The sequence below is a fragment of the Columba livia genome, chromosome 2 (assembly GCF_036013475.1).
Source record: "Columba livia isolate bColLiv1 breed racing homer chromosome 2, bColLiv1.pat.W.v2, whole genome shotgun sequence".
Lineage (NCBI taxonomy): Eukaryota > Metazoa > Chordata > Aves > Columbiformes > Columbidae > Columba > Columba livia.
The window spans coordinates 120,239,875-120,361,770 of record NC_088603.1 but is presented as its reverse complement, the minus strand read 5'-3'; the positions used below and the strand labels follow the sequence as shown (position 1 = coordinate 120,361,770).

Below are 121,896 nucleotides of genomic sequence, written 5' to 3'. Positions count from 1 at the left end.
AGACAAACTTCACACTGCTCATATTCCTTAAAATTTCCCCAAATCTTATAATAATGAGCCTTTAAAAAAAAAAAAAAAAGGAAAAAAAAGACAGGCATCTGAGATGGCAAAAGTTTAATGTAGCTGAGCAAATATGCCATTACACACTGGTACATCTAAGAGTTTCTTTCTCAGCTGGAGCATAGAACAAGTGGAGTGAATAGCACTGTAAGGCACACAGTAAAAGCAAGAGAGAACTCCTTCCCAAGCATCGTGACCCTCCTCCTTTTTCCCCATACTACTAACGCAGTGTTTCTTGGGTTGTGTTTGTGTCAGGCCATGCAAGTCTTTAAGCTCACATGTTTCTGGGTCCCAGAAGGCCCTAAGCAAGACACCAAGTCCCTGGTGCAGAGAGCATTGAGATATGTGCTACATTCAGCATCTCAGTGGTGCCTGCTCAGCATTTTTGTATATCAGTACCCATCTGAGTGCTGTTCATGCAGTCTGTGAGCAAGTTCTGGGTCATACCACTGGGGCAAGTCACCTACACTGAGTGCTACAGCTCTGAGCCTCATCCCAAGGCAAACATGCAAATAAAACTTTCAGATCTATTGGAAACCAGATCAGCTTTCCCAGGTACAAGGACTTGGTCTGTCCTAAGAGCTAACAACAATTTTCCATGAACAGAAGAGAGCTTATCTGTTTAACAGCTATGTTTGGGAAAAATTCCTTAGTAAACTGCTGGATTGGAGAACATGTCTGAGAAGAGATTGAGGTCCTGCTTCAGCTTCACACATCCAGGTACATTTTCTCCACCTGTATTATGAGCAAAGCAAAGCTGTCCAGGACCTGAATGGACCTGGGCTGATCCTTGCTGGTATAAGCTGGCCTTGAGGGACAGGACAAAATAGCACAAGCACAGCACTGAGCAGGTATCCACACACATATCCTTGCCTGGCTTTGGGTCCAGGTCTGCTGTGGGTTCAGCTGGCCCCTGGCACCAACCAAGTACAGACACCATCGTCTGCTCTCTACCAGTCACACCCAAAGAGAATGTGGCTTGTTTAATCTAGAAAAACAAAGGCCAAGAGAACATTTGTCTTCTAAATATATCAACTATGTAAACACTGGGGACAAACATCTGTTTTAGTTTAAAATTAACTTTTGATCGGAGACAGGCATAGACTGGGTTCAAATAAACTTGGGTATGGACATGTGAACTGTGACGGTCTGAACCAGCCTTTCAGTGGGAATTGCAGGCAGCTGTGGAGGGGAAGGCAGAAGAGGGCAAGAGGAGGGCAAAGCTGTATTAAAGTTGTTTATTCATGGACGTAGTTAGGGGTGAATCAAGAGCTGTAAAGAAAAAAACAAACCAACCAACCAATCAAAGAAAAGCAGAAAGCAAAAAGATGGTAATGGTTAAGGCAACAGAATACTAACCTATAAACTATTTACAGTCTGTCTGCCATAACTGATGTTTTGCTGGGATTGGAAGGCTAAAGTCAGAGATACACAAAACCAGTGAATGTATAAACAACAGTGCTGGAGAGTGTGAAGTACCAACGGCAGTTCAGGGAAGAAATTAATCAGATGCTGTTGCCACTCAGAAAAAAATAAAGCTTATTTGGCTAAGAGGTGAAGGTGGTGTTTTCTTTGTATGCATGCTGGTACCAACTATTTCACTAAAGTCCTGGTTTCCTTAAGGTATTCAGAATTTCATTGCCTTGAAAAGTTTCAGTGGTTAGTTTGTAAATACCTGATCCATGTGTGGGGTTTTGTTTTCTTCGGGATTTTTTTTGAGGTGAAAGTTTAAGTTTCATTGTGAAAAGGAAATAAATCAGAGCCAGAGCAGAAGTGCAGCTACCTTGTTAGCTCTGACAACCTGTTTCTCCTGTGCAGTTCTGTGGAGCACTTAGGAAAATTACACGACATTCACAGGGAAAGAAATTCAGTGGGAACAGAAGTGGGAAAGGGTTTGCTCTTGCTGTTGCATTATGGTTTTACTAGTTTTGGAGTTGGAGTTTTTGACAGTGGTGATGAGTTCTGGGGTTTATTGCTTGGGATTTTCTTCTTTTGATTGGCTTCCCAATGTAGCTCCAGCTAGGGAGCAGCATCCTTCCCCATTGCTCACTGGCAGCCAGCTGCTCCTTCCAGTGGTGTGTCTGGAAGTGAAATCAAAAGTCCAGGTTGAGAATAACTGACTGACACTGCAGTTTATCATTGTGTAGCTGATTTTCAGAGGAAATACTCTCTCAAGTGATGACTAGGCCAGCTGCATTGTTTTATGGAGCTTGTGGAAGTCTGGAAGTGGGTGAGGGCACTTGGTATGGGCGTATGGATCATTTTATGTCTGATATTGTACTTTTTGATGTAGCCTTAAGATGATTATCGACATCAGTGGATCAGCACAGCTACAAACCTGTCAAGAATTCGGGAGAAGTATGGGAGATGCTTTGCACTTCAGACTGAGAAAAGTGGCCTGTGAGAGTGCAGGTGAAAAGGAAGAGCTGGAAAGATGGTGTAAATATGCCAACAAACTTGAAGACTTTGTTTTTTTTAGGCCAGATGGTTTGACAGTCTGTAGTATGTCTGTGAATGATGAAGTGCTTGGCAAGGTGTTGCTGACCTCTTACTAATCCCTTCCCAAAGGAACAAGAGACTTATCTTTATAGGTGCTAAAGGTCTCCAGTGCATCCCAATAATCCACCTTCAGCAAGGATTCCTCAGTGAAATAAGCTGTATGTGTCCTTTCTGCACTGGGAGAGGAACAATCTGTCAGTCCTGCTGACTTCTGCAGTTAACCCAGTGCTTACTAGATGATAGTGGGGTTTTGCATGAAATATATTGCCATTATGTATCTATGTGATAAGAAATATTACTGTTGAGCAGTTAAGTACTCCTCTCTGATTCTCTATATAGATAGATATATCCCGACATTGCACCGCCAGGTACTGAAGTTGTGGCGCTTAGATATTACAGTGATAGGGAACTTAAATATCTAGAAAGATCCCTGATAAACGATATGCTCTGCCTATAAACCTCTGCCAAATTCTATTCAAATGGCGAAGAGATAATGTGAATATGACTCTAATGAAGGAAGGCTAGAGTTGCCATAATGCATGCAGGTGCAATTGCTCCAAATCTCTCTTAAAATCCATTTTCCTGCCAGTGCTCATTCTTCCTTTAAACAGAAGTTAATACTCTGCTGACATTACTGAACTCCATCATGCTCATTATCTCAGGCTAGCATTTAGATCAGGTTTTTGGAGGTGAAAGACCAATTCATTAACTCTATTGTGTCACTCAATGACTTCCTGTGGAGAGATCGTAAGTCAGATGGTGGGTGTCACTGCTGGAAGACAAAAGACAGCTATAAAGTAGAAAGACAACTGGTATAATTCACAAAAACGAGAAAAAAATACACTATAGACTTTAATTTCTATTCATAGTTCTGGTTTTAAGTATGTTATTTAGATAACAGTGCATTGGGGGGATTTTTTTTTTTATGAGTTTCAGATATGGAATGGAAGAGGTTATGGGTTGGTTATTTCTTTTTGACTTAAAGAGGAGAAATAATGTATGTAACAAATAATACAGCAATTCCTGTAAAAATGAATTAAAAATTGATATTTTAAAGCCAAATGTACTGTAATTCCAATATATACTAACTTGTCTTGCCTTAAAGGGAAAAAAAAAGAGTGTTTTGAAAATTATTACTTTGTCAAAATGATAATGTTATGAAACTGTTTGAATTTTTGTTAAAGGAAAAAACCAGCAGTCACGAATCAAAATCCAGTTATTTGATTAAAAAAAACACCAACACCACAATATCCCCACACTGTTTCCTCAGAGTAAAGACAATGTTTATTTTTAGAACACTCTCTGGGATGAAAGGGCTTTTTAAGACTTTTTTATGGAAAGTAGGTTCCTACTGCTACTGGTTATCAACTGAACATGAAGCTTCTCAGTTTGCACACAGGAAATAAACAAGGGAAAATACTTTTCATGCTTGTAATTGAGTTTTTCTAAGAACATTTTCAAATATGATCATTTTCACGTGTAATTAACAACCACTGAACATAAAGCAGTGTCAAATAAGGAAAGCCTTTGCCAGAGAGAAGCTTCACAGCTGCTGTTCGGCTTCCCTCTTGTTGCTCAGCAAAAACACAGGAGAGTGATTTTGGGACTCTTTCCCCTCTAAGCTGTAAGGAGCATCGCGGGTGGGGGAACTTTTAATAATACCAAATATTTGCAGGGGTGCTCTATGCTTCAAAGCACAAAGAGCGGAAGCCCATCGTTCTAAGAGAGGCCGGGCAGCAGCTTTGCGCGGGAGCCCTGAGAACCACCAGGGGGCGCGGACGCCCGCAGAGGCCTCCTCTGGCCAGCAGGGGGCGCGCTGCTCCAACTGGTTCTTGCTGGGTGGTGCTGGTTGAGCCGCATAGTCACCGAAGCATGCGAACCGAACCCTTGTAAAGCAATGACAACGTTAAAACATCTAAACATCATACGATATCCTTTAGTACCTTTCAGTACAGTCACTTCTGCAGCAGGTGGCGCTGGGATTTGCAGCGGGTAACGGTGTCTGAGAGCCGCGAGCAGAGCAGAGAACAGCAGCTCTTCATCAGTCACAGCATGAAAAGCAACCCCTCTTACTTTCAAGGTCTTGAGCCGTCAAAAAAAAACCCAAACAAAACAAAACAAAAAATACCATGACTTGGGAAGCTTGAGATCTTCTTCAGTTTCAGACCTATTCAAATCCTCTTGTCCCAATAAACCTGTTTTTTACTCTTGATTGCTTCATATTCATTAACAATACAAAGGTACAGATGGAAGAAGAACTAAGTTTTCCTTTCTCCTAGCTGTTTTGGAAAAAGCTGCCTTCCCTTCTTCACCCCACCTCCACATTAGCTCTCTTTAATGCAAAGCTATTCTTATCTTAAGGGAGAATCCCCTTCTCAGCTCCTTTAAAGATGAAGGGCACAACTGAAAGGGAACTCAGAAAAAAGAAATGCTAAGGCAGTATCAGTCTCTCTGTTATTCATACAGTTATTTATTGGCAAATTTGGTTCCTCTTACTGTGTCATCTGACAGCATCCTTTGCTCTATATTTCCTCTGGATTCAGGCACTCTTCACAAAACCTTTCCTTATTTTTAATCCATTTTATTTCTTCTGCCCTCCCGTCCCCCCCCACCACCGTACCCTGCACTTGTAGTCTGTGCTCACTAGCAATATTTTCTGCTGTTAACAGACTAGTTGACTTTTTTTGCATCAAGTAACAGCTCCGTAATTGGAGACCTAAGAGTCACTTAATATAAAGATCACTGAAGATCATAAACCATCTTCTTCTTGACCTTTTCTACCACAACATTAGCTTCTGAGTCAGCCTGCTTTGAAGCTACAGAAGCACTACATATTGTGTTGTTGATTTCTGACTTCAAGCAATTATTTTCTTCCATTTCCTCCTATTCTTAGCATCTGAAGGATGAAATTTTACAATATGCTATTGCTCTTGAATTTTTTTTTTACAGGAACAAATGTCAGCACATCAAAAGCTCACTGCTTCTAGTGTGAGTCACTTGAGATCACTGGGAAAAAATTACTTTTGTAAGTCTCCTTATTGAATCATAAACCATTGATGCTACTAAGAATACTTTTTGCAAAAGTTCTGGGATCTGTCATTTGAGCATCACTTCACTGATAAATAAAATGTATAAAAACCCTCAACAATAAAGAGACTTAAAATGAACAATATCCCAAACATGAAGGGGCATGCAATCAAAATATTGCTCTCTTATGTAGCTTTTTTAAGTGTTTTGTTTGATAGATTATGCTTTTTTTCCTATCAATTATACAGTATTTGTAATGAAAATAACTGTACACATTCACATTCACATATATTTGAGTTGCTCACCTCCTCTCTCTCTCTGTTTAGATGCCAGTCTTAAATCTTCCAGACCAGAAATGCTTTCTGCAGCAATCCAGCCCCCTCAGACAACCTTACAATAGCTGTTCATAAGGAAAATAGCTTTTAATTTCTAGGAAAATGCTTCATACTATCTTTCTGCTCTTTGGTTAGCAGGGAGAGGGGGAAGCGGAGTCTCCACAGACACATTTGGCAGATACAAAGGCCACAGCAGCTCCCCTGCTGCCTTTGGTGTGCTGCCACATAAAATCACTTTCAGTGTATGCAGATAGCTACCTCGCGGTTATATAGCTATGGCTGTGGATAGAGTCAGTCTCCTCATAGCATATACAGCTACAGCTATATAGCCTGCAACACCAAGTGTACATTCAACATTTAGGAGAACTCTTATTTTTCCATGATAATTAATAACTCCTTGTCCTGCTACCTGGCCAGAGGTGTTCACTGAGGTATTCAGAGGCACTCAATTTAATTAACATCTGGGAGGGGTCCAGTAAGCAGAAAGACTTCATTATATTTGGCAGAAACAGCCAGTGTAGATTTTCCTGAATTTCATTCACATTGCCATTCATCGTTTGTGTCTAATGCAAAAAATAAATTGCATATATTAAACATTTAGAATAGGACTGCTAAATTGCCACCTAGTGGTTATGTAACGAAATTAATGTCTCTGGCATGCTGATCTGGGTCAAAAATACCAGTGTGCTTTCTGTATTTTTGACAGGGCTTTGGCCCCTGGCCTGTAACGTGGTCAGAGTGGATGGGTAACAGAGGACAATTTCCAGTTGGGACTGCTGGGGTACCAGAAACAGCTTTTGCACAAGCCTTAGACACCAAAAGGGAATTTCTAGGCCAATCAGCCAGCCTGTGCACAGGGTGAAAAAGGTAAGAGTCTTAGTTTGTTATCTCTACCATCTATTTTTGCTTTTCAACAACAACAAAAAAAGGTAAATATTTTTATATAAAAGGAAATAAAAAGTCCTGTACCTGTTGGTAAATGAAAAAAAACTTAGGATTTTTGTCTTCCCAAGGCTCAGCCAGCTCCAGTGTAGGAAGCATTTTGCTCTGCTGGAGTATTCTCCCACCTTCTAGTCTCACCCACCTGAGCCATATATTCATCAGCATGTGCTGTTTGTTTACACAGAGACAAGCAGATGGGAAACAACAAAGGAGCACAAGTTGAACAATAAGTTTTGCAGTTCTGCTTTTGTGATTAGTCATGCAGGTCTGCCCAGAGGCTACTATGAGAGAATAAAAATAATTTTCAATATGATGAGCTGCATAAGCAAGGTCTTTAGGGATTAATTTATCCTCAGTCATCTCACCAATAATCAGCTTGGGATGCACTGGACTGCATGTTGACAAGGATGAGTGGGAAGTGCGGGCTACCTTTCTGCGATGATGCATCAGTTGTTTCGGAGGTAAGTGTCAGAGATAAGTCAGTCCATGGAGCAGAATCCAAATGATTCATCTTCCTCCTCCATCCTGCTACTTGCAGCAACCTAGTGCAGTTAGTGGCTGAAAAAGATATATCAGCCCTAGGAGACAGTCTAGGAACCCATATTGCACCTTCACTGAGGTCCTGCATAGTCTGAGGTGCCACACAAGTATGACACTGGTCTAAGTATGCTGCAGAACCTGAAAGTTTAACCCTGGTCGAAACATGTCCCCTTGCAGATCATTGGGTCCTTGCTTAATTTATTAGCACTTCTCATGTCTCTTATACTCTCATGATGAACTGAAAGTCCTGTAAAGGAGGGCCATCGCTTCCCACCGAACATGAAGTGAGACAGGTCAGAAAAAACAGCTGAGAAAGACAAAACAGGGCTGGGGCAAAGGATAGGACTGGGGAAGAATTAAAATATTAAACTGAGGACAGAAACGTATTCTTCCTACATTTCAGGTTTTGTAACTAAAGTACAACCCACTATATATAGTATAGAATATGGTTCTGTTTATTCGTGTCACTTTTGGATTGGTTGACCTTTACCTGTTTTAAGACAGAGTCTATTTTTTGTGAGGATGGTTTCCCCCTCTTTTTTTGGTTTTGTGTATCAACTATAATTCTCTTGTTTCACCTTGTACTTCGTTCTTGTTCAGGATTGATTCAGTTAAATTTGCACCTTGTTTTCTCTTTGTTTCACATACGTGATTTGCACATTTTTTTATTTTAAACAAATACTTATTGTTCCAATATTGTCTGACCTCACTCCATTTAATTTAATCACATTTTATTTCAATTACCTTCTCTGTAGAGTGAATTCTTATCTCTAAATGGAATTTTTCCCCCTATTTTTTTAGATATTATGGAAGTACAGTAACAGGGGAAGCTGTAAACACACTCTGCAAACTGCCATGCCACTACTCCAAAGTACCTAGCATAATAAAAAGGCATGCAATTGAAAGTCAGTTTATGCTTTAATGTACTCTGGGTGATTTGGTCTTTAAGGAGTATATAATAAAAGGTGAAAGGTAATCAATACAATACTGTCTGAGAAACTGCAGGTTTAACCACATACTTGTCAATAAAATTATCCAGGGACAGAATGCCCTATAAATGCAACTATTTTTTTAAAAAATAAATGGCCTGTTCCAAGGCCCAGAAGTCGGTAAGCCACAAATAGCATCTATATGGCAATCACTCATTTGAACCGTTGTGTGCAGCAGGAGTTTCCATTTCCCCCAACCTTTCCTGAGCTGGTCTCTTCAGGGTTTATTTGGACTGGATTTGACTAAGTGATTTACCATAGAGCAAATCTGTCAGTGTTCTGCCACCCCAGTAGCCTCCCAGTTTTTTGGATCCTGTTCCGATTGCTGTGACAAATGGCACCATGTAACACTGGAAGACATGCCTTCAATTTCCGGGTTCTCATGCTTGCAGCAGATGATACTGAATGCCTTCAAATACATCTCTTGACAACTGCTGCTATTTCCATTTAGGAAGTTCCATATCCTCCTGTCTCCGTCCCTCCAAACAGCCAGAACTAATGGCTTAAGAACATATCAGACAGATCAGTCATTACATTTTTTTACTTGATGTTGATACCTACATTTACAAAAACGCCAAATGCTTCCAGTAGGAAGAAAAGGATAGTCCAGTGTCACAGTGCTAGCCTCAAATATGAGAAATAACTATTCAATTGCCACATGTAGAGAACGTGGTAACTTGAGGGTGGTGAGAACTTACTCACATTGTCTCAGTCTTGTCTTCATCTTACATTGCTATGCAGTTTTTACTCAGTTGAGCGGTCAGAGTGAACTTGGGCCTCCCTCCCCACAGAAACAAACTGGTTGTCATACCTGAAGATGTGTTATGTGGGGCAAGTTATCTTCACTAACTCTTCTGGCCGAGAGCTGCATTAAGACTGAAATACAGTCAGACACTTAAAAATGGACTGTAGCTTTCTCGGCCAAATTAGCACATCCCAGGTTAACTGCCAAGACAGCTTTCACAGGAATTTCTTTGAGAAAACTTAAAGACACAAGCAGAGTACTCATCGTAACAGGACAGTCGTGACCTAAAATAAGATTGTTTTTTGAATGTATAGAATGGTTTTCAGTCAAAGGGATGCAAAACTTGAAGTAATTGGAATGTTGGTTGGTTTTTTTTTAATAATTTTCAATAAAACTTGTGTGTAGGTGAAACAAGTTTGACACTTTACAAGCAAGAGTTACTTTTATTAATTTTTTATTTTCACTTTGTGTGTGTGTGTGTCACCTCCAGAAATAAAAACAGCTGGGGATAAGGAAGTGAATTCCCTTCTGCTTTTGTTTATATGAAGCTGTTATTTATAATAAGCCGCCAGTCAGCTCTGTCATATTAAAATGAACTTTTGGAATTATTATTGTTCGCCTGCTTTCACAATCAGCCCTTTGCAACCAACAACACTGTCACTAACAATCTAACCAAAGGCAAAAATGTCTTTAATGTCTAGATCGGTTTATGTTGGATTATCTCAACACTTTTCAGCAACAGTAGCATTTAAATACAGCTGGAATGGAACAAAACAGAACGTCTGAAATTTCAAAAAGCCTCATCTATCCTCTCTTCTTCCTCTCCTGCTAGAACTCTGTAAGTTATGTTGTGGACTTTTTTCCTTTTCTTTCTGTGTCTTGCTAATGCTTTGTGTTTTGTCTTAGATGTAAAGGTTAGCAAGTTTTAAGACTGATGGTCTTTGACATAAGAAGGTGAGTTCTCTCTTACAAGCTAGTAGATTTATAAGGCTATATATAAATACTATGCTCTAAAACTTTGGTCAAGAAAAATTATCAGTTTATCCATCAGATATATCTCTGTTGTCCTTCTGAAAAACAATTGGCTTTTGGAATATCACAGGAGTAAGATGTCCAGAGACAGTACCTTTACTTGCACTTGAAGTCTGTTTCCAGTTACCACTTCATATACCTTTTTCTTTACTTTTCCATGACCACCTTTACTTACTATTTTTCAAAGAAAGACACCATCAGTTAGATGGGATTGGAGAGAGAGAGAAGTTGCCTATGCCCATTCTCCATTCATCTTTTCAATCATCTTTTCATCCTCCCTCCTACAAAAATTAAAACATACACAAAACACTAGCTAAGTAACTCTTCTTTCCATGTGCATATCTGTTGAGGTAAAATATTTCCACTGCCTGGTTCTGACAACTGTGCTAAAAGAACATGGCTATAGATTCACAGCTGTTCTTTTTAAGAAAATGTATTAGATATACAAAGCATGAATAAGGTTTAAAAAATAATAATTAAAAAATTCTTATGTCTGGCAGCAACAGGACAGTTCAGCTACCTGGGTCCAGGTTGAGCTAAGCTTTGAAAAAATACTAGAGATAGGCCACTAACGCGTATTACCAAGATAAATAATTCCTTTATTATTTAGTCTTTGGACAATAATGATATATGGCTCTAAACCCTGAATAAGACGTGATTTCTTTCTAGTCCTATGACAGTGTAATTCAGACTACAATCTGACTTTAACTCTGCTTCAGCCCTGGCAGGAGTTCTACCTGTTCCAAGGACAGCACAGCTCGCCCATGGCAGGGTTGCAAGAGCTCTGTATCTCTGTGAAGCAGCTCTGAACAAAACCTCACCACTAACCTCAACCACTTCCCCAGTTATCAAAACTGTACATCGTTAAAATAGCCCTGTCACTGATCTATTAATCAGAGAGGAAGAAAGGATGCATTCCCAGCTGTTAATTCCTAGTTTTTCCTGTACCTTAACTTGATATAAAACATGTGCACCAGCAGAGGGCATTCCATACTTCGATAAAATGCAGATTGATAAACAATTCAAAAGGGGAAATTCTTTTAGCTTTCTTAGGATATCGAACATTCTATATAAATAATAAAAAGCTTAGTACAAACTGAAATATCCCAGATATTTCTCAAGTGCTCATTCATTCTGGTAGCTCTTCTACTGGGAAAACAGTAAATTAATTAGCTCTCACTTGTAAACAAAGGGTAAAACTACACTATTTGAACTGTAAACATATCTTTCCTTCTAAAGAGATGAATCTTCGGAAAAACAAATAAGAGTATGTTTATTTTTAACCTATTAATTGCGTAGGATTTGTTTTCATTTCTCCTACTGCTTAGCTAACACACTGCAGCTTTTCCTCCTAGAGAGCCACATGTTTACATGGATTTTGCTTTACTTGCATCAAGTAATATTGAATTCCATCAGCTGAGAAGTCAGCCTTTTGGATATCATCAGTTAAAAAGATGGCAGACCTGGGAGTACATTTGTCATTTAAAAATGATATTAGAAAAATAAACCTTTCTTGCTTTTTACAGGTCTTCGATCTTGTATAAGGATACTTGTTTTTGTTGTTGTTGTTGTTGTTTTTTTTTTATCTGAAAGAGTTTAACATGTAGAAAGCCTCTAAATTTATATCTATAAATTATATTTTACTATAAATCAAGAAAAATTAATGCAGTCACTAGAACTGAAAGACAATGACTGGGGAAAACACAAAGCAGCTTTTCATTGCAATTAGCTTAATGTTTGAACTAATGTTTTACAAAGTCTGAGGGTTTCAGTAACGCTTCTAATGATCCCTGGATTTCATAAATGACAATAACTTTACCATGAAAACATATATAGTCCACCCTGAGATTCAAAAAGAAGTTATCTCACAAAACTTTTCATACCATGTAATATCTTGGTAGCTGGTAATTCTGTTGTATTTCTGCTCTTCAGATTGAAGCAGGGTCTTCAGGAAAAGTAATCAGCAGCAGAGTTCACATACTAATGCACTGATGCATAACTATGGGTAAACAAATAATATACGCTTCTTAACTGTAACATACTAGTAATTTTTCTAAAACGTTATGGAGTTTTTGTCTTTAAAAAAAAAAGTATATATCAGGATAAAGAACCTTTTTTAACTCAACCTAGCAGACATAATTTTGAAACATCTGTATTTCTGAAACACATTAAAAATAAAGCATAGAGAATAAACTATGTAAACTAATACATTTATTTCTAGGAAAAAAATACTAAATTATCATTGTAGTTGTTGATGAAACTTTGCCATTTAAGAAAAGAAAAACTTAAAATGAATGTAAGTCACCAAATAGTAAGAATAAATGCAATTTCTTCAGTAGAACATTTTTTTTACAAAAGGTTGTAAAGAGTATAGCAGCCAATTGTCTTTTTATCACACAAAGCATTCCAGCTCTCCCAGTTTGTAGATGAGTATGTAACTTTAGATCTTCAGACATAAGCATTATAATTACTTGTTTATTTACAAGACAGGGATATGCAGTGACTTAAATCTATTGCTTGGATATCACAAGTCCATTGGGTAATTTTCAAGGTGATTTACAGAACACCGTTACCGAGTAGGATGCACTCTCCTGTTCATCCAGTGTGGTTTTGCTTCCTTGCTGGAATACTGGCACAGCAAATTACTAGCTTATAATAATGTGTATATCAGAAATCTAATATTTGTAAGTACAGTGTTTGCATTTAAGCCCAGTCCTAAAAGTAAAATACTGTTCCCTTCTGCTTCAGTGGACCAGATGGAAAATGTCTCCAATAAAAGGATAAATGACCAGACACATTTATACAAATTATGCACTGAAACTTTGCGAATGTTCTCCTTCTGCTTGTTTTGGAACTCAACAAAACAGTTCGTTGGTCATAGATGGGAAAAGTCCTTGTCTAGCTAAGCCTGAAATGATCTTAACCTTCAGTATCATCTAGGCTGCTCTGCAAACAAAAAGGATTTTGCTGGGATGCAAATGCTAATTGGTCTTGAACAGAGCTCTCTTGACAAGTAGAAAATATATATTCATGAGAAACTATAGAGCAATATTAATTCAAACTCCAATGTTAATACTGACAGTATCTGAGACATAAAACTCTTTAACGCAAACAAAAAAGTGCTTTAAGCAGACTAATGTTTAGTAACTTCTATCAGCAAACTAGAACTTAACCCAAAGCCCGTTTCTGGATATGGGCCCTGCAGCCCCATGTTATGCTGCTGTAAAAGGTTACACAGGTGCTCTGAAATTTGAGCTATCAAAGTCAAGGAGAAAGTTCTCCGGGTTAAAAAAAAAAGAAATAGCTTATGCTTCATGTTGGAAGGAAGCCTTAAAAATGCCTTATATTTCCTACTGCTTTTTTTGACACTTTTTTAGAAGTCAACTGAATATCACAAACACTGTGTAACCCAGTTGGCATGCAGAAAGGTTTGCCTCAGGTCAGCCAAATTTTCTTAATTAAAAACTTCTCCAGAAACTATGAAGAAAGACTAAATATGTATGTGGTAAATTTTCATAAACTTATTGAGAAAAAAAAAAAAAGTTATACTCTCTAGGCAAAAGGTTGGCTTTCAACAAATGTTTTGAATAGTTATTGTTACCACATCATCTTCAGATCTATGATTTATGAATGTGTCGATTTATTTTTGTTTTTGTTTTGTTGAGTTTTTTTTCTTTTTACATTATTTTTTCTTTTTGACAGACAACAGACAGAAGGGAGCTGCTAAGAGTCATTCCAGATTATAGCAAAACCTGAAATAAAGAGAGGTTTAGCCTAACCCACATGGGGAAAAATATGCTGCCCCTATTACTGGTGCCAAGATGAGGAACTGCAGGTCAATGGCAGCAGCTGGAGGGAGTCTAAAAAAGAAGTGAGGGTAAGAGTCACTAGCATGATCAAGGGAGAGATGCCTCTGCATCAACCTGTAAACAAACACTTTAATCACGTCTGCTACTTTGTTAGCACTTGAACAATTTAGAATGAGATACAAAAGACGGTTTTAGCTACCTACTCTTTTATGCGGGTCCTGGATGACTTTAAGCAAAACACCTCTCATCTGAATAACAAGGATAACAACATTTCTCTGTCTCAAAGGGATGATTGAGATAATAAATTAGATGCTCAGATTTTACAGTAATGCATCCCAGTAAGTTAAAAAGAATTTTCAAAACAAAATAATCACATTGACATTATCTTTATACACCTACAATTCAAAAATCTATTTCAATCAATCATAAGCTGTTTGTATCTAAGCAAGGAATTTCTGGATGGTTAACCTGAGAAATGTGAAGAACACTTATCACGAAATACTTCAGCTAGTTGACAGCGGAACAGACAAAGAGGAGACTATCAAATCATTAAATGACCTACACTACAGCTTCTGGTATGCAGTTTTGCAGCTGGAGAAGAAGCAACTGCTAGGATGCTTAGTTTGGTCTCTTCAAAATGTCTACAGTGAGGCCCTGGTTTGAAAAGTGATTATGTAAAAATAGCACTTCCTACTCAGCAGATCTGTTCTTGTGTGCGCTAGTAGGAAGAGGGAAAAAAAAAATCACTGCATGTCTTCACTGCTGAGCCACCTTATCTCTGGGAGAAGAAACTGCATTATACTCCAGTTTATGCAACTTCATCAAATCACCAATTTAAAGCTACAGTGTACCTGAGCAAAACCCATCGTTTCAAAACTGTGCCCTTTGAAATCAGACCTGCATAACCTCATTAACTTCAGCTGAATGGAAATAAATGAAACAAATCCTTCACACTGAAAAAGCCTAATTGGATATCCTCCAGTTTCCTATCATCATCCAGACTAATCAAGCTATTTCTCCCCCAGGAGGAAAATTAAAAGAGAGAGGTGGTGATGATTCTTGTTTTTTTTTTAAAGTATTTGGCAGGTAGTCTCAGAGCATGGAGCCCCCATGTAAGTTTCAAGAGATTACATGAGGACTACAGAAGGCTAATAGTATGATAACAGCTGCTAGCACAGGGATGTAAGCAATGTAAAAACCAGATTCATGCAGTTTGGCCAGCCTGTTGCCAGGGTTGTCAGACTCCTGAGTGATGGAGCAGACTTTGCCACCATCAGCTGCTTCCAAAAAAAATCAATATATCACAACAAATGTTTCTTTTTCAGCCTTTCAAAATAAGTGTTCTTTATCAGTGTGATGTTTTTCTCCAAGAAGAGATGAGGAGGCTCTGGAAAAAAAAAATTATGTATATATATACACATACACAATTCTGAACACTGGAAAATGCATACTTGGTATCTGTTTAGAGATTTGAAAGGATACTTTGATCATTCTTGCCAATTACATACTTGTTTGAAGCAAGTATATTTACATATTTAATATTCAGCCAATCTCCAAAAACTTCTTTGATCAAATACACATACCATTTATCCTCAAACACTGTGCCAAAATCTCATCTCTATATAGCCTAATGTGTGAAGTGACGAATTTGTTTTCAAGTCTTTTACAGAATGCCTTCCATTTTTCACTTCAGATTAAAACACCTACCCTTTTAACAAGTGTATTGCCTCTCCTGAACACTATCTTTAAAGACAAATCATACCAGAATAGTTCCCCTAGGGTTTTGCCTTTTGACATTTCTCTAGTTAAGAAACTCCTGAGAAGGAAAACTAATGGCATTATGCTTGCAGACACAATCCTTTTTAAATAAAGAGAAATGTCTACACATTTCTACTTCCTATCTGTGACACATTCTAGCATGTCATACAGACAGGGCTGCTGAATGACCTTCAATAACTCTCTGGAGCAGTGGACTTAGAAGCTTGAGTAGCCCTCGAACTGCAAGTTCTGTGTGATGGCTTCCATGATCATTCCAAATGAAAAGATTAATTCATAAGTTTGCAGGAAAAAACCACATGGGTTCTGACAGATGTCAGTCTAGCAACAGAGGTTTTGCAACAAAATCTGGACTCAGGTCTGTTACATTAGTTAAACATGAAAAATCCCAGTAGAAAAGTGTCGTATTTTTGTGATGAAATTGGGGTCTTACAAAATACATGCTTTCCAAGCAATGCCTAAGCTTGTAATTCTTTTCTTCTTCTGTACCAAGCTTTCACTTAACTCTCTTCAAAAAACATTCCCAAAACCTACCCAAGAGTGTTTTATTTAACAAAGAAAGAGATGCAAACACAGCATCCACAGCATCTAAATTCCTTTATTATTTGCTTTGAACCTCAGACTGGGGCCTTGGAGACCTTTCAGACACGGTCTACGTGTTTACTGAGAAAGCACTGTTGATCCTGGAATCACAGAATGTCCTGAGTTGGAAGGGACCCACAAGATCAAGTCCAACTTCTGTCCATGCATATGACAACCCCAAAGTTCACACCATGTGTCTGATGGCGTTCTCCACTCTCCTCTTGAACACTGTCAGGCTTGGAGCTGTGACTGCCTCCTTGGGGAGCCTGTTCCAGTGCTCTACCACCCTAATGTCCAACCTAAACCTCCCCTGGCACATCTTCCTGACATTCCCTTGAGTTCTGTCATTGGTCACCAAAAAGAAGAGATCAGCACCTGCCTTCCCCTTGTGAGGAAGCTGTACCTCCACCAGGCTGAAAAAAACAAGTGACTTTAGCTGCCCCTCATAAGGAAAAAGCACTCCTTGTTTACAGTCCTTTAAATTGAAGTACCAGGATAGATCCTGTCAGAGAAAAAAATTAACAAACAAAATAAACAAATGCCCAAATACTATCAGAGGTGCAGTAAGACTTTATTTTCATGTCTTACCAGAACTAATTTAGTATTTTTGTAGAATACTCATTACTGCTGCCACTTTGGGGAGCCAGCGTTTGAGGCTCCGTTCACAAGGAAGTTCAGGTCTATCACACCACAGGAGATGGGGTGCACCCATCAGCAGTACGTCCCTTCGGCAGCACTCCCAACTTGAAGAAATAACTGATTTTGTAAAATTGTTTTCACTGTGTGAGATACAACTGTACTGGCTTATTTAAGCATGGACTGCAGAAATCGCTAACCTATCAGATGTAAAATAGACAGTGAAAATATTAGAGAGAAACAACTATGTAAAAAAATGTTCTTTTGTAGAGTGTAACAATCTTTTCATCCTCACCTGTTAGAAAAAAATTTTAGAGGTTGTAAAGCATTTTTTAACCAATTATTCAAGCAGTAATCAGTAGAACTTACTACAAGGATACAAATAATATTATTAAAAAATGGAGAAAGATGAAATTAAATAGTCTTTAGTAATAAGGTTTTTTTAGGGTTTTCATTCTAAATAACTAGATTTCTCTCTCTCTTTTTTTTTCCCTTTAGTCAGAAGACTCATTTTCTTTGCAAAAATGTTTTTTCTACCTGGGACAAATTTGTAGAAACAGATTTACTGAGAAGAATTCTGACACTTTCCTGGCAACTGGCAGTGATGCCTGATGAAAGTAGCTAAATTTTGCTGTAGAAGATATTTGCAAAAAATCATGTAAACAGCTCTTGAACTCATAGAAATGTCATCCACCTAAAGACAAATCTAAATAGAAATGTCAGGATTGTAATTTTTTACTCACTTCAGGAAACCCATTTGGTATATTGCTTATACATTTTAATATTAAAGTATATTTTCTTTTTCCCACAGAAAAAATACTGAGTTTAAGTGTTGATTCTGATTTTTCTTTTAAAGCTTCCTTAAGTGGATATCTATCATATGATTTCCCCAGGACACTCTTTTGCTTCTAATGACTTCACCTTTAAGTCTCCAAAATCTGGTAAGATCTATTGAAGAATGAAAACAAAACAAAACAAAAGGTGGGTATCCATATCCATTTTGCTCAACTTCCCATAATCAGACACAAGCAAGATAAAGGGCCCAAATAAAAGCAAAGAGCTCTGTCCCTGCATGTCAGGAATTATAGATCACTCCCCTTTGCCTTGAAAAAAATATAAGGCTCGCAGTACAAAAGCTACCAGAGGACATCTCCAGTATTTTGGGGTCTTTACAGTAGCAGGAAACATGTTCTGCTCAGAGGAACCTCACAGTACCACAAGCTGGCCATATCTCCTATATAATCACATTTTCGGCTTTGTTTTGGTGAGTGCTCCAGTCATAAAAAGGAAGTCCACAGGCAATTTGCATACACCAAAGCAGCATGACAGGGACTTTAACTGTGTATACCTGGCAAAAATTCATCTTTAGTGCAATGCTTTTTATACTCCTGTCTTGATACTTCATTTCCTAAATGAACTTTAGAAGCCTCTCATTTAAATTCTCCATGGGTATATAACCTGTTAAAGGTGCTTCAGATGACAACTTAATAAAGGCTGATCTTGTGAAAACGGAACAGAACAAGATGTCAAGAAATTAGAGTACTATTCTTGGTTTTCCTTATTTTTCTTCTAATTCTGATAAATTTGTTTAACCTTGCTGTGCTTCATTGTACTCTCTATAAAATAAGGATAATGACGATACTTGCCTATTCTACAGAGATCTGGAAAGATAATTATCTTTACATTGAAAAGCTATGGGAACAAAAAGTATCATTACTTCAGTGTTATTTAATTGTATTAAAATTATCCTTCAACTTCCATTAAAGCCTTTGGTTTAAATATAAGAAGAGTGGGCAGAAGTAACGAATGCCCTAGTCCTTTATTTTCTCTATGAGTAAAAGTGTTTACTTATATGAATTGATTGGTAGATCCAAGTCCTTTTAGAGAAACAGAGCCAATCTTCTGTCTCACAGAGGAAGAAACCCCACCAAATTCATATCACCCATTTAGTTTAGGTTCTTTCCAGCCATTTTGTAGTGTTTCAGGCCTGGGAGCATTTGCATTTTGCTAGCATTACAATGCTGTTCCAGTAATTACACTATGAAGAAAAATAATCTAAAAATAAGCTAAAGAAGTCAATCTCTTTGGTGAAGATCAATGTCCCAGATGGAAGGAGAAACAACAGTAGAAAGCTGACTGAACATAAATCTCTCTGCAGCAATATAATAAACTTTCCTCAATACAGTGATTACATAATTAAGGTGCTCCAGAGATTTTTAAGACAAATCCAAGGTCTCATTGAAAATTAGTAAAATTAGGAGTAGTGTAACATATGTCCCTCCCTCCTCTGTGCTAACCAATGACTGTGTTTCTGAAAGCAACTCTTGCAAAATGAGAAAAGTTATCAGCAGAAGGATTACTACATCAATATCAGGTCAGAAGCTATTTGATCTATTAAAACGGAGCATTATGATAGCTGAGATGCAATAATAAAACAATATAATGACACTCCCTGTACCCAAAGAATTTACACTGTATCGTTAGGCAGAGGAAGTAACAAAGATTTTGGATGTTACTGACCTTTGCAACAACACCAACTTTGGACGTTACTGATCCCGTTGACCATTACCAAGAAAAAAAAAAAGAAAAAAGTACACAGGAATAACCCTAAGAATATTTAGAAGGCACTTAACCCATCATTGAAGAAGAATATTATTACCAGCATTATTTTTTAATATGTATATTTATATTTAATAAGATTTTATGGCTTCAGATAAAATATAGGTATTGCATAAGTTGGTTTGAGATTTTGGAAACTGGTTATAGCTGTTCAGATTTACACCCTAGCATGCTGGAAGGTTTACACTACATCTCACTAAAAAGGCAATTGGCATTATTATAATGCTGGGTCCTCACCTTTATGTGTTTCCATGTCCTGTCTTTTTTTGTGAAATGAAAAGTATATTTCATCCTCTAACTATGAACGTCTCCAGACATTACAGCTCTTTGTCACAAATCAAGTACTTATTACAGTCTGCACTCTCACTATCTGGCTGTGTTTTGATTCCCAAGTTCTGATTGCAATGAATGGAGTCGTTCTTCTGCAACAGCTAAATTAGTTTTAAAAAGCCACACAAACACTACAACCATATACTCCGTTTATTTCTGTTGCAGAAAACTGATTAGCCTGTGATAACATAAATTAATTCTAATGATTGAAGGGGGTTAGTAAATGAATTAAATGAAAGTTCTGTAGCACTTTTTTCACACTTAATTACCAGAATAAAGAAGAGCTACTGTTATCTTCTGGAATGATCCCTCCTTGCTGCAGGGTAGGAAATTAGAATAAATAAAGGTACTACATTGACTTTATTAATGTCAGTGATGGTAAAGATAGTACCAAATGAAAGGCCATGAAAAAAGCCTCAGGGTCACTTGGCTAGATGATATTTTAACAGCAGGCAGCACGCTCACATTACACATCAAAGTGAAGCTACCCTGACAGTCAGGGTCTAAAGGGTCCAAATGTTCTAAGCAAAAAAATGCAAAGAAATTTTTAAGGATCTGGGAAAAAGTTGGATTGAACAATGTCTAAAGCTGTTTGTGTGTCATAACAGAAAAAAACCTAAACTAGAATCCAAGAAAGTGTGCCATTTGTAAAATTATTCAGAACAGCTCTTAGATGCCTATGATGCATCTTTCATTGTATCTTTCTAAAATCTGTTTCTAGTGAATTATTCCAGAAAATAAGATGCTTCTACCCTCTTCTTGTTGGGAGTTGAGGTTCAGAAATTACTGCAGTTCCTTTTTCTTTTATATTCCTAAATAACATTCTGGAGATCCTGGCAACATTAAATATATGAAGAGCTATGCAGTAGCCTTCATACAGTTTTTTTTTAATGTTAAAAGATGCATACAAAGTTGAGTGTGATTAAATAGCCCTAGCTGTGTGGGCTTTTTGTTTGTTTGTTTGTTTTATATATTTACTTTTAATATATTTGTGTAATGTTACCCTTTAGACAGATGTGTATGAAGAAAACCCATGAATCCAGTTGTATATCAAATAATTTCACGTGTCATACATGTTTTAGCTACGTGCTAAAAGCATGTAAGTAACTTCCATGCTGGGTAGCTTGTGGTAGCTTCTACTGCACCAGAGACTTGAAACCCCTTGGATGCTGTTCTTTTCATAGGTATTAATCACTACCTTTGTCTTCATTATGGGTTCAAGTTTGCTATTTTATGCCAAAAATACAAGTGGCTTTATTCAGGTGAATTAAATTACACTGAGAAAAAGTATCAGTTACTTTCTTATAGAAAGGAAAGTTCTTGAGCTTCATCTCCCATTCTGCAGTACAAGCCTTCTTTCTAGAGAACAAATGTTAAATCAGCAGGGCACTGCAATTACTGACTACTTCAAAGCCAAAGTAAGATTTAAGCGCAAACCTTGTTCATTGATCTAAGTTGATGCTGGCACAATCTAAATACGCATGTTTACCTGCCACAGATAGATTTGTCTGTAATCTAGAGTATGCTTCGAGTTCTATCTTTTCAATAGGAAATGGTTATGTTAAGCACTGAAACACCTAAAAAATAGCTAGATACGGACTTCAAAAACAGGAAAGTAAACACAAATAATTAGTGGGCATTCTCTAATATTGTTGTCTACACATTGTAAAACATTTTCACGATTGCATCTTCTGACTGATCATATCCCAGAATATACAAAGAAAAAGCAGAGCAAGTCAATGAAACACAATTCATTTATCGGTGGAGGAAAAAGATGTTTGTATTGTCCTCGAATTTTTGCCTGCTTGAGTAGAGGGGTGGTAAGTCATACAGAGGCAAACTTAACATATAACCTAAATAATTGCATTATTCTTCTTTAATACAATGAGATTTTAATTGTTCCAGGATCAGACTCCCTCATTGCTGTAATGTATAGCATAATGCTGACAGAATACATTTATACTTTTCTATCTCAGAGTCTGATGACGACTGTCATGCTACTAAAAGGCTCAACATACAAGAAGAAATGGCACATAGACCTACCCTCACAGTTGCATGTAGTCCCATTGATTTCAGGCTATTATTTTACTTGAGATGTTGCAGACTTTAGCAGAGTAATTTTCACACTATATAAAAAACAATTAAATAAATCTGCCTCTCTCATACCTGAGTTTTCTTCAATGGATTTTTTTTTCCTTTCATGTAACTGCATGAAAAAATGGAAAGAAATTGAGTAAAACAGTTAAAGGCATTCAATCTCTATGAAAATACAGAGCTGTTTTGTTGCCAACTGTTTGATTATTTGTGTTTTTTTTATTTCTTTGGGTTAGTAGAAAATTGAGAACTACCAGGTATCAGGATGAAACAATCTTTCAGATTATTTAAAGGGTTGAGACTTAGGAACTTATTCATACCTTCTGGAGTATAAAATGCTCAGTCCTGTAGTTGCATGCAAGAACAAGTTGGCTTTAATAACATCTTCCACTATTACCAATATGTAGCAAGGGGAAAACATTGACCTTCGGCATTTACTCAAGACAACACAAGAACTGGTCTGCTTACTTGACCTAGTCTCGCACAGTAAGATACATGCATCAGGCCAAATAGAACAAATGAGAAATATCACACGCCTGTTTCTTATCACAACATTTAGCCATATAATTTCTACAAGAGACCTAATGCCTACCTAAGGTAATCTGAAAAAATCAGAAACTTTTTAACTTGATGTACTTTAAACATGACTAATCAGTATAATCTTAATCTGGATATTATACTCTGCACTCACGTATTTACTGCGAAGTTTGGCCTGCCAATTTATGTCATGAAAGAGCTCCATTTGGGCTTTATCAGTTGAAAAACTTCATGTCAGTACTGAGTGCTGTAATGGCCCTGATGAGCTCCCCACCTGAGACCTCCACTCACAACCCCTGCCTATGGCCCCAGAAGACCCATTTAGCCTCGGGTTGCTGTATGCTGTAGGTGTACCTCCCATTCTCATTCCTGCATTGTTTGGATTTCCTGGATTCAACTTAGATCTGGCTTGTTGCCTTGCTTTTGCCTTATGATCCCTGGACTGTTCATAGATTTGTTGCCACTCTGCTTTGTTTATCCAGCTCAGGTACTATTGGACTGTGCCCTGGCAATTAGGACACCGCTCATCCTGTGCTGTGGCTGCTCCCAGCTCCTGGTTTGCCTTTAACCTTAGAGTCCTGCTCTTGCTGCTCCCTGGTACTCTGCGGCCGCTATTCCTTTGAAAAGTTAATATCTCTTAGAAGTGAGGCACCTGAAAGCATTCAGTATATCACACAAATAGGTATGCATGGAGGAGCCCAAGTCTATCACTCTCAGTATTGGCATACTTCACTTACAAGATTTGTCTTTGCTATCTTTTTGCTTTCTTTTCCTTCTTTAGCCACTCCTGCTTTTCGGAACCTTTCCAAAATGGGCTAGTGACACTTCCTCCATGATGCAGATACTAGGGTCTAGCTGTGCTCCAATCTATATGGCTTTGTATGAGAACAGCTGAAGGCAGAAAGTATATTGCAGTTAGTAGTAGCAGAAACAGCTGCAGAAGAGGCCAGAGAGATTTGTGTAGTCAAAATGGAAAACAAACAAACAAACTTGAGCTTTGTTTTGCACTACTCTCATTAGCTATTTTCTGCAACTTTCTGTAACATCTCAGGCCCCAGTTTCTTGTCATACCGTTTTTTGTCTCTCTCATCCTTTGTTTCCTGCCTCTTCCTTGTACCCATCTTCTTTCATTCACTCTTCACTTAATCTCCTACCTACCTTTACATGCCATAAAATTGTGAAACTAACCCAATGCTTGCTACTTGCACATAGCTCACTAATATGCATATTGTTCCATTCAATTAACTGATTTCAGGTTATCTTACCTAGCTAAGGTCTCATAATTTTTTACTTTCTCACCACTGTTCCAAGAGATGGAGGAATAAAATGGAGGAGACTATTCAGGCCATTTAATTTCTTCTACTTTTTACCTAAAGATGTGATGTATAACCACAGATACAGGATTCTAGGAAAGCACTCTAACTAAATGGTTGACAACAGATCTGTTCCAGAGATCCTTTACATCTCACCTAACAATCCCATTTCATATAACTTACTAAATAATGCTCTCCTCAGACACAGTTATGAAGTTTCACTTTTACTGCCCCAGCCATCTGCACATACAGTAAAGCCTTAATAATAGTCAACTACATCATCCAAAAAGCAAAAAAACAAGAAAAAAAAAGTGTAAAACCTCTGCCAAATTAGGAGAAAAATATCAATTGTTTTTTTTTTTTTTGGAAAGCATCAAGAGTTTGGAGGAGGCTAAAAGAAAAGATTATGTTCTGTTAGAAGACCTTTAAAAAGTAATCTCATGCTCAATATAAATCTAAAATTTTTGGTAAGTTCTGTTGGACCTAATATATTCTTTCTCTGTTTCTCATAAAACTTACTTAAAATATATAATATTATATGTTATGAACTTTAAAAAATACTACATTAATTTTAGTGATCTCTATGCAAGAAATTATTGTTTCCTTGTGTTTTTTGGTACCCTGTTGGTAAAGGATGGATTTATACGCTGTAAAAGACAACTAAATTAATATCTATAACAACTCAATCCAACTGATTAAGAGATTTAAATTCTCATAAGAAAAAAAAAAATCACATAAAGTTAACCTTCTCACTTTTCCAAAACGTTATATGTGTTAGAAATGAAACTAGAGACATTTGGATTTTTGACATATTTACAAGATGCAGATAGCTTTCATCATCTTTCCTACTTAAAGATAGAAACAGCATGTAAGAAACAGATACCTAATAGATTATCACTCTAAGTAAATGGTTAGTCTTAAAAGCCTCTGAAATTATTGCACATAGTTCAGCTGACTATGAGTAAGAGGACCAATGTTAGTGTATTATTAGCCCATAAGCAGAAGAGACACTCTATAAGTTAAATGTCAATTCATATAAATTAAATTACATATTGTTCCATGTCTAATTAACAAAATCAGGCAAAATTGCAGGCAAATTGCCAACACATATTAATTTCAGAATTTTTTTTTCCTATTATTTAAGATTCAAAATACAGTAACTTCCTTTCAATATGACTCATTCAAGGGAAGCTCATAGACTGTTTGGCTTCAAACTATTACTCATGGTGGCATATAACTTTTCTCAGTTCGAAGCACTGTGTTGCTTCTAAAAAAAGGGCATTATAAATTTAGCAAAACACCCTATTGATTTAAGAAAAAGATGACATAAGAGTCTGTTGTTGACTCACTGTCAACTACAGCCAGAGACAAATCAACATATTTCCATGGAAAACATCTTATGCTTACATTTTACAATCAATGAGTAGGACAGAGGTGATAACATATGATACTTTCTGAGGGCACATTCATTTTGTATCCTAATGTACCTCAAAATACAAGTGGTTGAAACAAGAAACACTGAAGGAAGACATTTATTTTCCTGTCATGGAAAAAAGAAAGTTATGAAAGCAGGTATCCATAACCTTTTGAAAAAGAAGAATTGCTTAATATACCCTATTTTTCGTAAAATATCATTACAGATTAACAGGTTGTTTCTATACATGAAATCTAAAAGACACATACTTGTCTTGGTACCGAATTCTAAAATATTTTTTAACATTTGATTGCACAACTAGATTTAACAGTACATCAAACATTATCTAGATGTGATCAGTTTGCTACGTTTATGAAAAACATTTGGTTATACACTTATTAGTGACTACAGGCCACTGGAACCCTTCCATCGCTACTATCTCAGGCTTGTTCTTAAAAGAAGAAACAAGACATGAAGGCACAAGCACTAAATTGGAAAAGTAATCTGAAGAAGGCCAGAGAGCTCATCTTGAGACATATCCTTGAGGCTACAGATTCCATTTAATTTTTCATTTTATTTCAGTAATTTTCATCTTTAAGATAAAAATATATACATTATTTTTTTTTTTCTAGCATGTGCTTTCAATGTTTTAAAGTATGAACTGAGCATAGCTTATGTTCTGGCAGCTAAAAATCATACTTCTGTCTCTGTGCCATCCTTTGCCTGCAGCCAGGAGCATCCCCAACATGACTGCTCCAGGGAGCCTGAGAGTGCTAACACCACCCTAGCAGAGGAGTTCATGGCAAGGGAAAAAAGCCTCCTGCTCTCTCCTAACCAGACCTATGCAGCTATATCACTTTTGGTAATTATCACTGCTATTCCTGATTACTCAGGCCAACAAAAGAAGAACTTTCTGCTACTACTGTATCACATTTCCTCTGATAAAGCAGATAAGAGCTGCAATCACTTAAATAGGGCAAGAACAGTGGGATGCATGGACAGATTACAGCCATACCAAACAAATGTATGTGACTCAAACCCTAACACATTTTATGCGTGCTTCAGAGAAGCATGATCATGATCCACAGCATGTGTAGCGCTGTTCAATTGCTTAATGCAATTCATGTCTGAGAAGAGCGTATTTAAAAATCTACAGCAAAGAAAATCTCTATTTCTAAAAATTATAAATGTCTTAGCAAGGTTACAGTACCACTTGCCTCTCTGAAGGGGGTGGGAGAGGAACAGAGCGTGCAGTTCTAAAAGAAAATTAAAGTCTTAAAGACTAGTAGGAGTACTCTATGAAGTAACCTGACATATAGACACAGCCTGGAATAAATGATGATTTACTCCTTTTAAAGATGCCTTTTTTTTCAACTAGCTCTGAAGCTTTTGGGAAACATTATTCTGATCTAAAGCTTGATCAAAATACAATCACTTTTATTTATCACAGTTATGCTGGGTTTGTTTACCCAAATTGCCAAAAATGAAGAGATGCTAGAGCTTGCATATGTAGATCTTACCAGTCTCACAGGTGAAATCTTTCAAGTTTCACCTGTCAAAGAAACACTATACAAATGTGACTAAACTACTTCCAGAGCCAAGCCACACCTGAAAGTAAAGCAGCTGCATAGCTGGTTTCAGAGGTCCACATCAACAGCCTACAGAGCCAGCTTGTTGTTTTGCTGTTCATCAGAAGTGTGGGTTCTGATGTGATACCTGACTGTGTAGTCAGACTAGCCCACTACAGCTTAACTGTGAGTGGATTGATGCTGTCCGTGAACTAAACGGACTCAGCTTGGGTTTGGCACTCTGGAGGGTTGTGAATGCTACTTACTATAAATCTTTGGAAACGGCACGATGGCTGCTGGAGTACAGATGAGGGCCATACAAGGTACACTCCAATATCTGAGAGCAAAAAATGCAAAAATAAGGCATTTTAAAAGTATTATAGGCAGGCCAACATTAAGGGTAAAAGAAACTCTTTTCCAGCAGTTATTTCATTCCTTTTCCCTTTGTGCTACCTATAATTTTCTCAGTAGCACAGTATTTTTAGCTCTGAGACTAGATGCTAATGTGGGAAGACCAAGTCTGCAAGACAGGAGAAAGCCACTGCAGCACTTTTCCATTTTGAAGTTCTCTTCCTGATGCAGGCTATGCCTATGCTGACATATGATACAGTGTGAAGCAGGTGCTCACTGTATCCAGTTCCCTGAAGTGATATTTACAGGAGGGAGCAGAGGACACTATCTGAAAACTGTAACTGCTACTTATACAGCACCTACTTTTTGTGTTCTACACCTGTAAAACTGGCCTATCAAAGCTTGTCAAGAAAGAAAGACAACCAAAAATGAAGGAAAAGGAAGAAGGCAATGAAGGAAAAAAAAAAAAAGACAAAGAAAGAGCTCAATGTATATACTGTATGAAGGCAAGAATATCAGGTAGGCATCAATATAAAAAGGCATACAAAATACACACAGAATCATAGAATGTCCTCAGTTAGAAGGAACCCCCAGGGATCGTCGAGTCCAACTCCTGTTCCTGCATAGGACAACCCCACAGTTCACACCATGTGTTTGAGGGCATTGTCCAGTCTCTTCTTGAACACTGTCAGGCTTGAAGCCGTGACTGCCTCCCTGGGGAGCCTGTTCCAGTGCTCCACCACCCTCTGGGTGAAGAACCTTTTCCTTATGTCCAACTTGAACCTCCCCTGGCACATCTTCCTGCCATTCCCTCGGGTTCTGTCATTGGTCACTACAGAGAAGAGTTTAGTGCCTACTCTTCCTCCTCCCCTTGTGAGGAAGCTGTGCACCACAATGAGACCTCCTCCAGGCTGAACAAACCAAGTGACTTTATTCACTCCTCATACGGCTTCCTCTCCAAACCCTTCAGCAACTTTGTGGCCCTCTTCTGGACATTCTTCAGTAGCCTAGTATCTTTTTTATACTGTGGCACCCAGAACTGTACACGGTGCTCCAGGTGAGGCCTCACCAGTGCAGAGAAGAGTGCCTGGCTGGCAATGCTGTGTTTGATGCACCTCAGGACGCTGCTGGCTCATGTTCAACTTGCCATTGACCAGAACCCCCAGATCCCCCTCCGCAGAGCTGCTTTCCAGCATTTTGTCCCCCAGTCTGTATGTACAGCCAAGGTTGCCGTGGCCCAGGTGCAAAATCCGGCACTTGCTCTTGTTGAACTTCATGTGGTTGGTGATTGCCAAGTTTTCCAATTTGTCCAGATCCCTCTGCAGGGCCTCTCTGCCCTCAAGAGTGCCAACAGATCTTCCCAATCAGGTGTCATCAGCAAACTAACTAAGCAATCCCTCAAGTCCTGAGTCTAAGTCATTTATAAAGACACCGAAGAGTGCCAGCCCTAAGGTAGATCCCTGCAGAACCCCACTTGTCATCAGCCCGACATAACCCCATTTACTAGAACCCTAGTCATAGTAACCCTAGTCACAGAATCCTAGACACAGTAAATCAAATGTAATTTTAAAATGTTTGATAATTAAAGATGAAACAGAAGAGTAGAATGAGATTAGACTGGGGGAAAGAAGTCTAACAAATGTGGAAACTAGAAAAAAAAAATTGTTTCATGTAGAACAAATGAGAAACAGGTTGTTACACAAAGAATCACCAAAAGTTGTAACTTTTAAACATAAATTAAAAGTATATGAGCATTAAGTGCATTCTCAGTATGAAGACTTTTTTTTATTATTTTGTGGAATAGATGGAAAGTAGCAGCTTCTGTGATCCATATTAGTCTAATCCCTGGACTAAGAATAAGTTCAGAAAGCAAAGGTTTCTTCTCATCCAACTAATGGCTGCTCTTGGCTTAACTCTTTGTTTACTTCTTCAGCTGAAGGTCTTCAGCTCCAACACTTTTAGTTTCTAATGACTGTGCTACATTGTTCATGTATTATCCCTGTGATGAGAATAACAAAACAGAAACAGCATCTACCATTAACTCTGAAAACTCTGGTGCTACCATCTTTTTGAGGACAACTTTTTGTTCCTACGTCATTAGCATAAAAAAAGATGATGGAAATTTTCAATAAGGAAGAACATATGAAAAAGAAAACGTGCCCAAATTATGCACATCTCAAGTTTAAAATAATGTGACAACATCAAGACGCAGAAGTTACATACTGCAAGAGAAAATATGAACCTTACTTCTGGTTTGACAGTGGATAACAGGAGTTAGAGCAGATTTGGAGAATCATACATGCTTGAGTAGAATTTTCTGCTAGACTGGAATGCTGAAGTTTCTCTTCAGCTCTGAGAGAAGATGGCAGAATGACCTTCCTAATTGTATGTCCATGTCCACTGTAAATGGAAAAAAAAGGTATCAGTTCAAGCACATAACATGATAACTTACAAGGTAAAAAGCTATCTGAAAATTTGTCTTAAAAATAAATGAGCCAAATAGGGCCATAACTTCTGTCCGGGGTGAATACTGATTAAGTTCACCTTATCTGACAGGTAATGAGTATGTGTCAGTCATGCATGAGAAGATCTAGGACGTGATGGAAAGAGGGAATGAGAAACCTTCATACATCCAATAGGCAGGTAATTATAAACACTTATTATATCTATCTAAAAATTCTTAATAGAAAAAAAAATCAACACTCAAAGCCAGCAGAAATTATTTAAGTTTACTATCTGAGGGTAAGGCATATTTCAATGTAAAAATGGAATTTGTTTCTCCTACATTTCTCTCATGCAAAGGTGCACCATATACAGCAGTAACAGTATGGTAATTTGTAGGACTATTTGAATCCCTCAGTACTACTAACAAAAGACAAAATATTTCTTAGTGATAGCCTAGCAGAAACTCTCTCCCTTGTGTTGCCAATTATCTTCACCTCAGATGTTCCCACCTACGACCATTGCATGCTGCAGGTATTAACTAATTCTGGCCCCCAGAGAGTCATGCTCACTCCTGGCCTCTTACCAGCTACATTTTTGAGTACTCCATTTCTCAGGGTTTTAACTTAGAAATCCTGTTCCACCAGTACTCAAACTTTGGCTAAAGCTCAAAACTTTATGCCTCAGCTGCATTTCACAAAACTCTGAATGCTTAAAGTACTCCAGATTAAATTATCATTGTAAATATCACCAAGTTACCTAAATTGCTGATTTTATTGTAGCATCCGCTCTAGATCTTCAGGTTTTCACACCCAGTAGTGTGAAACCCATAAACACTATACTTTTTGCCTGATCATTTGGTGAATAAGAACTCACTGTTCCACAAGTGTGAATATCATTCATTCTCTGATACTGATCTCTGGTGTTTCTCATTCCTTTCCTTAATGGAAAACTGATGAGCCAAGCTGCTGCAAGTCCTGACACCTACGTACTTCTAATTCTTCAAAACACCGGCAACAGCCTGCTTTCCCCACTGGCTCCCTAGATCTCACACCGTTCCTCCAGCCCCCATTGACAAACCAAACCTGAGACAATGCCTTAGAAACCTCATTTAAGACCATGCCTCAGAATGACCCATGACTCTTGACCACCTCAGGCTTCACCAGCCTGCACCAAGGCCTCAGGCTGTCCCGACCTTCACATGCTCCTGCCTCTTCTCTTCCACAGTCGTTCTTCCTTTACCAAATTCCTCTCTGAGCCTTCCCCGGGATCTCTTCCTCCCTGTAGCTTTTCAAACTGTCTGATCACTCAGAGCATCAGCAACATCAAAGCCTGAAGTCTCTTCTCTCGCAGAGGGTGTTGCCACTTTCTGAGTCCCCGTGTGAGAGGCCCGACAGAAGCGGGATATGAGAAGATGTCGCCTCCCTCCCCACCTTGTCCCTGCTTGTCAGGGATGGGCGAACACACCATACGAGGCCTGGTGAAAGCAGCGTAATTACGGATGGGCGACGACCACCTTCCTGTAACTTTTAAAAAACTGGGCCTGAGAACTGCGTGACCCCCTTCGCCCTCCGGCGCTGCTGCTGCTCCTCCCCCCGCGGCCGGCCCCTACCCCCCTCCTGCAACTCGGGGGTTTGCTTCGCCCGCCCATTCCTCCAGGGCGAGAGCCTGGTCCTATTTTCTTTCCACAACATCACACGGGAGACGAGCAGCCACCTGCCACGGGCGGCCCGGGCCAGGCCCAGGACGGGGTGCGCAGCTTAGTGGGGGAGGGGGGAGCCTATGGCCGTGCGCCACCGCGAGGACAAGCAACCCCACGTCCCCAAGCGACTGGTGACGAGACCCGTAAATGCCGGCCTCCCATTGGCTCCTGTGCTGGCAAAGCGCTGCCAATCGCAGCACGGAACGGAGCAGCTCGCCTTTCCCCCCTCCCCCTTTCCAGCCGCCCCGTGGCGCGGAGGGGGTTCGGCCGCCTGCGGAGGCAGGGTCACGTGACCTTCTGTTTACATCCTCTCAGCTGTTGGGGCCCCTCCTCCCCTCGCCGTCTCTCACCAACACAAACGGCGGCGGCAGGGACCCGCCGACCCCTCAGACGTGTGGGCCCGGGGAGGACAGCTCAAGGGGTACGCCGGCCCTCTGCTTGCGCCGGTTGCCGCTCTCTCGGCGATCGCCCCGCTGCGCCTTGCGCGGGCGACCGGAGCGCTATCCCACCTGCCTTTTACCCCAGGCGGGTCTCACCACAGCCCCCCCGCGAAGGGTTCGGGGCCCGCTGCAGAACGGGTGAGTGTCCCGCCGGGTAGGGGGGTTGGGGGGAAGGGGGTTGGGAAGAAGGAGGCTGGGGGTGGGGTGAGCATAATTGCGCTCCTCGGGTGCGCCATGGAGCACGGAGGCTGCCGTTTGACAGCCGGGACCGTGAGTTGCGGCGGGAGTGAGAGGGAAACACGCTCCCCCTGCCCTGCTTTCCCCTCGCCCCTGCCGGGCGCTCCGGTTCCATTGTCCGTTGGCCCCGCGCGCAGGCGCGCGCCCTTTTGCGGTGGGGGGGGGGGAGGGGGGGGAGGGAAGGTTGTTTTCGCGCAGCTGGGACGGGGCTCGGTGCCGCTCGCGTCTGCGGGGTGGGGAGGGACGGGGAGAGTGTGTGTACGCCCTCGACAGCCCGATCCTCCCCCCTCCACCCCCCGCGTCTTTTCTCTGCCTGCGCAATAAATAATTTCTGGCCCAAAAAGAGGTGGAAGGAGTGGCTGATGTAGCTGGCGCTGGCCGGGGGCAGGTGTGAGGGGACGGGGATAGGAGAGAAGGTTCCAGCCCTGAGATCTGGGCGAGGGGAGTTAGAGGCAAGGTGAGGGCAGCACTCGTCCCCCGCAGCGCCCTGCCTCCTCCCCGTCACGGCTGGTGTTTTGCCTTTGAGGAAGAACTGCGAGGACGGGAGCTTAAGGTTGTGTTTGATTTTGTTTGACTGTTGTCCTTACAACCTCAGGTTCTTGTGCGGGCTGCGTCTTCCAGGGCGAGACGTTTTAGAGGAGGGAGTGTGAGGCAACGTTTTCTTTCAATATGTAACTATGAGCTAAGGAAGGGTATTTCTTCTGTCGGGAAAGTGGTTCAGCAGCAGCGAAGGGAAAATACTTTGTTTGCATAATTTAAGCTTGCAAAATGGTCGATAACTTTGCTTTCCGCTCCGTGAGCCCCGGCGGGCAAGCGGTGGCAGGAGAGAGTGAGCGTTACGGGCGGCAGCCGCTGCCCCCCGCCTCGCCATAAACGCACATTTTGTCTCTGTTTATGTTGTGGTGTCTGTTTTGGCTGGGAGCAGCGTAAGGGGAGGAGCAGGAACTCGCTCCGGGGCATCCACCTCCTCCCCGCTCTGTTTTCTTTGTTGTTATCTCTTCGGGGGAGGCGTCGTGGGGTCACGGCTGCCTGTAGCTGAGCTGCGGTCTGCTGTTAATGTGATTCCTCTTCGGCCCCAACCCTTCTGTGCATGGTTCAGATCTTGTCTTTCCTCCGTCGTCGCCCTCCCCCCCGCCGCCCTGCTTCGGCAGTTGTCAGCGACTCACAGTGAAGTTGGAGGAAGGGGAAGGGAGGGTAGAGGGGGAAGGAATCTTGGCATTTATTTGATACGCAGTCAGCAGCCTGGGCGTGCTTTGTACAGCTCTGTCATCTTTGACAGCAAAAGGGGAAAAAACCAAAACTCCTATGGTGGAAGGGGAGTGGGGGGATGTGTGTGTGTTCCAGTGGTGGAAGGGGGCTGTTTTTGTCGTGGAAAATGAAGGAAAACATCTTTAGGGTCTGCATGAGAGAAGACATATGGAAGTACTGAACTGCTGCAGTGTGTGAAGAATGCTCGTGTCCTTGCAGTATTTACCACTGCACATGTAGCTACTTTTCTCCTAGTGGGTGTTTTTTACTCTCATCAACTAAAAGTCAAGCACAGTCGAATTGCAGGCTTTTAGCAAGGAAGTAAGGTTACTTCTGATAATGAGCAGTAAACTTTGAGACGCACACAAAGACACAGGTAAGAGTAGTCAGCACTTCAGTGAATTAATGATGATACCCATCCTTCTTGCCCTCTGTATTACAGAGAATGCTTTTAAGGTGCAAGATGCAAGAAATCTGATGCTTGAAGTTAGTAAATTATGAGAATGTATAGTGAGAATGCCTTTGTAACCATCATTCATTATTTTTGCAAATGAATCATAATATGTGTGATACATTTTTTTTTCCCCTGCAGGACCCTTACCTTAGTCTGAGCACTGGGCTCCCCATCTCTGGAAGGAATCATCAGGCTTGGATAAATGGAGCTGTCTTCTGCAGAACTCCTGCCTGATTTGTTGGGAAAGTTTGAAAAATATTTTGGATGTGTAGGTGGACCAATGTGTGAAAGTTCTGTTGGTATTTCAACTGACTTTGTGTGAATAAATATAATGATAGGAATGTAAGGAGTATGTGAGGTCAGAGAGCCACAATGAGGGCTTTGGAGATGGACACGTAGCCAGATGTCCTTTACAACAGTCAGCGTCCCTCAGAAATGCAAGGAAAAACAATTGGATGTTGTTGGGAGGTCTGCAATGGGGAGAATATCATGAAATCACAGAAACAGACCAGACAGCCCTGGATGGCCAAATTTTATCACTGAGTCTGAGCAGGATTAGATTCCTTCCCTGCATAATCTCCCATATTCACTCCTGAATTCTTGGAAAAAACTTTTGCATTTCCTAATTGGCTTTTTCTCTGGGTTTTCTTCATCGAGTCTCAGACCTTGTGTTGTGACTTGCTTTAGATATGTGACCAGCCTGTTTCAATTTTGCAGTACTTTATTTATGAATTTATGAAGTCTTGCTGTTTTTATAGTCCTAATCTTGGCAGTTTGGTGATTTTTATTGCTCAGTTTTATGTTTGCATATCAGCAGCTACCCCAAGGTGCAGCAACTCCTTTTGAAGAGGCTTCTGCCTAATAGGAGACTAAGAGCGGAACCTGACTGATAGACATGTATTGTTGTTTTCTATGTCTGTGCTGGACCATACCAGTGCAGTCACTTGACTGTGTTTCAAAAAACTTGAAGTGCAGTTGCTTTGAGATGGTAAGCATGTATTCTGAAGCTGAAGGTAGGCTTAGGCATGATGGCAGTGCAGGTGGAAGTCCCTAAAGAGAATGTTGTCTGTGACAGTTTTCTAGGCAGAAGAAGAATCAGTAACATGAAGTTCAGATATGAAGTTCCTACCTCAAGACATGGTTAGTAATTTTTGTTTTTTGTTTTTTCTCAAAACTCAATATAGGCAAGATAGTCTTTCCATGCAGTGTTCCAGAAAGGTTTAAGCAGGGAGTTGTAAGAGTTCCCCAAAACAAAAGCAATTCTGAAATAGGCAGTGTGGGGATACTCATCCCAGTCTTCAGTGCATGATGAGAAACACCTGAGAATACAGTAATTGTTTCTGGATGAGAAGTGTCTTTACATGCACCTGTTCTTTTCATTTCTTGCTTTGTTCCCATTGTCAGCAGGAATGTCACAGAGATCTGCTATTTTACGCTGCTGAACTGAAAATGATTCTCTGTAGCTGATCATTAATAAGCTCTCTGTGTAAGAAAAGTGCCTTGAAGTCTGCAGCACTTGGCACTCTTGAATGCAAACATCATTGAATATTATCTCATTTATTTTACCTACTTGGAATGTAAATTCCTCAAAGTGAAAGTGTGAAGAATATATGCGCCGTCTTGTTTTGCAAATGAATTATCACGTATGCGACTGGCTTAAGGCACTCTAGGAATCTTCCCGTAGGGTCAGAAGCTGATTTGTATGCTTCATCTTCTCTAACAGACGAGTGTGAGTTTTTTGGATGGAGAATTCTTTTAATGTATCTGCTTCACAGAAGTGTGACCATGCTGTTCCACTTCTTTTATGGAGTTCTAGGGAGTAGTTTATATTAAATATTATGGATATAATTACATTAAAACATCAGGCAATAACTGCTGTGCTCCAGTTCCTTTGGGAACTATTTGTTTGCACTAGAGGAGAGCCCTTAGACCTGCTTAATGCAAGCTCTTAATGCAGTTGCTGTTGCTGTGTTAAGAAGGTTGGGCTGGACTTCTGGGCCTTGAAGAAAGGGTAGGTGTTGTAGCAGCTTAGGATGCTGAATGTAATTTTTTACAGGACTGAAAGATAAGGTGACTGCCATTCAGAATAGTAGTGTTAGTTCTCTGACCTTTTTGTCCTGATACATCATGCCAACTTCATGTTTCAGAGTTAGTGTTACTACTGCAAGGTTGGCAGGGATATTAACCCAAGGAGCTTGAAATCTTGGTGAATGTATGTATGTGGATTCTTGTTAAATGTATTCCTGATCAGAAGCTTATTAGAAACCTTGAAAGAAAGAAGTAAAATAAAAGTAAACTGGAAGTAAAGATGTCCTTGAAATATGGCAGCCCTAAGAAGCTTACTTCTGGAAGCAAAAAAAATTAGAAATTTTATATAGAGAGCAACTGCGGTGTCTGTCAGTTGTACTTTGTGTCTGCAGTTTGTATGTGGCTTGTTTCTCAACAAATTTTATCAGCCCTTTGAATTGAAACACGGAAATACAAATTGCCCTTCATAGTGTGGAAAAAACCCCACTGATTAAAAGTCATCATAGAGCAGTTTAAAAAATAAAACAAACAAACAAAAAAAACGACAACCAAAACCCCCTAAATACTACAGCCCTAAAATAGTTTGGAGGTGACATCAGGAGTCACCATGGTAACTCTCAGGCTACAGATTCTGGTGTGTTCTCATGTGGTAGAGTGAGGAGGTGACTGTGGAGGAGGAGTAAACTTCTTTTCTGGTTAGAAGGCTCTCTTGTGGCAGAAGACTCTGAGTCCATTGCTTAGAAGATGCATTTAATAAAGCTGATTTTGGAGTTCTGGCTTTGTCCTGTATAGTGCTTAGCAAAGAAAGGATGTAAGCATCTAGTTTGTTACGAGTATGGTACACTGAGTTCTGTGAGCTGCATTGAGTTGGAGATTTAAGACACTGTGTTATTGAGGTGACATAAAATATAGATTTATAATTTATTTTAAATATTGTATTTCACTCCAGATTTTCTCAAAGTAGTATTTGCTCACTCAGCATACAGTTGCAAAACAAATGCCGAATTTGGATTTGCAGTGTTTCTAGCATGCAAAAGAATACAAATGGAATTTGTTTTTAAAACTTATTTGAGGAAACAATCCAGAACGTGCCAATAAAACAGTAAAATTAGGTTTAAAAACTATTTAAAAAACGTAATAGGCTTAAAACAAGTGGTTTGGTAGTGACATGGGATGTCTGGAATCCTGTGTGAAGGACTCTTACGTGAAAGTGCTGTAGGGCATCTGAGTTGTCAGCATGGAGCTGTGAGATACGAGGTAGGGTTTACTGAAGGCCTAAATTTTCTGAAGTTTAAAAAAAAAAAAAAAAAGGCAAGCCAGATGGGATAAATCTTAGTAGAGGTGGCTGTGCATTACAGGAGGGACAGCCTTTGTCGTGGTTGCTAACACGCATGTTGTACTGGAGACTGTGTGTTTTTACACACACACACACAAGGAATACTTGAACAACTAACTGGTTGTGTGAGTATAGTGACTGTGAACAGGATCTCTGTCGTGAGAGCTTTTAGAACCTGGTGATGGTAGATTGCACGTTCAGTTCTGGTTACAAGTCAGAATTTCTCCAGCTTTGTTCTTCTGGTCTCATGAGTCTTTTGGCTGATGATGCCCTAACTTTTTATCTGGTTACTTTTCCAGTCCAAACTGGACACATTCATCAGCTTGATGTGGTTTGTATTCTGCCTGTGAGTCTTAAGTCACATAACAGCAACAGCTCTTCTCACTTGTGGGGAAGCAAGGACAGGATGTGGGCAGAAGAGTTTTCGATTGTGTTACTTAACACTAATTGTTGTCATATCGTAGGCCAAGTAGCTTATAGTTAGCACAAGCACCTAAAATAGCACTTGAGGTCTGTGTTTAAGCATGCGAGTCACATAGCAAGTCTCAAAACCTTGCTGTTATTAACACAAACTTTTATTTGCATGATTTCTAAGTAGGTAATGCTTATTAAAGCTGCCAATAATTACAATTATTTCTTCCCCTTTTTTTAAAAAAAAAAAAAAAAAACAACACTTGGCTTGTTAAAGTCTCAAATGATGGATGCATATTTCTAGTGGCAAATTAAGCAATCCTGAAAACTATTTTCATGATGAATAGCAACAACTTCGTGATACTGGATAGTGTTCTACCAGGAGGCATCTCTATGTCATTAGGAAGACTTCTTTTTTGCTAGCTGATGTGTAGAAATGTTTAGAGTCAAATCAGAGCTCTTATGCAATAGTAGTTTAAGGTGTAGTGAAAGGCAGTATGTGGTAATAAAGTAAACACAAAATACATGCACTGTTGAAAGTATAGGTACTGTCCTTGAAGCAAACCAAATAGCATTTGCTATCAGTTCCTGTTGTCTTCAGGAGTGAAAGGGAACTAAATTTCAAAGATAACAACTCAGAGATGACATGTATTACTTAATTCTTTGCGCCTTTTTTTTTTTTTTTTAATGACCAAAAAAGCTGCTGCTCCAAAACAATACCTGTATCAATGTATGGCTTCCATACATGATAAAGTCATTGGAATTGTTTATGGTACTAGTCAGGTAATAAATCACATCCAGCAATTGATAGGCCTATGGTGTCCCTGTCCCAAATGAAAAGCTTGATTCCTATAAATGGTTTATCGTTGAAAAAGGAATTAGAATCGTGTGGTTGGGAGAAGATGAGAATTGATTACTATTCTGAGAATTTGTGTTATTTCTGTAGTAAGTGTTTTCAGCAGATATTCAGGAATTATCATGTGGTTTTCTTAACAAATATTTGAAAGAAGATGCCAAGTCATACTCTTTGACCCAGTCAGGACCACTGTGCTGTATAATAACAGAAATAAGAAAGTTGAAGCCACAATCTGGCTAATGATAGTTTCAACAGAATTTTTCTGCTTCATAGATACAGCTAAAATGTATGCAAGCTGGCATTGCTGGATGAATGAAATCTGAAGTTCACTAAAGGCAATGCTTAATTTCAGCAAACAAAGCAAAGGTTAATATTCCTGCAGTACTAATAATTTCAAGTAATCAGAAATGCTGTGAGTATTTCTACTAGGACATCAGCTTGCCATTAAAGGGTTTGATATCCATCTGAAAATATTTGCCTGAGACCCTTAGAGATTTTGTTTACTCTCATTGTTTGTGTTGGATTCTGGCAGGTAGAGTTTTGCTGGCTCTTGTGCTGGGTTATGCAACCCTGGTGTTTATCTGCAAAATTCTCCCTTTTGATAAAGAGCTGTGGTTTTAGTTTCCATTCAGTGTAGTCACCTGCTGTCCAGCTTCTTAAGCTTTGCTGTGTTCTTCCTTCAAGAAATTACAAATTGGGCATTATTGCAGTCAGGAGGTCAGTGTGACTGAAAGGACACAGAAAAGTTGAGTTGCTGAGTTTATTTATAATGTCTGCTGAGCTGACAGTTACAACATTATAAATCCCATAGGCCTTAGTCTCTGCTTGTTTACTTCGGTTAATTGTGTTCATTACGACTAAGACTCATTACTGCCAAGTTTCCTGAGATTATGTGATGTTTTCTGGAGTAACTGCATTGTCAAAAAAAGTCAGTGCAGGATTTGGCTTCCTGGTTCTGGTATGCTCTGGATAAACTGGAGTTGTTCATGAAATAACTAAGGAAGGTTATGTGACTGTAGCAGCCTCTTGTGTTGTATCTGTAAACTACACTTCTTTCAGGTAAAAACCACGAGCTTTGTGTGACTGAAAAAAAACTGATGGGCTAAGATTATGATGATGAAGATACACTTCTGCTGTGCAAGTACACAGCTGCTACATCAAGCAAGGATAAATGGTTCTCAGCTTCCGTTACTTGGTGAAATATTTCTATGAATATCTTGAAATGAGGCTTTCCCAAACTCTACAGATCCCCTCTAGACCACATCTGCTGTTGCTTGTACTGTTAATAAATCCTTACTTTGGAGCCATATTTGTAATAGTACTTAATTCATACCTGGAGACAAAAACAATAGTGCAAAACCATTTTCAAGTTAAAAATGTGCTTACATATCTTTGTTTTGGCTTCTAAAGAATGCCTAAAAGGTGTTTTGTTAATGTATTTCTAGTTCTTAGTTCAGGCATACATAGCCCCAGGCCCAGTCAGTAGTGAGACTCAGCATGTGTTCCCAGTAGCACAGAAACACATGTGTTCAGCATGTACGTCTATGAATACATAATTGGCCACCACATCAGTGCAGAAAACACAGCAGTAGTGCAAACACAAACAGCGCCAGTGGCCTTATCCTGTTGCCTTGTCGGGGTGGTCATGCTGAATGTCTGCTAGTGGAAAAGATGTGCATGTGTGGATCCTTCCTGTGGGTTTAGAGGCCTATTCTACCCTGAAGCTGGCCCATAGGTCTGTTTATACCACACTGCCTCTTGCGCGCGCGCGCACACACTCTCAGCCTTCCCCAAACACCACAGGTTCTCCAGCAGCTCACTTTGGCCCCCTTTTCTCTTCCAGCAGCCAACTTGGAACCCACTTGTCCAGTGGCCTCACTTGGACAGTCTGCCCTGTCCCTGGTTCCCAGGCCACTCTGCCAGTTTGCTGGTTAGTCCAGTGGGGTTCTCCCTGTCATCACACCCTGACCTGCAAAAGCTCCTCACCCCTTCATTTTCTGGCACCACAGATCCACAGGCCCCTGTGGTCTGATTCCACTTGTCATGTAGATACACATGCACACTGAAGACAGCCCCAAGGAAAGTTACAAATGGAGATTAGTGTGTAAATGGAACAGGCAGTGATGATTTTGGGAAAGCAGCACAGCTGGATGTGCATACTCACCTGCAGCCTGTTAGCAGGTGACTGGTCCCTCTTGTCACCGTAGCCCTCAGCTTTCCCATGCTTATTTCTTGCCAAGCCACTTTGATTCTTCCCTCTCCCTTTTTACTGCACATCATGATATATCTGGTAGCCCTGTAAGCAGTCACACCTCTCTGTCTCAAAAGTGCTGTGGAGAGGCCTGGTGGTGGTGATGTGGGGAGAGCCAGTGGTTCTCCTGACTGCCCTGGGAGCAGCTGGGCCAGGGTATTTAGGTGGGTTCCCCTATCTGCAAGTGTGCCTCTGTGCTCCTCTGTGTGCATGACAGCTTTTTATTGTACAACCTAACAATGTTAACTTTGATATGTGCTAGCCCGTCTGTTTTATCATTTGTAAGCACAGTTGAAAATTCACTCTAGAAGTTACTGATTGGCCACAGAGATGTGAATTAAAATTGTTACAAAAGCAATACTTTGAAATGTTACCTCAAAGCATAGGGTATTTCAATAGCAACAGGAAGAGAGAGAATGCTAGGATGATTGCATGAAACTTTGTGGAACAGGCTTTGATAACAGACTTTGGTAACTACTAATGTTGTAATGTTTTAAATTGTAAAATATGGAGCTGTGTGCTGTTTGTGTGGTGGTTGTTTTGTTTTTCTGCTGGTCGTCTTGCATTTATGTAGAGACTTCTTTGGTAGATTTTAAAAATATATTTAGTTCATACTTGATCTGTGCATTTTGAAAGTTTTGATAAATCATTGCTTTCATAAGTACCATGAAGGGATAGTTAATCTCTGTTTTATATAAAGTAGGCATTACATATCTTAAGAAATAGGGATTTATGGACAAGGTCACATTTTAGACTATGTTGTTTATGGATTTATATTATCTCTGGAGAACGAGACACATTATGATATGACCCTTAAAGTGTGAGGCACGTGGAGATACGCAGGATTTGGGGATTAAAAAGAAGAAAGTGATATGCAAGAAGATATCCGTCACTTTGACAAAATAAATTAAAAGTAACTGTTTGTGTACATGTATTTTAGTAAGCAATTGGCATATGAAAAAATTGGTGAATAAAGTGTGATGCTTCTGAAAGATCGCATCAATGAAAGAATTTTGTATCATGATTGTGAGGAAGAGAAGCAGGAAACAGTAGGCTTTACTTATTCATCCTTGAAGATTACAGGCTGAAGAAATAAAGCAACTTCTCAAGACATACTGTTGTATTTGCACTGCACTATTTTAAGAATCTAGTTAAACAGGATCAGGACTTGTATTTTTTTGTTGTTGTTTAGCATCTCATAAGTAGAGGACATATAAAAAATGAGATTCTTAGGCTGTGAAAGTAAACAATTTGATCATACAGTATTAAAAGTTGTTTATGCTGTGATTATTGCATGTTATTTTTATGTGTCTACATATATTTCTAAAGATCAGAAAATCCAAAGGCTTTAGTGCACTTGGGTCTTGATAAAGCTGATTTATATTTTGGGGGTTTTTTTTGGGCCTGTTTTTTTTTTTTTTTTTTTCCTAGAGACTGCAGTAAATACATAGCTCTAACATGAGGTTTCAAGTGTCAGGAATGTAACCATCTTCTATTTTTACACTTGACCTCATTTCTATTTTCTTTTGCTAAAGGCAACAGGCATATGTTGTTCTGTTGCTGCTGGAAGTGAGTTATTTAAATAACTTAATGTTTATGTGTAATAAGCTTCTGAACTTTAGCAGTGGCTGAAATAGTGAATATTTTGTTATGGCCCACATTTAGCCTACTCAAAATTATATGAACTGTGACTTGGTCTGTTTAAGAGTATAGCTGCAGAAATTACGTTTGTAGCAAAGGGTTAGGAAAGTATGCTTCCATTCTTGTACTAAACCAGAGGATTCTTCCCCTCCCCCAATGGTTATTGGTTGCTTTCTGAATGTGATACTGAAAGTAAAGGAGCATCATATTTTACTGTGGTTTCTTACCTTCTGGTCATCACAGATAAATTAGTAAGCGTTCCTTTTCATTAAGAGAAACAGGTTTTATTTGAAAAATGTTGAGTATTTGGCCTGTCTTTTATGTCAAAATGTCTTAGTTGGTCTATAATCAGGATAATGTTAAATTTTGCAGAAATGTTTGTGTCACTTGTATGCCTTATGCCTTTCCAGATTGAAAAGGTTTAGATATTCCAGAAGTGTGGTGTGGGGGGTTTTTTTGTTGTTGTTTTGTTTTGTTTGTTTTACACATCTCCCTACAACTCTAATTCTTAACATTTAACTGTTATGGCTTACATAAACCTGTTTGAAATGGGTATTTTCTGTTAAATACCCTTGTACAAAGCTGTTTGTTGTGGCAATAATCTTTGTAGCCTGGTCACTCTGTAGCTCACAAATTCTTGTGAAGTATGTGCACAGACACCAGTTTCTTGAAAAATAGGTGCATGATAAAGAGTCACGAGGATTTCAGGTACCTGTATGTATTGAGCATCACTGATTCATATCTACCTTACGAAGTCCTGATATTTTTGTTTTGCCTGTGAGCAAGCCACTATTACCTGCTACCTCATGCTTTTGTGGGTCTGTTAGGCCCTCCAGAGAAGCTTCTTTCCCTTTTTTTCCCAGCCAGTCTGTGATGAAGCAGTACTCTGACTAGTTTGTACTGGACAGACTGAAAATAGTTGCAGTGGGGGAATGGGCAGAGCTGTAGGCATGCCTCTCAGGAGCTGAGACCTTTCAGATGAGTATGTTCTAAGGGCACTGTGGAGTTCTTTCATGGACACTGCTCTCAGAGGAAGGGTAGAGGATATTCTCTGTGTTGGACATTGGGTTAAGCTGGCATCCTTTGCTTATGAGATCTCTTAATGGAACTTTGACAGGTTGATGAGCCATCTTAGGCTTCTCAGAGATGAAAACATTTTATGAAAACAAGCACCACCGAACTTTTGACTGGTATGGGTAGAGAAGTAATTGGATGAAATCTGTAGTTGGTGGGACACTATACAGTACACAGAATCAGGGCAGAGCTGATGTTAATTCACTCATAAAAGTATGCAGATAACTTCTTGAGATGTAATTGCCAGTTTACATATAGCTGACCTCTAATGGTAAGCAACAGACAATTATTGTTTTATTGAAATCTTATCACTACATACTGTGAGAAGAGCATATTGTGGTGCTCTGATCAAGTCCTGTTACCAGGAACTGCCTAGCTGAATTATTGAAATAATATAGGTTTTGTTTTGGGGTTGGTTTTTGTTTGTTTTTGTTTTTTTAAGTCTTGTGGATAGTTTCACTGGACTGACACAATAACAGATTTTAGTTCTTTGTTTTTTCTGAGGATCGTAGCATCTTACTGCTTTGGAAAATTTTTTTTCAGAGCACTTAAGAGGCTATTTTGTTTTCAGCACTTCTGTTCATCTGTTTCAGAATAGGAGGAGCTGGTTCTGGGGACCAAGCAGCAACTCATTATTAATACTGTCCATCAGTAATGGGCAAACTCTTTATGCCTGACAAATTAGTGTCTTCCGCACAGGTAATAATGTCAGGTGCTTAAAATCTCGTGAGACTTTTTTTGCAAAGATGGGCCAGTCAGAAAATTCCAGAGCTGTGTATCATCTCATCAGCCTCTCATCTGTGGATGCTTTTTCATTTTACAAATCAGAGGATTTCCTAAGTAAAGTTTTCTGGCAGATACTGGCTAAATTAAAACTTCCTGTGAAATCAGATACTAGCAAATTATTTTAAGAGAAGGGAGTATTTCTGTGCTTGTTCTGAATTCAAAGCTTTTTGTACCATGAATGACTGGTTTCAAAATGGTTGTAGGTATGTAAATCCCAAAGATCCCAGGTATTTGAGGTGATAAGTGGGGGAAAAATAATTTTGTGCAAATGACCAACAGATAGTGACTCAATTGCTAGTAAAACCTAAATGAAGGCAGTGAGACAGCTTTCCTGTCTCTCAGAAGGGAGTTTTTGTAGGATGTAATTAAGAAAGGTAAGTTGGTGGCCTGAAGAGCATTCTAGGCCATGAACATTAAAGCTGAGTCTGTGGTGACCGTAGTGACAACTCTTGGAGTATCATAAGGTAGCCCTAAATAGATAGAGAATGCAGCTGAGGACTTGTTCTTTGAGGGTATGGAGCTGCTTTAGAAATTTCTGGGTATGAGCCTACACCTTTAAATTTCAGAAGCTCTCCTGTACTCTGGGTTTCACCCCAGTATGGCAGTTTGGACTATTAGTTATTTTGCTGGAAATGCTGAACTGTTTTTTTTTTTTTTTGTTTTGTTTTGTTTTTTGTTGTTGTTGTTTTGAAGTAGTTGTTCAGAACACATCTGTTGTGTCACAGATGGGACACTTTGTTTGAAGAAGAAACTGCTTCTAAAGCCTGGGAGGCTTAGCTTTGCCCAGATTTTATGCAGTAAGGAGAACTCAGTCAGGATGTGGCATGAAGGTATGCACTAAAAGTTCCAAAGTTCCATCCAGGAAATACACAGGATTCTTTGCTTTGTGGTAAAAGGTAATGAATTTTCAAGTCTTTATCGGCATACCTGAAAACAGATCTGGAATATAAAACTGGTATATAGAAAACGTTCCTTTCAGCATTCAATCTTTTCCATCATTTGAGGAGCGCAGATAGAATTTCAGATGGGAAAAGCAAATCTAGTGCAGAAGAAAACACAGACTGAAAGTCAAAAGGTTCAATAGGCAGCAAGGTTGGTCCAAAAAATATGCTCTTGTATAACTATCAAGGTTAAGGTAATTTGTTCATGGAATCTGGGCTGGTGCGCTTGTCACTGCTCATACATTTTTGGTGTGTCATAAGCTTCAGTGCATCTTCTGATGCTGTACCATGTGTGCTGTTCGGTGTGTTCAGGTGACTGGAGGTGGAGGAAGAGTGAGAGCAAGCGCATACCTGGAATCTTGCATAAACAGCTGTTGAAGACGTGAACAGGAGGATCAGGGCTTAAGTTTACATCAAACTTGGCAAAGATTTTTCTGCCCAAGTAGGTCAATGCAATTCAGGTTAAGTCAGTAGTTGTAGCTGTTTACATTCATTTGGCTTAACTTTAATGTTATGGTCTGTTCCTTGTTCCATTGCTATATTACAAAGAACCTTGAAGTATGCTTTGTGGTGTGCATTGCATTGCAGGGCTGACTGTACTTGTTTTTGTACTTGTTGCCATTTGACCTGAAAGGCTTCTTGGAAGGATCCACTGAACAGTAGGTTAGGAGTGAATGTTTATAAGTGAGATGAATCTAGACTTAAAAATGTGTAATGTTTCCAACAGAATTTTCCTTAGTGCACTAAGTAGTATGTTACTTTATTGTGAAAACAAGGGTTTTCCTTCTTTCTGAAGTATTTGGAGTGACAAAACAAATAGCTGTGAAGAGATGGCAGCTCAAGTAGCATCTGCTTTTCCAAAGCTTTTAGGCTTTTTGTTGCCCTTAGAAGTTTAGCACCAAAGCATATGTATAAAAGTTTAAAAAACGTTTGTAAAGATTTCATTCTGAAATAACCACTGTCCCACAGTTTGTTGTGAGTTTTGTAGTCACCTGCTACAATTACTTTTAGCACACAGTTCATGCATTGGTTTTCTCCAGCCTTTGTCTGGTGAAGCCGATGTTAGAATTTCTCTTTTCCTTTCAGATAGTAATCAGTCATTCTGTTTATTTAAAAGGTCTTAGACTGAGCTCTGCAGTTTGGAGTAGAATTCCCCCTTGTGCAACAACTGTTAAAATACTTAGGAGGAAGGGCAAAGCTAAACTACAAGTTGGAGTCCTTTTGTTGCAGGAGTTGTTGGAGGGGACGAGGACAGACAAAACATGATGTTAATTGTGGCTGCAGGAGTGGCACGAATTGAGACTGAACAGAAGTAGGTCTAAAGCTTGGTTGGTGGCCTGGGAAAGTTTGAAGCTCTGCTGATGAGAGTGGTATTGCTGGCTTATGTCATGAGAGAACTGAAACTGTTAAATGGACTGAAGTGTTTCAAACCCCTCTGTGCATTTGTGGCTAAATCTCTCCTGTCACCAGTCAGAGTATTCTTTTTTGGGGAAACTTAAGAGTTGACTGCTATGACTATATTAATGAGTATCTCGGTGGTTTGTTGTTGTCTCTTTCACCTCCTGCCCTCCTGTGGAAGGTTTGCCAAGCAATTTTGTATGCCATCTATGAGTTTAAAGTAATGTATCACAGTCTTGATTCAGTTTCTAGGGGTGTGCTCCAAGGTGATAGCCTAGTGAAAATAGTTCTGAGGAGGAGACTTGAAATATGGCTGATCCCATTTATTGTATTTTCTCATCTATTTTTTACCCTTTGAAACAACATGAGTCAACTTAGTAGGCTCAAATAACCTGTATTTTTAAGAAGTTATCTATGTAGAGTCAGGATGTGTCAGTATTACAAGATACTGAATTTGTAAGATATTTGGTATTGTATGGATTTAGCAAAGGCAAAGTTTTGTCTGTCAGATTAACTGGATACCTTGCTGGCATGGTATTTAATCCATATTTAAGAGAGTATGCAGTCCTTAGTGACCTAATTCCTTGGAGTGCAAATGTATTTGTTAAAATTTGAAATGTGCAAAGCTCTCCGTTTGAGAGCCGGCAAAAAAAACTTGGCAAACCTAACATGTGGTTACTAACTTCTCAGATAAGAGTTTTGCATAGCTTATAAAATGGTGAAGAATTAAAATGCACTCAAGTTGTCAGCACATTTTAGATTCACATAGCCAAAGAACACCTGTTCAACTAAGGTGACAATATTTAATTAAAAAAAGTCAAGCCCCTTGACCAAACAAACCTACAACAACAAAACCCCCAAAATTATTTGATAAGGAATTTCAGTAAAATTGGTTGCAAGTTAGAAACAGATCAGATGTGTTATGATACAGTTGTGTGGATTTTTTCAGAAGTTTGAAAGCGTGTTGACACTTTTTTCATATTCACAATAAAAATCAAGTGTACTAATTTGTAAAAATAAATTCATGAGTAGTGTGGAATGAGAAACAGGTTTTTCTAATTGTAATTGGTTTAAATCAGTGAATTAACTTTTTTTATTCAAGACTATATTGGAATTTTAACGTCTAAGCTACAATTTGTTGGCTTCTGTATTCCAAAGATGCCTAAGTCTAAAGACAATTGTTGCATTTTGTTAATATTATGTTATAATATTTTATATTTAATATTTTGTTAATGTATTCTTCTGAAATTTCTATACATCTTGGTGTAATAGGCATCAGAATGCTGTTTGTGGTCCTTGTGAACTGAGTGTGTTTCAGTTTAGGTATTGGTGAACTTCACAGGATGCTTTCTGCAAATATTGCAGCTATGTAGAAAGTTTTATCATAGTATGCTCTGCTGTCTTTATCTTGGTCCTGAGTCAGCTGTCACAAGGAAGCTTAGACTAACTTGCCTTTTTTTTTTTTTCTCCAGCTGTACTAAAATAGCTTGTGGGGTGGTTTGTTTTGCATGTTTAAAATAGCAGAAAATGTATCTGACTTCAAACATTTGTTGCCTCTGTTAGAAGCAAGTAATTTTACTTTCATATGGTAAAAGCTTACAAACAAAAGCACTGGAGGGAAGTAAAATATCACAGAATTTTTTCCTGTGGCATGAGAAGTCACTTTCTGTGAGAAGATCTTTTTCTTTAACTTCCTAGAACGTATTTTGTTTGTTTTTTAATATTTTCCACTTGAGTAGCATTTTTGCTTACCTATAGCTGTAGAGGCCAGAGTAGAGCAGCATAGTTGAGTGAAAGCAAACCAAAGGCAAGATACCTAAAAATCAAACAATATCAGTGTCAGCTTTTTCAGAATAAGATGCAACATTCAACCACACTTCCAACTAGTCACTTTTTTTCTCCTGTGTAAGCACCCATTTGTGAGATGCTCCCCGTGTTTTTTCTCCCTGCGTTCCATAATGTCACGCTACATACCAGGATTTTTCTGTTCTTGCCTTTGAGATTCTGTGTGATAACCATTAATGAAGTTGAAATGCTTGGTGGATGTAATCAGTAGAAAGTCTTGTGTTACTACAGTAACTTTTAGCTGTCACATCAAAGAATATAAAATTACAAAGTACCTGAAGAAATAAATTCTGGTTTATCATAGTGACTATATTCAAATTAGAAAATGTTATTTATGGGAAAGAGATGGTATGTGAAACTAGTGAAGACATTTTTTAATTAGAAACAATAAAGCTTTAGGTTGGAAGAAAAACCCTTTTCTATTGGAGCAGTTTGTATATTTGCCTGCTCACCAGTTGGGTGTAGATAGTTGGTGAAGTTCTCCACCTGCTGGTGCAAGCTGGTGAATGCACTCTGCAGGCTGGGATAGAAGTGGTGTTTCTGTTTTGTCAATGTGGCAGCTGCATTAGTCTTACAGGAACTGAGTTTTTACATTTCCTTCTTAGTTGGAATTATTTCCAAAAATTTCTCGAGACAGTAATGAACTTTTTAGGATGAAGGGATGACAAAAACTATTGTTTTAGTCACTGTAGATTATTTAGCTTGTTAACTATAATGTGATTCAGTAGTTCCTTGAACTTCTGGTGTGATGCAAGTGCAGAGAAATGAGCAGGACTGGAATATTTTCACAAATAGAAATGAGATTCCCTTTGTTGGAAGAATGTGATGGCCATCTAGACAGGGAAGGGATAAGAATTATGCAACTTTGGTGTTGGATGCTGTGCAAGCTTTTAAAGCAAGAAGAAAAGATCAAGCCAAAACAAAATGTCAAAAGTTTAATTGTAATTTTCCCTTATTTAGGACTGTGTTTCTTTATATAATATATGCCCTTTCTGTTCAGAACTGATCTTCAATAGTTTTAGTACTCTTCTTGATTCTGAGCTCAGTGTTCAGAAAAGTGAATTTACTCATTGGACTACTGTCCAGCACATGAGCACACTTTTTTGAATTTGCAAAGATGTTACAGTGCTCTGCTTCAGAATTATTCATTGTTTGCAGTTTAATCCTTCAGGAAGATGGTTCAACTGCCAGAAGCATTTGTTTATTGTTGCAGTGAGTGGGGAAAACCCCACCAGGATTTAAGTTGCTTGTAGCTTCTGGAAGTTTCCATTTAGTTTTATGGAAAGGTTTATTAGTGCTGTTTTGATAGACCTGTTAAACATATGGAAAAGGATTCATTAGTGCTTTAAGAAGGTTCATCATTTAAAGCATGTAACCATAAAAATTGTATTGTGGTGATCTCCACATTGTAAACTTAGGAACCAACTTCATCCTGGTGACTTAAATGACCTTGGGTGTCTGGATTGTGTTTTTGAGCTCATGACTCAAAAATTTGCACAAACAGGCATGTACAAAACAAGAAAATTGTTGAGTTGTATTGGAGTATTCTCAGATAAAGATTACTTTCATAATTCTAAAAATAATTATTGGTGCAACATGCTTGTTGGATGGGGCAGGTGGAATTTTTTAAAAGATAATACTTAGCAATGCAATTAAAGAGTCAGGAGTAAGTGTCCTTTTGTTTGTTTGTTTGTTTTTTCCCCTCAATTTGTTAACTAGGTTACCTGGAATGTGCACCAAGATTCATGATGGTAATTTTCTTCTTCTTTTGGCTATCTAAGCTGACTTTGTAATTAATGTTAATAATTAGCTCACTATGTGTACTCTATTCATCTAGAAGTTGTGGATTAAGCTTTTTTGCTTTCCTTTCTCCCAGTCTTCTGTTGCTATTTTACTCGTAATTCATGCAACATTAAAAATGTTGACATGGTTTTTATGAGTTTAGTTATTAATAATGTAATAACTGCAGATAAAATATGGATCTGAAGGAATTATTTTGAAGTTAACGTGCTGTGTTGAAGTTGCAAAACTTGCCAGTCACTTAAGAGCTGGCGAGCTGTTGAAAATGTCTATGTACTTAAGGAATTTGTACTCCTTTATTCAATATGACAAGCTTTGGAAGGAGCTCAGGTACTCAGAGGGATTTCCTGTGCTGAATCCTGAACAGAGCAATGTGTGGTAGTGTCTGCACTAACAAAATCATAGAATGGTTTGGGTTGGAAGGGACCTTGAACCGTCACCTAGGCCAGCCCCCCTGTAATGAGTACAGATGTTTTCAACTAGAGCAGGTTGCTCAGAGCCCCATGTTCTGCGTCAGCTCAAAAATGAACATCTGAGAAGCATCTCCTGGACATTACCACTCACCTGGCTTTGTGTCTCACTATGGGGTGATTTGAGAGCATGTAAACCTGGTTCCTTTGAGCAACTAAGTTGGTACATGGTCCAACTGCTGTTGGACATTTAGTTCTCAGAGTGGGTCTAGAGTGAGACCAAAGGCAGTTGTTATCCTGCCCCCAAATGTATATAAGATGGGTGATAGGTTTTAAGTTCTGTTTTTAGTGCCTGTGTGAACTCCTGCACTGCTTACTAATGTAGCCAGCCCATGTTGACATTTTAAAGCTAAACTGAAAAAACATTGGATTGAGTTAAAATCTGAAGGGCAGAGTTTAGCTGTCCTGACTCAATAGTTCTGGTTCGTCAAGTGACCCAACACTAACAATATTTCATCACTCTCTAATAGTTGTTGATTTGTTTATCTTTTGAAACTCAAGTTATGTAAACATGTTTATTTTCCAGGAGACCTTTGTGATGTACTTCTGAAAGAAGAACTGAGAATCCATTACATACTTACTTTGGGGAAAACTCTCCTCCTAATGTGCTTTGCAAACTAATTGAATTATCATAGAAATTCAGCATGGGAGGAGCTGTGAGTGCTGGAGAAGACAACGATGACTTAATTGATAACTTGAAAGAAGCTCAGTACATTCGCACTGAGAGTGTGGAGCAAGCCTTCAGAGCGATTGATCGTGGTGATTATTATCTGGAAGGATACAGGGACAATGCTTATAAAGACTTGGCCTGGAAGCATGGAAATATACACTTGTCAGCACCTTGCATTTATTCTGAAGTCATGGAAGCACTGAAGCTTCAGCCTGGATTATCTTTTCTAAATCTGGGTAGTGGAACCGGATACTTGAGTACAATGGTGGGATTAATATTAGGTAACTTGATTTTTTTTTTTTTTCTTTTTTAATATGGTGTTTCTGCGTATTTCCAGCAGGTTATACAAGCCCTGTAAAACTTCTGCTTCTTTAAAATGACAGCACTAAACTTAAGATAGGGTGTTTGAGATTTGTTAAAATATTGTTATTTTACAGGTTGTTCACTAACACTGCTGTTCCGTGGCAGGTCATGGAATGTTTTGGAAGAGAGGCAATTGTTCCTGCTTGCCTTTTAATAAGTTAAAATTCTTATTTGAAAGGAAACAGTCCTTGTATTGCTTAAAAAGAAAAGACATAGAGGGACAATTTTAGTCTATGTTTGCACTGTCTTTGTCCTTACTCTAGGTTACTGTTTTGATCTTCAGTTTATGGAAAGAAAAAGCTAAATTTTAGAAGCTAATAACTCTGAAAAATACTTAATTGAAATATAGTTTTCTATGAACACACAAACAATTATTTTACAATACATTTATTTAATCTCTTGAGTAGCGAGAAAGTTTGGGATGTAGACTGATAAGACTGTTTAAGGACTTATGGGTCTGTAGGTTTTAAAAACTATTCTAACAGATTAGCACTGGTTTTTGTTATGTTTTCAAGTACATTTCCTTTATGGGAAAAAAAAATGAAGTGAAATATAACTGTCTAAAAAAAAAAAAAACAAAAAAAAAAAACAAAAAAAAAAACCAAAAACAACAACAACAACGAACCAACAAAAACACAAACGTAAAGAGAAAAATGCTTTAATTCTGCCCCCTCCCCCCAATATTTAACATAGCATACATACCAACAAGTAATTAAAATTTTTCTTTTCTATTAAGTATCTTCCTATATTTTGGTATGTGGCTTTCATAGATGCAATTTTATCGACTGTTACATGGAGTTTTTGTATTTCCTTGGTTGCAGAAAACTTACTGACAGATAATACATAGATTTTTGCATATATTTATATACACAACTGAAGTGTAAAGTGTTTATGAATTTTCTGTTACTTTAGTTACTTTCTGTCAGTTTAGTTACTTTCTGTCATTCATTCTTATTTATTAAAGCGTAGAAATTATCCCTAATAGTACATAGCAAACTTCATTTGTTGGTATCTCAGCAATGTCTTTTGTTTCAATTAATACCAATAAACACAACAGATAGTATACTGTTCTTATGTGGAAACTGTAAGTATGTTCATTCACAGTCTAAAGAAATAATAATGTCTAATAGAGTGTTGCTTTGACATTTTCAGGTGTTTCTGTTTAAGAGACTAGATACTTCTAATGCGATGGTAATATTATAAGCTCAGAGTTCTATTTCAGCACTAATTACTAAATACTGCTGTATTTTTTTTTCCTCTAAAATGTGTATCCATGGTAGTGAGTAATTATATTCATTTATTTCTCCGCCCTGTGGAAAGGTTTGTTATTTCATTGTTCTTAACTATGACGGCTAAAAAAGAAATTGTGGCTTATGTATATTGCAGTTGTATCTGTGTATTTATCTAACCTATTCTGAGTGGCTCATTATGCTGGAAGAGGCCATTGACTTTGGAGGGTAGCACAGAATTTGGTTTCACATTTTTAGAATTGCTGACTCTTAGCTTAAATGTACAGCTGTGACTTTCCTGATGAAAGAAGAGAATATGTTTCTCGAATTTCTGTTCATATTATGAATACTATGATGTGTCATGATGTGGTGTTGTCTTGCATTTATAGGTTTAATTTCAAGCTGCTGGAGCAACTGACATTTACAGGTGTTTTTAATTATTTGTTTTTCAAAATTGAGTATTGATAGGAATGCTTAGTGAATTTTGGGATGGATGATAGTGATGCATTTTTAATTATAATTAGGAGGTTCAAGGAAGGGCAATTAACTTTTAATTAAAGAAAATGTACCTTGGATGCTGTTGCATGCTGTAGAACTGTAGCTAGACTAGGTAGAAACATTCTAGCCTATCGCTGCTAGAGGGAACATTTACTAATTAAACATCTATGCTAATGCTTATCTTGATGTGATAGGTAATAAACTAAATTTAGAGTAAGTATGAGTGTCAACAAGAGATACATGTTTTCCTAAGTTCTAAGAACATCCCTTGGATGATCTGCCTACGTCTTGCCTGCCATCAGAGGAAGTCTTACAAGCACTGCATATGGTAACCTATTTGATTTATTTCACCTAGTAGAAAATGCTCTAAATGATGCTAAGCATTGCAATTATTAATCATCTTAGTGACATAAACTGTTTTTCTTGCAGTAAAATGAAAACTTTTTCAGTAGCCCTAGGTCTGCTTTGTTAATTGATGTCCTAGAAAAGACAAATTGAATTCTGTTTCATTGTGGTAACATCTTTGAGCTAAATATTTAGGAAGGATTTAGAATGAGGTGTAAGTTTTGTCTTATTGGTGTTTACTTTCTTTTCTTCTCCTTCCCTCTCTCTTTTCCAATTCTGTACTCCAGTGACTAGTCTGTGGGCTATGACTACATGTTAAATATAGAATCCCCAAAGCAAATGTGAGTGTCTGCTTCAGCTTCCTTCCTCAAGTGGATAATCCTCATAATACTATCTCATTATTTCTTCTTGTTCCTGAAAAACAGCATCAACTTTTGGTACACAAATTGACCTGGAAATTCACTTGGATTTGATTGCAGGAGTGCAGTTTTGCAACTATGATGGGATTGTGATGAATGAACATGTGTTTAGTTTCAGTGTTCTAGATGGAAATCAATTATTATGTAAGTAGATCAGGAGCAGACTTCAGATTTTGGAACCTGCAAAATAGAAGATCAGGTGTGGCTAGGGGATATAATATCCGATCACTGAATTGTCAAAAGCTGAAAATTTTCCTGTAAGAAGACTTCAGAATTTAAATACCAACATGCCAACTAAGTTACAATTTGAAATTGTTGTAAAACTAAATACTGTGTTGAAAAAGATGTCACTCAGACTGATGTAAGTGTAGTCAGAATATTTTTTTTTTTGCATGCTTATGAAGAATATTCATTCTATAGAATATTTTTGCAACAGTTCTGTCCCTGTTCTTTCATCGATTCTTTGGCTTTTAGCTTTTAAGCACTGGTAATGCAGATACAAAAAGTAACTTTGTCTGGCAGTGTTGGGACACTTCTGTGTTTTGTGATGTTGCTGCTTTCACATATTAAAGGTATAATGCTGTTCCATGTAGTCGTGCTGTGCTTAAAGAAAAAAAGTTAAACACCCACAATACACTTTTGTTTTTATTTGCAGGACCTTTTGGGATAAACCATGGAATAGAGCTTCATTCAGATGTGGTAGAATATGCCAAGGAAAAATTGGAGTGCTTCATAAAATATAGTGATAGCTTTGATAAGTAAGTATCTGATTTGTCTAGCTCACTTTGCAGCAATGTTTTTGTTTTTAAACTGTGTCATTGCTTACGAGTTTAGGGAGGGGAGAAGAATGGCATCACAAAACCGAAACATGAAACTTCTAGTTTGTGACAATAGTTCGTAAGGTAAGTTAAGGCTTAAGAACGCACACCTTGGAAGCGTGGGAGTGTTCCTGTTGTGTATTACTTAACAAAATTGATTTCCTTGCATTTTGGTGGTGTGTTTACATACAGTTAGGATATGTGTGTATTTGCACATACATGCATATATACATACATACTTGAAGAGAATGATGTGATATGCAGGTGTCTTTGCATGTACAGAGCATTAAGTCAGTTTTCAATTGAATGTCATAATTTTGTACAGTATTACCTTTTTTTCTTATTTCCACTGTTGATCTAGACATGAGAAAATCTGATTGTCTTCATGTTTATTTCCTGAAGAGAGGGATTTAGAAGTGTGCATCTGTACTCACACACTACTCATTTTTACTGGTATACTGGGTTACAGGGCTTTGAAATTTACCTGTTCTGCCTGCTCAACAGTTGTATTATTATTATTATTATTATTATTATTATTATTATTATTAGGGTTATGTTTGTCCCTAAGAATCTTGGGCCTCTCTGCCTTTGTGGAAGGCAAAACAAGTTTCTAACTTAGGACTGTTTTCTCTAAAGACTTTTTTCCCTTACAGGCATTAAGTTCTCCAGCAGTGATTATAAGGTAGCTTCTGGAAATGCAGAAAAGCTTTTGAATTGCAGGAGCAGCCAAAGAATCGCACATCCTATGTCTTTTCTCTTCCCCAGGGGGCAGCAGAGAAAATGCTTTCTATCCCTTTACCTTTGTTGCAAAGTGCTTTATAAACTGCCGTGGTCTTTGTTTTGTTGTCTGGAGCTCAATCCACTTTTTTCCATACCCCAGGCTTTGGGAGCGCTCTTCTGACCACAAGCCTTCCTGCTCCCAAGTAGTGGAAGACTCTAAATTACAGTATAAAGCTTAAGGCATCATCTTAGTGTTACCTGTATCTGAATTCAATTCTGTACTTCTGATATTGGTTGGATGATTTTAGTAATGCATTTCTCCATTAGAATAAATACAATTATGTAAGAAGTAGTACATATGTTTCATTATTGCAGTCTTAATTCAGGAATTTATGGTAGCTGAGTTTAATACATACAGAATCCAGAACAAATAAAAATGGGTTCAGTCTAGAATTTGATGGTGCACCTTATATAATCTTTTTTGTAAAAAAAGTGTGTGAAATGTGGTCACTTGTGATCATTACTGATATTGCATTAGTGGCTCTATTAAGTTGGATGTACCTACCAGCTAATTCCTGCACATACCTGGATTCTTGCATTCCTGTAAGTGTGTGTACTCAAATGTACAAAAAGCTGGTTTTGATTGAAATGTTTTTCCAATATGGTGATAAGTTTATATGCAGAAATTCAAATAAATTGATTGAAGGGATAGCAAAGAAATATTATCGTTTAAATATAGTCTCATTAGGATGTTTATGTAAATGAATATTAGAACACTGGGGTTTATGCTTCAAAGCATACAAGAACTGGGAAAACTCAAAGTTGCTAAACTTGGCATAAGTTTGTCAGTGTTGTATGTATATTGTGTTTGAAGGAAATTAGTGATCATATAGAGTAAATTATTCCAATGAGGGGAAAAAATCAGCAGGTTGGTGAATGTGATTAAACTTTATCACTAATTTGTGTATTTTATCTTGGCATATGCTGTTTAACAATCCACCTTCTCCTCACAACAATAAAATGCTAAGCAATAGCTACAGAAACACCCTCCTCACCAGCATAACAAAATTATACTTCTCTGAAAGTGTTTTTTGATACAAATCTACTTGGTGATAGCTGCACTGCAGCTGACATGATACTGAGTGGCTGGTTGGATTTTGTGTTTTGTGGGGAATTTTTAACTTGTCTGCATAGCTGATTCTGGCTAACTGTTTTCTTTGTAAATACTCTGTATTTTAATGTAGTTAATGAAGATGGTATGTGGCGTTTTCTGTCATGGGGTCCTTCTGCATTACTTCTTTTTAATAGAAGCAAATTCATACAGCATGTCTTCAGTTTTAATCTGTATCTCAAAATAATGTGCTCTGGGTCAGTAAGTCTGGTTTTCATTCTTCTTTCAGTAACTTTTTCCTGCATCTTCATTTATAATTGAAAGATATTTATCCAAAATTGTGTGGACTGTGGCATTTGAACTTAACTGCTGGTCAGCTTAGTATTTGGATGAAAGACCACCCAAAAAAAAGGTGTGCGGTGTCTGTCTCCTGTTGAACACTGGTGTATACCTTGCAGGTGTCCTTACTGCTTGGGAATAGATTTTGTGTGTTAGACTGGTATGAATTTTAACTGTCTGAGTGGATGGGGAAAAATACCTTACTCTTGCCAGCAGCCTCTAGAGAGGCATGTGAGGGACAGAAAGAACACAGAGACCACAATCAGTTTTTTTTGCTGTAGCAGAGTAATACAGATGGGGAATTCTCTAAAGCTTTGCATTGCCACTTCTTGTGTTCTTTCTTTAGTATATAATGTTCTTTGGTCTGGTCTGAATAGTCTTTGAATATTTTAAGCAATCTCCTTTTGAAACAAAAAGCAGAGGTGTAGCCTTATGGGTAGGTACTTGGAGAGCTTCAACCTGGATCCTAAAGAAATGCTTTGTGGTGTTCCTTCTCTTGGAGCAATAAGTCATTGTCTTTGCAGCTGACTTTTGCATGGAGCTGGGTCATGATGATTTTGGTGGTTTTCTGCCTGATAAAGCAAGATGGAGTATTGCTTTGATGCCATTTTAATAGAGGAAAGATCCAGTGTTGTGTGGTAAAATGTTTTTTTTATTCTTGATAAGAATGTTGTTGAAATGTAATTAAAAACTTGCTTTTCTATGATTGGTGTAGGTGCTTGACCAGAGACTGGAGACAATGTAAAAATAGAACGTCCAGAAGGATTTGAGACACACTCTCTGCCTAAAGGGAGGGTTGTCAGTCTCTGGTAGCTTGGATTCTCTCAGTTTTGGCCTCTTGAACTGTTGAGTAGAGGAAAAGCTTTTCAGGTACCTGTTTAAGAAAGGCAAATAATTCCAGTAATTACTTGTATCTGTATCCATATCCCACCAATCTATAAAAAGTTTTCCTCTAAATGGACGTGGAATTTTTCATTCTGAGGGGTAATAAGTGCTGCTTTGATTTTACTTGACAACATATGTTCGGCAGTAGAAGCAAAGGAGAAGTGGCGTCTGAAAGTGTCATCATGTTTGAGGTACAAAACTTTTAGGTATAGACTAAAGGAAGTTCTTTGAGTCTGAAATATGTATAAGGCTCTCGCCATTCTTATCATCCTTAAAACCTTCAGGAAATGCATGCCAATTAAGGGGGAAAAAAAAATATTCCTTAAGAAGACTCTATCTGAAAGACATATGTGCAAGTGCCAGGCCCCGCTTCACCTGTTTATTGAAGGGGAATGTGTTGTCTTTTCTGCTCCCAGTCAACTTCTAGACCTAGAATATCCAGCTTGGAGAGAGAGCCACAGGGCAAGGCTAGGTTGCCCATCTTCTAGCACCCTATCAAAAACCAAACCTGGGTAAGCTGGTGAAGTCCCTGCTGTGAAGGAAAATCTCCCACCCTTCTCAGGATCAAAAGAAACCACTTCAATGGTAAGTCACAAGAACCCTAGTACTACTTCTGGGATAACTGTTATGAGTGAAACTTCTTCCTGAAGTCCTGTACTAGATTTTATTGGCATTGAAAAATAGTAAGCATAATCTTCCAACAGAATATTTTTGTCCTAATTGAAATTCAGGGTTCCTGCTAGGACTCTGCTTAACGACAGTGAGCCTTCAGATTTGAAATTTAAAGTTCCTTGTATGAATGCAAAGAAAAAAAGATCCTTCCTGCCTCTGTGCAGCTCATGGATTGCAGTGAAAATGTAAGCAGGGAAGGCAAACTGTCTCAAACTCACTGGTGGCTTTATCATTGTAAATCTTACTGATAACTTAGGCTTGGTTTCAAGCAGTGTAAATGATAGATAGTTTGTTTTTTTTTTTTTCGTGGTGAATTAATTCCTGTTGAGGTTTAGTCTAACCAGAACAACACAGGGACTACAAGATTTCCAGTGGGATTTCTGATTCCAGAAGTTATGTTAAAAAGGAAAGTAAAATAAGATTTTTGAATATCCCTTTTTCATTTAGAGATTAATAAAGAGAAGTACTATTTCTGATTCCGCACTTCGTAAACCAGAAGGCATCAGAAATGACAATTGAATCTACTCTTATCTAGGAAAAAATCTACAGGGTGTTTCAAATAGAAGGACCTAAAACGCCTTATGTTGTGATTCAAATGGGTTCTGTCTTTTTAAAACACCCTGTATAGACCTGCATTTTTGAAGTATTTGGTAGTAGCAGAAATAGATATTCTTGCCCTCTCAAAAACACACATGAAGTATCTTTCAGAAATATGTCTGTGGTAGACACCGCCTTCCTCTGGAAATCTCTCATTGCTACGTGTTCTGATGGTATTTAGAACATTTGTTAAATTAAAGCAAGTGATGACTTACTGCATAGTTCCTTTAAAATCTGTGCTTTGCTAAAACATGCAGTATAAAATATGATAATTTCAACCTATGAGAACATTCTTCTGCTTCTGTTTAAGAAGCAACAACAACAACAACAACAAACCCAAAAAACTACTTTTCTGTAAAGAGATGAGTTGTTTTCCAAGCTTCTGTCAATGAATGTTAGAGCCCTGACAGTAAACTTAAGTGACAGAAATGTTTTTTCACCTCGCTGTTCCTGTCCATCTACCTTAAAATTCACAGTGGAATCAATAAAACTTATTCCTTCGATATAATTCTTCACTTTACCACCAACGTTTAGGAGTAGGACACAAGTTTAAATTTTATAATCTAATATTAAAGGGAGAGTGAGGTTAGTCCTAAGTATTTTTAAGAGCCGGTGTTTGAATTTTTTCTTCAGAAATAAGTGTTTTATTCCACTTCAGTGAAACTAATGAAATAAATACCTGAAATTGTAAACAAGATAGTTGAGGACATATAATAGAAGAACCAAGACAATTTTATTCAAAAATGGAGATTACAGGTACAAATACAAGTGAAGTAGAAATGTGTTTCTCACTTGCTGTCCAACATAGTCTGGAAGCTGAAAAAAAAATGTTCAAGACAAAGTTACTGAATAGGAATTTTACCACCATTATTTTTGATTATTACTCTAATGCTGATTAAAATTACTTTTTTTTTTGTAATTGGATGCAAGGGGCTTTAAAAGTTGTCATTGGAGATTTTGCTGTCAAAGATGTAGAATTTGTTTCTGTTTATTCTAACATTTGTAGTGTACATGCAGAAGGTCTCACAAATAACAGCAGTACTAATATGTAAAATGTGTGTCATTTTTCAAGAACATGCTATAGCATGTGTGTAGATGTGTGTTCATACATGAACCAAATACTAGTTCAAAGAGCTTGGGGAAAAAAAAAAAAAACAAACAGTTAAATGAGATGGAATGAAAAATAGAGAAAAAAAAAAATACAAAAAAAGGTGTAAAAAACTTACCATCTTGCCTTGCTGTTGTCCTACTTGATAGAAAAAGAATTAACACTCTTTAAAATTGTTTCCTCATATTAACTGATACAGGTTTTAAGTTGTTTAGGTAGTGATTTAATCCTAAGTGGCCGTCACTGGCAGCATAAAACATGGGAAGTATTTATTGAGAAACGAATGGAAATACCTTTTCCTGCAAATATATAAGAAGTACCTTTAAATGAAGTACCTTTAAATGTGATTGACATTGGCTCTAAAGCACTTTTGCAAGTTGAGGAAGGCTAATAAGGTGTAGAAATCAAAAAGTATTTTATTATTCTGCTGCACACTTTTGTGATGTGTTAGATCACACAAAGCAATGTGAGTTTTCACCTTCATCTATGGTTTTCAAAAAAAATACAAGTTTTATGTCAGTTTAAAACATCAAAACTAAATGATCTGAAAGCTTCTTCAGGATTTCTTTCAGTGAATGTACTAGTGTTTAAACAGGTTCTAGAAGTACTTGAATGAAGATTTTCGATTTATGAAATTGTTATGTTTGACATAGGAGAAGCTCTGAGAATATTGTGTTTTTAATGCAAATGGTCAAAGGACCCAGAACTTCCTAGATATGGGGTTGTGGTTAATGAATAAAGGTGTAGGCAGAAGTGTACTGTGAGATGATATCTTGGTATGAACGTAGTAGTTGAGATGTGTAAAATGTACCTGGAGCAATGCTGGTTCTTAGAACTAATTAATTTTTCTTTTACCAAAAAAACAAGTGTAAGAAGTTTAAGTGGTTCCTCATTATTGCTTTTTTTAAAGCATCTTGTAAGATATTTTACTCTTTTCTTCAAACAGAAGGCTGTGGATGTTGAAAGTTGTTTTTCTTTCACATTACTTGATTTTTCTCCCCAGTTTCATTGAGCTTGTTCTATTTTTAAAGAATCGAGTATGTATATCACTTTGGGGGAAAAAAAAAAGACAATTCATGCCTATGTGCACTTAGTTATGTCTTCAAGAGACATCAGGATGACATCCCACTTTCAGGAATGTTGTATAGATAGAAGATCTTAGCCCAAGAAGCATCCTGAACATTCAGAGAGTTGGAAATAGTTAAAGAGTGGGTTCTGTGGGTGGATGTTATGGTACAACCAACTGATGGATCCTCTTGTATAAAAAAACCAACCAACCAACCAACCAACCAAACAAAAAAAACCCCTACCATTAGAGTAGGTCATTTTACTATGTTCTCTTTTTTATTAATATCTTGTTATCACACAAATACTAGATTGGTGGATATGGATACAAGAGCAACAAACTTTAATCTTAGTTCTTTACTATAAATATTTTTTTGAATGGATATTCATTTTATTACAACAGTAATACTTCATTGTGTTGATATTTCTGGGGAGTATTACTTAAAGGAACATGGGCACTAACAGTCAGTTTCTTGAGAATTTTTCTTAAGTTGATGCAGCAAAGACAGAAATGCGCTTTAAATTCTACAGAATTTTTTTTTAATATTTAGCTGGAAGAAAAGTCCTGTGGCTGTGAGGATGAACTTGAAATGCCTATCCTTAAGGGATAGATTACACAAATACAGAAGATGGAAGGGTGGAATTGAATCAACAGATGTTTTACATGCTTGAAACTGCTCGATTATCTTGGGCCATGCTTAAATGTGATCTGTGTGTGCTTAAGTTTATCCTATGACAAGTGCTTGTTTTCTGTTGCTACGTTATCTATAAGAGGAGGTCTTAATTCCTGTGTCGTTGGTGCTCTTGTAATCAAGATACCAGATTCAACTGAAGAACCTAATGTGATACGTATTTTTGATTCCTTGGATAGTTTGGTGTTCCTGCTTGTTTTGAGAGTGGGTGACAAGTGGTTTCATGAGGCTTAGGATGGTTTTGAGTAGAGGAAGCGGTTTAGGAGTGTCCTAAGAAGATCACAAGGAGCTGTGAAAGTTGCCAGGTTAGGCAGGCAGGCTGTTTTCATTTTTCTAAAGCTAACCAGGGACTATCAAGATTGCAAACTGCATTTTAGAAAAGTATCGTGTTGACTCCATGCTCCCACATCCCCTTCCTCTTGTACTTTCGAAGCCACCAAAAAGCTTTGCTCAAATTTCTGAATTAAATTGATGTGATGAGGCTTGACTTAAACTGTAGGCAGCCTAAATTAAAACTACAGCATTAACTGCCTGATTGACCTTCAGTCAATTTAGAAAAATAAATCATAGTCCAAGTGCTTATGAAATGAGATTGCTTCTTCAGCAAAGTGATCAGTGACTTGGGTTACATTTTCTTCCCAGCATTTAACCTTGCATAATATATTTCTGGATCTATTTGTGTTAATCTGAAATTATTTCAAGCGCGGTTCAGGCTGGGATAGCTGCCCAGTTGTGTGCAACAAGGTGGTTGTTCCCCACTCGGCCTCCCTCTCCCTTTTTGCTTTTTAATTTACCAGCTTTCAGTTTTTCATCCAGATTTGTGCAGGGAAGCAACACTATGGACTGTTTACCACAGGGGGTCTGGGGTCTGTCTGTGACTAGTCAAAGAAGGAAGATTACTTTCAAGATCAAGGATCCCATCTTTGGGGGAAAAAAACAAACAAATAAAAACACCCCACAACTAGAAGCAAACACTTCAGTTTGATGGAGTTCTGATTTGTTAATGGCAGTGCTGTAGATAGGAAGGTCAGCCAGGCCTTACAAGCAGCATCCCTAAGCAGTGAAAGCTGCCAAGCTTGGCTTAACCGAAGAAATACAGATTTGAATGATGTCAGGTGTTGTACTGGGATTTGCTACTGCTAGCCAAGTTAAAAAAAAAAAATAATAAAAAATTCTAATGATAGTCAGCTGTAAAGTTCATAATATGGTGTTGCAGTTTAACCCCAACTAGCAACAAAGAACCATGATAGCTGGTGCCTCACTGCTCCCCACCCCCTAAGCAGGAGAAGATTGAAAGGGAAGGGAGAAACTCATGGGTTGAGATAAGAACAGATTAATGACACAACAAAATAGTGCATTACTAGTAATAACAAAATAATAATGTATATAAAATAAGTGATAATCGGTACAATCCCTCATGAAACTCCAGTTGTGTTGAGCAGCCAGCCCCAGAGAGGAGAGCACCCCGGTCCAGAGCAGCCAGTCCCAGCAAGAGAACAGAAAGGCAAAAGGCAGAAAGGCACGAAAGCCAACTGCGAAACAGCAAAAGGCTGGACTAATGAAACTTTGGATCAGAACCGGACTGGAACAAGAACCAATGAGCTGGAAAAGCCAACTACAACTATATATGAAGCATGACAGTAATGGTAGGGTGTATTTTCATTTATCAACTTGGAAGTTGGTCGGGGTCTCTCCCATCTGTATCTGCTTCCCTAGCTGCCTCACACCTGCAGATAGAGCCCAGAAAGACCTTGGTCTCCCTGACAATGGATAAGATACCTGTAAGTTCTTACATTCTCTTCATACAACATACCAAACAGTAGAAAGTTACTGAGCGAAAATAAGTTAGCTCTTTTCAGGCAAAACATGGGAAACTTAGTGTATTATCACAGTATTCTCCTACTAGATCAAAACAAAAGACCATGATTGCTGTTTTAATAAGAGTTTCTAACTGCATGAAGAAAATGAACTGTCTCTCTGTCAGACCAACTCAAATGGCTATGTGTATTTGAAAAAGTTCTTAGGAAAATTCATTCTTTCTGGTTGAGTTTTAAGATGCATTAGATTTTAATACTGCCAGATGAACTTTATGAACTATTTCATACAACAACAACGTGTTGAGTTTTAGTTAATATTTTTTCAAAGAAAAACATAAATCCTTTCTGTGACCAACTGTGTAACCTCTCTTTAATTTTAAAGTGCTTGGAGAAAACAAAGTTATTTGCTGAAGGAATTTTTTTTACAAAAAGGCAAATTACATTTATTATGGTGTTAAGACCTGAACCAGTAGGGCGCTGCAAAGATTTGGAAACTGTCAGTAAATGTAAGTGAAGTAGAGAACATATCCAGCTTTGGCAATAAAGCTCTATCCTGTTCTTCTTCCCTTCAGTATTTTATGCAGTGACAAGGAGTACTTAACAGTCCTTGCAACTTTTATCTTAAATTTAAGTCCACTTAGAAGCAGTTGTATAACTTTCATTTGCTGATGAAAATTGGAACAAATGCTTCTGAGATAATTCCCCCCCCCCCCCTCCCCTTAGTGTGTGGTCAAAAAAATGGCAGACTTTTCCATTAAATTCCTATTTTGGTCAAAAGTGGGTTGGGTTCAAGGCGGAAAACTGGAGGCAGAGGAAAACAAATCTTTTAAAAGCCTAATTAAAAAAAAATGGAGGGGGCTATTAGGAAATTAACTGTTTCAGTATTTATTCAACAGCCTGGATATTGCCTATTGTTGATAAATGCACTATTTAAAAGGCACTTTTACTATATGGCTTATAAGTTTTCTGAGGACAAATCTATTTTCTTGCAGGTGATAGTTTGAGGGCTTTTCTGTTTTACGTAATATATAATTATCACTGCTTAAGAATTTTTCTTTGGTCCTTGATGTGGCAGGAAGAAAAAGATTATTTTCATATTATTGCCATAATACATGCCTTTAAAGTATGTATGCTAATCTTTTTTCATAAAGGAAGATCTGAAAAATACTTTTCTGTCTTTAACCAGATGATTTTTTTTCTTAAAAATCCTAATTTCAAATTTGTCCTTTTTTTTTTTTTTCCTCTCTTTCCCTTAGATTTGAATTCTGTGAACCTGCCTTTGTGGTTGGTAATTGTTTGGAAATAGCCTCAGACAGTCACCAATATGACCGGATTTACTGTGGAGCTGGAGTCCAGAAAGACCATGAAAACTACATGAAAATTTTACTGAAAGTTGGAGGCATTCTAGTAATGCCTATAGAAGATCAGGTGACTTAGTGACAATTTCCTCTTTTTATTTTTTTGTAAAACAAATATATAATTCAAGTAACGCATTTAAATGTATGTTTGACTAAGTTAATGTTCAACTAATGGTGTCTTGATTCAGTGTATTGCTGCAGTTAAGCAGATATTAGTCTTTTAAATGGAAGTCTTGACCTTTTTTCCCTTAAACTTGTAGGAAGGCATCAATATCCTGCTTCCAGTGAAGTCTGTGGCAAAACTGTGTCTTCAGTAAAACTAGAATTCCATTCAAAGTATTTTCAGTATATTATACAGTTGCAGAACTGCTTTGAAATCTCCCTGCCAGATGTTGTCAGTTGGTACTTCAAAACAAAGAAACCACTCTCTGAACCAGAAGAACTTATTTCAGAGAAATATGAAATAGTTGTGATTAGTGAGACATTGTACGGGAAGGAAAAAACTGACAGAAAAAATATAACTTATTTCCAGCTGTTTTTAGTGTTGCTTTTCCATGTTAAACATTTTTCAGACAGGTATATTATTTTAATAATACTTCGCACTTTTATCACTTTTCATCCTTAGATCTCAAAAGGCTTTACAAAGGTAAGTATTATTCTCCCTGTTTTATTAATAGGGAAACGGAGAAAGATAATGTAATTTAAGTTGATGACCTCCTAAATACAGATAATTACTAGAATGCTTATTCATAAACATGCTAGTTAATTTATCTTCCAAAAAGAATTACCATGTTATGTATCTGCTTTTTCAAAACACCGAAGTGATTTAAACACAGTCTGCATGATTCAGTTCTATGAATAGTTTTTCGGTGTTTATTGGACTAAGATACTGTCAGTTGAAATTGGTGGAAACAATCTTAAAAGTAGTTACGACTTGAAAGTAAAATTAAAACTCTGAGTGTCTTTACATTATATACAAATGTTTACGAGGCCAGACCATGTGAAGTATAAGGAGCAGCTGAAAGATCTGGGTTAATCTAGCCTGCAAAGAAACAGCTGAGGAAACATACAATTCTTGTCTTGGCATACTAAAGGGGTAGAGAATTTACCTAGTAGACAAGAGTCCAGTTCTCACAGGTGCCCAGCAAACTAAAGAATGTTACAAATGGCAGCAAGTGGGCATTCTGCTTGCATGTAGGGAAAACAGTTTTTTATAATAAGAGTGGTTGAACAGTACAGCAGGTTGCCTAGACAGCTGGGGGAATCTCAGTCCTAGGTGATCTTTTTAAACTTAATTGTAGAAGCCTGATTTAACTTTGAAGTTGGTCTTGTTCAAGCAGGATGCAGGACTCCAGAGGTTATTTTTAACCTAAAGTATTCTGTGATCTTTTGGAAAAAAAATGAGAAAAAGCAAAACTTACGTTGTGCCTTAATTTTCCGGTTGGGTCTTTTCCCGTTGCCAAAGAACCTTATTCAGTTCTCTAGTGACCCAGTAGTATTTAAAGGAAGGAGGAAGTTATTTCTGTTGATAAAAAAGCCTTTATAAATTGATTTTTTTGAAGCAAATCAAAGTAGCTATGTATTTGAACACCAATCTCAATTGTATTGAGCAGGACAAAACTGTAACCAGTGGTTTGTTTTCTTCTTATTTTTATGCAGTTAACACAAATCTTGAGAACGGGACAAAACACATGGGAAAGTAAAAATATTCTTGCTGTTTCGTTTGCTCCACTAGTGCAACCAAACAGAAATGACAATGGTAAACATGATACCGTGGGACTGCGTAAGTGTCATTTGTGCTCACTCCTTTTGTCTTGAAGGGTTGTTATAGTGCCTGCTGGTGGGGGTCTGAAAGCAGGGAGGGCACACTATATAGACATAATATGATAAAATGGGAACATACAGTTTAGCAAAGCGGTAGCTCACTGATACGTTGCTGCTGGCTCATGTTCTGTGTTGCTAAACAGTCAGTATCCTGAATTAAACTGACAGGGTGTTTCCGGCTTTTTTTTCCGCACTTTTCTTTTAGGTTCGACATCTCTTTCTAGCACGGTATAGATAAAATAGCAAGGTAATATTAGGTCAGTCAAGAGTGCTAACTTTCTGATGGACTCCCAGAGAAAAAGTTTTTTTCTTTTTCTGCAGCTGTGGCACTGTAGGATGTTAGTAGCGGAGTGTGTTTGTGTCTGTCTGCAACTGATACAGACATGCCTAGGTTTTTTTTGAAGTAGTTATTGGGGTTGACTTTCTAGCTTTGAGTTAGTTTATTAAGTGTATTTGGAAAGTCTCTGAAAGTGTATGTGTTGCCAAGATGATATAAAGGGAAAGAGAAAAATGTGGTAGAGAAAGGTATAGAGTTGAAATTTTCTGTCAGAGTAGTCAGGGCTAGGAGTAGAGTAATACACGGCTTTAGTAAGATGTGGTAACTTAAGTAAACACAGCAAAAAGCCTAGAAGAAAACAGCTTTTCTTTCTGTTTTTTGTTGTTTGTTTGTTTTCTTCTAACATAGCCAATAGGAACTAATCCCCCTGTGCTCTTCACATGTTTCTTGCCTCTATGGACATTTTTTAACTGTGAAACAAATATAAACCCTTCAGGATTCCAGAATGTCCTGTCAGGTTGCATTGCCTGTGACTACTGATCTGGTTATTCATTATGAGAGCGTGTATGAATTTGCCAAGGATAGTTCCTTATTACAGTTCCCTTTACTTTTTTTGTTCAAAATATAGATGATCCTTTCCTTTAGGTAATCAGTTCTTTGTAGAAATAAATAATTTTGATTGCTTTAACACTTGCTTTTTGAGACCTCAAAAGTTTCTTCCTGAAATTAACTTAAGAATCATGGGATAGTTTGGGTTGGAAGGGACCTTTAAAGGTCACATAGTCCAACTCCCCTGCAATGAGCAGGAACATCTCCAACTAGTTGAGGTTGCTCAGAGCCCCATCCAGCCTGACCTTGAATGTCTCCAGGGATGGGGCATCTAGTGTTTCACCACCCTCATTGTGAACAATTTCCTCCTTATATCTAGTCTGAATCTTCCCTCATTTAGTTTGAAACCATTACCTGTTGTCCGAACAGGCCCTGCTAAAAAGTCTGTCCCCATCTTTCTTATAAGCCTCCTTAAAGTACTGAAAGGCCACAGTAAGGTCTCCCTGGAGCCTTCTCTGGAATGAACAACCCCAACTCTGATCAGCCTTTTCTCATTGGAGAGGTGTTCCATCCATCTGATCATTTTTGTTGCCTTTCTCTAGACCCTTTCGAACAGGTTCATGTTTTTCATGTACTGAGGACTCCAGAGCTGGATGTAATACTCCAAGTGGGGCCTCACCAGTGTGGAGTAGAGGGGCAGAATCACGTTGCTTGACCTGCTGGTTCTGCTGCTTTTGATGCAGCCCTGAATACAGTTGGCTTTGTGGGCTGCAAGTGCACACTGTTGGCTCACATCCAGCTTTCCACCCACCAGTATCCTCAAGTCCTCCTCCACAGGATTGCTCACATCCCTTCATCCCCCAGCCTGTATTGATATTGGGGGTTGCCCTGGCCTAGGTGCAAGGTCTTGCACTTGGCTTTAGTGATGTTCACATGGACCCACTTCTAAAGCTTGTTCAGGTCTCTCTGGATGGCATCCAATCCCTCAGGTGTGTCAGCTGTACCACTCAGCTTGGTTTTATCTGCAGACTTGTTCAGGGTGCACTCAGTCCCACTGTCTGTGTCTTTGATGAAGATATTAAACAGTACTGATCCTGGTACGGACCCCTGAGGGACACAACCTGGCACCTATCTCCCATCTCGACATTGAGCCATTTCTTTGTCTTTAAACCTTATAGATGCTTTTGTCTTCACAGTCAACTAGCATATAATGAGTCATAACTAGCACTAAAAATAATATAATAAAATTTGAGGATAAGAAACCTGAGAACTTACGCTTTTATACCTTTTTCAGGAGATAGTGTTTCCAATTTTTTTTCATCCTCTTCTGAGGGAAATGATTTTTTTCTGCTGATTTTATGAAGTCTCTCTTACACAGTTCTACATACGGGATGAATGCTTGCTAGTCCATTCCCTCAACTTTATATACCTTGTGCTTGCATTTATTACTATTGCCATACAATCTGCAATCAAGGTTTATTTAGCTTGATCTGATAAATGTGTTTTGGATGGTTAGACAAGGTTTTGTTATTTAATTCTGAGTTGTTTTTATATTAAAAAAAGGGGGCTTAGATTGTGTGTGTATGGTTTAGTTTGTTCTTATTGTCATTAGCTGAAATCAGTATTGCCAGTCATAAACACCCTTTCTGTCTCAAATGACAGTAACTAGCATGCAGCTGAAGTCAGTATATGAAATATAGGTTTTATTTGAAATATATTGAGGTTTTTTTAAGCTGATGATGCAATATAAGAAGTATAATCATCAAAATTTTCTTCACTAACTTCTTCCTTGCTGTAGTCCCCATTAATTTTATGTTACTTCGTGTAGGTAGCAAGTTGAACGGGCTGCGGTTTTGGTTTGTGTGCTTTTTTTGGTTTTGTTTTCCGTGGAATTAGCCAGCTGTAGGTTACCTAGGGCAGACATCCACCAGCCCAGCAATACTTACTTATCACCTGCCTGTCATTGGAAAATATGCGACTTTTGGCTTTTTGTTACTTGCTTTTTTTTTTCTTCAGGACTTGAGTAATTTTGATTCCTTTTCTGCTGCAAAGTCACAGGTAACTTACGTGGGTTGGTCACCTGAGAAGTTGACATGGCCCTCTCTCATCAGTTGGATTCAGTAGGAAATAGAGAAAAATTCTATCTGCCCTTGTTTCATTTGCATATTGTGTTGTATAGTAAAATGTCAGTTGTTCTTGAGCATTAGTCTTAGCTGCCTTACAGCTGATTTTTTCTTTTTGCTAGAGAGGGAAATTTCACTTATCGTAACTTCCTTTTCTTTCATTTCAGCTCCATGTGCTGTTAGGAATCTCCAGGACCTAGCTCGAATATATATCAGACGCACCCTTAGAAACTTCATAAATGAGGAGATGAAAGCCAAGGGTATTGCTCAGAAGGCTCCTCCGAAACGAAAACGTAGGAGATGTCGTAGACGCAGGATTAACACCTATGTGTTTGTTGGTAATCAGCTCATTCCTCAGCCTCTAGATAGTGAAGAAGATGAAAGAATGGAAGACGATAACAAAGAGGAGGAGGATAAAGATCACAGTGAGACCTTGAAGCCAGAAGAGCCTCCTCGAAATTTATTGAGAGAAAAAATTATGAGTCTACCATTACCTGAATCTTTAAAAGCATACTTGACCTATTACAGAGAGAAATAACTTGTTTTAAGTAGAAATAATGCCTACTGATAGTTACTTTATTCTTGAATATGTAGCATTTATTAAGAAGTAGGTGGACAAATTATTGTTAGTCTTTCATCAAGACTGAAGTACAGCGATAAATCATAACTTGTCTCTATCTTTGCTACAAGGAAGACTTGCATTCAACAGTAGAATCCCTTTTTAAAAATCTATTTTTCTTTAACTTTTGAAAATGCTGTTTTAACTCTGATAGAAATATATATTCCATTATGCAGCACTAATCAGTATTTTGCATGGTAAGTCTTTTTTGATCCCTAACAGATTTTTATTGATAAAAGGATGAGTGAAATTTTATATATGCTAAATAATTGTTAAACATGTGCATCTGACTTGATGAGCAATTTGTCTGTATTTATTATTATTAGGGGAACATTTTAAACATGCAGACACTTATCCTCTAATGTCAGAATCAGACCCTATTAAAGTTTATTTTATTATGGCTTTGTTGCAATCATTATTCCTTATGTTGGTATAGATGTATTCCAACAACACAAGTGCAATAATTATATTCAGACACTGAATGCGCTGGCTTTAATGAAATAAGAAAATACAAGTTCCGAAATGTCAGATGACCCTGCTATTTCTGCATTTGTATCTTTTGCCAAAAGATCTTGAGAAAAGTAACAGCTTCTCTCAGAGCCTTAAAGAAACATCACATTGAATAAGAAGCAAAGCAATGCTTACTTCAGCTCTGCTTATATTTAACTCCATTCTACACTTTCAGTATTCCTAACTAGAGGCATGTCCTCATTTGTGGGAAGTTTGGGACAGGACATTTTGTTTATTTCTGCAGCTCACAACACTGAGTCAAAATGTTTGGTAACACAAAATTGTAATTTAGGTTGCAGTCATCTATATTTACTGCTTTTAAATAGAGATAGGATTTCAACAAAAGTTTAGTTTGTATTGCTTATTGGGATAGCTATAATAGTAGAAGCTAGAATTTGTTCAGCAAATGCACTTTAGTAAGTGAATTTTATACTTAACATGCATCTCCAAGAAGGTAGACTTGTGCTAGCCTATATTTTGTTTCTGAGCATGGCTCTTAGCACAAAAATATTTATAAAATCATATCCATCTTTTGGAAATCTAAGAGTAGCAGTGCAACTGTGGGGACCCACAATAGTGCTGATTTAAGACCTACTATTTTTCCTCCTCTAGTTGTGAAGTTACTGGCAGTACTCATTTTCAACTTTTTTTGCCTTTACCATCTTAATTTCTTCATTCAGTTATAACCATGAGGGAAAACACTGTTTGTTAAGAACTTGGCATGATGTTCATTAAAAGCCACAATCATTGGAAACATCTGCTTGTTGAACCCAGTGAAAAACATACCTCTTAAAATATCCTGCACGATACATTTTATAATACTAGTATTTTTTTGTGTAATAACAATAAAACAAAATAATCACATCTTTCTAAAACAGTAAATGTTCTTAGTCCAAGTATAACCAGCCAATATTCATGTGGTCCTAACAGTCCAATATTGACCTCAAAATATATAACTGTTTTTTGCATCTGAGAAGGAAGATAATGCGTAATCCCATGACACTGACTCTTTATGATGCATTTCATGCTGTAGTCCCTGTTTTTTAGGGTACATTGTAGTGGTGTGTAAGTGGAACTTCATGAAGGCCTGTTGTACCAGCATGTGGAGTTACTTTCCGCAATATATTTACAGTATAAGTAGACAAAACTATTTGAAATAAATATTCTGACTTTATTTTAAAAGCAGGAAAAACTAATAAGAAATAAGTTTCCAAAATAATGATACTAATAAAGCAATTGTGATGCTTCAGTTTTATGAATTGAACATAATCTTGTTTTAAATGAATTATTTTAGATGGAGTTTAAATAATCTGGAGTTTGAGATGGTTTTTGTCTCTCCTTTGCTTGAAATCTACATCCATAAGCTCAAGAGTATGAGATTATTAAATGTTACTTAAATACTTTAAGGACTTTATACAGGATGCTTTTGGAGAATAAATTTCTGTATTCTTTCACGCCTGTATACTTGGCAAAAATGGAAAGTGGATGACTTGTCATGATTTTTCAGTATGTAAGGGTTTTTTTGAGTTGCTGAAAGAGGATGTTTCTTCTGTGTTTTATATGTGGATTTATTTTACACTCTTGACTTTATATTTACATAAATAAAAAGGTAGAAATGCAAAATGAATGAAAACTTAATTTTTGCCATCTCAGTTATGATGGGGACATTGTTGCAATAAAATGGTTTTTTTGGTGGTTTCTGCTTGCTTGACTTTGTGTTTCTGTGCAAGTTTTTTCAGTTATTTGGAAATTCAAATACCAGTTTGTTCATAGTTAGGTCAGTAAATTCTTAATAAAAGCTATTATTGAATTTCAGAAATACAGTAATACACTTTTTTTCTAGAGGTGAATGATGTGATGTTATTCATAACACAGCGAAGGTATTTTGGGCCCCGCACAACATTTGAAGTACTCATGTGGAGAGTTAGTTTCTTCTGGAGAGCCCGGAACCTATCCTCAAGCTATATACTTAAGGAGAGCTTTGTCTTTGGTTTTTTGTTTTTTGTTTTGTTTTCTAAATACTGAGATTATTTTCACCCTTAACAGAATAAATATCTATGTCAAAATAAATAAGGAAAACTCTGAGGTAAGAAATACCAAGGATGCTGACTGACTAGTGACTCACACTCATATTGAAATTCCCTCTAGATTAAGCTGTATTTTGTTACCAATTAGAGCAAGAATTACCAGGTGGGTAGGCGAAGCTGACCAGTGCTACTCAAGTGTCATTGCTGTAAGGAAGTGTGGTGAATTGGAACTTTCAGGGGCTTTTATCATCTTTGGTCTGCAGGAAGACTCAAGACCGCTGCAGACTTTCAGAAGACATGGAGTTTTTAATCTCATGTTGCTTAGGATAACTTAACAGCTGCCCCCCAAAAACATGGGAAAGTGTTTTCTTTGAAGTGAACTTTAATAGCTTTTTTCAACTGGGTGGTATTTCTGGCTTGTTTAGGTGCTGGCAACTTATTCTGCCCTTTAAAAAAAAAAAAAAAAATCCTGGTCTGTGTGTCAGTGGGGGGGTTGTGGTGATTTGGTGTTTTTTTTCCTCTAAACTACTCCTTAAAATGTATCTTTACCTGTCAATTTGAAAACAAATAGGAAATTCAATAAAATGTGCTGGTTCTCATTAAATCTGTTCTAACTCATTAAGTATTAATCTGTATCTCCTCAAGAGTGTCTCCTTCTGTTGTTCATGTAATTGAGTAAAATTGAAAGCTTCTACCTTAGTGTAACTTACTAATCAATTACAAAGGGTAAAGGAATTGTGTGCTGTGTTCTTCTTAGAGGTGTGTTCAGAGCTTCACATTAATGAGCTGCTAAATATTTTGACAACACTTGAATCATGTATGAGGTTCTTTCCATAAACTTGTTTTGAGAAGGTCATTGGAGTGTAACTGGAACAGTAAAGTTTTGAAGTTGTGTGTTTTTTGATATGCCTTCAGTAGAATTAACCTAGTAAAATGTAAGTGGCTGGCTTGGTAAGTGCCTGCCTCTTTGGCTTCTTCAGCTTTACCGTATACACATCAGTCTCTTTTTCCCAAGTAACAAGCAATAGGATGAGAGGAAATGGTCTCAGCTTGCGCCAGGGGAGGTTTAGATTGGGTTTTTAGGAACAATTTCTACACTGAAATGGTTGTCAGACGTTGGGACAGGCTGCCCAGGGAAGTGGTTGAGTTCCCATCCCTCGAGGTATTCAAAAGTTGTGTAGATGTCGGACTTAGGAATGTGGTTTAGTGATGGACTTCACAGTGTTAGGTTAGTGGCTGGACTTGATCTTAAAGGTCTTTTCGAACCTAAACAATTGTATATTTCTGTGTCAACTTCATTAATTACTCTGCTCAAGTAAGCTGGCGTGTTTAGCAACAGGCTTGCGCTATGTTTATGGTCAGTATGGCACCAAGAGACTATTTATCAATGCTTTCTAACATTATAACATTTTCTTTGTAGTGTCTTCTGTCACGTGTTGTATTCTGTGATAATTTTCAGAGATCTGTGAGGGGAGCTGAGGGAACTTACACTTCTGTGTTAAAGCTCCATCTTCCCTTGCTGTGAACTAGAAATCTGATACCTAGCCAGGATGTTTTGCAAAATACTTCAGTGCTGGAGAGAAGCAAAAGCACTGAAGGAAGCACTAAATTGTTTTATCTCTGTCTTCCTTCATGCGTTTACAAGCAGCCATGATGACTGCAGACTGGAAGAAGAGGATAGGGGGTAGAAGTGCATCAATACATGCTAGATGCTTTTTAAAATTATTTTTTATGATAATTTTCTTCCCATTTTGCTAGCCTCTTCCTCCTGGCTGAAAGAGAAATTAGAGTTTTCTGGTTTAGGACAATACTGAACCATCCTACTGTTCTACTGTTTATGTGACTGACCTACTTCAAACATCTGTACTGCACGTGGATGATCTCTTCAAACCAAGAAATGTTCCTTGCGGGCAAACAGACCTATAGGTTTTTGCTGATACACCCTTCATCTGCTAGTTTTTTATCTTTGACCTGCTTTTGAATTTTGCACAAGCATATTCAGTTTGATGACATTTCTGTATACTGTGACTTTGAAGGCTAGTGGCTTCTATTCATGTCACGTTTTTGAGAATCAAACCATTTAAATAAGAAAACTAGCTAGTTCAGGAGCCTTACTTTAGACTCACTTTTGAAATTGTGTTGGTGAATTGCAGATCTTTATTACAAATCTGTATGACAACCTGTATGTCCCAGGTAGAGACTCTTTCCGTCTTCTGATAGAAACCATTGTGACTGAAGTGGTCATTTCTACTGAAGCTTTTACCTGGTTCCTGATGAAGATATGCAAGGTCACTAATCCTGCTTCCCAGAAAAGGGTAGGTAGTTTTTCTCTTTGGAAGATGTTACACTTGGAATCATTGTTACATACATACCCTCTGCTCCTCACCACAACTGAGGTAAAAAACATCACAATAATAAAAGCAAAACTGTAGCACATACACTTCGTTTTTATTCCTTCTCTTTGCAGTTATGCTCAACCTCCCTTGGCTTCCTGAGCGTTAAGTCCGGAGCCTGTGACTGCTGGAGCAGGTACCAGAGTACCACACCCCTGCAGTCCTCCATGGGAGGAATATTCTGTCGATGTTGCTGGTTCCCTCTTACTCTCCTGGGGTCAGCCTGGGAGTCTGTATGTTGGATAATGTGTTTTTGCAGCTACTTTATTCTGTAGCTCCAGCTTGTATCCAAGTTCACTATATAGAATACTCTCTATATGTTAGGTACTGTATTTTGTCACTGTTAACACCAGTCTTACTAAGCTTCGAGTCTGCAAGTTTTTTTAGCTGACTATTACAGAGAGCTGTGCACAGCTGTGGGATGTCCGTTACCAGGTGTGGGCCCCATTTCTTGCCATCCCATGCTAGTAGTCGCCTCTTCCTCCTCCTGCGTCCCCACTTTCCAGGGCTTCTGCTCTTGAGCCAGGGCCACATTTCTCTGCTCTACAGCATTGTGTGAGAATGATAAATATACTGTTCTGCCAACGATAACTGCCTGTTAGTGCTATCTGTGTAAAACTAGGGTTGTACCACACAGAGGTAAACAGCGGAACAGGTTACCTATGGACACTGGGTCAGCTAAAGAGCTTGCTGTCACAGCTAAACTGAGTAAAAGCTACAAGCAGGTGAAGGAAAGTTCAGATATAGAATCCAGAGGCCTTGCAAACTCCATACAAAGTATGTGGCATGTTACTGGCAATGTTGGTGCTGTACTACAGGGCTTCACAAGGGTGAAAACAAGCTCTTGATGAAGTCATCACAAAGCATTTGTTTAGTGCTGGGACAGGAGTAGGGATAAAGAAGGAGTGGGAGGTGGGAAATCTGTATAGGGGGAAGTATCTGGTAAATAGTAGCAACAGATCAGTTTATGTCACAGAAGATTTAGCAAGTAGTTTTGATTCCTGTTTCAAAATTGTTGATATCTCCTTGTTCCCAAGTCTGTCCAAACAATATTATTTGAATGTTAGATTGAAAGGAGATTTTTTTTCTTGCTTAAGTGGCTTAACCACTTTAAATACCTGTTTTTAATTTTTCTAACTTCAATTAGTTTTTGTCCTGGCCTGCAGTTTGCATATTTGTGCTGTAATTAGTAAAAGCAAACATAATGCACTATTTTTGTATTATTTGCTCCAAATTCTGTAATGTTGGCTTTCAACAGTAGTGACCTCTTTAGATCAACATCCTACAAAACAAAGTATGTTGTTTGTAGTACTTTGCTTGGTTTTGTTTGTTGTGCTTTTTCAAAACTCAATGGGTTAGTTTTCTACAAAAATAAAATACCCAGCATCCCTGAAAATGCTTTCTGACCTTGCTGAGGAGTTACATCAGAAGAATTGTGCATAATAAATGACACCAAAGGAGGGCAGTATTGCCTCACAGGAAACGTAAAGCTCTGCCAGCGGAGACGACTGGCAGAAAATACAATAATAAAATCATACCTGCATTGATGCTTTATAATGAAATTTTTCTTTGAGTAGCTTGCTTAGATGCATAACTGAAAAATGTAGAATCTTCCTCTAAGTGCTTTCATGATTTTTCTAAATACTCTGAAATGTCTGGTTTAGGGGTATAGTGTAAGAGGTTTCTTCAAGGGTATGATTTAATGCAATTTGAGACCTTTCCAGAGTCACTGATGTGGATAAAACCTTCAATTCATAGGAATTTAAGGTACCACTCTGTAGAAGGGTCTGGAAGGGCTTGACTGGCTGTGTGATTGGGTATTAGAGATCTTCAGCTGCCAGAGATATTTTCAAATTCGTATAAATGCTTACTTGAAAACATGAGAACTAGGTGCTCGAGCGTGTGAGGAAAGCACGGCTGTGTGGAAAACTGCCATGCATGATATCATCTATATGTGGGCACGATTCTTGCAGACCTATATAATGCAGTAGCTGGCTGTTGCTGTGCCTGCTGTATGTACTTGCTGCACAGCGCTGCTGCTCATCTCCTACGCTGGAGAGCAGTGTGTGTTGTAGAAGCGTTGGCTGCAAGGGAGGTGTTAGTTTTGAAGCAAGAACACACTGAGCGTTACAGAGCATGTAGTGCTAAAGCCTGGCCCCAGCGGGACAACGTTTCGCAGAGAAAGACTTGTAACCTGAGAGAGGGAACACCTTGGAGTTGCTCTGCTGCCAAGGGAACTGACAAGATTTTTGTCCATCTCGTATCCTCTAGCTATACCACAAACAGATCCCAGTCCTACCTTCAGTGTTTGCAGCAACAACCAAGGTAGCCATCCAAGCCTCTGGATTGTGCAAACTGGCAGTTTTGCAGTCCTGAGAGTTCACAGTCTCTGGCAGTTGCTGATGTACTTCTTAAAACTGGGAAGAATAGAAAACAGTGGCCAAAAAACAAGTGTCATATTTAAAGCATGAGACAAACAGATCTGTGGTACTATTTCCACAGCATGATCTCAGCTTTGGTGATGATGCCAGTGCTGAGATGGCATTGGCAACGATCTTACTCAGATGCAGTTTCAGATTCTCTTGATAAACAGAATACATTTCTAAACTGTTGTGGTAGCAGAGAAAGGACACCAATGCTGAATGTTCAAAGGGCAGATTGAGGTTTTGCCTGGATACAAAGGTTGGCAGGCTTGCTAGCTTGAGTGGCACAAGGTACACAAAATATCACTAAGAAGTTTTCAGACCAGAGTTTGTACAAGTTGATATAAGGGAAAGGGGTAACAAGGTGCATCTCCTTAGGAAAACCTCTAGTGCTTCATTCACAGCTCCTGTTTTCTAGCCTCAGACACTCCCTAAAATAGGGATTGTGTGAATGTGTTGTGAAAGCTGTTCTAGGATCATCATAAGTACCTGCACTCAGTGATTTCTTCCATACCAGAAACAGGGATTTTAGGTTTTCTTTAACCCTTACTAAATATTTTTAAAAAATGACATACATCTCCATGACCCTATCTCACTTAAAGAAACTGAGTTTAAAAATTAATCAGGCTATTTTTTTTTTCTTTTTTTCTGTGGAGAAGGGAAAATAACTGACATTTTAGGGAGCGATAATGATGTGATACTGACTGAAGATTGATGATAAATTCTGATGTAACTATTTTCATGTAAACATAATATTTTCTTTTACCACTATTAAAATAATCACCTTAATGTTATTTTTCTCCACAGTCATAGGAAATGTGGTGAGACAGGTTTAGTTTTGTCACAGTGATCTTGCTTGTTTTTATTCACTACTGATCTTTTGCCCTGTATCTAATCCATGGACTCCAGCAGTCACTAATTGCAATCCACTGTCTGTATAAGATTCTGGGAGAAGAACATAATCTCTAGCAACTGATCACAGATGAAACGTTGAATGCCAGTGGATAATGGAGTTGCATGATAATTTTCAGGCTAATATGAAATTATTAAAAAAAAAAATCAAACAACTGCAAATCATATAGGCAAAGGTCTGCAAAAGAGTTGGAAGCACCTCCCACTGGGCACTTTAAGACAAAAGTTTGTATGTCTGTAGCTTCTCAACTCAACAGCTACCTCCAATTCCCACGTGCCGTGGGGCTTAATATAACTTAGCTGTCACCTAAATCCCAGCAAGGATCACAGAGCAGGTATTCACCAGTTCATTTTGTGCTGAAAGTTCAAAACACTTCTGCTGAATTAAGCCTCAGCCCTCAGAGAAGGTGAATGATGCTATTGCAAACAGTGAGGGTACTGGTGCAAGTGCCGTCCCAAAAGCAGGTTGTTGACACAAAGGGTGTCAATGGAAGTTCCCCTGTGACAGGTAGAACATCTAACTGCCATGTTGGGAGAATTTATGGAAGTGAATAACAGCCATCTTTTCCTGTGTTAGGCTTCAATATTTGTGGCTGGTTGAATTAGTTCCCATGTCATCATGCTGACAGCTGTGAATCCCTTGCTGTTCCCTACAAGTTGTCTCAGATGTGTGGCTTCTGCAACATAGTGGGATACTAGGACTCACTTATCTATTTAGATCTTTTGGGGAAAAAAGCTCTACTATGGTCATATGCTTTATGTTAGGTTCAGTTTTTTTTTCTTTTTTTGTTCTCCCCAGGTGTGATAGCTTTTGTAAGCCAATTGCCTTTAATGATGCAGCCTTGCTTTGCTGTGAACTTCCTTGGAGATTTCAGAATCAATATAAAAAATGGGGGATTGAAAAGGCTATGGCCACAGATAAGAATGGCAAAAGTGCTAGCTATGCTCTTTGACAAATGTTAAAGCTCTGTGTCAAAGCAATTTCCTAATTAGTGCTCGAGGATATGGCTTAGAACAGACAATAATATTAGTGGAAATAGCTGAACAGTAAGTTGCTCACTGTATTGTTCTCAAGTGTACTAGAAATAAATATTCTAGAAATCTTATAGCTTTAAACAGAATATACATTTCTGACTTGGGTTTTACCTATAACATCAATGTGCTAGCAGCTACAGATGTAACATATTTTGATAAAGAGCAGTAGTCTGCTCAGGAATAAGTGTGAAAAAGATGAAAACCTGATTCTGTTCAAGTCAACAGGATTTCTGCTATCACCTCCAACAAATGCTGGATTTCACGGCTCAGAAAAATTCCTGTCTCTGAAGAGTTTATAGTACAAGACAAAGAAGAGATGAAGGATGTAGTGAAGGAATATGGTATGCAAATAGCATGTAACCAGCTTCATGTCACATTAGTAGTAGTGGTTTATTTTTTCTTACAGTAAGTTGTTAAAATTTAAAGCAAGGCCTTTTCTGGTTTCAAGCATATGAAATGGAGCCTGCGTAGCAGCATGAAGGTTTCCCTGGGACACGAGCTGAGCAGATGAAGCAGAAAGTAGGAAGGAGGAAAGTTGGAAGGTAAGAAAGAGCTGTGAGTATCAGGTACAAAGGATGGACTGGGTTTGCTCTGGGATTCTCTTGGTAGGGAAGGGACTGGACTGACAAGCCAGCAATGAAAGGAAGATGTGAAATGACGTTGATACTATCGTAGCTTGGAAGAGCAAGCTGCTGATTTTTTTTGTACCCAGTGAGACCTGTTGGCTTTGGTGGGAGGTGGTTGGGCTACAATGGCACAGCCTTGTTTGACTTCTGACCTAGTCTGACTGAAAGGGATACCAATTTATTCTCCTAGATCTGTCCAAATAACTCAGAGGAGGGCAGGAAAATGTATTCACATGCTTGCAACATTTCACAAACACAAGTCCTTATGTCTTGGGTTCATCTCGTTCACACTGAAACCCCTTGGTTCTGCAAATTTCTCCTGTTCTCTTGCTTGTGGAGTCCAATCTAAAATGTATGTAAGGCCTCAAAGAAAAAGGCACTGAGCAGTAGGCCACTGAATGAACATGATGTGCTCTTGGGCTTCTGTGCTAGATCAGAGCGTTTGAAAATCCTCTGTCTTTTGCATATGCTAATTTTTGACCTGTAGATTATTCTGTGTGGAAGATAAAATGTGATTTTTCTGAGTCTCTTCAGCTTGAAAATATTTTCACTTTAATGGAATTATTCAGTAAGCATTAGGTCAGAGGCAACTGAAAAAAAATGGTTTTGGTGGATAGGGTCCTCACTGGGGAGAGAAGGGACTTGAATTTCAACGTGCAATCCCATGTGTGTTTAAATATTTTATTTTAAGCACCCTCACAAGGAACACACTAAATGCAGAAAAAGCCAGGCAAGTTTTCTTTCCAAAAAGGGGCAAATGAGTGGTGGAGACAAAAGGGTTTGGCTGACACATCTCTAAATACAGTTCCCAGGGGAAAGGAAGGGACATGGAAATGGGAGAGGAGAGGAAAGCGAATTAGGCAGGGGCAGAGCCACAAAAATGGAGACCAATCTGACTGTAAACAGAAGAAAGGTAGCAGATATGCAGAGATCAGAGGATAAAGAAAATAAAATAAAGTGCTGAGGCTGCCCTTGAAAAGGGAGTGGGATGAACTCACTGCCAGCCATGGGGTGCTGATTTGGGTCCCTGCTCCCTGCAGGGTCTGGCCAACCCTTCCCCAGCCAGGGCTCACCATGGCCACCCCATCTCCCACCAGCACAGCATGTTTCCTTCAGGGGAGCAGAGAAAATGTTAGAAAATTGTTCCTGTAGTAATTCAACTACTGAGGAAAGAAAGAGCTGACACTGGTACTTTTTTCATGAGAAAGGAGCAGCATAGGCATCTGTCAGGGGAATACTCAGCCTTTTCAGCTTTGATGAAGATAAATGGTAGAACTCAATGAAATATACTCTTCCTAGAACTGTAAGGTTTCATACTCAACTTCCAGCCCCACCATTTCTTCAACATTTAATTTTGGCAGAATACTCTGCCTGACCCTGGTGGATTCCCTGTCACCTGGCCCCAGCCTTGATTTTGGGGCCTGACAGACACAGAGAGATGAAGATCACTTAATGCAGGGTGCCATGAATACCTTTAAATCTGCAGTTAAACAAGAAGCTGACTGGTGGGAGGGAGAGGGCTGCTGTCAAATATTGCTTTGGTATGGGGCCCAACCAGAGGCTGTAAATAAATATAGATGCTCTACACTGTGGTCCAAGGGAACCATATTAATTTCATCTGAAGATGCCAGTCTATTTTCATTACAATGTGAAGCTGAAAGCAAAGAGCCTGTCTCCAAAATTTTCTTTTTAAAACTTTAAAATATTGTCTGGCAATAGGAGCACATATCATTTGTAGGCATCATGCCCCCATATTAGGGAATACTATACAATGCTACTGCTAAAACTGTGAGATCTAAGCTGTTAAGTTGGATGTAGTCACAAATTTTGAATTTTACCAGCAGATCTGAAGAAACAGCCTTTCATAGTAATAGGCATGCAGGAAATCTGGGGGGGAATTGGAGGCTCCTTCTGTGATCTCTTGGTGACAATACATGTCATTAGCCAATGCGTCAAAAGTTTATCCATTAGGAAAACATGCTTTATGTCACTGAACCACTTTAGCAAATGCTTTTACACAAAGGACTACTTCGTTACAAGAAGCACTTTATTATTTGAATGAGACCTTATGTAACCGGGCCTAGGTCCTTGTGCAGGACAAGCCAAGTTGGTGAGCTGCTTTTCTCCTAATTTCTTCTTATTGGGAAAGAATGAGGAAAGACAGCCTCCTCTTTCGCTTTGAAAAGTCTCTGCACCTGCTGGCATGCAGACACCTTCTTCAGATGTTGTCCCAGGCCACTGGGTACTGGCCTTACTCTGCTGGGTTTCAGAAGAGCTCCAGGGAAGGGCCAGACCACAGGTGGTTGTCTGGGTTGCTAGAGTTTGAGTGGCAAGGAGAGATGAGGTTGGGGGCAGCGGGAAAGGGGAAACTTTCCTGGTGCATGAGCAGAACCTCAAAATATTTGAATTTTTGCAAATATCGAAGGTGAAAATGCAGCAGCTCTGAAGAGGCTAGTGCTGGCAGGACCTCTGAGCAGAATAAACAGCAGCATCAGGACAGAAAATTGTCTGCTTAAAGGAGAAGTACTTATTGCCTGCACCATGTAGCTGCATCATATGATGCTTGGATGCACGGACTGAATAAAAAGGCTGCTGGATACTGCAGTAATATAAGTAGTAGGTAACATCTCCATACCTGTGGAAGCTGAATCATACTGGATGGTGGACTTGAGGCCACACAGTGCAGTTGCTGGTAGAGGAAGCTGATGTGCATCTGAAGGTTTGGGCTTTGCTGGTTCTCCTTGTTGCTAAGCCAGGGTACCTTTTTCTCTGCTTATGAGATGAGCTTCCCACAATGTAGTTTTTAGAGCAAACTTCACTGCACAGCCAGTAGTAGCAGATGTTTTTTCAGCTTGATTACTTCTATTGTCATTTAGCTAAGGTTCCCACATATAATTTTTGCTCTCCTTATGTTCATACGTCAGAAGGGGATGCTTGGCAATGCTTGTTTTGTGGGAGTGTAATATGAACAAGGAACACTGGATAATGATTACAGCAGCATGGGATTTTCAAATGATTATTATTTCAGAGTATGTGCTTGTAAGTGATTATGTTTTTGAGCCTGCCACCTACTTAGGACTGTTTAAATTAAAAAATAGTTTGATTGTAACTGATTGAAACTGCTGTGGACTAACACGCTCTGTTTGCCTATCAATTTCTGTCTGTAGATGGGATGATCTGATTTAGGAGATGTCATAGTTTGTCTTCAGAAAAGAGTTACAACCATGTTGAAAATTTTGTAATAATTGTGTGGTATTGTTTTGTTTTTTTATTTATAGCCTCGATATCAGTCTGCCCAATGCTTTTTTGGAGCCTGGGAAGCAAGTGGCAGTTTATTAAATAGATAAACAATGGATGGCCGGAAATTATATGGAAACGAATGAACTTTGGGTTGGATTTGATCACAATTGAATTAATCTTTTCAAATACAGTGTATTACCTGAAACTGCTAAGCAATAAGTTTTATAGCCACAACATGGTGTGTTGTTCCTTCAAATTCTCTTTCCTGAAGCTCAGATCAATGAAAATTTTGCCTGAGCTCGCCCACTTATTTCTCCTAAAGAAGAAAAGAGCAATTTACAGTCACTTATAGTACCTACATATAGCTGAATGCTGGAGGCTTTAGTAAGGAAGTTAAATAATCTCTGGATTATACTGAAAATAATTGGTGAAATACAACAAGATTATCAAAAACATTGCTGTTGTTGTTTGTACTGTTAGAGTCAGTAATAATTCATGAAGGGCCCACGTGTCAAGCTTGTGGCACAGTCCATGCACCACTTTACAGTCTGAGGTGGGATCCTTCCTATCCCTCCTCCACGTGGGAGCCTCTTCTGTGGCAAGCAGTGAGGTCCTATGTAAATGCTACCAATTGTCCTGAGCAGCACAGATTACCCAGGCAGAACCATGGACCTGGTGAGGTGCTGCCCACAGCTAAAAGAAATGCAGGAACGTGTGAGCTGGAATAGCACTGGGGTTATATATACATGCAGTATAGACAGAGGGAGCAAAAAATCTGTAGAGAAAATTCTCATTGGATTCTTATGAGGTTGACTTTTTTTCGGTCGAAAAGCTGCTGTATGTGGGGAACCTACTGTTCCTTCACAGCTGGATGCTATGTCTAATCATCATCACTGTTGTATACCTTCCACAAGAAGCAGTGTGGCTTTATCTTGGTCATTTTCTTTATCATTGGTGCTGTGTAATTAATCAGTGCTTTGCACAGCACTAGTATGGGATCTTAAAAGAGAATTAAGAATGCGTGTTCCATAGAAGGTGGAGTATACATAGAAAGTGAAAACCTCTGGGAGCTGAGAGATTTATTTTAAAACATTTAAATTAGTTTAATGGTGACAAAGGTTTGCAATGTGTTATAAACAATGCCTTGAACTCCCACGGTATACCATTTTTCAGGCATCTGACCTAAAAAAGATGCAAGTGATAAAAGGTCTGTTCTGGAACACGATCTGCTTACTTACCATAAGACAAAAATTACCAAGCATTACAAATGTACTCACAAGCATGCTAGGGAAAGGTTTGTATGCATTTAATTAGCCTTGTTTATATATTAATCTAAGCTACAACCTTATTCTGTCAGAAGGTGCAAATCTAGGGCTTTTTAAGCATTAGCCAAATAAACTTAAGCTAAATGCAGAACTACATCTGCTTGAAATCTTATCCCATATCTTCAATATTAACCTGGTTATAAATGCACGTGACACACCATTAAAGTCCCTCAAAGAGGGTGAATTCCTTCACCAGCCTGAAGGGTGGAAAATATAAAATTTTCTGCTTTCAAAATGGATCAGAATGTTGGTAGATGGAAAAAATCCTTATAATAAATAAAGGTTTTTGTAGATGCAAACTGAATTCTTGCTAACAAACACTCTAATATTGTCTCAAATGTTTCAGCTGAGTGCTCTGCATCATTGCAGTATGTCATGCAATTCACCAGAGAATTCACCAGGTTATGTATATAGAAAGATAAACAACCAAAGAAAAAGTTGAGTAAATAAGTGCAATAATTGCTTGTTACTTGAATATATACAGTGCTTTCTCAGATGTAAATTTTAAATACCTGTTTAGAAGTTTGGTTTTATTTTTGTTTTTCTAGTTTAGGATTCCTTTCATATATTGTAGAATGCACTTCTCTCACTTGGAGAGTGTCAAATCTATATTTGATCTATTTATGGCATTTTTTGCTTGATGTAGAAATGAAGAGGTTACCTATTTCTGTGAAGAAATGAAACAACCTGTAAAAAGAATAAGCTTGAACAAAAAGATATTTTTCCATCTTGAAGAAATAATTTCTGCTTTGTCAAGGACAAAATAGGGTTTTGTTTGAGATTTGGCAGTTCTTATTCCAGATCTTAGCCTGTGTGTTTTATTGGATCAAAAGAGCTTCATTTTTTCCTTAGTGGGAGTGATGATCAAATACAGCTCTTTCTTTTTCACATCTTGGCTCTTACACCTAAAGCTGTAATCAAGTGGTCTATTTTTTGTTTCATTACTCTTTGACCTAGAAACTCCATTTCAGTGCAGACAAAATAATTTGTCAGATGCTTATGAAAGCACTCAGTTGCAGAAAAGTTGTGAGCTTGCACCTGATTTGAAACCTGGGTTCTTGAGTAAAGTCTGCATTCTTCATCTGTCCTTCTTCACCTGATGTCTTGTCAAACCTACCACTTGCTGCTAGCCATTCCATATATTTTTTTTTATTTACTTTTTTTTTTTCAGCGTACAATTTATGTCTAATTATGAATCTCTCAGTAGCTGAGCAATCTGTTGTCACAAGCTTATCTGAACTGACTTGGGAGACGAAGGAAGCATGGGCAGTTTCCATCCAGCCTGAAGTCTTTTGCTTTGCAGTTTTCACTTATTTATGAACATTCCCGGTGTCTTACCTCTCCATAATTGAAAGGAAGAAGCAAAGATGACATGAGAATTTTATAGTAGGGGTGCCAGATGTTCAGGTTCGAGGTCATTCAGAAAGATTAAGTGATTTTTGGATTCCAATCATTTTTCAGTGGGTCATGCTAACAAAAGTGGCTCGCTTACATTTGTTAAATGTGTATTTTGATGTATGGTGTCATGTGGCTGCACAAATTTGCTTTAATATCGTCAGTGTCCTGGATTGTGGGATAAGTTATCAGATACGATATATCTCAGGAGAAGGAGCATGCTGTGGCAAATGCATACAGAAACTAGTCTAGTCATGTTTATGCTTAAAACTGCTGTATGTGTTTCAATCTCATTCTGTAGTCCTTAGTAGCATGATTTGGCACATGCAAAGCTTGCTCTCCCTTGCAACACGCTATCCCAATTCTAAGAGTTTCTGGAAGTATTCGTAAGTTCACATTTAAACTTGACAAAATGTTTTTAGAGAACTAATAGAGCATTTTGTAAAACATTTTCCTCTACCTTTCAAAAATGTTTTGTCCGTTTTTTTTTGTTGAAAATATCCTATCCCTTAGTGTAAGGACAACTAATTCTCAGAATGATTCTACATAAACAAGACCTAAGAGACTTTTGCTCTAGTCTTTCCCCATCTGTGCTTGGAAAATATTGGGGTGCACTCAAGACTTTAATCTACTGGTTACATTTCCATTCATGAAAATCTAGCTATACAGCAAAGCATTAGAGGAAACTGAACTACTGGTATTATAGTGATCCCACTGCATACATTAATAACCAGGCTTATAGAAAAGCTACCTGAATTAGTAATTGCAAGTAAAATTTAAAGTGTATATATATCAATACACTTAAGGAAACTTCAAGTATACTTTCTGCAAGCAAACTCTGTCTCTGTGTGCCCTTTCCAGATGCTGGATGCATCTGAGCCTGTTTTAGATTTTACTAAAAACCTCCACAAATTATGAAGCAAATCATCAAGGAAAAATAGAGGATTTTTTCCAGAAAAAATTCCAGCAAAAGATTTTCCACTCTCCAATTTGACCTGGATAGACGAGTTTCTAGCAAATGTCTCTGTGTCTCTTAGAAATCTATTTTTCATTCTTCCTTTCATTGACCAACAACTTGTTTTCTAAAAAAACAGAAGCAAAACCAAAACAAAACTAATAACAGCAACCAAAGACCAAACCAAAACAAAAGCTGAAGTTTGTGGGTATAGGAGTAATCTTCTCCTCAGTCAGTGAAAGCTGGCAAAACCAGTCATTTGATTTGCCGCAGTTGTAGCACTGATGAACTGTGCACAGATATTGCCTGGGACACACATCCTGTCATTCATGATGAGCACAGAAAATAATTCCAACACGTTCAGTGATGTCACTTTGAAAATAATTTAATGCCACATTTCTTTTTGCAATATGCGGCCAGAAAAATCTTATGTAAAATATGCAGAGAGAGAGGGATAGCAGAAGAATCTCAGGACTTCATAAGAGAATGCTTTCAGTGGAGAAAGGAAATATTTTAGCAAAACTTTCTGATTTAATTATGCTTGTAAGACAATATATTGCATTTTTACACTCCCTTTCTTTTATATGTATGTTTTCCAGAAAATTAAGCTCAGAACAGATTTTACAGTATAGAATAGGGAGAAGCGCAGTTTATTTTCATTTTTATGTAGTTCACTGGAAATTATTTAAAGAATGTTATTTAATAGCATCATTCAAATATTGTCAGTTACTATACTAGCCGGCAATGATCTATAAAGCTATAAACTTCTCCGCTCCTGTGTATCAATGTGACGTTGTTATGAATTCACCGTTTAATAAATTTTTTATCAGTACTTCTCTTGATGCCGACTCCGTTACTGGGTATAGGTGAAGATAAGTTCATGGAATACGTAAATAACAAATGTTCTCAGAATATTTTGTATAGTCTTTTAGAGGTGAGCGGGCTGCTTTTTGATATAAGAAGGGGGAGAAAACTTTGTGTATCAGGCTGTTATCCAGTTTCTAAATATTGACAGATGGGTTATCCCATCCATTTATTGTTAGATTTCTTCTCAAGTGGTTTGGTTTAAAGTTTTTTATTGAAATACATTGAACAGAAGGCACCATGGAGAGGGGTGGTGCTGTCTTGGTGGCTACAGACACATTGGAAGGTGGAGGTTGGTGGTGCTGCAGGTGGGCTGCTGGGTGGCTGAAGGCTCGTTCACCAAGGGGCTTACCAACAGGTCTGGTGGGGAAACCTTCCTCTGAGGCTCCACAAAAGACTAAAGGAGAAGTTATTTTGATAATTATTTTGCCACAAAGTTATGGAGTTGCATAGTAGTTGTGAATGGATCATATTCTTGGAGGATTGTTTTAGATATAATGTAAGCTTTTAAAATTTTTGTACGTGAAAGCAATATTTCTGAGCATATGAAGCAAGGACCCGAAAAGATTTTTTTTTTTTTTAACAGTTTACAAGGAATAGTGTTAATAAGTTCACTGTCAACAGTGAAAAAAGAATGAACTATGAAACTATTAGAAAAGTGTGCTTTCAAATTTCTAAGTGGTTCATTAGGTAATAAAACATTTCCAGTATATTTTTTCTTTTTCTTTTTCAGAATAATAGTGGGGAAAAAAAATCACATACACATTTTGTCAAGTTCATGTCTTTCACTTAATGTGAGATGATCAAAACATATTTAGTGTAAATACAGATCTCCTTAGCGTAAATGCTACCGTAGTGGTGTTAATGCCTAATAGTTCGTTCAAGCTTTGAGTAACAGTGCAGCTTACAGCTTCAGGTAATAACTAGCATATTTACAGATCACAGGCAATTTTGGGTAGGGTTTGTGGCAGTTACCTTTTCTTTTCCTAAAAAATGCAACAATTTTTTAGGCAGTTTCTCCTGATAGGCTGGAATTTCTAATGATTGCCATGTTTATTATCTTGTATTTATTTGTGCCTTAACCTTTGTGGGTAAGTAAGTCTGGAAGGAAGTTCCTGGTTAAGTAAAGCTCACACAGTGAAAAGTGGGACTGGAAGGTGCAGAAAAAAACAGAAGAACATCATGCAGAGGACACTGGTGGTACTTCTGTTACTTTGTTTTCTGTAAAGGGGTAAGCTCCAAAGCCCACTGTCACTGTGGCTGTCTATGCAAAATTGCTCTGTATTTCAGAGCTGTTTTTTTTCAAAATATGCGGCCTTATTTTATTTGAAGTGGGTAATCTTTCCTTACTGACTCAGCTATGCTTCCACTGGTTTTCAGCAAGGACAAATGCAACATGCCTTTGCTGTTCTTTCTTTTTATTTACTCCTTGTGACCTTTTTGATTATCTCTGTAGAGCCTGATGGAGACTTTGGGACAGTAAATATGAAGTCAGACTCCTAAAATCTGCCTAGCAAAGAACAAATGACTGCTTTACACACACATGCAACACTGAGAGCCACATATCTCCATCTACATCTGAAGTTCCTTTATCAGTCTTTGCAGGTTCATGATCTTAAAACAGACTCAGCCATCAGTTTTGTAGCAGAGGAGCATGGAAGTAAAATAAGATAGACACTGAAGTTTACTATTGAGAATTTTACTTAAAGATAACTTGGACTGAAGTCTCTAATTTCAGTAGCCATGAGTGTAGATTGTAATTTGTGTGTTTAGACTTACAGTGGGAAATATCTAATTGTAGGAGCCTATAAAAACAAAGTTTCAGTTTTCTTGAATGTCCCTTCATGGGAAAATTCTCTTAATAAGCAAGACAAAAATAATTTATTTATTATAATAATAATTTAATTTTATAAAATTTATTATATTATTATATTTATTTATATATTTTATATATAATTATTTATATATTATTCATATATTATATATTTATTATATTATTATATAATATTTTATCAGAATAATTATATTATTTTATAATAATTAATTTATTATAATACTAGAAATACTAAGTTTGAGGAAGAAATGCCTCGATATTTTTTTTTAAGAGAAAGAGGAGAATTTATCAGTCATTTGGACTGAAGAGAGAAAAGTTAAAGGCTGTGGGTGTGCATGAAAGTAGTACTGCTGCAATATTAATAATTATCTTAATTGTCAATAGCAGTCCATCAGGGAGAGAGTGAATTACTTGACTGGATGGATGAATATGGACAAGGAATTAAAAAGCAGATTTGCGAACATGACTATCAACAACTCTCTGTCTTGTACTTTTGACAAGAAGTACAGTACATTTCAGAGCTATGACAGAACATTTGGCTTCTGTGATACAAGAAATTGTCCCATTTCACATCAGTTTTTTAAAAAAGTTTCATTTTAGTGGAAGGGAGAGAATTGCTTTTCTGTGCAACTTGGTATTTAAAAAAAAATCATAAGACTCTGACTTAACAGCTAGTTTGATAAATCACTTTTCTTGCATTACCCCTATACAGGAGACAGTCTACTAATGGCGCTTAAAAATTTAAAGAGAAGCCACTTACAGGATGCAGGCCCATTCTGTTGAGTCAAATAGAAACTGTGTCAGAGACTAGCAGAAGTCATGCTGGATCTCAAATAAAAATATGTGATAACTTTTACCTCTTCTACGTAAAATATAGTCCCATTGGTGAAAATGGTGTTTAATAATAAAATATTAACAATCTCTGAGGAACTCTTACATCTTCCTCTTTTTATTTAACCTCCTGACAGCAGCCATGATTAACATGTCACAGTCTACTAAAATATATGGTCCAGAAGATAAAAGCAGTATGTGTGACACCACAACACTACCTCCAGAGATTTGACCAGTAAAAGGTCCAGGTCCCTCACAGACAATGCCTGATTGATTGAGCTATGGTAGCTTGAAGTGACCAAAGTGGACATCTCTACATTGCAGGCCCACCTGCTGATGGGTCAGCAAAACCCCTTTTTGACTCTTTGCCCTAAACGTCAGTCTAGGAATTAGAGCAGCTGAGGAGTAGCTGGTCATCTCTGGCACAAGACAGATGTCTGCCTCATATCTGGAGAAGATAAAGTCTTAAATCACCAGAATAAGAGGCATCAGAGGAACTGACAGAGCCTGAGTACCTCTGAGCAGAAGTTTCATGTCAATAACACTCCCCAGGAACCAAGTGTTCCACTTGCTGATTCCTACATGGTATTTGAATGGTATTTGAATCTTAGCTGCTGGTACCAGCATAATTCCTATGGAAATACATCTGTCCAACTTTTCAGATAATTAGTTAGTCAGCATGCTATCAAATTAAATAGTAGAAAGAATAATTGGATTACTTCAGCAAAATTTGCTTTGCATGTAGCCAGTGATATGGAAATAGTTTCCATCACTTTTTTTATTTAAAGTTATCTGACTGATTTGGAACTGCATTGCAATTTAAACTGTGGAATAGCAAGGTATGCTGCGTTTATCCAATTTAAATACAATTTTTGCTTCTCTCCAGACATACTTCAATATACTTTGGGGCATGCACTTTGCGCAATTACAATTACTTTTCCTTTCTTAGCAATATTTCTGCTAGTCTTACAAAGGCTGGTAATGATAAATCCTGTTCCTTTTTTTTTCATGAAATTCAACATCACACAGAAGAACACAGCTTATCCCCTGGCTTACTTAAATTGTCTCATTACGTTTGTGGTCTCAAGTAGGATTAGCAGCATTAGTCCATATGGTAGTTGTTTGCAGTGTTGCAGAGACCTAAAAGTGCATATTATGCAGATTGCCTGACTGATAAGAACTTGATTTTTTCATAAAGGGATTTGACATATACTAAGCTCTACTTTTTTTTTTTTTTTGTCTCTCTATAGCTGTTACTGTCAGTGTGAGAAATCTAGTGTTTTTTTAACACCATTCAGAAGCCTTACACTTATATAGCATGTCAATTCTCATCATCAATGAAAGGATGGGGGAAAAAATAGAAGCAGTCTAGAAATGATACCTAAATAAGTGCAACATCTATCAGGGTATTATTATGTGACAATATGAAAACATAGCTTTTATATTTTCAAATTCCAAATGAAGTGATAAGTGTTGGTTTATACTGTTAAAAGAAGCTTCCAAGTAAAGGTTAAAAAAAAGGTTGTTAAGTACATTTTAAAATTCTGTATTGCTGATTACATTTCACATGTTTTTATGTATTAATGGCAAAAGAAGAAGAATTTGGAACCTTTCTGTCGTTGTTGCAGATTCTCATTAGATAGACCTGAAACTGTGGGTGAACTAGGATGCACCATAATGCTGGGTGCCAGAAAAAAACAAAACAAAGAAACAACCGAAATGACAGAATGTTAACAACAACAGCAATAAAAAAGTTTCCAGGGTTATCTAATTGCTTTCTTTTTATTTAACTGGACAAGAGAGTTTTGAATGAGATAAACCAAATAAGATTTTAAGAAAAAAAACCAAAACAAAAACTCAGAAAAAAAACCCAACAAACACCAAAGTCCAGAAGGGTGAGATTTATTGAACTTCAGAAGGAGGCAGAAAGCATGGAGAGATGATGGTGAATTTGAACAACTAGAATCTGAAAGAAAAAATGCATGAAGAGATTACAATCAGAGGCCACAAAAATAGTGTTGTTTGTTGCACATGGCAACCTGATTTCAAAAATGACTAGAGCAAAAGAGGAAAAATGCAGTCTGAACAGTTTATCAGTTGGTTGAATAAACTATGTGTCTGCCTTTGACTTGGTTTATGCTGATTTAATTGTACTTCCTGTAACTGATACTGCTGGTGTATCAGTACTAGAACTGTGTCCCAAGTTACTTGCGCATTGTTATGGCCTTTTAAACACAGAAGGGGAAAACAGTTTTCATAGAGTTTCAAAGTTTGAAGCAATGCAGAGGAAGCACTACATTGTTATTGTTTCAAAAGAGAACATCTTAAATATTATAGTTATTACCAGCTATTTGGCTATGACTATATCTGTAAACCTTTTCATTTTACTTAATTTTTAATTCAGTCCCCTACTTTTTTCTTATTACAAGCTTCAAATCATGTTCTTTCTTGAAAGTAACATGATTGTTTCCATGGTTGAGTTCCATGTAGTGTTGTTGTAATTAGTGGAAAGAGACATTATTAGAAATGCTTACCCCCTTTGCCTCAGTCATACTGGTGTAATTAAAACGATTTTTTTCTTGCACTTCCATAAGTTTCAGATTTGATTTTAGCTGTTATTTGTCCTGTTAATTTTTAGGCATTTCTGATATTTCAAGTGCAGCCTTCAACTTTAACACTGACTGCTATGATTTAAAACAAATAGTGTATTTTCTTCTGTTTACATATGTTACCGGTTAATATTCTCTTGATGGAAAAACACCATTGCTTAACTCCTGCATGTGATGTTTCCCCCCCATCCCTGCTCTCTGCTGAGGTGCCATGAAGCAAATACGTCCTTAATGTGTCATGGCAACAGTGGCAAAGACTCTTCTCCAGATGAAGAGATTTTCTGTTTGTAGAAGAAAGTCTGTCAGTCTGTGTGTGTGTGTGCGTGTGTGTCTGTGTGTGTGTGTGTGTCTGTGTGTGTGTGTGTGTGTGTGTGTGCGTTCATTAGTCTCTTTTCACATCAAAATTTGGAATAGAGTTGGTGAAAATATGAATGCAGTAGACTGAGTATCTCCGCTCTGATCATGAGTGGATTATGACATTAAGATAGAGCTTATTTGTACCAGTGTACCAGTACAAGGTGCGTTACAGCTTACTTGAGAGGCAAAGGATCGTTTCTGCTCAGTCAGGAAAGGACTTACATTTTTCTGTGAGTTCAGATTTATTTGGGAGATGCAGAGATGGGGAGAAGGTGAGGGAACTCTTGTACTTCTGGAACTCCTGCCCCAGGCAGAGGCTCCCAGCACTGATGGTTGTGGAACCTGACAGGAGAGAAGCCTCCTCTCTAGAAGCTGTTGGGGGAAGAAATGGAGACCTTGATAATACTGGGTAGAGGCAGAGAACTGCATGTGAGCTGGCTTAGGGACTGGAGAACAGCTTTCCTTTTACCTTCTCTGCTGGTAAGAGTGTACTTGGCATGGTTGGAAGATCATGTTCTTTAAACAGTGTTGTTTTTTTTTTTCTTGTTTGTTTTGTTTGTTTGTTGTTTGTTTTGTGTTTTTTGCTTGTTTGTGTGTTTGTTTGTTTGTTTTCTTTCCCCGGACTGAAGGAGATAAAAAATATAGAAATCAGATTTTAAAACTTTTTGACAGGCTTGACTGAAGTTTCACAGATTTGCTGGTGGCCATTTCCACACTTAGTAACTAAGGCTGAAATTAGATCTTTGTTTGGGAAACCTAATCACCTTAATACCAAGGCTCTGGGCAGTGGGACTGGCTTGATATTTAATTATTGCCTCCTCTGATAAAAAATAGCATGTTATTTGACATAACTGCCATATTTTGACTTGAATTTCATGCTTTCTATCTTCTCTCAAAAAAATCCCAGTGTCTAAATCTGTGTAGCACTGTTTAAAGAAATGCGATCATCTACAGTTCTCCAACCTACAATTAGAATTGGTAATTTTTAACTACAGTCTAGAATTGAATTGACTGAAGTTGCAAAATCTTATAATGTTGTAAAAGGAAAGAGAAGAGAAGTATCTAAAATAGCTTCACTTCTAAACACAAATTATTTTAGTACTCTTCATAATACATTAGTACCACTTTAATTCCTTGCGTGTGTGTTTGCATTTGAAACATCAGGTGTAGGATGGAGTAATGGGAGAGTTTAGGAATAATTTCTTATCATCTCTGACTTTTTAATGTAGATGTTTAACATAGTCTTGTGTAAGTTTCAGTTTTTGTGGCCTCTTTTTTTTCTCTGTGCTAGATGGATACTCTGCATTACATAACGTGGTTTTCTTTTTTAAATGTTTAAGTGCTTTAAGGTTTCTTTGTTTATGAAAGTGCTTCTCAGGGGTAGATCTTTTCCTTGTCTCATCTACCCAAGTACCCTGCCCTCCACCTGCTCATTTAGAGCGATGTAAATGCGTGCTGCTACCCTGAGGCACGGGAGCGCTCCCATCAGCAGTAATTGTTGACCTACCACAGTTCCAGTCAGTGATCAATAGATACTACTTTGCTGCACAGCAACAGCTCAGAGAAATTGCAGGACCTACTGAGACTTTGTTTTCGACATACAAACCCAACTGATGGCCTTCAGCTGTAACAGATGTCAGAGAGTGACAGGCACCCTGGGACACTCTTAAAGTACTGATGGGGAAAAAAGCAAGCTATCAAATTACTAAGTGCATTCTAACAAATCACATCAAAGTGGAGAAAAAGCCTGAGCAAAAGAAAATTACTACTTTCATTTTCTTTCTTATCTTCTGCTCTGACACAGTATGTGTGCTGCCTTACGCAATACTGTCAACTCCTGCACTAATGAGCAGTTCAGCTGCATGAAACGATGAAGCTTTTACAGTACTGGCCGAGGGGCTGTGCTGCAGGAAAAATTGGAGATTAGGAAGAACATATATTCCTAGGAACACATTAGGCAACTTTTTTACTCTTGCATATGTAGGTTAATAACTGTGAATATTTGCTAAATTTTTATCCTTAGATGACTATGTGAATTCAATCCAATACAATGCAGAAGAGAAAACTAAATTCAGTATGACAAAGTTTCCCCCTTCTTGTGTTGATCTTGCAATATTTAGCCCAGTTGTTTTGCTCACTTGCAGTGCCTTTGTTCCTTGAGATGTTAATTCAGAGTCAGTATGTTGTGAATTGGTTTATCGCTTCGGCCATGACTGTGTGGTTGTGATCAGCAGCGTTGATCAAACAGAACATGCACGTAACTACAAAACTACACATGCATGGGGTCCATTTATTCCCAAAAAATACTTTGAGTTCAGTGAGCCAAAAGTGTATTCATAGTTAGAGAAATTCTGAAATGGATTGAAATGGATTATTACCATTTCACCAAATGTAAAGAAGGAACTTTATAAAAATGATTCTGAGGTATATCTTCAAGTTGTCTTAACTTTGAAATACAAAGCTCCTAATGTTGCTTATACTTGTGCATGCTTCACGCACACACGAAAGGTCTCATTCCAGACAATGGAACTAGTGTAGGGCTTCAAAGGAATACTATACTTCTGACAACAAAATAAAAAATAAATCTAGGAAGATGGTGCAGTCCCCTAGGTTTGTGTCCTACTGTAGCCTGGGGACTGTGAAAGAGCCTATATCCCAAAAGCAGGTTTCCCAGCAGAGGTTTAAAATGGAATTACATGCTACACACATGGTCCTTGTGGCTGGGCTTAGGAAACACAGAGCTCTCCACTGCCCTGGGCTTTGGGAGATCTTTCCTCTGAGCAAAAGGAAGAGCATCTCTTGTGCAGCACAGATTTTGTTTATGCCTGAGGAGAACCTGTGTTCACTGTGTTCCAGGACAGGGCAGAATAGGTGCCTGTTTGCTCTGCACGGGACATTCAGAAGTCCTGCAGAAACAGAAGCAAAAGGTGAAGCTGGACTGAATTCTGTGGAGGAAAGTTTCTATATGCTTAGACAAACATGAACAGACAATGTGGTGTAAAATTAAGCATTTAGTATAGACTGGTCCATAACAGGCTCACATAACATTGTACCTAGATTTTCATTATGATACGACAAGCAGGCTGCTTGTTTATTTGTTTGTTGTTGTTTGTTTGTTTGTTTGTTTGCTTTAAATAGTCATATTCCCAGAGGAAATGGAATCCTGTCTTGCTCTTTAGTAAAGAGCTTGCAAATTATTTCTGCTAATACTTTTGTTATAACTCTTTCAATATTTTGAAGTATGACGTTACAAGAGGCAGACAGTGGCAGCTTTGAATGGCTGCTGCAAGTCCTCTCCTACTAGACAGCCCTTGCAATCTGTGTTCCTGGATATCTTTGCAGGAGGTCAGAAGAGCAAGACATCCATTTTGGATGGTCAAAAAGGTAAGATGTCCAACAGTCAACAACAATAGAGATGTAAAGTTGTTAAGAATGGGCTGATTTGAACTATTGTGTGGTCCGCTGTGGAGAAAACAACTATCAGTAAGTTACAGTATTTTAATAAACTACGAAATGTTATGCTCAGAATCTTGTTTATGGGAAGGGGAAGCATGTCTTATATGTCTAGAGAAATATATATATATCTAAATAAACATATATATGTATGCATACAGATGTATTTATCTATCTGTAAAGCCTAGAGCTTATTGTAGGTATAATGGGAATCCTAATAATCTAACTCAAGCACCATCATTAGCCTGTATCTGATTGTACAGAAAAAGAAAGAATAGTCTAATTAAAATGCTGATACAGAAAGTGTCACAACATATATTTTTATCCCTTTTACTGGGGTTATGTTTGCCCTTCCTCCACTCTGTTGGGTCTGAAGGTCAGTGGCTTCACTCTAGACTCTGATGTGTGGAGGGGTGTTACACCACATCAGAATCACAGAATAGTTAGATTTGGAAGGGATCTCTGGAGATTACCTAGTCCAACCCACCTGCTAAAGCAGGTTCACCAGAGCAGGTTGCAAAGGAATGCATCCGGGCACGTTTTGAATGTCTTCAAAGGAGACTCCACAGCCTCTCTGGGCAGCCTGTTCCAGTGCTCTGTCACCCTGAAGGTAAGGAAGTTTCTCCTCATATTCAGATGGAACCTTTTATGCTTCAGTCAGTGCCTGTTGTGCCTCATCCTATAGTTTGGCACCACTGAAAGGAGTCTGGTCCCATACTCTTGACACCCACCCTTGAGATTTTTATAAAAATTGATGAGATCAACTCTCAGCCTTCTCTTTTCCAGGCTGAACAGGCCCAGCTCTCTCAATTTCTCCTTATAAGAAAGATGCTCCAGACCCCTGATCATATTAGTAGCCCTCCACTGGACTCTCCCCAGTAATTCTTTGTTCTTCTTAAACTGGGGAGCCCAGAACTGGAGGCAGTACTCCAGATGTAGCCTTACCAGGGCAGAGTAGAGGGGGAGGAGAACCTCTCTCTACCTACTGGTCATACTCTTCTTAATGCACCCCAGGGTACCATCGGTCTTCTTGGCCATAAGGGCACATTGCTGACTTGTGGTCAAGCTGTTGTTTGCCAGAACTCCTAGGTCACTCTCCACAATACTGCTTTTCAGCATCATTGCATACATCACAAAAAGTATCTGGAATCCTTCATTGGGAGGAATATGATGTTCATGTTGCTGTTTTCCTCTTCCATAGTCCACTTGAGATCCACCATTTGTATGTTTGCTAATACTTCTATGTTCTTTTTCTTCACTGCTCTGCAGCTCCAGGTTATATACAGATTTACAATATCTGGTACTTTTTGCATATATTAGGTGCTATTTATTTTTTCTTTTTTCCCCAAAGCCCAGTTCTCTCCAGCTCCAGGCTTTTTTCTTGTTTGTTTTTTAATCGACAATTATAGAAAGCTGTGCACAGCTGTGGGGTCTCTTGCACCAAATGCTGAACCTGTCTCTTACGATCCCATGTCAGAATTTACCTATGCCACCTTCTGTGTATCCACTCTCAGGAACTCTGTTGTCATACTAAAGCTGCATTTCTCTGCCCTATGGTGTTGTGGGAGAATCATAAATCTCTCAACTTGCCAACTATAACTGCTTTTTACTGCTACCTATACAAAGTAGAGTTGTATCATACAACCATACAGTAAACATGAGTAAAATGGGTGAGCTACAGACACCAGCTAGAGAGACTGCTGTCACAGCTAAACTGAGTAAAATAAAGATGTGGGCAGTGAATGAAAGCTCAGATGTAGCCAGTCCAGAGGCCTTGCAAACAGTACAAGAATGTGACCTGTTACTAGTAGTGGAAATACCCTATTACAGGGCTACATAATTAAAAAAAGAAAAAGTGCTTTTCAATACATGTGGACATTTTTAATATGGTGCTTATGTTTCTCAAAAATTCTCCTTGTCATCAGCCCATTTCAAACATTTGGTTTGCTTAAAAACCTCTTTTGTTTTGGAGGCAAAAAAATGCTTTTTCCCAAAGAACTTCAGTTTACGATACATAGCAAGAACACTGCAACCCTGTTTAATGGAAAGCTGTTCTGTTTGTTCTTTAACATCCTTCACCCCCCCAGACACACTGATAAACTTTAGCTTTTAAGACTCTCCAGCTGTGCCTCCAGCAGTAATTGGGGTCATTAGTCTTTGCCTCCCCGGGCTAATTACCAGCATAATCCAAATGTCATCCTCCAAAGAAATGGAGCTTGAACAGGTTAAAGGCTACAGCTACATGCAGGTAGAAATAAAGGGGAAAAGAAAAGTCAAGACTGTTTTCTGTGCCTGTTTGCATTTCATCCTCTATCCTAAACAGCAATGGACACTGATTACTTTAAGAGGCTCCTAAATCTTAATTTTAAGTGAGAAAAGCACAAAAGAGATGTTTGTGTGCTGACCATGTTAAAAGTTAAATTTTGTACAACTTAAATACAAGACTTAACTATAAATCAAGTCCTTTAGATTTTAGTCTGAAGGGCACTCCATTCATATTCTAGTATCTAGTAACATTGGTTCTCACATGGTGGAAAGCTAAGGGATGTTTTTCAAATTTATTCAATGATGTTAAAATTTTAATCATGGCTGGAAAAGCCACAGGAATGGCTAATGCGCTGTAGTACTAACTCTTTTTTTGAAGTAAAATTTTGAAGTCAGTCTGTGATGTCTTGTATGTAAAATACAAATGAAGAGAGATGTAAACTGTATCTTTCTTATACAGAAAATATTCTGATTTGATCTTAAAGTATAACATGAACATTAACAGTTTATAGATAAATCCTTGAAGTCATACTAACATATATAAAGCTTTGCTTTGCCAAGTATAATGCATTTATGACCTGGAGAAAAGTGTATGCTGAACTGTGTTGCTCTGATGAATGGAGGAAAAATATATTTTCACCCCAGATCAAGAAGTTAGCTCAAAATCGGTGGTTGTGGTTGGCATGCTAGATACTTAGTAACCAGGTAAATCAAGGGATCTACCATTTCCTAAAAACAATTTTCAGGAAGAATTCACTATATCACACCATGTTTCAGAGAACTTACAGTCATGCTGATAAGTCAAAATGATTCTATGAGGAAAAAAATACAAATTAGTGGGTCTCTATGGCAGGATTGCAGCTATATTTGCATTCCTTTCATAAGAGCATGAGATAGGAGTGTGCACCAATATGTTTTCCCTAGATAAGTATACAGGGCTCTACTGCACAGTTTTAGAGGGGACTGAACTTTGGGGCAAGTTTTGGTCACTGAAGTGTGGATTTAGTGAAGCTGCTTTAGGACTGTTGGTTGTTTGCTGCATCTGATCACTCTGAGATACTGCTTTTGGAGTACGGATAGGTTTTGTATTACTCTATAAGGGAAGGGAACACCTCATCTGGGTGTTCCTGCTCCAGCAGGGGGATTGGACTAGATGATCTTTTGAGCTCCCTTCCAATCCCTAACATTCTGTGTGATTCTGTGTGAATATGAAAAATGGTCTATGGATCCTGCTTTTATTTAGAGTATCTGGGCTTTTCTTTTGTGTGCTCTGCAAGCAATAAAGAGTTTTAAGTGTTCGCTTTAAGCCTGCTGTTTAGGCTTGCAAGAAAATGCTTTGCAAGAATGAGTTCTCAGTAAATGAAGAAGGATTTGTGCTCACCTAATTTCAGCTAACCACTTCTTCATTTGTGTTTATAGCCCACTTTGGAGTTTTGGATAATTTCAATTTGCACAGCTTTGAACATCCTTCAGGCTGTCTCTGGAGGAAAAGATCAAATGTTGTGAGTAAAAGAGTTACACATTCACATGGGAGATGTGGCAAAGTCCATCTCTACTGGTCTCTTCAGGAATATCACGGGTCTGGTGTGGTTCCTCCAGGGGCTGCAGGGGAATCCCTGCTTTGATGCCTAGAGCAACTCCTCCCCTCTTTTCCTGGCCTTGGTGTCTGCAAGACTGTTTCTCTCACATTTCTCTCATTCCTCTCTCATGGATGCTACGCAGAATTTTTTACTCTGTCTTAAATAAGTTACCACAGTGGAGCCACCAGTATTGCTGATAAGCTCACCAGTGCCTTGTGGTGGGTTCATTGGAGATGGCTGGAACCAACTATGTCCAGCACCGGATAGCCCCAGCCTCTCCTCACAGAAGCCACCCCTTCAGCCCCTACTTCCAGTGCTTGGAAACCTGCATCCAGTTCAAGAAGCAGCTCAGAGAACATCTGGGATGCATCAGAAATGATCCTGGAATCATAGAATGTCCTGAGTTGGAAGAGACCCACAAGGATCATTGAGTCCAACTCCTGTCCCTGCATATGACAATTCCAAATGCACACTATGTGTCTGAGGGCATTGTGCAATCGTTTCTTGAATACTGTCAGGCTTGGGGCTATGACCACCTCTCGGGGCGGGCTGTTCCAGTGCTCCACCACCCTCTGGGTGAAGACAGTTTTCCTAATATCCAACCTAAACCTTCGCTGGCACTTCTTCCTGGCATTCCCTTGGGTCCTACGTGCTCCATGTCTCCTCTGCCCAGGGTGTCAGGAACATATCAGGCCCTGCCCTACTGATGCAGCCCAGGCTTCTCCTTGAGATAAAGTTGAGCTGTTTCCATCTGGCAATTAGAAGAAAGTAATAATGGTATTTTTAGTGCAGCTCATACCTTGAGTATGTTGCATTGCTTTTTCTTGGACTTCACAACTTCTTAACATTTCTTGGACATATGAAGAGGTTTGTCAATAAAAGAAGTTGTTGGACGTTTAACAAATAATAGAATGTTTTTTAGCAAATGATAAAAAAAACCAGATTCTTTCCCTTTCTCTGTTCTATTCTAAAATGGATTAAAAATATCACTGAAGATTTTTTTCATCTTTTAAAAGACCATAAAACCACCACGAAGATCTGTACTACTGCTCTGTAACTAAAATTCTGTTTTATTACTTCCCTTAGCACTATGTGAAAAAGCCACAAAAAACATATGATATCTTTCCTCTTCAGTTCATTTTAAGGTTCTCTTTGGTGTATTAATTGCAACTGTTTAAAAGTAATTTTACTCATGTCTTCATTTGAGAAGTAATTGTTTATAAAGTAAGCACTAATAACAGGGTATTTCTAGAGAATGTGATTGCTTATTAAGTAGGTCTTCCCAAGATGCCTCTACTGAAAACATGTTATTGATAGCTGAAGTTATATTAGTAAAATTTATCAAGACTTCTGGAAGCTGTTCTCTGTTTAAGGCAAAAATGCTTTCTCAAATCTCAGTGTTAATGTGTTATTATTTTTTTTTTTTTATGATGTCAGCATGTAACTTACTCATAGTTATTATTGACAGATCTTTGACAGAAATCAGCACATTTCTGTAGAAAGAGGAATATTTACTACTTCAGATAGAAGAAAAAAGCTAGCATGGCTTTCAAACTTTCTATATTCTTTACTTTGCTATGTATGAAAAACTCAAGCTTCAGAAAATTTTAGTACAATTAATTTGAGTGACAAATGTTCATCTCATAGGAAGGAAAAGGTGTAATCTGCATGTAATATTATTTCTAAACACGTTACATTTTGGGAAACTGTTATTTTAGACTGTAATAAAAGACTTTCTAAACACACACATGAGAAATGAGATAAAGACAACCTGCACAAAACAATGAAAAAAAAATCATACATGGTGGGATGCTGCATAGACCTTTTCAGGCAAGCTTCTCATGTGAGCCTGCTGCTGCAGTTGACAGGAGTAAAAAACCTCCTAGTCTGCAGTTCTGACCTATTTTTAGTTGTCTGCTTTAGGATGAGATGAATTGCATGCTAGAAGTAATGTACTCACAACATGGACTTGAAAGAAAGCCTTGGGTGACTGGCTCAGATTTAAATGTCCGTGCTATAAGATTGGGGAAGGGAAATCCCATTCCTTTATTTCTTCTTGGTGGGAAAATGATGGGAAAATTTGACAGGTAGGTGATCCTCTGGGCAGCTGTTGAAAATATCACAGTTTGAGGCATAAATGCCTTGATTCTCTTATCAGTAATATTTAACAAACTGCAAATAGAGATCGGTAGCTTACAGAGTATGTATATACGTTCCTGACACGTCACCTTCAGGGGAATGATCTTACAACCTTGGAAAGAGAAATAGTTTGATGATATACTTCTGCTTGACTGACTTAATATCCTTGCTTTAAAAAATTGAGTATCATGGTCATTTTCTTGAGGCTGTTGTTCAGATCCTATTTTACATTCTTACATGGCACTTCTAAGTACCATGTATTTATCTGCACAAAATCCCTGGAAGATACGAAAAAGCTACTTTTCTACTTTCTAGAAATGGAAATCTTAAGCACAGACAGACTTTGCCAATGGCCATGTCCCAGATGAGGAGACTTGAATGCGTGTCTTTCATGTCCTCAGCTTTAATTAGATCAATTGTTTTTCTCTATAGCAGCCATTAATAGGAAAACTTATCTGTATTAAGGACAAGTACGTGATGGTCATAAAAATCTTTGTTCCTCCTGTCAGAAGTTTGATTATATTTACCACAGATGCAAGATCTTTCAATGAAGTTGTGTTTCATGTTGAATTGGACTCAGTGTTGCTGTATAACACTGTGCTACACCTATGGACACACACTTTGCTTCGGAAGTAGCTCACACATCCGGTAACATAGCATTGGACTGTGAAGTGAGTCCTAAAAATAACAGCAGGGTAATCCTTAACTTTTTTTCATCTCAAAAAATCTGTATTTGTAAGAGAGTTTTGTCTGTACAAGAGTCTCTGGTCATGAAGAGACCTTTCAACTTTAATAGGTTAAGCCGTAAGAAATATTGAAAGATGAGTGTAGCTACTAAAGAGAAAACGCCCATACTAAATTACGTGGGTGGGTAATCCAATTAAAAAACAAAGCTCCACACGTATGTGTATATGTCTGTGTGTTTATATATGTCTGTATAGGTATATATAAACACATAGCACTTAGGGCAATATTGGAGCTTTCCTGTTTATAATCTGGCTGGCTTTGGCACTGGTAGTCTGCCAGCTGAGAGACCTGGGTCAGTGCTACCTGCAGGACTTGTTGGAGCAGCAGAGAAAGCTTTTGGATCTCTGATGTACTCTCATGGTAAGGGTAGATGAAGTTGTTTGGCAGCACATGGTAGTACAGTACTAAGCTGAATTTTTCCTCTGATTCAGAATTACAGTTACAGTCCTACAGCACCTCTCTGTGTTGGTTATGCAACCTCCAAATGGGAAGTTAAATCTCAACCTTTTTAGCAGCAAACAGTGAAGAAAAAAGGTCTGTTTATGTGGTATCACCATCTTTCCAATGAAGGACTGAGAACTCGTGAGCAGGAGACAAAAAATGCAGGGCTGGGTTTGTCAGTGAAAAGGAATCTCAAACATTGCAAAGAACCAGCTGCATTAGGTGCCTGCCACAAAGGTTTGGGAAAGCATATTGCTAGTGCTGATTTAACAGAATGACCAGAATAGGAATGGGTTAACATGGAGGAAATGGGGTATTTTCACCACAACTTTGGATTTTTTTTCTGGAGCAAGCAGAACTTCTTGTAATGACAAATCTTGCCCCCACCTACGTGGCATGTAATTGTATCTTTCCCAGGGCCCTTTGCTGGACTGTGTGCTGCGTGTGTGCAATAAGAAAGCTGTCCTTTGAGCCCAAGCCTCTATGTAGAGGTACATATCATCTGGGTACCTCAGTGTGGGACACTGGTACCGCAGACAGGCACGCTGACTGCTCCATCGCTTCCTCTCTGGCCCTGTGAATAACTGAGTGTTTTATAAAAGGTAGAACATTTCAGGCAAGAGCCTGAGGGGGGTGTGCCTTGGACAAGTACTACCGCATATGTTTCTGAGCCTGTTCTTCCTCTCTTCCAGCTGGCCAGTAAAAAGACTTTCAGAAAGTTCTATGTAAAAACTCATGTATTTCCTCAAGAATTCTAGTATTGGTGCAAAAAATGTTTCCAGGGAGAAGAGGAGAGGAGAGAGGAGAGAGGAGAGAGGAGAGGAGAGAGGAGAGGAGAGAGGAGAGAGGAGAGAGGAGAGGAGAAACATTCCCAGCCAGCTCTAATTCTTATGCACACAAGCACTTCTATTAGCTTCACAGGGATGACTTGTGAGTAAAATCCTCTCCCACAATTAACAGTCTTGCAGAATTGAGTTTTAAATCAATGTTTTTTCTTTTCCAACAGCCAGACACCCTGAGGAGTGAGAAAACAGAACCTCTGAGGACAAATTGATAGGATAGATTTCTGCACTAGAAACTGATACTTTAATTTGTGTTTGTACCAAAAACATTGTGCTGTCTGATGCAAAACAGGCTTGTTAATTAATGTTGTATTCTATCACTAACACTCTCTACCAAATAAAGACCAGGTTTCCTTTTAATTTCAAAGACCTTCCAGGCTATAGATCTCTTTAATTTTTTTTACCTTTCATAGTAACTATTAGTACTAGAATTTATTGCTAAAATTAAAACAAGGTAAATTCTGTAAACCACAGGTTTATGCAGTTTTCTTGTCATGAGTTTAATACGGTGGTGTTAATATATGGAAAACCAGAATGTAATAAATACAGTATGTTTTGGGACGATTTTTTATTCAGCATTTTTTTTCTGTTTATTCTTTTGAGTTTCAGGCAGAGCCTCAGGAAATACCTGGATGAGTTTGGGTTCTGTTTTTCTCTCTGAGATTTATGGATTATATCCCATTTCTCCTTTTCTTTGTTGCCTTTTTTAAATTTTTTTTTTCCAAAAGACTTTTGAGACTCTTCTGGATTTCCTCTTTTTGGAGAGAGCAGATAATCACACAGCCCTCAGTGCTCTGAGGTAAAAAATGATGTATCTGCCCTGAAGCCAGGCTGAAGAGCTGAAAAACTTGAGTAGATGGCCAATAAGCTTAAAGTTGAGGACGAAAGTTGGAAAGGAGTGGAAAAATACAGGAATCCTAAATGTGTGTCTTGGATGACTTGAACAGATCCTGTGAGACAGTATCTCACTGATAATTACTTGAAGTTTTGCATCTGGGTGCCATAATCTGCTACACTGAGACTGAAGCCCTGGAATCCTGGATAACAAGGGAACGCTTTGACAGCTGCCATTGGGGGGATTGCTCTTTTTCTGCTCGAAGAATAAATAGCTGCTAAGAAATTGTGGTCAGTATTCATCCTCTCTGGTGTTTCAGAAATGGAGCTAAGGAGTGGTTAACATCAATAATGCAAATAATGCATCTTCCTTTTTCCCCTCTTAAAGTAAAATTAACCAAAGTCTGGTCCAAATAACATTTGGACAACTTAAGTCTGAGCATGAATGGGAAGGTGGGTCCTTGGGGACACGATTTCATGTGCTCTTTGATGAACAAAGTGTTTGGATCCTCTGCCTGAGAAGAAATATCCCTTCAAGACTTACAGATGTCCTGGTAGCAGAGACAGCTTTGCTACCTAGAGAAATGGAGAAAGATAATCACTCTTCACTACCTCATACTGAAAAATATTAGAGGCAAATGTTGCAGCTCAGCAGGAGCACAGCAGAGATCCCTGAATTAGCTCCTAATAAGTATGAGGATGGCTGAACTTATTGGCTTGCACACGTCACCTTAAAAACATAGACATACTGCTTTTGGGATGTGTGTCTGGCTGCCTTCATGGGGCATGGCCTGCATGTATTATCATCCAGCGTAAGCTCAGGGATTTCTGCACTCTATCTCTTTATGAGGAATAAAATCCTTAGAGAAATCAGCTGCCTTCAATGATTCTGTCCCCTTGCCCAGCTGAGTCACCAAAACTGTTTGAAACAAAAAATTTAGGATGAAGATAGTTGTGCACATCCAAAGGGACTGAAGCAGGCATTAGGAAAAGCAATACTGCTTTTATCTCCCATCTTGAGAGGAGAGCTATTCCTTTTGTTTCATGACAGAGTATACAGCGAGATGAAAATTAAATGTTTAAAGGCTGGCTGTTCTGCTCATGTAATATTTTTTTAACTACTTGTTCCAGTTGTGTTGCAAGCCTGCTAGTCTTGGCCACCAATCCGAAATGTCCAAAGGCAAAAATGCTTTTGACTAGCAAGTGTTAAGGAGAACCTAGTGAAATGTGCCCAGTGTAAGAACAAAGGCCTGATGAGATTCTTTATGAGACAGGGCTCCTGCTGAAAGAGAACATAGGTTCATAGCTGAGGATTTAAACAATCTCCTCTACTGAAATTTAGGTCAGTGAGTATTTTAGACCCCTATTTTCCAAGCAGCTGTTTTTTGAGCAGTGTTTTCCTCAGGTGCAAAACTGGTGGGGGCAATTTTAAGAGACAGAAGGCTGTCCTGGCAGAAGTGAAAGATCCTATCCCAAAACGTGATACTGCACCTGTGTGGCACAGTGTCAGCTCCAGCTACTCACTGCAGATTTGGGGGTTTAGGGTGACTACCCTCCCCTAGGTCACCAGGTACATGATTAGGATTTATAAAGAAATTGCCCTTCACAGCACCAGGGGATGTTTTCTAAGGTCCCCTTTCAATTTTAATATAGCTTATTGCTCCTATAAGAAACATCCCATCCTTGTGACTGAACATGTTTGTGAACACAATGTGTTTGCAAAGTTTGTTTACTATTGTACTCTTATTTATCCACCCAGTTTTTTTCAAAGGCTGAAAATATGCCGCTGTGCTCCACAAAATGGCTCAAAGACCACTGAGGAAATAATCAAGGAGTTGAAACATTTTTGTTCTGTCCACTCAATCTGTGTAGTAGCTTGGTCATAACTAAAATGCTACTTGAAATACAGGTTTAAATTTTGTATGGGAACTACTAAAGCTGTTCTCCTTCCTAGCAATTTGAGAAGTTTTTCAACACAGCAGTCTCAAAGCTCCAGTGCTGCTTCAATATGAAACCTTCTGCCTTTACTGCTAGCATGAATCTTCAGAAGGGACACCAATACAGCCTGTAGAAAATTTAATGTTGTAAAACCTGTGGAGATTCATTAGTATTTGTTGACTTTTTGCCCTGTTTCACAGTAAGTGACTCCATATTATTCAGCTTGTCTAACTAGAATGAAGGAAGGAGTCCAGCTATTCTTTTTAATTTCATTTCCTGTCCTTAACTTTCTTCCTGTGTGTTAAATTAATAGAGACAGGAAAAATGTCAATGGTGACATGATCAGATCCATTATGAACCTTCCTGTAAACAGTCATGAATCCCATGCAGTCTCTCTTTATATCCACCATTCACAGGGTACCTTGCTCACGAAGCTTTGCAAAGAACACTTGTGCAAATGAAAATGAGAAACCAATTATCTTCAAACATTTTCCAGAGATGTCTCTTGTTTGCTGTGATTTAAAGTTGTATAACATTGAGGAGGGTCCCTGCACATTAAGCAGGCATCTATCCAAACACATCACATTTCCTTGTTGGAATTGTAGCAAAATTATCAGACAAGGATGGATTTGAAGCCCTCTGTCCTTGTATGTGCCAGTTTTGAGCTGGTGTGTTTGCTTAAATTCAAGGATGGCTCCTGGTGAGCTGTGGATCAGAGGGCTACCTGCAGCCACCACCTACCTCCTGGGCAAGGTCGGCCCTTGTTCACTTTCCCTTAATGAAGTTTCCTTCTGTAGTTTGTGCTCCTTTCTATTTGCATAAGGGAAGTTGTGGCCACTTTTGAGGTTAAGCAAAAGCAATTAAGATTTATGTTGGGAAAAAACTTGCAGCCATTCTAATTCCCTTAAAGTGTTATTGTTTGTTTGTTTGTCTTCAGTACAATATAAAACCAAGAAGTTTCCAGATCTGTTTTCAGTGAGTGAGTTCCTAATTATATCAGAAAAACTCATAAATTTATGCATTCCGTGCTTCTGTTGTCTACCAAGTGGTTTTCCCATTGCATCTATATCATCTCTGTGGGTAAAATAAAGAAGCGAGTCTGAATCTCTAGTCTTAAAAAAAAAGCAAAAGCAAAACAAATCCCCTCAAACCCCAGAGTGGCTACTTAATTATTTGCAAGTGTTTACTCAGAGGCCTGTGAATTGCTCTGGTACTTTCTTTTCCAGGTATTTGGTAATACCATCTTCTGATAATACGTATGAGGGCAATCCAAGTCTTAAATTCTATATTCCTGTGTCTTCTTTGAACATTTTAGAACCACAAATACTTCATCATGAGTCTTTTCTTATCCAAGTGACCCCTCTTTCCAGCACATTATACAAACTTTACAGTCTCTACCTGGGGCAGTCGATGATGGAGTAATAGATCCTAATGAGAGATCTCAGGAAGCTGTGGGATCAGTAAGGGTGATGCTGTCCAACCTGAGATATGCATTGCAAACTCCATTGAATAGGGAGTTTAGCAGTTATCCTAGGCAAGGCTGAGCAAGGACTGCTAGAGATCCCTTCAGCCAGGCCAGAGCTGTGCGGTTCGAATGACATCAAATCTAGCTGGGGATCTAACTGGGACTATATTGACCAGAGGTTTAAATTCCTCCTCTTTTTATGTGGCAGTAGTGTGGCAATGGAAGCATTCATAGCCACATTTTCCTGTGCTTCTTGCTCTTTTGTGTACTAACTACACAACACATTTAAGACATACAGATGAAACAATGGGACACACTACGGAGGTGACTGGAGTTATAAGAGGATAAAATAGGGATTAGAAAAGAGTTGTTATTTGCAGTCTGAGTTCTGTTGGTGAGAAAATCTGTCTAAGCAGCATTCTCTGACCCCTGTTGCTCAAGAAGTCAAGAGTGAGAAGTCTCCTTCCTGGAAAGATGTTGGTTGCTCTCCTGCTGCTTCCTGCAGAGCAAGGTTTGCGTTCTGCTTCTCCAGTTTCTGCTGATAATCATGTTGCTTGTCTAAGACACAAGACTGGAAATTTGCCTCTTATTTGACAGTGTCAAAATGTTGGGAAAGCCAGAGGATTTTTCTGTCTAGGTTGCTGTCAAAAGGCATGTGTTCCTGCGTGGGGTGATTTTGAGCTCAAGACTTCAAACCTGTTTGCAACTTCTCAGCACTTTCATTTCTGTGACTGCCTTCTTTCAAATGAGACTGGCAGTAATGCACAAGAAGCTGTCCAGGTATCAAAGCTCTTTCTACTGCCATTTTTTGTCTTTCAGTTATACCCCGTACCTGTGTCTAGCAGTGTCCATTCTGGTTTAGCCAAGGTTCTCAGTTTTGAATATAATATTTATTTCTGTTTTATTCCATCTTCCTGTGTTTCAATCCCAGTGGGACAAAAAATGCCTTTCAGGCTTTCTGGCAGAAGATCCTTGTGAAAGAAACAGTTGGCGTAAAGTGCTTATGTGTTGAACAAACGTCATTTTCCCCTTTTCAGAGCCAAGTGTGTCACCTGTGATGTGTCTAATTGCTCTGAAGTCCAGGCTTTACACCCTTTGGCAGAGTATCTAAAGTCAAACTCTTGTTTTCATGAGCTAAGGCATTGTGTTATATAGTGCCATATGTGCCATATGGTAGAAAATAAACACTTTGATAGGAGTTAGAGAGATAACAAAATATTGCTCCAAATGCAGGGAAGTATGCCTGGAAGAGCCAGTTGAGATAAATATTGTATTTCCATTTCAGAAGTTCCATATTTTATTTCTGCTTTTCTGTTCTCTGTGTGGGTCAGTTCATTGCTTATCTGCTACAGAAACCTAAAAGTAGTTTATTACTTCTTGTACTCCATTTAAAGATGATTCTGTAGCTGAATCATTTCTGGTTTCCAACTCTATCTTACTCGTGAACTTGCTAAATTTAACCATCCAAAAACTTAGATTAAATCATATGATATAAGTTGTCTGACTATTGATGAACATATTTCGGAAGAAATTACTGGTTTCCTGATTCCTGATATTCAGATGAGTCTATATAATGGTGTATCTGAAATACGTTTTCAGGTTTGAATTTATAATAAAAAAGAAATTTTAGGTTATCACTAAAGAAATGATAAATTGCTCATGCATTAATGTGGTTCACATAATAAGGAATATATTAAAATACAATAATAATAATAATAATAATAATAATAGGCACTTTGATATTGCTGGGACAAATGAATGATGTAGTAGCAACCATGAACCTAAAAGCAGGTAGATTTCAATGTAAGATTTATGTGTATTGTGTATTTAAATGGCAGTGCAACTGTATCTCTTTTATGTCTAGTTCAACGCAGGGGTAGCACTTGCAAAAATGCTTCCTATTTAATCAAAAGTTATAGTCCTACTTTCCAAAACCCTGGTCAAGCATCTTAATTTTTATCTTTACTTGAAAATTAATGCAACAATGCAACGTAGCTTGAAGATGAGCCTACAGTAAAGTACAGAAAACCAATTAAAAATATCTGAAATTATATTCATTATAGTAACGGTGTATTTCTTTCTCTTTTCTGCTGATATGCCCTTCAACTTCTACTTACTACCTTTGTTTCAAACTTTTTACTTTGGTGTCTGTTGATCTAGGAAAAGAAGTCTTAATAGAAAACTGAAATTTGTGTATATGTTCTCAACTGGACCAAATAAAAAATACTTCAATTTTTTTTTTGAAGACAAACCCTTTAAAGAGAACCCAAACTAACAGACCCAGTAGATTAAGATAAACAACATGTTTCAGTTTCACTTGGGCAATACTTTTTAACACGAACAAAGAGTAGGTGCAAAGTTGTGGGGTATAGAATTTTCTTTTCCCTGTTTTTTGATTTCTTCTGTTTGTTTTGTTTCATTCAGTGGCCACCAAAATCTTCACAGCCTCTGTAGTATTCTTGGCTTATTTGGATTTTAGAAGCCTCCTTAGTATTTTTAAAAATTAAATCATTAGACCTGAACATGAGGAAACTACCAAGACTGTAATCTGTTGCTACTGTCTGTGAATTGTGTTTCTTCAAAAACAGCTTTCTCCCTGCTTTTTTCAGATAATGAATCAGGATATTAAATTAGATGCTACTTGAAGGATTAAGGTACTACTGACACTTGGAATAAATTTAGACAGGCACCATGGTGAAAGCACTTGACAAATTCAGAGCCAATCAGGTATTCCTGTTATCTTCACGGATAATTCCTAAATTCATCTATTCAAGCAGAGAAAGTAGGAGCCTTTACACTAATGATTCAGTCATATATGCTTGAATTGAATGCTTCCAGAAGCCTGGGAACATTTGCTTGTCAGCCTTCTGCATTGACACAGAAATACTGAGAAGGTAGAAAATGTTGGTGTTCTTTATCAGGGCAGCACATATGGGTTGCCTTTGTTAAGAATTAATGCTGGGACATTAGGTGATGTGTTTTTATTTAATCTCTCAGGAATACATTTTTCCTTCAGGATCTGAAAGCAAGCTAATGGCATAAGCCCTGACCTTTGGCCTGGCTAATGAACTCTGTATTTAGCCAGAGTTGCTGCAGCTAAAATGGTTCCTTTACATTCACCAGGAAATTTTGTTTTCTTTCCCTACTTAACCCTTCTTCTCAGAGCACTGCTCACCCCAATTTTTATATTGCTACTTCCTGCTTTATTACTCAATTGTTTGTTTTCTTCCCCACATTTCTGTTTCTCTCTGCCTCCTAAGGAAATGACAAACCAGAAACAGTTGAGTGGTCAAGTGCATCTGAAATAAAACAAGCTGATGCATATAGCATGGTTCAGTGGATTGAGAATTTCATTCAGAGTCAGAAAAAAAGTCCTTTTTCTGCCACTCATCTTCTTTGCAGTGCTGAACAAGCTATTTCATCTTAATTTAGGCAGGAGTGAGACAGGAGCAATGCTATGTGCTGTCTTTGGAGTGCTTCACAGTTCAGGTTTGTAACATACTTTTGGTACAGGCATACCTTTTACTAATTGAGGGAGGAGAACTGACTATGTCTGTTTATGTGTGGCTGGCATAAAATAGGAAGAACAGCTAACGAGCTAACGAGCTTTTTTTTTTTTTTTTTTTGGGATAGCTTGCCCACAGAATATTTTATTGTCTTTGATCTGTTCAAGTTCCTTACCTTTTTCAGCTTGTCTCCCAAAGAACATCTTAAAATACATTATAGTTGAGCATTGACATCATGGAGAGTGCAGAACCTATGTATATCTCTGCAGGAGTGCTGTGTCAATCATGTCCTGTTTCCTGCTGTCAGAAGGGCAATCCCGTGAGACAAGTGTGCTCTACAGGACAGAACTGCAGAAGAATGTCAGCACTGGTGCATCTTCAGTATGTACCGGTCCTGCTGGAGCTGCAGGGATCTTGCCAACTTCAAGCAATGCCCCATCTCACAGGCACTGGGCAGGGTGATGCAGACACATCCAAGTGGCTCTACATGGAGCCAGTGTAAATCTGACCGGGCTTGTTGATCCTGGCTTGGCCCAACACCTGTTGGGCTGGAACTGAGCTGGTTTGTACAGAACCACTTGTGCTCTTGTGCTGCCTGGCCTAGTAGTCCTGATAAGAGGAACGCAATGAAGCTCTGAAGCAATCTGCAGGCTGCCAGTATCAAGTCCAGCAGGGCTTGATGATTGCAGCAGTTTTGGGATTGCAGTAACTGCGCTGGTATGGTGCTCCTGATCTGATAAATCCAACTGGAATGGAGCACCTGAGCCTGTTTTGTTTTGCATCGAAGACTGCAGGCAATGAAGCTGTTATATAGCAGGCTGTCACCACAGTAGGTGTGACATTAAGGGGGCCAACATAGCCTAATTTCTTTTGTTTTGTTTGTTTTGTTTTGTTTATTTATTGCCCAGCTGCTTGACTTGGGTAAAAGAAAACAAAAAATAGATAAGTGTTGGACCAGGAGCAGTTCCTCTCCTATTTCCTTAACAAAAAACAACAACAAATCATGTCTCTCAAGAAACATAAAATTTGCTAAGGCAAAAAAAAGTGCTGATAAAACAGAGTGCTTGAAAGTAAAAGAGTATTCATTATCTTTGGAACAGATGGAGATCAGCAAGAAAGTTGTAATGGACTACAAAACCTGTGAGGTTTTCTGCGTTAATGATTATACTTTGTATAACTTATAATTGCCACAAAGGATAATGAGTGGACCTCAAATACATTCACATAGGTAGAAATTTTTGAACTGAATATGATACACCCTGAGTCAGAAATAACTTGGATACGTTCACTTTTAAAGTTATACAACAATACTTCTCCTAAAACACTTAAAAAGTGGGTATAGAAAGTTCAAGTCTGAAGAGCCCAAGAAAGAGAAAAAAAGCAAGTCCCTGGTAGTTATTAATTTGTGAGACAGCACTTGAAGAATAATTCCTTGTAAATTCCCCATGAAAAGAAAATGAAAAAACTGGACTCAAACTTGCAGCACTGCAGTGTAATGTGCACTGTGATTCATATGTATTGTTATGAAGGTGCTGGAATAAAATAAAGGAACTGAATGTTCTCATTGGTATTCCCTTGACAGATGAGCAGTCTGAGTAAAGGTTGGTATCAGAAAAGAAATGCAATAAAACATCAGATCTTTTTCAACTCAGCGACCCTTTTATCTTGCATATAGTTACAAAACAAAGTGAGGTTGTGCATTAGAAATGTGTTTTTTCTCCCTTTGGTCTAAAGGAGACATTGGCAGATATGAAACCTAGAAAAGTTTTTCAATTCTTTTTGTTCTATCTCTTAGTGGCTATTAGGAGACATTCATCTTATGAAGGATTTTTTCTTTCTTGTATAGTATTACCTTGCTTGGGACTTCAGTGCTCTGGCACAATTCATTCCACAGATTTGCATGAACAAGGGATTTAATACTTTATTAGCAAGTCCTGCTCCTGTCTGAGCAAAGGCAGTGACTGGTGTTTTGGCACCGTGACCTCTGTGCTCAGAGCAGCGAGAAGGCTTAGGAAGGATGTACATCTAGAGCTGCATATCGGTGCTGCAGCAGTGAGATATCTGTGGCCACTTGCACACTGAGAGGTGATGAGTGAACTTTCCTCTTGGAAAGATGGACTGTCAGCTGTAGGGAGATGCTTTACTTACTCTTCTGGTGTCTGTCAGATCTCAGTAACCAGGTTCTGCCAGAGCTCCTGAAAGGCAAGCAAGCCCCGGCACTCTGCTCCCTGCTTTGTTGGCTCTTAATTGTCGAAAACATTCTGATATGTCTATATGAATGAATATCTAAAAAAACAAAGCAGAATTGTCTAAAGAGAGGGTGATAGCTGATTAGCTTTAGCATAATTGCATTATCTGAACATTCGTTGTATATTTTTTAACTTTCTGATGAAAATATACTAAACTGTACAAAAGAAATTCCATGAACTCAATGATGCCTTTTTCTTAATGTATGTATTTCATTGAATGTATTCCAACTTAGCAGTTGCCATTTATCTGTATAAACCTTGGAGCTAATTGTGTAAACTTGTAATTGTTCAGATACTTAAAAAAACATAAGTACCTGCAAAAGGTTAAAGAATTGTTTTCATTTAAATGCATTTATGCAGAGCAGCTTTTTGAGAGACTTTGGTTTAGCAGGTCATTTTCCTTCTACGTCACCTCTACTAAAACTTGTATAGCTGCCTTTATTTTGATTATTCTGTGCTTCTGGGATTACAGAAAAAACCAAATCTGCTATTTAAAAAAAAAAAACAAAACCCACAAAAATAATGAATAGTCATCTCCTATAAAACATTTGTAAAATAAGCTTCAAATTTCTTAGAGAAGCAAGTTCATAACATGCTGTGTAAATGGACACAAAAAGCAGAGTCCTTGGAGAACTACACCTATTACGCAGAAGGAGTAGAACAGAGCTGCAAATGCTGACCAAGAGGAGCAGGAATTCCGAAAAGTTCCTAAAGAAAAAATAAATGCACCTTCTGGAAAAAAAAAATCCCTTGGCCATAACATATGAAGGTAACGGGTAAGTTCTATTACAAGGGAAAGTGATTCAGGTGTGAGTGACCTGGAAATGGTAGAGTAGTTCCGCTCTAAATATTATCAGGAATTCTTAATATTTCACATGGGATATTATCTTAAAAATCCTTTAAAAAGCTGTAGAATGAAGTGAACATTACATAATGCTGCTGGAAGTCCCTGGCTTCCATCAGTATTTACTTTCCATTGATTTTATTCTTACCACCAAGGGTCACAACTGCTCTGGAAGGGCTTGCGAATTAGACTGCCTCTATCTTAGATCCCACCTTAACCCTGCTAAGTGCTTTGAGGATCAAACTCGGAATTCAACATTCATTTGATATTCAGTATATAACAAACAAAAGTATTCGTGTTGACTGCTTTGTGTATGTGTTGTAGTATGTGTTGGGGTTCTCTTACTCGTAAGTGTACTGCAATAATTAGGCCAAGAAAGCACAAATTAATTGCGGTTATTTCATTTCCTCATGGAAGAGAATGTTATTCTGACTTTTTGGTATTTTATTTGATGTTGAAGAGATTAACAAAAATACCCTGAAACTGATGTTGTGGAGTAGACTATTTCTGCGGGCAACAAGTCAGTTTTTAAGTGGAGCTACTGGCTGGAATTAACACCTCTGCTTTTTCTGTTTGTAGTTTCAGATGGATTCTCAGTCCAGCAGTTGCTTTTACTCAACCTTTTTAAGAGCTTGGCTGTGTCGTGATGCACCTGGTATTTAAGAGCAGCCTACCTGGGGCCCACTTGTGCAATTCAGGTATTAGCATCAGACATTTTTCCCCTGGGAGAGTGAAGAGCTGCTGAACAGGATGCAGCAAGAATAGAGCTTCATGGAGCTCACTTGAGACCTTATGCGGCATGTGTGTGCCACACAATGCATGTGATGAGCGGTGACCCAAAACCATGTTTCTTCCTTTTTTGCTTCAGGGGAGAAAAATAAAAACAAACATCTTGATTGGCTTGTTTGTTAGGTCAATTTTATTTGCTCTAGAGATTCAACCTGTAGCATGTGAGCTAAAGCACTATCTCAAGCATTTGAAAAAACACGGTTCAATAAAACTTGAACAGTCTTTTTAAATCAAAACTTACTAAGCAGATTACATATATGAGCAGCAATATAAAATGCAGCTCATTTAAGAGAAAAGGATCCTCTGTTTTCCACAACTTCATCAGGATACCTTCAAGAACATATTAATGAGGCAGCAGTAGTGCTGCTAGGATCCCAAGATGCAGCTGTCAAGTAAACATCTGCCAAAAAGGGACTTGCTTCATTACTTTCAAACCTCTCTATTGCTCATTAGGTCTCACCAGATGGGGATTCAGTATTTTGAAGTCAGTCATCCTGTATGAAGTAGTTTTTTGATGACACTGATGAACAATTATCTACCGATACAGTTGGGACTTTTATGCTGTTTACTTCAACTGAGTGTCAGTACCTGGCACAACTTTAACATTTGATGGTAAGAATAACCAAAATACAAAAGGCCATTTTAGCTAACTACATGAATGAGATTGACAGTTCTTTATAATATTCTGTTGTTAATTACCATGTAACAAAATCTATTATTATAACTCCTCATAAGGTTTTGCTGCACATTTTTTTTTTATTTTGCTTTTTCAAGGACTGAAAGATACTAATTATAAATTCAAAAATATTGTTCCAACCCATCCAGTGGAAGATAAACTGCTGTGCATAATAACTGTTGTATTTCTGTTGGTTTATGAATGTTTAACGGTTTGGTAGAAAACTGATTCTCGGTTTAATCAGGAGAGTGACAATAATAACAACTCACTTCAATATTTGCATTGTCACCTGCAAAAGCAGCTGTAAACATGATCCTTCCTAAATCCTGCATATAGTCTATGGGTATGGATATACAGCAATCGCTTTGAAAAATATTCCCAAGTCTTTTGAAATGTTTATTTTCTATTTTCTGTTGTTCACAATCCTTGTTATTAACAGAATAAAAGAAAATGTTGTCCCTTGGTTCATATGAATCATCCAACTGTGAGGTATTGTATTAATGACTCTGTAGCATCAGAATTAAAAAGTGATTAAAACCCTTAAGTTATAATTTAAGCCATCTTTTTTTCTCCACATCTTTCAATTAAATCAAACCACATATGCAAATATGGGAAAGATACATGTCTGCACACTCAGACATACATGTACATATACATATATCTAGATATTCAGATACACACACTAGAAACTCAAAATGAAAATTATTTAAACAACCAATGAAACCAAAACCAAACAAAGTTAATTAAAATAATTTCCTATAAAATTAATAATATTCATATTTCATGACCAGATGCTGTCTGTCTTTACTGAATTCTCACTGACCTAGATTTTCATTGACTTCAATAGGAAAATGCCTCTAAGAAGGTTTCAGAAGATAAGCCTGAGATATCTGTTTCACAACTGACAGCAGGAGGCAAACTTTGTCATGGAAAACATAGGTATGACATAATTTTAAATTTTATTTTAGGAAATATACTGGTGTACTTAATTAACTGCATCACTACACTGAAATTTTTGAAGTCTTATTGGCCAGAGTGAAGGAAGTGAAGGAGGAAGAGGCTGTGCCAAAAGCCTTTTTAGCCCTTCATTGTGTGACTAACCACTCATTTCTTTAACAGCAGGGGGATTTGCACACTCATTTATTCACCTTTTTAGGAACTTTTCAATTGATTGCATAGGGAAAGTAGGGTAAGGTAAGTACTGTAATAGAACTGAGGCAAATTTATGAAAAATGAAGGTGTCAGCTTCCTCAGCTGTTTTCCAAGTTGCTTGGAGAACCTACAGTAAAGATCTGGCTTTGCAGCTCTAATCTGGGCACAGGTTCAACAGGAAGAAACTTTTCTTCTTTTTTTTTTTCTCCTTATACCCCTTTTTAAGTAACCCTGATGATTCTGCTACTGAAGAACAGATTTCGAGGAAAAGCAAAATCTCTGTTTAAGGTTCTGGAATTAAAAAGGTTCCTATAAATCTTGGTAACATAAAAGTAAGTAGTTATGTAGGCAAGTAAGTAGTAAGTAAGTAAATATATATATATATATTTTATTTTTATTTTTATTTTTTTTCCTTAAGGAACTCTAAGACGAACCCAGATTGTCACTTTAAAGCATCTGGGGACCACAGAGCATTTGAGGACCACATATTTCCAGAAAAATTCCACCCTTACATACAGGGTATTTCTGTATGTTCAGCTGATATGCATATATAGGTATAAACATATAGAAGCATTTAAAAAGTAATGTTAGAGCCAAGTCTAAATACTATGACCCTGAATATTTATCTTCAGAAACATGATGGAAATTCTTCTCTAGTTCAGGCTTCAAGTTGGAAAGGAGTTCCCATACCTTTCTTGAAGTTTTAAGGTCAATACGGTTCTCTAGTATACAAGTTAAAAATAAAAGAGATTGTTTGTCACATACATTGACTGAGACAGATTTACCTCTTTCACAACAGAGGTAAAAAGCTATATCAGCAGAAAATAATCAGTAGAAATCAGTAGCACAGAAAAAACATGCTGAAGTGTAATGGAAATAAGATAGTGCAAGTTGCCAGGTAGCAAGTTTTACATTCTCTTGGAGTGAAGAAACTTACATTTAAAAGCTCGTATTGGAACATAGTATGTATTTTATGAAAATGCCCTCCCTCCTCTTTTCATGAATTTTGCAAGAATTCCATATAATTGCCCTGTACAGTTGACATCTGGGCTAAACGAAAAGTCTTTTTGTAATGTGTTAATGCGGTGCAAGGAATGGGTCTTTCAATGCTTCTTTGTGCATTACTCTCAGCAGATTATAGCCTTGTAATGGTTCCAAAGTGGTGGAGTGACAACTCTTCAGCCTTAATGGTCAAATCTAGTGAATTGAGACTGTGTCAAAAGGGTAGAAGGATTTAATTTCATTGCTAGCAACACTTCATAACTATGCCATTTTCAAGGTGGCTGTATAAGCCATAAAGTGACTCCTACAAGCATCAAGAAGAAGGCTGTTTTTCCAGGCAAGAAGTGTCGGGCAATATCTTGGCAATGTCTGTCAACTTGTTTTTTTCTGCCCTAGTATGCTTTACCATTCTGTATAAAGAAGGACAGGATGTTGCTTGAGTTACACTGGAGCAGACCTGACTGCAAGGCCAAGGCTAAATTCAACAATCCTTCATGCTAGTGAAAGAGTGTGAATGTCGTCAATGGATTCTGGTGGTTTCTGCTGCAAAATAACAAACAAGCACTCATTCACCTTTTCTAAAAGTTGTAAGCCTTTAATGGCGGTAGAATATTTTTATTATGTATGATCCTTGTGTCCAGAAATCTTTTAAAATTTGCGTCATGTATTCATGTGTATCTGAAATCTGACCCTCATAAATAGCTGAGACATCTTACACATACTTGCATAAAAGTGGAACACCAATGTTTCTGCACTTAACTGACTTTTCTTGAAAAACCTTATGTGAAATACAATACTCATTTGGTAGGTCTCAGCTGTTGTTTCCCTCAAGCTAGAGAACAGGATGTTGAGCGCCGATATTTAAAAACATGGTCTTCTCTGGCAAAAGTGAAGTGGAGAAGCTGTTCTTATTTCCCACCTGCATCTGCATGCCAAAAGTCATTTATAGCAGCAGTTTTAGATTTTTAAAAAATGTTTAGTTAAACATTTTTAATCAATTTTTATTGTGTGCTCTGGCAGTTTTACTAGCGATTTGTGACACTTGCCCTTTTTTTTTTTTTTTTTGTCCCATGGCTAGACTGCTTCATGGATAATTTATTGTGACAAAACATCAGCCCTACTTATTGTCTATAAATACTAGCCCATTAGAAATGTGTCTGAGGTATAGCTTTTTAATGGTTGCATAATGGTCTTGGACCTGGAGTTAATGGAATAGTAAACAAGCTTTTGGTTGCAAAAGCAGTGGAGTGGAGGTGATCCTCCATAAAATCAGTTTATTGTAGATGTATGGTTATTTCATGACAAGCACAATAATTTGTATCTACTTACAGACACATAAGAATTCTTCTCACCTCAGGCATATGAATGTTTTTGAAGGTGTTAAGCACATCTTATGATGAGCAGAATTTGGCTGTGTACAGTCTCTGCATAAAGAAGAGTAAAGGTTGTCACTGCAGTGAGCCTCTTTATGAAACTACAAGTAGTGCCACTCATGTGAATTAGACAGATTTTAATAAATACAGATAGTTTCCTTCTCATACACAGAATATGGAAAAAAACCCCAATCACCTGCAGCATACAAGTAGGAGGTAGATAAGTATGCAGTACTTGAAAAAAAATCCATGGTCTATAAAAAGAACCCACTGTCATTTACTGGCTTTGTGCTGTGTCTTAATTATAGATCTGCAAAGTTAAGAGAACTATAAAATGAGCACAGTGAAAAGCCTAGTGTGTTAAAGGGATAATTCCACCTAAAGCAGCAGTTAAAAGGAAGAAAAAGTGAGACATACTTGGTCTTAAAAATGATTATAAACCAAAACAACAAAAAAATATCAGAACACCTTCCATTTCTCTCAAGCAGAAATCTCATCAGAAAAATGTTCACAAACTCTCTGTGTTTCTGTGTGAAATACTAACCTTTGACTAGTCAAAAGTGGTTAACCAATATACCCAGGACATGATTCTCAAAATATTATTAATTT

The 121,896-nt window shown here is 38.2% G+C and overlaps 1 protein-coding gene and 1 long non-coding RNA gene across 8 annotated transcripts; one reads left to right on the top strand and one right to left on the bottom strand.

The window, feature by feature from the left end:
- Nucleotides 1–3,425: 3,425 nt before the first annotated feature.
- On the bottom strand, nucleotides 3,426–31,504 carry LOC110360881 (uncharacterized). Of its 5 annotated transcripts, XR_010470563.1 has the most exons (7): nucleotides 30,400–31,504; nucleotides 29,446–29,598; nucleotides 27,114–27,184; nucleotides 22,088–22,127; nucleotides 12,053–12,168; nucleotides 5,892–10,450; nucleotides 3,426–4,641 (listed from the first exon to the last, which is right to left on the bottom strand). It is a non-coding gene; the product is annotated as an uncharacterized LOC110360881 (long non-coding RNA). The 5 variants fall into 5 exon arrangements; XR_010470565.1 differs by having other exon boundaries at nucleotides 5,892–5,986; nucleotides 6,891–10,450; nucleotides 12,053–27,184; XR_010470562.1 differs by having other exon boundaries at nucleotides 12,053–27,184.
- Nucleotides 31,505–31,585: 81 nt separating this feature from the next.
- On the top strand, nucleotides 31,586–72,877 carry PCMTD1 (protein-L-isoaspartate (D-aspartate) O-methyltransferase domain containing 1). Of its 3 annotated transcripts, XM_065053529.1 has the most exons (7): nucleotides 31,611–31,920; nucleotides 51,085–51,509; nucleotides 54,738–54,840; nucleotides 58,372–58,540; nucleotides 65,163–65,334; nucleotides 66,924–67,047; nucleotides 70,205–72,877. In XM_065053529.1, the coding sequence occupies exons 5-7, from the start codon at nucleotides 65,281–65,283 to the stop codon at nucleotides 70,573–70,575; spliced, it is 549 nt and encodes a 182-aa protein (XP_064909601.1). In that variant the 5' UTR covers nucleotides 31,611–31,920; nucleotides 51,085–51,509; nucleotides 54,738–54,840; nucleotides 58,372–58,540; nucleotides 65,163–65,280; the 3' UTR covers nucleotides 70,576–72,877. The 3 variants fall into 3 exon arrangements, with proteins under 3 accessions (XP_005505511.1, XP_064909601.1, XP_005505512.1); XM_005505454.3 differs by lacking the exon at nucleotides 58,372–58,540 and having other exon boundaries at nucleotides 31,586–31,920; XM_005505455.3 differs by lacking the exons at nucleotides 31,611–31,920; nucleotides 58,372–58,540 and adding an exon at nucleotides 32,351–32,572.
- The last annotated feature ends 49,019 nt before the right edge of the window (nucleotides 72,878–121,896 follow it).

What these genes read in the sequence shown, in the direction of transcription:
- PCMTD1 (XM_005505454.3), top strand. Translation starts at nt 51,203, where the DNA reads ATGGGAGGAGCTGTGAGTGCTGGAGAAGACAACGATGACTTAATTGAT. An exon ending in AATGGTGGGATTAATATTAG is followed by an intron (nt 51,510 to 54,737) that starts GTAACTTGATTT and finishes TTTTATTTGCAG; the next exon opens with GACCTTTTGGGATAAACCAT. An exon ending in ACATGATACCGTGGGACTGC is followed by an intron (nt 67,048 to 70,204) that starts GTAAGTGTCATT and finishes CTTTCATTTCAG; the next exon opens with CTCCATGTGCTGTTAGGAAT.